Here is a 144,179-nt window from a genome sequence, read left to right on the forward strand (position 1 = left end):
ATTTGGGATAAAGTCTTACATTGCTTAAGCTACCAATTTCTTCATTTTACCTTATTGATCAGGCAACAACTAATTGTTTAAGTATCACAGACAAAACTGTGGAGAAAACTTATTGACAAAGCTGTATTTATCTATCTGACACCCTGTAATTCCCCTCAGATTAAAGCGATAAGGGATTTGAAAGAAAAAACATGCTCATATGTTATGTACAAGCACATTTCCATTGAGGTACTGGAGAGTCCTAACGTTTACATTAATGCCCCCATTTAAATTTCTGCAAAACAAAAGTGGCAGCCTTGTAGCATCAAGGTGTGTATAGCCTTGTAAAAATGATATCAGTGTAAATACAAAAATATCTTGCACACCCCCCCCCCCAATAGCAAGGAAGGCATACCACTTCCATTTTTTACTTGATGCAAGAGCTAATAATTTTTTGTGCCTTACATGCAGAGTAGGATTTTTAGCTGCAATAAAAAAATTTTGCATTCCTTTCGGTTAGTTAGGGTGAAATGCGAATTTCTCACCTAATAAAAATATTAATGGCAGCTGAGCATAGGCAGGTTAGTAGAGCATTTTCCTCACACTAAAGCAATCGCATCAGTAGGCTACAGACAAAATGTTAAATATAATGAAGCAATATCGACGTGAAAAAAACTGATGGGAGCTGGCGTGCCCCAACTAGTACACAAAACATATCTATGGAGTCAAAGTCTTGTAACTAGTTTAGGCCACAAGGTGGCAAGTGGCAGATTATAGGACAGCCTTCTCACACAAGCGATTGTGACTAGTCCTTTTAAAGAAATTACACACTGTCTGCTTGATTGAACAAACATTTATTGCAGGTTTTTGTAAATGTAATTTGACAGTATATAAAGCAACAACTATAAACAGAATTTGGTAGAGAAATAACTGCTTATTTAGTTATGAAAAATGTTCATGATTAATAAATGAACTTTAGCATAATTGAGATTTTGTAACAAAAAGCTCCCCTGAGGAAGTTTAACATGAACATGTGGTTTGCCGATGGTAAAACCACCTACCCCAGCAAGTACACATGCCTTACATTATTGCTGCTCCAGTTAGTTTCTGGGAGCCAGGAGGTAGACCCAAGTAAGCTTTAAGTCATGGCTTAGACCTCCCTTTATGATAGCAATAGGTGCAAAGGTGGCTATTCAGCACTGACATGAGAAAGAGACCCATGCGCCCATACCTGGCAACTACAGGGTATTTTTCTTTGTCCCTGGCAGTTGAAAAGGGCAGTAATGGAGGAAGGTCAGCGGATCAGCAAACTAACATGGAAGGTGTAAATTTCCTATTTTTTACGTTTCCAAAAGAGCTTTATACTTTAAGAAGCAGGTTCTGGAAGGATCAAGGCTCTGGGGCCACCATCTTAGTTAAAGCAAAGTCATTAGAGGGAGAATGTTAACATGCAAACATGCACACAATGTCAGTTAAGAACCCTCAATACAAGTCACCCCCTATCATTGAGTGTGCAAATCAGCCCTCTATTGCCAAAAGCAAGCCACATGTCTCCACTCTGCAATTAAAAGCAAGCAGTTTTGCTATGAATAAAAACTCTTTAAACTGGAAATAATGGAGATATCATTAAGTATAACAGTGCAATGGGCTCTGCATACCAACATGTTTAATATACATCTTGACAACAGCACTAAAGAATAAGACATTCTAAGTACTATGCTACCATTTATAGTGGTACCATTTATAGTGGTACCATTTATAGTACTGGAAATTCACAGAAAAACAGATTAGGGTAAAATTGTGCTTTGTATATGTAAAAAGGTTAAATTTATTGTTCTTCCTCCAGCTGCTTATACTTGCCTTTTCCTAACTGCCCTGTATCTCAAACCACATGTGTTGGAGTTAAGGGACATAGCCTGTACTTTGAGATATGGGAAAGACATGCATAACTTCCTCATGTGTAATAGGTGCTTGGCAACTGGCCACTTAGGCACTCAGTTTTTTTTATTTTTAACATACATGAATAGGGGGTATACCTATGAAAAATGGCCATACACTGATCAATATTTGGCTGGTCCAGCAACCTCCAAACAAACTGGCTGAGGAAAAAAAAAAAAAAACCTGCATAGCCAACTAAAGGCTCAACTTACACAAGACTACTTCTTACTTACTGCAGGTGAATGATGAAAGACCAATATAAGCAGCTTGAGGAGTCAACATTAAAGTGGACCTGTTGCATTTGCCCTATATGGGCAAAGCAAAAGGTTAAATTTTAATGCTTGAGTGTTGACCAAATCTATTTTTTTCCTAAGGAAAATACCCAAGCGAAAAACACACACACACACACACACACACACACACACACACACACACACACACTAACCATTACAATGGTTTGAAATGGCATTAATAATTTAGAAGGCGCAGAGCTATACAAAACCCTATGCAATACCATTATCCCAAGTGACTGGTTTGAAGGGCAGTTTTCCACGATCAGAAAAGGCATGAGAGAACACATCAAATGCAATTTGCTCTTCAATGCAAACAATGCTTTATGCTACTTCAAATACATTAGCTTGATCTAAGAAAACAGTATTATGCAATGCAGAAACAAAGTGCCAGTCCACAACATAGTGACAGATTATTCAGCCTAATACAATAAAACAAATAAGCTAAAAAAAAAAAAAAAAAACATTTGTTTGTTTACCCTTTACACACCAATAATGGTCAAGCTCTGAATTTATTTTATTAATGGTCAAAAGCTTTGCCTACGTGCTAGGCAAGAACCCACAGGCAGCATAAAAATGTGGATCATGGTCATTTAAACAATTTTCGAGGACTACAAAACATTTACCAACAGCTGCTTTTATAAAATCTGTAGTTGAGCTTTCTTCCCCTCATCCAGGTTATGGGAAAACAAACATGTACATTTTTGCTTTCTGGAAGCAAATATACCACAACAGTTTCATATAATAAAAACTAACATGTCTCAGCAATATTCATTGTTTTTTTTCCAGTCACCTACTATGTCATTTTGTGTTATTGAAATAACCGAGGTGAACAGCTTCAGAGCCATGGATACTTATGCTATGTCTATTGCCTGAAAACCTTTGTTACTTAAAACATTACTTTTAAGTAACAGGTTTAAAAAGTCTTCAAACTAACCTAACTATTCTTTAAGCGGCACTGTTAAAGTAACCAATAAAATAAAAGCACCCTTTCGTGCAGCCACACAATATAAAAACTGTATCTCTGCCATATTAAAAGTAAAAACAATAATAAAAAAAAAAAAAAAAAATTGTATTCCCTGACCTGGGAAATAGTGTTTATAAAATCAGAGAAAAAAAAAAAAAAGCTTTTGGAAACATGACTGGCAGTAGATTGCTGTTTACATGAAATAACTAAGAGATACCTTAAAAGAAAATAACATTTTCATAGGTATAAAAATAGATTTCAGTGGCACTGGCAGTAAAATAAAGAACAATGCTGCATAATTACATCACAGAACAACTTGTTGATTTTGGTCGAGGATCACCCTATAGGGAAGGAAAACAAAAAAAAGAATTATAAAGTGTGCAATAGATACGCTTACCTCAAAATTTCATTTTTCCCAAAACCACGCAATACAGATGATTTTTACCTCTGCTAGTAGTAGGTGGGAAAAAAAAAAAAAAAAAAAAAAAAAAGGGGGGATTTCTCTCTGTCAATTGTTTTTAACCAAGTCAATTGACACACATAGTTAGGAACATTAATGCAGCCCACAGGAGATCAGAATCCAGGAGAACCAAAAAGGAAAGGAAAGGCAGCAGGAATTTTGTTTCTCTATGAACAAATTTTTTTTTATACATACATACATACATACATACATACCCCGTCAAGCTCGCGCGCAGAAGCGAAAACACATATGTGATTGAATATATATATATATATATATACATATACACACACACACACACACACACACACACACATACACACACATATACATACACACACACACATTATTATATATATAAGGGGCCAATGTTCCTCAGCTGCAGATTCTTGCCAGTAGAGAATTTGAGGGCATATATGGGGAACCCTTAAAACGGTTTTAAACCCAATTTTATTTTTCCTAAAATGAACAAACATGTTACCCACAAGCTCTGTGCAATTATTTTGCACAGAACGGCCTGAACCTCCTCTTCTGGGGTCCCCTGCCAGTGTTCTTTGCTCCTCTTCTCTGAGTGTCCCCATAGCAAGCCTGCACTCATGTGGGCGGGCTCCAGAGCGTGCATCCATAAACACAGCGCAGTTCGGCCCCACCCATTTCTCACTGGACTTCTGCTGCCATCAGCAAAGCTTGCGAGACCAGAAAGAGGGGAGAAGAGTTGCTGCAGACAAGACAGTGTAGGATCGAGAATGCCTCTTATTTCTGTAGTTTCCTCCTTCCCTCATGCTGTCAGCAGATCAATCTAGTGATTGCCCCACTGATATGATTTTCCAGCAAAGTGACGGAAACTGAAGCTGCGCAGAACAGAACGAAAAAGGGAACTGCTAGATTTCAGTATGGATACTTATTTCAAATGTTTTACATACAGCCATACATATAAAAAGGGGTCAGCAGTAGGAAAAAATGTCAATACTTTAATTCTTGATTAAAGTTCCACCTTAGGAGTGACGTTGCCTGGCAAGACAACCCATGTCACATGAGGTGCCTAAGAAAAAAATAGCACTTCACAGAGCAAAATTTCCATGGATAGCCAAAGAACCACCAAGGCTGGCAACAGTTTAGGTGCGCAAACCCTGAAATCAACATGATTGCATAAGGGAGGTTGGGTGCACAAAAAAACATATCCCTATAAAAGGTAGACTGGGATGAAGGTATTTTACAACTCCAGACTCCAGACTGGTGCACAAGAACCCCCAGTGAGCAGAACAAGCAAAAAGTCATCAGCACTGTGCTTCCTGGTCCAGAGAAGCATCCACAGCCATGGAGTAAGGGACACCGAGGAAAGCTTCCTCAAAAGCCTGTGGATCAGCCGGGGAAGAAAAACAAAAATCCCTGGTGGCCAACTCCCATTAAGGCTTCTGCACATAGCCAATCCCCAGCAGGGAGTACCTGCAGCAGGATTCCAGCGGGAGCTGTAACCCAATGTGTGCACCCAGTTTCTTCTCTTCTGGAGAAGAAACTACTGGTTGAAGAAAGTTAGATTGTAATGCCACATCTAAAGGAGATAGTGTGGTCAAGGGCATGAGTCTCAGCGTCTTCCAATGTTGGAAAAAGGTCACTTGCCCCATCACAGGGAAAACGCCCACACCTTCCCAAAGGTGCGGGTCTTGCAACACCTAAGTTGCAGACATCAGTCCAATGCAAGAAAACTAAAGCACAAGGCTTAAAGGGGTTGTAAAGGTAAAACAAAAATGCCCTAAATAGCTTCCTTTACCTTAGTCTAGTCCTCCTTCACTTACCTCATCCTTCGATTTTGTTTTTAAATGTCCGTATTTCTTCTGAGAAATCCTCACTTCCTGTTCTTCTGTCTGACTACACACCGTAATGCGACACTTTCTCCCTGGTGTGGAGAAAGCCTCTTGAGGGGGCGAGCAGGAGGGTCAGAACGCTCTCTACTTTGCAAATAGAGAAAGGAGCTGTGTGTTAGCAGGTGTCCTGACCCTCCTGCTCGCCCCCTCAAGAACAGGAACTGAAGATTTCTCAGAAGTAATAAGGACATTTAAAAGCAAAATCGAAGGATGAGGTAAGTGAAGGAGGACTGCACTAAGGTAAATTGTACTAAGGCTATTTAGGGATTTTTTTTTTTACCTTTACAACCCCTTTAAGACATTCTATGAAACAAGGCCCCACTCCCCTGTGGCAGAAGGACCTACTCACCCTGAACACAGAATAGAGAGCAAATCCAGTAAATTCAAGCTGGGACCCAAGGAAGGGAATTCAACACTCTTATGCCGCGTACACACGGTCGTTTTTTGTCTTGTAAAAAAACGTTTTTTCTCATGAAAAAAAAAACGACGTTTTTCAAACTTCATTTTAAAAAACGACGTTGCCTACACACCATCGTTTTTTCAAAATGCTCTAGCAAAGCGCGGTTACGTTCAGCACGTACGGCGGCACTCTTTTCCATTCAAGCTCACATCATAACTTGCTTCTGAGCATGCGCGGGTTTAAAAACGTTGTTTTAAATGTCGTTTTAGCCCACACACGGTAATTTTTACGACACAAAAAACGACGTTTTGAAAAACTACATAAAAAATTTAAGCATGTTCAAATTTTTTTTTTTGGTTGTTTTTCAGAAGACATAAAACGACATTTTCCCCCCACACACGGTCATTTTAAATGACGTTTTTAAAAATGTTTTTTTTCCCCCCCATCACAAAAAAACGACCGTGTGTACGCGGCATTAGTCAAGTCCCGAAAAATCGAGCACAACTTCAATTTTTTTTATGGTGGCGTTTGTTACGGTAGATCACAAGTGAAACTGCTAGTTAACAAATACCTTGTCGAAGAAATGCCCTGGAACACTGTCAAGTGGGTCCCAGGACCCTTCTATGCATTTCCAGTTCACCTAGAGAAAAAGCTCAAACAGCAGGAGTAATAGAAGGGTCTTTGGAGCTGCAGCAGCTTTAAAAGACCCAAGGCCTAGAACAGCAAGCCGATCCTCCAGATGCAGTGCAATACACATTTGAAAGCATGGAGATTAGGCCTTCTAGCCTTTTCTGCTCAGATTGCTCCTTCCATACCGTTGATACTTTGCGCAAGAAAATCAGTCAACCAAAACACACACACAAAAAAAAAAAAGAAAAAAAAAAAAGAAGAAGAAACCTACAAAAAAGTATGGGAAAAATGATTTAGGAAGAATTCCGTTTTGGTGCGGTTCTCAGGCTGGGATCTCATAGAAAGTATATTTAACTACTTCAATACTGGGCACTAACCCCCCTTCCTGCCCAGGCCAATTTTTATAATTTCACACAAGTGGAGCTTTCTTTTGGTGGTATTTAATCACCACTGAGTTTATTTGTTGCTAAATTAATAAAAACATGTTGCAAATCTTTCTTAATACATTTAGGTTATGTTAAGTTATAGAATCCATAAAACTATGAGATGAGATAATCCATCTCTCTATCTGAAAAATCAATCCTGATGTACTGACGGTCTATCTCATTTCTTGAGGCAAGTAGAGAGTCCAAGGTATTTAGTAAGAGGCATGGCAAGTTTTTTTGAAGAAAGCAATTTTCTTTTTATTAAACACACTGACCAGAGCAACACTACTACTCTGGGGAAGTGATCAGTGACACATTACGATTTATACCAGTGAATTTCACTGGGATTAGCTGTGCTTGGCCATAGCCAATTGCATGGTACAGATGAGCAGTGTCTGGTCCTGTTGGTACCATGTGATCACTGTGACCAATCATAGCTAGCAACACAATTGTGCACAATGGTAGGCATGAAAAGGAAGTCATCCATTGTTTACAATTGTCATGTGATTTTCTGTGACTGGACACAGCAAACACATGGTACTGGCAGTGAGTCGGGACACCGAAAGCACCACAGCACAGCCCCAGGTGCAATCCAGGAGGGTGTCATATGATGTCCACCTGTATCCAAGAAAGTCCTGCCCAGCTATCATTTTGCTATAACCGGGGGGCGGGAAGTGGTTAAACTAAGTGGCATCTCTCCTTCGTATTGAATTTCCTCTCCTCCACTCCATTAGCCCCTACTGAGCATTGCGCTTTGGAAAACGTTACTCAAAGCTGTTGCCTTTTTTGGTAGCCATTACTTTGGCACAGTCTCAGAAATTGAGGCTTTAAGAAGCTCTGATCCTTAAAACGCGTTTAACCCCGACAAGGTTATTTTACAGCCAATACAAAAATTTGCCCAAAAAGTGCCGACTATATTCCACTACAAATAAAGACTGGGGATTGCGAGTATTTCCAGATAACCAAATTCCTTGAAGTTTCGTTAATCTGATGTATGCACTCTGTAAAGATGGCAGGCTTTTTATCATACCAGCAGGGGAAAGAAAAGGCCAGACAACATCACCAGCATACAGAGTTTGGTTGTACAGTGGAACCTTGGTTAACGAGTAACGCGGTTAACGAACGATTTGAAAGATGAACAATTGTTTTTTTTTTAATCTTGACTCGGTTTTGCGAGTGTTGTCGCGCAAAACGAGCAGGATTCAAGTCAATGGGGTATGCAGTACCGCATTAGGCCAGGGGTGCCAGTGACACTCGGAACAGTTCGGAAATGCTCGGAATCACTCAGTTCCAGAGTGTTTCTGGGTTCAGCCGAGCTGTCCGAGTATTTCCAAGGCTCGACACCCCCCCCCCCCCCACAAATTATCTTGGTTTCCATTGACTATGGGGTAACTAACTGATATGCAAATGCTTTGGATTACGAGCATTCTCCTGGAACGGATTATGCTCGTAATCAAAGGTTCCACTGCAAGTGTAATTTAAAAATGCCCACTTGCTAGTGGGAAGGTGGTTCGCTGAAGAGCGAGAGGTCATTTGACCAGGAGAATATCATCAGCCTGGGCAGCATACGCTAGAGCAGAGGCATGATGGGACTTGTAATTTTACAACAGCTGAAGGTCCCCTAATTGCATATCCCTGCGCTAGAGTGTCTCATTCTTCTCCACCTTTATCTCCAACTACATTGTGGATCCCACCAGTTTGACCTTATTTTAACAGCAATGGAATATTGTTTCAGAATTTAAAAAAAAAAAATTTGGTAGGCACATTTTTCCTCCCATGTGGAGAGTTGTGTGTGTATGCTGCCATGTAGGCCTATTCATGGCAACTTAACTACCCTCCACATTCCTCTAGCTTAAAAATAAAATAAATAAATAAATAAATAAATAAATAAATAAAATAAATGGGGCAGTGGGTTGCCGTTCAACCTTTTATAGAGTTCCAAAGCAATACCAGAAATACACCATATTTTACCATGTGAATACAGTCATTTTGGCAAATTACCTGCTGATGAAAAAGATCTTCCTCCCCAAAGTCAGCTTCTTCTTCCTCCTCCTCCTCTTCTTCATCTTCCTCTACAGTGGTGAGGACCGACCTTGATACAATTCTCACTGCCACTTCCTGTTGAAAAAGCAAGAAGAGTTCCAAATTCACACAATAAAATAATTCAAACTGCAACAACTTTTTACTATATGAAAAAACCTGCTGCGAATATGACCAGTGGTTACAGTTGCCATATATGGTGCTGGGTTGGCATTTGTTCTGCATTCATCCTAAAGCATTACCAAATCAAATAAATGGTCACAACATTTTCACCCACACAAAATAAATTGGTACCGATGGGTTTGTGTGACTGACTTCTATAGCTTTCGATTTGGTTTATGCAAAAGATTAAATTAATAGGACTGCTAAGGGTGATGTCCCTGCAGCTTTCCGTTTTGCCATTGGTTATATGCAGCTACCTTCACCTAATTAAAGATCCTGAGTTCTGTACAAGAAATATAGTTCTCTTTTTAATATTCATATACCAGCTCCAAAAAAGGGGAAGAAAAATAAAATTGAACAAAATGATAGAATATATATAACACAAACACTAAAATTAAATCAAACTGACCTCATCTTCATTGTTCACCAGACAGAACCTGATGTTACTGTCAGTTCCCCAAGAACTTTGGTTTTTCCAAATCAACACAGAAGGAGGGCTATGTGGTACTCCAGCATCAGCACTATAGATCTACAAGAAGTGTAAAAGGTGAAATAATTATAAAACATTTCCTAATAAATAAAAAAAACTACCAATATTTACCTCATTACAGACAAGTGGTGGAATGTGACATGGCAGCACTCTCCAGGCCAATTAATGCTATAATAAAATTCCACCATGTAATCACAAAATGTCACCACACCCCATGCAAGTTAAAACATTTCAGATGGTTCCTAAGGGCTCACTAATAAGTAAGTCCTAAGGAGCCACACAGAGCCCATGGTAGAGAGCAGCAAGCACTGCCCAATTCCAGGAAGCTACCATGGGCTCCGTGTGGAAAGCTTTTTTTGGCTAGGATTTCCCATCATTGAGCACTGCATCTGGAGGACTGGCTGCTGTTAATATCGAATGCCATTTACCAATGGCTAGTGGATCTTGGTGAAGGAAGAGCACTGGAGTCACTTTACATGTTTGTGTTGCTACACTAGGAAGTGCCACTTAGGAGGACTTTGATTTGTTAGAACATTTTTTCTCACTTTGTGGACTTTCTGCTCTTTATGGACACTCTTGAATAACGTGCATGATGTTTTAACATTGGATATCACCAGATTGTCTGCCAGCACATGTGCTTTACTACCATTACCACACTTTAACCTCTGCTGCCAAAAATCTGACTTTGTAACTGCACAAACTGTTTAATTTACATTCTTCTTCTTCTTGACTTTGTTACCGCTAATAAAATACATATTTTACCATTTCTCAAGAAAACTAAAACCAGCATCACAACTTTTTCAACAAATAATTGTTAAATCAAGTGCTTATGGCATTGATCCCATCCTGACCATTGTTGTGGTTGTGCAATAGACGAAATTCTGTCATCTCCACCTCATGCTCAAGCCCAAGTTATGGGCATTCCAATGGAGGAGCTACAGCAAAGCGTGTGTGCCGTGTCCCCATTTTCTAAATACCTGCAATGATAACGTTCAGTGTCCATCCAACCAGAACACCTGCAACAATTCAGAGCATTAGGCATCTGCTCCCCCTGCCTGCACATCTCTTCACCCGAGTGCCCAGCTCCTCTCCATAGTCTTCCCTTGGTAGATAGGAAGTCAGGCATGTTATCAACCTCCTCCATCTATTTTTATTCTTTCCCTCTCTTTTTCATGTCTTCCTTCATTCTATCACGTCCCCCTCCTTCCTCTTCCACTGCGTCTCCTCAGATGGCTTTGCACTTAAAAGGGTAGAAGTCTTAACACCTTTGTCCTCTCCTACGGTGTCCACACACTTGGCAGTGCAAAAAGCTTGCCCAGCTTCCCTCTTCCTGGTCCAACACTTGGAAATGCAGATTTTCCAACCCGGTCTGCTGTGCACTTGTTTGCCCCCGGGAGCAGTTGGTACACTGTAATGGGCAGGAGTGCAACGTCAGAGGCTGGTGTGAGAAACCCGAATGTGAAGGAGCTTCTGTTGGGAGCTTACTGGCTCCCTACCTGCTGTTGTGAATGGCACTCGTCTCTAGTACATGCCTTCTGTCAGACGAGCATTGTCCACCAGAAAGCATTAAATAGGTTTATTCACAGCTGGGGTGGTGGACAGCTGCTGTCAACCATGGTAGCTCCGCATTCGTAGCCCTATCAAAATAAAAAGTGCTAAAATGCTCATTGTCCCCATTGGAGGAACAGAAGTACCAGCAAATGTTTCTGGTGAGACGTCCAACCACTTCCCGCCTGGCCTATAGCAGAATGATGGCCAGACGGTGGTTCAGTTATCCTGACTGGGCGCCATATGAGGTCTAGCAGGAGAACAGCCACCACGCGCCTGTGGGGGCGCGCATGGCAGCAATCGGTGGTCTGACACACCGATACATCGACAGAGGCTCTTTACCATGTGATCAGCCGTGTTCAATCATGACTGATCACGATGTAAACAGGAAGAGCAGTTGATCATCTTTTCCTCACTCGGCTGCTCTCCTCACGGGACAGGAGGGTCTCTGTGCTGACTGTTCATCAGCGCAGCCCCCCCCCTCTGATGACTGCCCAGGACCACAAGGGATATGTCAATCAATGCCCAGGCAGCTGCCAATCAATGCCCATCCACAATGCCTGGCAGTGCCACGAGGGATGCCCATCAGTGCAGACCTTCAGTGTCCAGTGTCGCCCATCAGTGAAGGAGAAAACATATTTACAAAATGTTATAGCAGAAACAAAAAAGAAAAGTATTTTTTTATTTGTTTAGCAAAAAATAACCGCAGAGGTGATAAAATACCACCAAAAGAAAGCTTTATTTGTGGGTACAAAATGATAAAAATTCTGTTTAGGTACAGTGTAGCATCACCCCGCAATTGTCATTTAAACAATGACAGCGATGAAAGCTGAAAATTGGCTTGGGCAGGAAGGGGGTGTAAGTGCCTGGTATTGAAGTGGTTAAAGCTGTATTAGCCAGTTAAAAATTACAAACACTTTGTTAGTTCCCGCAGATTAAGCCGACTAAACCCACAGATTTAACCATTTCCCATGGATAATTATTACAGTCATTAGTATGCTTATGTAAGCTCTCAACTATCAAGTCTGGTATCATAACTGATCAGATGTGTCAGACCATGGCGATGCAAATCAAACAGAGGCAATAATGGCAGGTTCCTTGGCTATAAAGGATATAAGGAGGGTTTAGTTCTGTAACGGGAGGGCCGTGGGACCCAGAAGCTCTTACACAGATTGAGCTAGGAAATAATGGACATATGTTGGGTTGCTTAAACCTGGGTCTGTAATCCACAATATATTCAAGAATGTCTGGAAGAACTAATTACAGGTTGTTGATTCTGAACCCAACAGGTCAATAGAAGAGTGACTCATTCATGTGGGAACACAGACTGTTAAGGGGGTAATTAAGTCTGCTACTGTCATGTAAACTAACCTTAGTCTGGCTTCTAAAGACCTTTCATTGTGTTATGCTAATTGGACACTGTATTGTGTGAATTTCTATTGATGATATATGTGTATTGTGAGTTAGCACAGTCTAAAGGTCAGATGTCTGACTTATGTCTACTAAAAGGAATGTGTATTGTATAGCAAGTGAGAGAAGCCAGAGTCATGATGTCTGACTTGTCAGCTGTAGCCAATTAGCTCATGTGGATTGTGTCAGAAAGTCTGGACTAAAAGATGTGTATTGGGCTCATTGTATAATGTTGTGGGTGGAGTTCAGTCATTGTTCATTGGGGTTTCTAACTGTATAAAAGCCTGAGTTTCCCATTAAAGGCTCTATTCGTTTGAACCTCAAACAGAGCTGTGTCTCGTTATTGGGGTTCGTCTGCCGGATTGTGGAGTGTCGGTAGCCGTCTTGGGCTCGGAATAGAATATCGTAAATGGCGTTAACCCCTGACCGTTACAAGTTCCCTCTTAAAACTTGTCAGACCATGTTAATTTTGTATTGTTGTAATGCTACAACTTTACAGCAAAGGGATACAATTGGAACCCGAGTATTAGATACAACATTCAAACTTGTAAGATTTGTATGTGGCTTGGACTATAGTTATTTTTTTCTGTCAAATCTGTGCATTTTAATGAAAGTGTTACCCATTTAAAGTGGTTCTAAAGCCTAAACATTTTTACCCTAATGCATTCCTTGCAGTAGGGTAAAAATGTTTAGGCATCAGCATCCCCTTTTACTTACCCAAACCCTCATTCGATCCAGCGCCGTTGCACGTCTGCTTCTTTTACCTCACTTACACGTCTTGTTGGCTTTGCTGGGGCATTGGGAGACATTGGCTCCCAGTGCCGTCAATCAAAAGACAATGGACACAGCATGGGAGTGAACACACACACACACACACACGTGCCCCCCATGGGAAGTGGTTTCCCATGGTAGCACTGGGCAGAGAAGAGGGGCCAGGAGCGCCGGCAGGGGACTTGAGAAGAGGAGGTTCGGGGCCGCTCTGTGCAATTCCATTGCACAGATTAAGTATAGATGTTTTTTTTTTTTTTTTTTAAGTGTATTTTGTGCGTGTACTCGAGAGAGGAGCCGGACTGCAGGAGTTGGGAGTAGGCAGGCCTCCCCCAGAGGCAATCTGCCACCTTTCTCCATGCCCCGGGTGGCAATGGTGGGTGTGTGAGGGGGTCCTCCCACACAGCCCGCCCTACCTGCTCCGCTTTGAAGCCCAACGGGGCAGAGGGACTCCCTATAAGGGAGTGAGGATCTAGCCCGCTCAACCAGCCCCGTTAGTCCTTCGCCTCTCTTTTTAGAGACCGCGTGGTCAAAGTGCGTGCATGTTAACCCAATTTCGAGTGCGTGTAAGTGTGGTGGTTTTTGTGGGAGGGGGGTGGGTGTACTAAGCGCAGGCTTACCTCGCATAGCACACCCACCGGGAGCCGGGCTGAGACCACCAAACTCAATTCACATGTAGCTGAGACCGGGATCCGAACCCCTAGCTGCAGAGGTGAATGGCTTGTCAGCGCAGTGCCAATCGCGTTGAGCCACCGCAGCTCCTATGTTTGTTTTTAAAGTATACCTTTATAAGTCAATTAAATGCTACAGTGTGTTGTAGTACATTGAAGATGCACAAAACATCTAAGCATTATTTAATTAAATAAAACAGGATCTTCCCCCACAACTTACCTTAACAGACTGATCTGCTTTAAGTACATACTTTGGTGTGAACTTGTACACAATTTCTTCCTTGTCCCCAATTTTCACTTTTAGTCTCCAGCTACCTAGAGACTGATCCTAGGAGATAAACAGAAAATGTAATAAATTATTATTCCTTCATTACCAAAAAATAAACCCTACAACCTCTCACAACAGAACAATTACTACGTCTAGATAGTGATGGCAAAACAATTAAATGGAGTGTTCACATACATGTAAAGTACATATGGAGTGCAGTTCAGGACACAGGACTTGCTTTGTAGACCATGGGTTATAGCAGACCTCAAATTTTCCACTCGCCTACTCGCATTTTGCAAGTGGAAAATTAGGTCTGGCGAGGAGCTGGCTGCCTGGGAGTGGGGGGCGAGCACCGCTGGCGATCGGGGTTAATCGCGAGCCGTTCTCGCAGTGATCGCCCCGATGGCATAAAGAAAGAGGAGAGCTGTAGGATAGCAGAGCAGTAAACACAGCTGTTACAACTTGCATTGAAATTTCCTCCGCTCTGCCGACAGCCCCGCCTCCTTCTGACCTCGCGCCTGTGATAGACAGAATGCGAGTCCAATGCTGAGATGTGTTTATCACAGGCGTGGGGTCAGGAGGAGGCGGGGCTGTCGGCAGAGCGGAGGAAATTTCAATGCAAGTTGTAACAGCGGTGTTTACCGCACTGCGCCTCCCACCCCAAAGCACCTTGTCCCCATGTTGATGAGGACAAGGACCTCTTCCCGACAACCCTGGCCGTTGGTTGTCGGGGTCTGCGGGCAGGGGGGGCGTATCGGAATCTGGGAGCCACCAGATCCCTGCCCCCCACCCTATGTGAATGAGTATGGGGTACACACACACACACACACACACTACACAGGTTTTGAACATAATTTATTATTAGGCAGCTCGGGGCGTCTCTTCCGACCTCTCCGGGTTATGTCATCTGGTGACCCGCCCCTTATGATGTCACAGTCCCGGCACATGATGGGACCGACATCATAAGGTACGGGTCACCTGATGACATCACCTGGTGTCTCCGCCTCCATAAGTCGTTGCGCACACGGCATTACAGCAAGAGAGATAGTTGAGTCCACATCGGAAGTAGACGGAGAAGACTGGGCACCCGCTAGCAAAAGAGCCGGTAAAAGAGCAAAAGATAGCGGAGGAGCCTGGCATAAGACACAGGAGAGCGGGGGAAGAACTGAAGAAGTCGAAAGAGACCCCCGGAGCTGCCTAATGAAATTACTTTAAGTGTGTTTTGTTTTTAATTGACACTTTTTATCCCCAGGTGAATGGGTAGGGGGTACGATGTACCCCATACTCATTTACACAGGGTGGTGGGCCGGGATCTGGTGGCCCCCTTATTAAAAATAGGGCTCCCAGATTCCAATAAGCCCCTCGCCCGCAGACCCCGACAACCAACAACCAGGGTTGTCGGGAAGAGGCCCTTAACATGGGGACAAGGTGCCCAACCCCCCCCCCCCCCATGTTGAGGGCATGTGGCTTGCAGGTATTTTTGCGGGGTTCCCCTTCAAGATTCTCTGTACACAAGTCACACCGCAAGTCGGATCATCTTGATCCAACTTCTGGTGTGACCTCTATTCAAATCAATGGGCTCCCATAGGGAACAATTGGGCTCCCATAGGGAACAATTGATTTTGAATAGAGAAAAAAACAAACAAACACAGCTGAAAGCTAGCGCGTCAAAACGTGCATTGAATTCAATGCAAAAAAAAAAAAATATATAGGATTTTTGTACTCACCGTAAAATCCATTTCTCTGAGTTCATGGACGGACACAGCAGCATTTGATCTTGGGGTATTATATCCTTCCTTCCAGGAGAGACTAGGTAGAAAACAGCACTTTAAGTGTTAAAACACTTTCCTCAGTACAGCTCCTCCCAGGGGGCGTGGTCCCCACGGGTATAACCCACTCTCTGACTCAGCAGCTCCAGTTCGTAACAAGCAATACAAACAAAAAGGAGGGGTGGGTGTTGTGTCCGTCCATGAACTCAGAGAAATGGATTTTACGGTCAGTACAAAAATCCTATTTTCTCTTCCGTTCATGGACGGACACACGAGCATTTGATCTTAGGGACGTCCCCAAGCAGTGTCAAAAAAATTTGAGGGGTGGGAAAACACCACAGCAAACCAAGCTACACCCCAAACAAAAAACGGAGTTTCTCAACGGAGGAACTCCAACCTTAAACTGCCGCCTGTAACACCTTGCGGCCGAAGGAGGCATCCGAAGATGCACTCACATCCACCTTGTAAAATTTTGAGGTGTGGATTGACGAAAAGGTCGCTGCCTTACACACCTGTAACACAGACGCTTGATGACGGAAAGCCCAAGAGGCACCGATCGCCCTGGTAGAATGCGCCGTAACCTGAAAGGGAGGCGCCCGCCCCTTCAGGGCATAGGCCTGAAGCACAACCTGTCTGATCCACCTAGAAATGGTGGCCGACGAGACCGCCAGACCATTTTTAGGACCAGTCACCGACACGAACAGTAAGTTCGACTTCCGGAACGGAGCCGTAGCAGACAAGTACACTCGTAGGGCCCGAACCACATCCAGGGAATGCAAAGTGGCCTCCTTCAGGTTTTTCGGCAGAGGAAATAAGGATGGTAACACAATGTCCTCATTAATGTGAAAAGCCGAAACGACCTTTGGGAGAAAAGACGGCTGCGGCCGCAGCACCACCTTATCCTTGTGGATGACCAAGTAGGGAGCCTTGCAGGACAAGGCCGCCAGTTCAGACACCCGTCTGACTGAGGAAATTGGTACCAGAAAAAACACCTTCTGTGACAGAGTCGACAAAGGGATCTTTCGAATGTCCTTTAAAAGGGAGCGTCTTGAAGCACAGAGAAAACTAAATTCAGGTCCCATGGGGGCAGTGGAGGACGTACAGGAGGGGCCACATGCTGGACCCCCTGCACAAACGTACGCACCAGGGAGTGCGCCGCCAAGGGTCGCTGAAAGTAAACAGCTAGAGCCGAAAAACTGACTCTTAACCGTACTTTATTGTGGACTCCCCCGTTATCCACTCCACGCTGTAAGAACAGCAGAATTTGGGACACCATGTATGTACGGGGGTGCCATTTTAACTCTTCACACATAGAGATGTAGGCCTTCCACGTACGATGGTAAATCTTTTGTGTAGTAGACTTCTGTGCACGCAGCATGGTAGAGATCACCAAGCCTGACAGGCCACGGTCCTTCAGCACCTGACTCTCAACAGCCACACCGTTAAAGCCAGCGACTGTAAAGCAGGGTGGAAGATCGGACCCTGCGACAGAAGATCTTCTCTCAGGGGTAGACGCCAAGGGACGCACCAGGTCCGCGTACCAGGAGCGATCACATTGTTGGAATCCCCTTGGCTTTCACTCTGCGCAGCAGGCGAGGAAGAAGCTTCAGAGGAGGGAAGGTGTAGATTAGGCGATAGTGACCCCAAGGTACCACCAACGCGTCTGACACGTCCGCCCACGGGTCCTTTGACCTGGCCACGAACGGTGACACCTTCTGATTGAGATGGGACGCCAGGAGGTCCACGTCTGGAGTGCCCAATTTTCGGCACAGACTCTGAAACACCTGCGGGTGAAGTGACCACTCTCCTTGGTCTAGTGTTTGGCGACTTAGGTAGTCGGCTTGCCAATTCTCTACTCCCGGAATGTACACGGCCGACAGAGCCGGAACGGACCTTTCGGCCCACCGAAGGATGTGCGTGACTTCCATCGCTGCAGCTGAGCTCCGTGTGCCTCCCTGATGATTAACGTACGCCATGGTAGTGGCGTTGTCGGACTTGATCCTGACCGGTCGATCCTGCAGACCCAGGGACCACCTGGCAAGGCACAACTTGATTGCTCGGAGCTCCAGTACATTGATTGGAAGGCGAGACTCCTCCCGAGTCCAGCGCCCCTGGGCTGACTGGGTGCCCCAATCACCCCCCCATTCGGAGAGGCGGGCATCCGTCGTGACCACTGTCCAATGGCACGGCAGAAACGACTTCCCGGTCTGAAGCACCGGAGACGTCAGCCACCACACCATGGAGGACTTGACCAGTCGACTTATCCGAATCTGGTAATCCAGAGACGAAGGGAGCTTGTCCCATCGTGACAGAATTTCCTTCTGTAGCACCTGGGTGTGGAATTGGGCATACGGGACTGCCTCGAAAGAGGCCACCATCAGACCCAGAACCCTCATGCAGAATCAAAGCGATGACCACTTCTGGGTCGACAACCGCTGCACTGCAGATTGTAGCGTCTGAAGTTTCTCCGTTGGGAGAAAAACGCTCGCCTGGATATTCAGAAGCCAGCCGAACTCTTGGAGAGTCTGACATGTGATGGACAAAACCTCTTCTAACTCTGAGCTTGAGGAAGCTCTCAGGAGAAGGTCGTCCAGGTATCCTATGATAGTGATCCCGCGCTGCCTCAGCAGGTCTAGAATCGGGGCGAGCACCTTGGTGAAGACCCATGGTGCAGAGGCCAGGCCGAACGGGAGGGCCACAAATTGAAAGTGGTCCTCTCCGATCGCAAAGCGCAGAAATCTCTGGTGCTTTGTGCATATGGGAACATGTAGGTATGCGTCCATGATGTCCAGGGACGCCAAAAAGTCCCCCTGATGGAGCGCTGCCACTACCGAGCGAATCGACTCCATCCTGAATTTTTGCACTTTGACAAAACAATTGAGGGCCTTGAGGTCCAGGATTGGACGGACCCCTTCCTTCTTGGGGACTACAAACAGATTGGAGTAAAACCCCTGAAACCGTTCCATCGAGGGAACCGGCACAATCACTCCCCTGACCAGTAGATCCTGGACAGCCCCTGACAGATCCTTCCGGCGATCCGAAGGTTGGTGGACAAGAGAGAAACTCTATCTTGTACCCCGAGGAAACCACCTTGCAAACCCAGCGGTCGGAAAGAAGAGACCTCCACCGAGCCCCGAATTCGCAAAGCCGGCCCCCCACCCGAGACACGGGCGGGGGCAGACCTTCATGCGGAAGCAGGCTTGTTAGGCTTGCAGTACCAGGTGCGCTTCTGCCCTGCAGCGGGAGTCTTAGCACCTTGAAAACTTTTGCCTGCCGCACTGGGCGGGCGAAAAAAACGCTTGGGGGTAGTGAAGGAGGGCCCTTGCTTACGGCGAGGCTCCTTGCCCTTCCCAGACTTTGGGAGCAGTGTGCTCTTACCACCTGTGGCATCCTTTATGTCATCCAGGGACGCCCCAAAAAGCCGTTCACCCTTAAAGGGTAAATCCACCAAAGCCTTCGAGGACTGGTCCGCAGACCAACACTTCAGCCACACAAGGCGACATATTACCACCGCGTAGGCCCTGGAGAGCAAAGGGAGCGTATCCAGGGCCGACAAAACTTCAGGCCCTGAACCAACTGTTCAGCCAGGTCTAGACAGGTCTCAGAAGCATTCTGCGCCTCCAGCTCCTGTAACAAGATCTTTGCCCGTTCGGTAAGTGTCTGCGACACCAGACCCCCGGCCAAAACCGGTCTTCACTGCCGAACCCACTACTGTGAAAATAGAGCGGGCCACAGAGCTGAGCTGAGGGCCAGCACACGCTTGATTGGCCGAGCTTGGGGGGACTACAAGGATCAAGATCCAGCCTGTCACCCAGTCGGCAGTTGATGGTAGAATCTCAGGATCAAAAATGCAGGAACAAAACAAAATAAAAGCGAAAAAAAAAAAAAAAATTCAGAGTACATGCACCCGGAAGAAGAGAAGAAGGCGCAGAAGGCGACAGAGGCACCCCTGCCGAAGACGACCGGGAGGTGGGCGCTGTAAAAGATCCAAAGAAGAAAGCAGCCCCCCCCCCCCCCCGGCGGAAGAGAACCAGATGGCGGTGACCGGCACCCCCCCCCCCCCAGAAGACATTGAAGAAGCAGTGCCCCTTGTAAAAGAGCTAAAGAAGAGATGGGGGGGGGGGCACCGGAGCGGACTAATAAATTACTTTAATAAACCTGTGTAGTGTTTTTTTTTTTACATATTTTTTTCCGCCAGGTGAATAGGTAGGGGTACGATGTAGGGTGGGGGGCCGGCATCTGGGGGCCCCCTTATTAAAGGAGGCTCCCGGATTCCGATAAGCTCCCCTCCCGCAGACCCCGACAACAAACTGCCAGGGTTGTCGGGAAGAGGCCCTGTCCTCATCAACATGGGGACAGGTGCTTTGGGGTGGGGGGGCCACAGGGCGCCCCCCTGCCCCAAAGCACCTACCCCCCCCATGTTGAGGGCATGCGGCCTGGCACGGTTAAGGGGGGGGGGGCGCTCGCTTGTCCACACCCCTTTCCTGACCGGCCGGGCTGCTGCTCGAATACGAGTCTGGTATGGATTTTGGAGAAACCCCACGCCGTTTTTTCGGCGTATGGGGCGTCTCCTTAAAATCCATAGCAGATCCAAGGGCCTGGTATGCTTCTGTAGGGGGAAACCCATGCCGGTTTTTTATTTGAAATTTGGCGTGGAGTTCACCCTCAAGATTCATACCAAACGCAGCTGACACAGTGCACTGCGATTACCTGCGGTTATGTGCCGATAGCTGCGGGATGTCGCAGCTGGACGCATTGAGATCTATTTTTTCTATGCGCACACAACCGCAGTGTGTGAATGATGTAATAGGAAAGCAATGTGTGCTTCTAGCTGCGGTAAAATCTGCAGCTAAAAGCACCATTATATCCGTCCGTGTGAAAGGGGCCTAAAGCTGAATAGCACTTTAAAGTACTTATGTACTTGAGGACCCTTCTGTGTAGCAATAAAATGTCCCTTAACATTTGGGCACAGTCATGAAAATAAATTATGAAAATGTTTGAAGTCAAAGAATCAGCAGCTTTAAAAGTAAAATAGATCCATATTCAGTAAATGTGTTCCTTCAGCTCATGTCATAGTCACCCTAATCCAGATAAGTTATCTCACACAACTGTACTGAAGAAAAAAGAAATGCCCACAAAAATCACCTTGTCGGAGCTATTCTTCAGATGAATAAAATTTCCCTCGTTCCCACATTCCTCTATAGAGATACTGCCGGTTGCAGAGGATTGTTGTGATACATGGAATTTGCTGCTGCTTTCTCTATCACCAGTGCCCTCCTCTTCAGCATCAGTGTTCATCTCACGGGAGGAATGCCTGGCCCAACTGCTTGATGACTTGATTGTGGCACCTTCCACACTTTCTTCTACTTCAACACGTTTTCTCTTGCTACGAGACTGGCGGGCAGTAGAGGAGCTGCTGCTTGAGGTGGCCCTTGACACCGTAACACGAGATTGGGGACTTGGCGACAGTTTCAACCTTTAAATTGAATATAGGACAGTCATCAGAGCAAAAAATAAATAAAAAATTTCACACTCACAGTATACTTGGAAGCAAAGTTAAATACAGTCTGGTTCACAATGACATTTCAGATGCGACTTGGGTCCCACTGAATCACATAACAAAAAGAACATTGCTTCCAATGGTGCCCGTTCACATCAATGCAGTTGCTATGGGATATAGGAAGAGTCCTGTGCTACTCTGGCACGATGCTGTGCTATTTTGTGGGCCATAAGCTTCAAGGGGACCCCCACACAAAAAAGAAGAAGGGGGGGGGTAGTTCTCCCCCTGAAATCCTTACCAGGCCTTTCTCTCCTACAAGGAAAGGATGCACTCCCCTTCAGTCTGATAAGGATTTTAACCGTTTCCTGTCCAGCCACTGTATATGGCTGGACTGGAGCAGCGCCGACGTGCACTCCCTAAAGCAGGGTTTGACAAATTTGCTTGGAATCTAGGAGCCAGCTAAAAAGTTAGGAGCCAGAAAACGCGCCCCGTCCCGACGAGCTTGCGCGCAGAATCGAACACATACGTGAGTAGCGCCCGCATATGTAAACGTTATTCAAACCACACGTGAGGTATCGCCGCGAACATTAGAGCGAGAGCAATAATTCTAGCTCTAGACCTCTAACTCAAAACATGCAACCTGTAGATTTTTTTAAACATCGCCTATGGAGATTTTAAAGGGTAAAAGTTTGTCGCCATTCCACGAGCGGACACAATTTTGAAGCGTGACATGTTGGGTATCAATTTACTCGTCACTCGTAACATTATCTTTCACAATAAAAAAAAAAAAAAAAAAAATTGGGATAACTTTACTGTTGTCTTTTTTTTTTTTTTATTAAAAAATAAAAAGTTGTTTTTTCCCCAAAAAAGTGGGCTTGTAAAACCGCTGCGCAAATACGGCGTGACATAAAATATTGCAACGATCACCATTTATTTCTCTAGGGTGTTAGAGTAAAAAATTTATATATATTTTTAATATATATATATATATATATATATATATATATATATATATATATATATATATATATATATATATATATATATATATATATATATATATATATATATATATATATTTATTATGTTTGGGGGTTCTACTTAGAGCAGGGGTCTCAAACTCAAATTACCTGAGGGCCACAAGACAAGTTTTCATATCCCATGGGGGGCCGCATGCAAACTTTCAAACTTCAAAAACAGCGGACACATTATTAACCTCTAGTATTGGTGTCAGCAAACGCATTATTAACACAGACCACTACACTGCACACAGACCACTCACGATCAGGGCACAGCACATCAGGGTACAGGGCACAGCACATCAGGGCACAGGGCACGGCACATCAGGACAGGGCACATCAGGGTACAGGACATGGCACATCAGGGTACAGGGCACATGAAACAGCACATCAGGGTACAAAGCCCAGCACATCAGGGTACATGGGGCACATCAGGGTACATGGGGCACATCAGGGCACATGGGGCACATCAGGGCACATGCGAGCACATCGGGGCACAATCAGGGAACATGAGACACATGAGAGCACATCAGGGCACAGCACATCAGGACTGGGCACATGGCACATCAGGGTACAGGGCACCCTGATGTACAGAGCCCAGCACATCAGGGTACATGGCACAGGTCAGCTACAAGGTTACTTGTTGTTTTCTTCAAATGCAGAGTAGCGCAGAAAGCGTCTGTCATAAGTTCACTTCTCTCTTGTCACGCTGCTGCTCCCCGGCGGCCCCCCCTCTCTTCTCGTCCATCCCAGATGATGTCACAAGCAAATGGGGATGGACGAGAAGAGATGGGGGCCCGCAGGGGAGCAGCAGCGTGACATGAGAGAGAAGTGAACTTATGACAGACGCTTCCTGCGCTACTCTGCATTTGAAGAAAACAAGTAAACGCTGACCTGTGCCGTGATGTGCTCTCATGTGCCCTGATTGTGCCCCGATGTTCTCCCTGGCATCTCGATCTACACTTCCGCGGCACCCCTCGCCCTGCCTGCTGGCCATTTATAACCGGTCCGCAAATGGCCCGTGGGCCGGTACTTTGAGACCGCTAAATTAGAGGTAAGGAGATGGCAGTAAAAAATTACACATTAGAACAGCCGCTTAACTTGTAATGCCAACGGCCACCACCAGATGACGCCAGCTCACAGAAGGAAGAGCTCGAGACTTCACAAGGCCGCAAAGCCGCAGCCTCAATTACCGGCCGCCAGTTCACAATTTCTTGTCGCAATTGCGACCTGGCACCCGTATACCATGTGATAGCTGTGACGAGTCACAGCACTGCAGCAGTAAACAAGGTTTCATGAATGAAACCTTTGAACAGTCTTACTGACTAATAAGCAAATCACTGAAAAAAATTAAATAAAAAATCCTGAACACCTCCCCAGAGCACTAGTGTCACAATGCCAAACACTGCACTGGTGAAAGTAAGGGGGGGGGGGGGGGGGAATTGCAGTCGGAGTGTCCCTGATCATTGTTAGATGTGTAATTTATTACCCTAGATAGCCTGAAGGTGCTCTTGGATTTTGGGTCTCTCTCTGTGTGGCTAGGCTGTGAAAAAGTCACCATAGTCAGGAGGAGCGGCAGATTGTGTTTTGGGGTGTAATTCTAAGCATGCCGATGCTGTGTGTTAGAAAAACTTACTTGACAACTGTAAAAAAAAAAAAAATTTAATATACAAGAATTGGGAGAGCATGAGGGATGAGCAACACTTAGGAAAAAATGATACATAGTTCTGCGGTAGATACTACTAACACAGTTGAAATTAACCATTAGCCTGGGTTCACACCGATACGAATTTACAGCGGGTTTGATGCGTTTAGGGACAAACAGATTCGCAGGTCATGTAAAAAGAAGAGTATTCCATGGCTTCGGTTCACATCTACACGTTGCGAAATAAAAAAATAAAATAAAAAAAAGGGTCCTGTGCGTGTTGACTGCAGGTGCGATGCAAATTCCTATGGTGCAGTGCAAATGTGATCTTCATAGGCTTCAATTGAACTTGCTCACAGCACACAGTTCACATCTCTGCGAATTGTTCACCGTCTGCCTCCTCAAATACGAGGAAAATTCGCACCTGTCCATCTCAAAAACGCAAGGCAAATTTGCTCCTCACACAGGACAAAAAAAAATAAAAAGATCAAATTCGCAGTACATCGTATCACAGTAGTGTGAACCTAGGCTAAATGTCTGACAAGATGGTACTTAACGGATAAAGCATATAAAATATCAAATAGGGAAATTACCATATTGTTGGCGAGGATGTAAAGTGGGAACTATGACCCACATTTGGTGGGACTGTCCAAAAATAAAAAATAAATACTGAAAAAGGTTTTGCAATTAATAAAAGATCACCAATATAAAAATATTAGAAGAGCCTTGGACGTGCATGGGGTACAAAGTTAAAAAAAAAAAAAAAAAAAAAATACTACCTATTGATCAACGCAGCCAAACGTCTGATACCAAGACACTGGCAAGAAATGGAAAGCCCTACAACAAGGGAGCGAATTAAAAAAAGTAGATGTAGTATATAATATTTTTGGACTCTTGAAAAGTTTTGTATTTTGATATAATGAAAAAAAAATTAAATATGTTACCCCAACATTTCATATTCCCGATATATGCCTGCTGTACCATGTATGAAAAAGTATCCTGTTCTTTGTATTGCTTCCTGCATGTAAAATCCCAGGTGTTCCTGGCAGTCCTCCTGCTTTCCTTTTAAAAACTGACCACACTAAGCAGGAGAGCACACCATGGTAAGTTTTCTAGAGTCTAGTTTATAAAAAAAAAAAAAAAGCATTATTTATGCTTTTTTTTTTTACCATTACACAAAAAAGTTTTGCCTTTCATTTCTATTGTAAACAGAATGGGTTGTTTCACAAGGTCAGAGTTTACATACGGTTTAATGCTTCGTCATTCACCTTCAACGGTTGCCAGCGTTCATTGTGAAAAATGATGAGTTAACATCAGGGAAAACAAAATCCCACCGCCCGCTTGACACTCACCGAACAGTGCCCCTTCATCACGCCACCAAGTAAACAAAGCACCCGGGGCAGCAGATTTGTTTTGGTTGCCGTATGGGTAAACAGCCACTTGTCATTGCGATTGATGATGGCTTTACATTGGGGGAAGTTTTTTTTTTTTTTTAATAACAAGGACTTGTCAAAAACGTGTGTTTATTATAGTAAAACATGCACGAGTACTGTATAAAATAAAAAAACGGACCAGGTCACACTGCAGCTGCAGAAAAAAAAAAAAAAAAAAGATAAAAATCACACTGCACTAGTGTGAATCTAGTCATGGAGAGATTTTTATCTTGCATCCCATATTCAAATATACGTTTTAAAATAAAAGGACTGACCTCTCCTCCTCTCCCTCTAGAAGCTTGCGGTAGGCACTAATCTCCATATCGAGAGCATATTTAACATCTAGCAGTTCCTGGTATTCGGTCAGTTGTTGCTGTATCTGGTCCCTCATTGCTGCTATCTCTTTCTCTTTACCATCCAGCATTTTCCGGTACTTATCACGATCACTGGACAGCAATTCCTCTAGTTCACGGATACGATTCTCTGCCGTATTCACCTGTAAACAATCCACGCTATTAAATGGCAAGTTCACCTTTACCACTGTGACCCAGAATAAGAAGTTGCCTATCCCTTTAGTGACTAGGAACAGGCTAGCTGCAGAAATACATGAGATTACAAACTGCAGCATGCGAGTAAAAAAAAAAAAAAAACACAGAATATAAAATAACACTAAGGGCCAGTTCACACCACATGCACCCAAGTGTGTTTTTTTTCTGTATCAAAAATGGACTGGAAAGTAGGTTATATATTTTTTCAATGGCATAGTTTACACCAGTGCTTGAATGTCCATTAAAAAAAAAAAAAAATGCACTGGACTGCAACAAAAACGCGCATGCAGAAAAGCACCTGAAATACATCCGGACTGCATTTTTATGGTGTGACCCGGCCCTAAAACTTGGATAAAATTAACCAAACCAATTGAAATTATACAATGCCTTTAGGCATAAAATTATTTTGTGTACTGAAATAGTTCAACTTAAAGCGGGGGTTCACCCTATAAAAAATTTCTAACACTACATCCAGCCCAGTTCTGCTAATGAAATTACACTGACCTTTTTTTTTCCGCCGTAGATAGAGTTTATCCTTAGAATTCACAGCGGCTTCCGGGTAGGGAATCCCGCGGGAGTGGGCGTTCCTATTGACATGCCAATTGATTGACATGCTAAACGAGGGCGCATATAGCGCGTCACGACTTCCCGAAAGAAGCTCGGGTCGGCTCTATTCGGCGCCGAGCTTCTTTCGGGAAGTCATGACGCGCTATATGCGCCCTCGTTTAGCATGTCAATCAATTGGCATGTCAATAGGAACGCCCACTCCCGCGGGATTCCCTACCCGGAAGCCGCTGTGAATTCTAAGGATAAACGCTATCTACGGCGAAAAAAAAAAGGTCAGTGTAATTTCATTTGCATAACTGGGCTGGATGTAGTGTTAGAATTTTTTTATAGGGTTAACCCCCGCTTTAACTGCTTGCCGACCAGCTGCCTCCCCTGACGACAACGCGCGTGCCCGGCGGGCGCGATCACCGCCGGGCACCCACGATCGCTCGTTACAGTCAGGGGGAGAAATGCCTGACCGTCTGTTCATACAATGTATGAACAGCGATCAGTCATTTCCCCAAGTCAGTCCACCCCCCCCCCTTCAGTTAGAACACACCCAGGGAACATACCGTATTTATCGGCGTATACCGCGCACTTTTTTGCCCTGAAAATCAGAGCAAAATCGTGGGTGCGCGGTATACGCGGATACCCGCGCCGAGTTTGAATACTGCGCCGACATATACCGAGCGCAGTACACTCGGGTATAGTCGGCCAGTCTCGGCTCCTTCCGCGCTCACGTCCTGGACGTCAGCGCGAGAGTTGCCGAGCCTGCCCGACCATACACAAGTGTACTGCGCTCTGTATATGTCGGCGCAGTATTCAAACTCGGCGCGGGAAATGAGCGGGGAGGACGCGAGGATGCCGGACCCGACGAAGAGGACACCCGAAGCCCGCAGACAGACCCCGGACCCGACGAAGAGGACACCCGAAGCCGCATGCAGACGCCGGACCCGACGAGGCCGCCGATGGACGCCGCGCAAGACACCAAAACTGTAAGTACAAAAAAAAATTTTCCACAGGATTCGGGCAACTTTAGGGGTGCGCGGTATATGCGGGAGCGCGTTATACCGCGATAAATACGGTACTTACCCCATTTCTCGCCCCCAAGTGTTAAACCCCTTCCCTGCCAGTGGCATTTTTATAGTAAACAATGCATTTTTATAGCACTGATTGCTATAAAAATGCCAATGGTCCCAAAAATGTGTCAAAAGTGTCCGCCATAATGTCGCAGTACCGGAAAAAAAAAAAAAAAAAAAAAAAAAAAAAATTGCTGATCGCCGCCATTACTAGTAAAAAAATATATATATTAATAAAAATGCCAGAAAACTATCCCCTATTTTGTAAACGCTATAACTTCTGCGCAAACCAAACGCTTAATGCGATTTTTTTATATGAAAAAATATGTAGAAGAATACGTATCGGCCTAAACTGAGGAAAACATATTTTATATATTTTTGGGGGATAATATAGCAAAAAGTTAAAAATTTATTTTTTTCAAAATTGTCGCTACCACCAGAAGAAAGCTCTATTTGTGGGGGAAAAAAGGACGCTAATTTTGTTTGGGAACCACGTCGCATGACCGCGCAATTGTCAGTTAAAGCGACGCAGTGGCGAATCGCAAAAAGTGGCCTGGTCTTTGACCAGCAATATGGTCCGGGGCTTAAGTGGTTAATAATACTTAAAGTGTTATTAAACCCAGGAGTCTGCATTCACAATACCTGGTCTCTTGCAGAACATGGAAGTGCAATCGTTTTAGTAAATATAAACTGCTAAATACCCTTTCTCATCAGCAGTATATTGCAGTCTAGTGATTTCTATTACTTCCTGGTTAAAGCTTGTAGGAGAAGTTTTCATACTGCAATGAGCCGTCTCATCAGAATCCAGGACCCCTGACTCTGTCAGGACCCTGACGATTGGCCATGTGCTGATCACATGCACTTTCCCAGGAAAAAAAATACAAATAAAAAAATAAAAAAAAGAACAGTCTAGAAATACCCACAAACTGATCATGTGCAACCTGACTCCAGTAACTGTCTTATCCAGACCTGTTCTGGAGTCCGTGGAAGAGGAAGATCTGTGCATACAAGATCAAGCAGCCTTTTTACACACTGCAGAGGATTAACCCCTTAGGTTCTACAGCGAGTATAACACCTATGCTTTATTGCAGGAGTGCCCAACCTTTTGAAGCACGAGGGCCACTTAAGCGACTTAGTAACTGGTCACTGGCTACAAAGAGCAGAGCGGGCGGATGGCAAGTCCGTGTCGGCTCTGCATATGCCCACTATAGTCCTTTTTTTGTGATTTTGTTTTTTAGCAGGTTGGATTGGAGGAAGGACACAAGTCTGTTTACATCTGCCACTCCTTAGAGGTGAATGGAGGGTCCAATTGGGTCGAACTGACCGTGTGAAAGGGGCCCAAGCCTGGGTGCAATGCAGTGTACCTTTGGCTTTCCTGCACTTTGCAATAGACTTCTATTATATTCTGCAGGTTTGGTGCACTTTCAGAAAGCTCACCAAACTCGCAGTTATTAACATAAGTCTATGGCTCAGTGCAGGTAACACGCAGGTGCATTGCTCTGCATCTGTGGGGCAGTTTGAAAGCAGCCCAGTAATCACTGCAGAACAGATATGCCCATATATACCCTGTGATTTTAGTAATAAACTTGCCTTTAATAACAGTATTCTATTCCATCCCAGAGCAGGAGGTCGAGGGCCACATCAGAGGGCTCTACAGGCCACTGGTTGGGCGCCCCTGCTTTACTGCATATACGCACACACACACACACACACACACACACCGATTTTACTTTTGTGGATTTAGTAACACTTTAAGCAAAACAGTTTAACAGTCATGAATGTGCTTTACTAGGCACCACAAAGAAAATGAAATGGCCAATGGGCAACTATAACTGAATAGGAAAAGCCATGTGCAGCATTTCCTTTAGTGTACTGTACCTGCTTCTGAAGACCAGAGAGCTGGTAGCCAAGTGACTCAATCCTCATTCGTGCTTCCATCAGCTCCTCACGGGCAGCCTCAGCAGCTTGGTCAGTATGGTCAGAGGAACGCTTAATATTGTCCAACTGAAATAAGCAAGAAATAACTTTGTAATGAAACCAGAAATCTAGTTTGTGTAAATAATTATTTATTTTTTGTTTATTTATTTTTTTAAATATAGGCGCCTTTCATACAAGTATCATCCCAGTCAAGTTTTTGCAAGGAAAAAAAAAAAAAAAAAAAAAAAAAAAAAAACCCACCCACACACACACACACACACACACACACACACACACACACACACCACAAGTTCAGCTTACATCAGTTTTTACCCAAGTTCAGTTCACATCGATTTTTACATTCACCTGCCAGATTAACAACCATGATTCATCCCTGCTGTCAGTGGAGGATTCCTACTGACAGCCGAATTTAAACAAAAAAGTTGTCAAAGAAATTAAATGGGTGTACACAATTACTTCCTTATCTTGAAATTAAAATCAATCAGGACATTTCCACACTGTTTCGCGATAACTATATCCCCCTATATAACTCAATTGAACATGGATTAAAGAACTGACAGATACATGCGCTTTCCTGGATGGGTAGAATAGTGGCTATTAAGAGGATAGTTCTTCCTCGTATCCTATATTATTTTCAGTCATTGCCGATTCCAAATACCATTTGCACCCAAAAAAAAAAACACACACATACACACACACACACACATTAAATCACTGGTTTACAAATTTGGGGTGGTGGGGTATGTAGGGTGGCCCACTCCACTCTGTAGATTTTTAAGTGGAGGGGTGAACTAGGAGTTCCTTATTTTTTGAGGTACTATAGGGCTGCCTAGAGCCTCTCGTTTTTCGATGTCAATATGGGAGCTAGGTAAAGTGCCTTGATCAACCTTGGTGACAAGTGCTCCCATCTCTGGTTTTGCTACTGTGTTACTGTTGGATCAACTGTTGCAGGGATGTTTTTGAAGTAATGTTTCTAATTGGTTTATGCTACAGGGTAATTATAATTATCTTATATGTGCCCTGGGCAAGCAGTAGCCCAAGTTGGTTGGATTAACCTTTTAGAATTGGTTTCTGTATTATATTTATTTACATAGATCTGACACTTGGTTACCCTTGAGGGGGCATGGATCTTTCTATACCTGTACGATACCGTTTGTGTCCTAAACCTTTGACTAAAAATATATTGGAGAGAGGAAAAAAAAAAAAAAAAAACAGTTAGGTAAAAACAGGGGGATTTATTTTTCCTCATTAAGCAACCTGGCAAACTGTTGTGTTTTAATTCACTTTAATTTTTTTGAAGAATGAGTAGGGGTACTATGTAGCTTGGGGCTCCCTTGTTAAAGGGGGGTTTCCATATTCTGATAAGTTACCCCCCACCCACTAGGCCAGGGTTGTGTGGAAGAGGCCCTTGACCTCATCAATATGGGGGACAAGGTGCTTTGCCAGGCAACATCCCCGAAGGGCCTAGTATGGATGGGATGGATTGGGGGGGGGGGGGGGGGTGTCTCACGCAGTTTGGAGGATGCAAAAGTCTGTTTCAATGAACCTGGACAGAGCCTTGTTCCGTTCAAAACAATAGACCTGAACAGACACGGATGAACATCGGTTTGCCTATAAATTGCTGTCTGTTTCATCAGTCAATGGCACACTTGTGTGAAAGAAGCTCAGTACTTAAATGGCAGAAAAAGCAGTACATTTTTCAGTTTTCAGCAGTTATGTAGAGATCCCTCTCCAGGAGTCAGAATTCACAGTTATATAGATGTTTGCAGCCAGTCTCCATTAAAACAGAAGAACTGGTAATCTTTTTTGTCTCCATCTGGCTGTCAGTAACCAATTGGCTTCAGTGATCTACAAGTTACGGATTCTGAAAAACTAAAGCAACATAGAATTCTGACGTGGTGCATGCTTGCTGCAGGATACATGCTTCAGAATTACAGATGGCAGTTATAGCCAGACACCCTGTGTTTTATGGAGGCATAAAGCAACACAAGGGACAGTACTTGCATTCAACTCAGTGTCCCATGTGCTGCTGGCTGGGCTTGCATTAACCACTGCAACACTGAAATACAGGCGCAGGGGTATGGAGGATGGTTGTGCGGGGCCAGAAGATAAGTGCCGTTCCCTTGTGAGGTTTTCTTTCCCCAATTACAATTAAAGTCAGATTTTCTTGACTGGCAAGGCCACTGGCTTCTTATCAATGAATACGAGGCTTCCTCTGATGGCCGAGGTGGACAGAGGGCATCACGACCTCCGCTTCAGCCAGGCAGAGGAAGCCTTGTGTTCATTTATAAAATACAAGTTTTTTTGTGATGAATGGAGCATCATTTGGCCTTTTTTCTGACAGCAGACAGGAAGTTCCCGAAACACTACTGAAACATAGAAATGTATACAGCAGATTCTACATACAGTTTATGTGGGTGCAGCAATTAGAAAAAAGGAAATAGTTTGTTTGGGCCAGCTTGGCCTAAACAAACCATACATTTTATAGAGATATATATTATATCTCTCTCATGGATTAGCCATTAAATACGCCCCAGAAAAACAATGCCACTGATACCACCACCAATACTACTACTCAATCATAGTTAAATCGCATTACTTTGGCTTGATATGTTTGTTCCAACTCTTCTTTGTAGAGCGTTACTTGCTCATCGTGCTGTTTCCTGAGCTCATCTAGAGCTTGTGCCAGTTTGGATTCATAGTCATATCTGCTACCCCTGTCAACTTCCACGTAGCTGCGCTCGTGGCGTTTCCTGGTTTCTTTGCATTCCTGTAACGAAGAGAAAGTTAAATACAGCTTTAGCAGGCAACACTGACTCCTTCCTAACACTATATGGAATCTCCTTACCTCTTCATATATGTTTTTTCTGAACTCAAGCTCTTCCTGCAGACTCTGGCACCGGTTCTCCATATCAACACGCATCAAAGTTTCCTTTTCCAGCTGCTTCTTAGCAACAGCATGACCATCTTCAGCCTGACAAAATCAGATGTACAGATCATTTTCTACTTTGAAGTCTTTCATTGAGAGGACACAGAAGCAGCTAATTGTGGCAACACTACTGAAGATGGATAGATATATATCTAACACTTGTTTATGAGTAGTTTGCAAGTCATGCATACATGTGGGGAAGCAATATTTGCTGCCTATAAATAAAAAAATGTAGGCTCCACTTCTTGCTTTGCAATATATATATATATATATATATATATATATATATATATATATATATATATATATATATATATATATATATATATATATATATATATATATATATATATATATTTTAAAACACACACACACACACACACACACACACACACACCTTCTCATTCAAAGAGTTTTCTTTATTTTCATGACTATCAAAATTGTAGATTCACATTGAAGGCATCAAAACTATGAACTATAACACATGTGGAATTATACATAACAAAAAAGTGTGAAACAACTGAAAATATATTTCATATTCTAGGTTCTTCAAAGTAGCCACCTTTTGCTTTGATTACTGCTTGGCACACTCTTGATGAGCTTCAAGAGGTAGTCACCTGGCGCAGCACCCCATCACTCTCCTTCTTGGTCAAATAGCCCTTACACAGCCTGGAGGTGTGTTTGGGGTCATTGTCCTGTTGAAAAATAAATGATGGTCCAACTAAACGCAAACCGGATAGAATAGCATGCCGCTGCAAGATGCTGTGGTAGCCATGCTGGTTCAGTATGCCTTCAATTTTGATTAAATCCCCAACAGTGTCACCAGCAAAGCACCCCCACACCATCACACCTCCTCCTCCATGCTTCACGGTGGGAACCAGGCATGTAGAGTCCATCCGTTCACCTTTTCTGCGTCGCACAAAGACACGGGGGTTGGAACCAAAGATCTCAAGTTTGGACTCATCAGACCAAATCACAGATTTCCACTGGTCTAATGTCCATTCCTTGTGTTCTTTAGCCCAAACAAGTCTCTTCTGCTTGTTGCCTTTCTTTAGCAGTGGTTTCCAAGCAGATATTCTACCATGAAGGCCTGATTCACACAGTCTCCTCTTACCAGTTCTAGAGATGTGTCTGCTGCAAAAGGTTGCTACTTTGAGGAACCTAGAATATGAAATATATTTTCAGTTGTTTCACACTTTTTTTTTTATGTATAATTCCACATGTGTCAATTCATAGTTTTGATGCCTTCAGTGTGAATCTACAATTTTCATAGTCATGAAAATAAAGAAAACTCTTTGAATGAGAAGGTGTATCCAAACTTTGGGTCTGTACTGTAATTATATATATATATATATATATATATATATATATATATATAAATAAATAAATAAATAATCGATATCTATCTAAAAAAAACTGCAGCAGTTGAAAATGTATTATACCCATTTTAAAAAGGTCTGATGGTTTAAAATAGATAACAATTTGAGAAAACCAAAACTATAAGTTTGTGTTTATGTTTGCACAGCATTCCAAAATATATATTAAAAAAAATAAAAAACACACACACACACACACACACACACACACACCTTTTAAAGTTTCTCAAGTGAAGGCCTCATGGCTGACTTTAAGGATTTTTGAACAATGGTAGAATGAACCTGTTCTAAGAAGGAGTCCCCTCTTGTTAACATATAATGCAAAATGCCTAGCTTCTACACCTTCAACCCTATTTTAGGACAGACCAAGTTCAATTCTAGTTTCCAATTTATAATTGCCACAACAAATGTCAGAAATAGGCTTGGTCCAGAAGTTGTTAAACAGCTGCTCAGCGCACTCAAAGAGCTAGTAGAATAATTCAATGCTCAAGTGTCCAAAACAGAACATGAGGTGCAATTTTTAAATTATGCTGTGTATGTGTAAAGTAGGCGTTTTCCCAATTTGACTGCAAAAGTGGAAATACTTTAAAATGACTGATTAATGTAGTTCTCTAAAACACGTCTGCTTCTTGCCATCTGCAGACTACCTACACAAACCGACTGTATACCTTAGCAAGTTGAGCGCGCAAATCAGCCACTTCTGCCTCCAGCTTCCTCTTGTCCTCTAGGGTGGTTGTAAGCTCTGCCTCGCTCCGGAAATGCAATGCCTCCAGGTCCTTATTGCGATGTTGTGCACCAACCAGCTCCGCATCTTTTTTCTTAAAACTGAAAAAAAAAAAAAAAAAGTACTATGAAATGGGATACAAAGCTTAAACAATCAAGTTTTATTTATTTGTAAACACAAACCACAAACACTGGAAACTCCATTCAACAATGGCAAAGCAACAACACTGGATTACAGTAAATGGAGCTTGGTGAACAAATGCAAGACAAGGACACAATAACCAGAGTCCGCAGTCCAAAAAAAATAAACTAATGAAAATCAAGAAATTGAAAATCTAATATGCAGTCCAGGACTTGACACCCAAGGGCTTGGTTCCAGATGTGACATATAAAATCTTTATACACAGAAACAAGAAGAGAGATTTTTTTTTTTTTACTTAACTACACCAGGGGTCGGGAACCCGTCGATCACAGGCAGGCGACAGTCCACCTGCCTTCTAAATGCCGATCCTCATCTCCCCTCTCAGCCTCAAGCCTCCTCCGTGCCTTATATGTGCAGCTCCTTCCCTCTCCCTCCCGCCTCCTGTGCCGCTGTCATCAGTGAGCAGCTGTGCTTAGTGATCTTTGACTTCATCAGTGTTGTTCAAATAGATCTCCATCTCTTGAAGGCTGCCTACCTCTGAACTACACAGAAAGCTGACATTGTAAGGGGGAAATAGGGGTCCATCTATAAATTATGGTTTCTGATTGATACAACATTGTTTGTATTTTAGGAAAAACAGAAAAATTACAAGGTGCAGGATCAAGAAGAACCCAAGGAAAAGGTTGCAGTGGGGAGAGAGGCACCCAGGAGAAGACTGGAAAGGGAGGTGCAGGCTGGAGAGGAGATGTTGCTTTTCGTCTGATGCTAGAAGTAGTGCCATCAGTGCAGAAACATCTAGAGACGGCGTGATCTATTCTACATTGCATCATTGCCCAGCTTGGGGATTTAGTGGTGCGTTATGCATCCACTGCCATCTGGTCTGCTGAGATAGTTACCAAGCTACTGACAAGAAGACATCCAAATGGCATCTTAGTGCTTGAGGCCAAGAGTCTATGTAAACCGCTGATCAGAGCTGGAGAGCAAAATCCTGATCAGTGTGCTGTATGACAATTGAATCCATCTGACAGAATTGAGGATTTTGTGTACTTCATGCGAGTCTGTCCTTTGTAGCGAGTAGGTGAGATTACACCTTTGGGAGATACGGTGGAGAATGTGTCATCCATTTGGTGTTCAATTGACTTTGGTTTTTCATCCAGAGCACCGTTTATGTTATGCAATTTGAGCAGTGCACTGTTCCAAATTATTACGCACAGCAAGTTTCGTAACACTTTATAGGTTGTAAAGAACTGAAAATTGTTATTTGTTGTGTTTGCAGCATATTTACTGAAATCAAAAGCTATTTCAAGCAAACTTTGAACATTTTAACAGGTCACGTTACATTTTAACATAGGACCCCTTATTTGATAGCAGCTTTACAAGTCTTGCATCCATTGGACTTGTGAGTTTTTGGACAGTTTCTGCTTGAATTTGTTTTCAAGACGTAAGAATAGCCTCCCAGAGCTGCCGTTTTGATGTAAACTGCCTCCCACCCTCAAAGATATTTTGCTTGAGGATGCTCAAAAGGTTCTCAATAGAATTGAGGTCAGGGGAGGATGGAGGCCACACCATGACTTTCTCTCCTTTTATCCCCATTGATGCAGAGGTATTCTTTGCAGCATGAGATGGTGCATTGTCATGCATGAAGAGGATTTTATTACGCAAAGCATAGTTCTTCCTTCTGTACCAGGGAAGGAACTGGTCAGTCAGGATGGAACTCAACATACTTTGCAGAGATAATCTTTACACCTTCGGGGACCCTAAAGGGGCCGACCAGCTCTCTTCCCATGATTCCAGACCAAAACATGACTCCACCACTGCCTTGCCGACGTCGCAGCCTTATTGGAACAGGATGGCCATCCACCAACCATCCATTACTCCATCCATCTGGACCATCCAGGGTTGCACAGCACTCATCAGTGAACAGGACTGTTCAAAAATTAGTCTTCATGTATTTTTCTGCCCAACGCAGCAGTTTCTGCTTGTGAGCATTGGTTGGTGGTGGCCGAATAGAAGGTTTATGCACAATTGCAAGATTCTGGAAGACTCTACACCTTGATGTCCGTGGGACTCCAGAGGCACCATCAGCTTCAAATATCCGTTTGCTGCTATGTAAGGGTGTTTTAGCACCTGCCCTCTTGATCCGATGCATGGATCTGGCAGAAATCTTCCTCAATGTGCCTTTATCTGCACGAAACCCATCTGTGCTCTGAATGAGCCACAAATCTCTCAATAGTACGATAATAACGCTTACGTTTTTGTGAAATATCTAAGGTTTTCATACCTCGTCCAAGGCATTGAACTATTTCACTCTTTTCGGCAGCAGAAAGATCCTTTTTCTTCCCCATATGGCTTGAAAATGGCGCTCTGCTTAATAATGTGGAACACCCTCCTTTAGTAGTTTTTTCTTTAATTGGGCTCACCTGGAAATCTATTTATCACAAGTGTCCGAGGTTGTCTTTAGTGATCAAAAGAGCCCTGAGACACACTGCCATTCATGAGTTAAACTGAAAAACAATATTTAATCTTTGTGACACCGAAATAGAATTTGCATAATAATTTGGAACAGGGGGTACTTTCTCAAAGCTACCAGTTGTTGCTTGGTCAAGTTTGCCTAAGAATGCTTTTCGGTGTGAAAACAAAAAGCTGCTTTTGTGGGAACCATTTGGTGCAATATGCCATCCAACAGCTGCAAGAACCCAACGTCCATGAGGATCAGCATTTTACTAGCAGCTATGTGTAGGTATAGTACATAGTGATGACCAGTTGTCAATTTATTCAAAACAAGGTCAGTCTGTCTGCTACAATACAACATCCAGACAGCGCACTGGCAGATTACAAACATCTAAAACTGGACTTCAGGCAAACAGCCAAATACAGATATGAAGTACAAAGAAGGGAGCAGTTATTGTCTATCTACATCTCTGACCCTCCAGTCTAAGGCTCGATTCCCACCTATGCATGTCAGGGTTTGACAAATTTGCTTGGAATCTAGGAGCCAGCTAAAAAAGTTAGGAGCCAGAAAACGCACCCCGTCCCGACGAGCTCGCACGCAGAAGCGAACACATACGTGAGCAGCGCCCGCATATGTAAACAGTGTTCAAACCACACATGTGAGATATCGCCGCGATTGGTAGAGTGAGAGCAATAATTCTAGCACTAGACCTTCTCTGTAACTCAAAACATGCAACCTGTAGATTTTTTTTAAACATCGCCTATGAAGATTTTAAAGGGTAAAAGTTTGTCGGCATTCCACGAGCGGACGCAATTTTGAAGCTTGACATGTTGTGGTAAGAATTTACTCGGTGTATCATTATCTTTCATAATATTAAAAAAAAAAAAATAGGGATAACTTTACTGTTGTCTTATTTTTTAATTAAAGAAAGTGTAATTTTTTCACAAAAAAATGCGCTTGTAAGACCGCTGCGCAAATACGGCGTGACAGAAAGTATTGCAATGATCGCCATTTTATTCTCTAGGGTGTTATATATATATATATATAAAATGTTTTGGGGTTCTAATTAGAGGGAAGAAGATGGCAGTGAAAATTTACATTAGAATTGCTGTTTAGCTTGTAATGCTTAACTTGTAATACCAACGGCCACCACCAGATGGCGCCAGCTCACATCTGGTGGTAATAACTTGTAATACCAACGGCTCACCACCAGATGGCGCCAGCTCACAAAAAAATATATATATTTTTTTTTTTTGCCCACCTTCCAAGCCAAGTTGCCAGGACACTATTTCTAGTCGCCATGGCGACCTGGCGCTCGGGATTTGTCGATCCCTGATGCATGTTGCTTTTGAGCGTTTTTGCAGTGCTTTTTATCGCGATTTGTTTTGTTTTTTGCCATCAATTTTAAATTTTTTTACATTTCCTTTAACAACCAGCTATAACCAGGTTAACAAAATAAAAAAAATAAAAAAAAAACACAAATCGCGGCAAAAATGGCAGTAAAAACGCAGTACTTGCGTTTTGGATGCGGGTCCATTGAATTCTATTACATGCAAAACGCTGCTTTTTGCAGAAAAAAAAAAGTCCCCGACCCTTTCCAAAAACGCAGAGGCACAAAAAAGCATTAATGTGAACATGTTCTATAGGAACCCATGTTAAAAAATGTCCCTGCTTTTCTGCAAAATGCACCAAAAAACGCATTAGCGTGAATGGAGCCTTACACAGCTCTGCTCCACGTTACAGCACTGTCTAGAAAGGAGGGGACCTATTGTTTCTCCTCTGCAGTTTCACTTACTGGTCTTCCACCTGACTTCATGTCGCGCTTACTCTGCTCTCATTCTATCAGCATGTTATACAGCCAATGTTTGCCTTGGGTGGCTTCTCCTAGAATTTAGCTTTAAAATCACACACTGCTAAGTAAATGCAAAATTAAAAAAAAAAAAAGAAGACGCATCTAAAACTGATGGCTTGCCAGTTACTTTTAACTGTGTGCACATTCCTACTGGCCAGTGAAGTAGCCCTTAAAGGGGTTGTAAATCTTCGTGTTTTTTCACCTTAATGCATACTATGCATTAAGGTGAAAAAACACCTTGCACTCTTCGCACATTTGGCACCTTCACACACATCAGATCACCCCAATTGCTGAACCACGAGACTTCAGATCATTCCAGTTCCTGCACCTCCACACCTCATATCATGTCAATTCCTGCATCCTCACATCATGCCAAATCCTGCACCTTCACACCTCAGATCACCCCAATTTCAGATCTCCAATTAGCCTCAATGCATTCACCGCTAGACACCAGATTAACCCTAATTCCTGCGCCATCACAGGAGTGGAGTGGCTCAAATAGAAGCACATTAGGGTCATGGAGCCCTTAATCCAGGGCTTCACAAAATTAGCTTGGAATCTAAAAGCCAGCTAAAAAAAGTTAGGTGCCAGGAACGCGCCCCGTCCCGCCAAGCTCGCGTGCAGAAGCGAACGCATATGTGAGTAGCGCCCGCATATGAAAGCAGTGTTCAAACCACACGTGAGGTATCGCAGTGATTGGTAGAGCGAGAGCAATAATTCTAGCCCTAGACCTCCTCTAACTCAAAACATGCAACCTGTATGCAAACATGCAACCTGCGCTCGGAGACAGGTTAGCCCAGCTGTGCTGCGCCAGGTTGCCAATTATAGTCGCAATTGCGACCTGGCGCACAGGTTTGTCGAGCCCTGCCTTAATCCTATAGAACATTTATGGAGGGAGCTAAAGCTTCAAGTTGCCGAACTACAGCCAAAAAACCTTAAGAATTTTGAGAAGATCTGTAAAGAGTGGAACAAAATCCCACCTGAGATGTGTACAAACCTGGTCACTAACTGCAAGAAACATTTTACCTCTGTGCTTGCCAACAAGGGTTTATCCACCAAATACCAAGTCATGCTTTGCTTGGGAATCAAATACTTATTTTTAGAGATGTAACGAAATTCTGGCCAAAAATGGTGTTATCGGCACTCGGCCATGGTGCCGATAATGGCACCAAAAACGCCCAGCAAATTTGCACCTATTGTGCCTCAATTTTGCATCGATTTTTCAATGCTGTGCTTATAGGTTTTTTTCATAGGTCATGCGTTAATGATGCGTTCTTGCTGCATTTGAACTGGGAGTGCTTTTTTATTTATTTATTTTAACTGGCCAAAAATGCAGCATACGTATTCGCATATGGAGGAGAGAAGAAGAAAAAAATGAGGCACGCATGGCGATTACATTTGCCAATATGCTATAGCTTAAATGACATCCTGTAACTGACATCAAAACCCTTTTCTCTCATACCGGGCGGACACCTGTCAGACTCCACAAACAATGTACGTTTTCATCAACAAAACACTCTAAAATCATTTTGTGAACGTTCAGTTCAGGAAAGTGGGCGTGCATAGCAGGATGCATAAGAAGGAGTGTTGCACTGCCCCTTTCCAAGCGTCCAGACGAAGCTACGCAAGTCATTTGCGAAACGCGTTGACGTCATCACGCTCAGACGCCGGACACTCACACACCCCCCTTCCCAGCTGGGGGCGGCAGCTGGAGGGAGCTTCAGCTGTTGAGGATTTGCCTGTATCATCGCCAGCCCCGCGCACACCAGTGTGCTGACACACTTGCTACATGGCACGGTGGACAATCTGACCCGCAATCCACGGAGTCACTGGCACATCTGAGGGTTATACCTTGAGGCGGTGTCCCTTTACATGCCTGGAGCAGGGCATGATCGGGCTACATCGGCTTTGATTAAGGACCTTGCTGTATAATTTCATTCACACCTCAGTTTATGGATGCGGTAAGACTGTTCCAATTATTATCTTTAAAAGCAACAAGTTCGCTGACTACAGAGTTTTTTCCATCATCATCTCCATTCAGGAATGGTATTTCACCCTAGCAGCTGTCCCGATCCCCTTCATGGCAATGATTAAGGAGTGAGACTACATGGGAATATGACCAGCATGGTCTATTAATTATTCTTCAGCTGAAGATCTTTTTGCAGTCTCTAATGTCATCTTGATACCCTTATTTTCGTTGCCGATAGGTCTGGACATTTTGGAATATAGGGCATCATTCACCAAATTGGTGGGCCCCATACACGTTTTCCGTGCCAGCCGACATTTGTAGAATATACAAGTTTATCAACCAGATTTATTTAGGGTAACTCATATCACCTGTTTGCTCCCCCCTCCCCGCAGTGTCACCTCTGTGGTCTGTTCACTATTTATTAGGTTCATCTTCACTTAATTTCTTGCACATCTATTTACAAATCGATAGGGGTGTGTCTTCCCCTGGTGAACCACCACAGAAGTGATACTTATGTGTCCGGACTGTCTGAGTCTCATTGTTGTACGTTTGTCATTGTTTCTTGTTTGTATGTCTGACATTAGCTATACCGCCCATGCGGCAGCATACTGTTCTATTTAATAGCTCTGCCACATTTTCTATTTTGATTAGTTTTATCATGCTTTGTAGTAAATTAATAAATTATAATATTTTTTTGCACACCCCGAGTATAGTCCCTGCTTTGCCAACAGTAGCCTCTTACCTATGGGCAGCCTTTGTTCCTATAGGGCTGTCATCTAGGTTTCTCTATATTTATTCAAAAATGCAGCAAGCAGGATTTTTTACACCACAGTCACACAATTTTTTTTTTAAATAGAAATCCCTGAAAAATTCATTACATTCCATGGCCAGGTCACAAGATGGCAGTCAGATATGTAGACATAAATCAGAATCAGATGTAGTCTGGGGATTGTTTAGAGGGAGACGGAGGACATTCTTTGACCAGGCTTACCATGTGAGAGTAAAGTGATCAAACAGGAAATTCCAACTTCCTATAGCTACATAGGTTGTTTAGTGCCCAAATCCAACAGTTCAGACAATGACAAGAATCAATCTACGGGAATGTTAAAACTGTCTGTATGTCTCCTCTGGGGAAAAGGAAGAATAACCTTTTTAGCTTACATATGCCCTCCCTCACTTTATCCCTTTTCTAAAATCAGAGCTGGGAACCGCTTAGTCTGGCTACGTTTTTTCTTTATGACTTTTCTATCCCTGCAATTATTACAGTATAAAAAAAATTATATACAGGACAAATTTCTCATGCCTTGCACAATGGTTAAATTCACAATGTACGCGTTTACTTTTTTGGAAACATAATGTTTTATGAACTTCCTCTATAACCACCTCTTTATAACGGCCGCAGAAGGTATGCAGGCCCAGAGTATCAAATGCATCAATCTCAGCACCCCCCCCCTGGAATCTAGCTTCGCAAATTAAAAAAGTCAAAGAAGGACACTTACTTTTTCGTTAGCTCATCAAAGTCAGACCGATACTTCCCCAGCTCTATCTGTAGCCTGGCTCTGTGTTTTGCGGTTTCATCCAAAACTTTTCGAGCATCAGCAAGCTCAGCCTCGTACAGGTCTTTGATTACACTGACCTAAAAGTCCAAAGTTGAAAAAATAATTATAGTAGTTAAAATAGTAATGAAGGGCACCATAGCACAATAGTAATGTGCACACATCCCAAGAGTGTGCTTTACAAAATAAAATGTTTAACAACAACAAAAAATAATCACCCTACTTACCCAAAGAATGACAGCCTTGCAACACACAAAGGAGAAAACAAGTCACTGGGAACCAAAGTTTGTGCAAAGACACCAATATAAAATGAATGATTCAACATTGCCCCCCCCCCATATGGAGATAAAAATTAGCTTTTTTTTTTTTTACTAAAATCCTGCCCCGCCCCGATTGAAATCGCTAGTAAAAAAAGGCTTGATTTAAATCATAATTTGAATAGAACAACTGTCTTCTCTGTTCCACAGAGGCTCCCCCTCTGACCCGCTATTGACTCACCGACAGTCCCATTCACTTTAAGGGGACAGCTGGTGATGTGGCAGTGACAAAAAGGTGAGGGACGTGGTGGCAGCAGGTGAGCTGTTGCCTACTACTGGGAGCTGCCACGATGAATTAGAAATGAAAGGTGCTCTTTAAAATGTAAGGACTCATTCTTGCTGGTAGTTAGAATCTAATATTTGCAAACAAAATGAAGGTTTCACCATTTAGAATAAGCCGCCCGGTTTGTAAAACAACGATATCAAAACCGATTCAATCATACAGTTTGTAGTGTACATAGATTTGCAAAACAATGGGATAAAGAAATATTCCTAAACTTTGCTTTATCTCATGGTTACTGTAAAATTGTGTACACTACAAACTGCATATTATCTCAGCTTACAGAGCTTGAATTCATTGAATGCTTACCAAAAATTTTAATATTGCAGAACATACAGCCTCATGCTACATAACTAAGCTTCCGTAGTTTCTTTTTTTAAACCATTGATTTATATCCACACTGCTTTACAAAGACCTCCCATCAATCTCCATATTACTACATGACACCACAATCTCACGGAATTTGGCAGGAGGAACTACATCAGGACTGTAATGGACCAAGAGATCAAACACTACCCAAAGGTTTCAATTTTTGCAGAAGACTTCAGCCATGGATTTATCTGACTCAGAAGTTGATAGTGTGGGCAGCAAGTATTCCCTTGCTTAAAAAGGTGACCATACACTATACAATCAAAGTTTTGGACAACACACCCAATATGACAGGTCCATGTACTACATAGTTAATAGTAGATCTAGAAATCACAGTGTATGGCAAACTTTACAGGTACAATATAGACAGACTTGCTTTAAAAAAAGAAGTTTGTGGGGGGGGGCGTGGCGTCCAAGCTCCGACATGGACGTGTAGTCTGAGAGCTCCGCTCTGCCACCGGAGAGAACGGACCGATAGACACGGTCGCCGGCGACCCACACGACTCACTGAGCACTCACCGACACCCGGCAACTCGCTGCACTCGCGGAGATGACCCGCCCGCGAAAAAAACAGCAATCCCCGCAGAAAGTAACAGACTACTTCGCGGCGCGCGGCCCTTCACAAAATGGCGCCGACACCAGAGAACAGCACACCACGCCAGCGCCTGCCTCCAGAGCTATACAGCTGATTGCACAGCGCGGGGCTCCCTCTCACAGTGGCGCATCATCTGGAGACTCCAGTCCCTCCACAAGGAGCCCTGTCAAACAAAAAATGCGGACAACATCTCCTGACAGGACACTCGGGGACCCGGACATGGAGGTAAGCAGACCTCACAGCAATGAGGGGCCGCAGCTGAACACCTCACAGGACCCAATAGCGGCATTCCCCACATCAGACAGGCCTGTGTCAGACACAGTACTCAAGGAGATGCTGATGTCACTTAAAGCATCGCTTCATGCAGACATGACAGCAGGCATTAATCATTGCCAGAGGGAGGTGCAGGCCCTGGGAAACAGGGTTGACCAAGTGGAACACAGTGTGAGTAACCTCACAGCATCTTTCAATACAATGGTGGATGCACATAGCAACCATAGGGATGAAATCGCCTGGCTTAAAAACAAGGTAGCAGATTTGGAAGATCGTTCCAGAAGGAACAACGTCAAAATAAGGGGGATCCCTGAAACAGTTCCTGATTCACAGCTCCTTACCTATGCGCAAGCATTCTTCTCCACCTTACTACCATCCCTGTTGCCACAGGATCTCATTGTGGACCGCATCCATCGTATCCCCAAGCCCTCGTTTCTGCCGGACTCCACTCCCAGGGATGTGCTGCTTAGAGTGCACTTCTACCACGTGAAAGAGCAGATTATGGTGACGTCGCGCAGAGCAGAAAGCAGAAACCCACCATACGATACCCTTCAGCTGCTCCCAGACCTATCCAGACACACCCTACAGCAGCGTCGCAATCTGGCGACCATAACGAAGGCGCTGAGGAACCATAATATACTCCACAAATGGAAGTATCCGGCAAAATTGTCGGTTACCCGGAACGGAACTTCAGTTCTTATCTCCACGCTGGAAGAGGGTCTTACAGTACTACGACAGTGGGGCATCCTACCGAACCAAACATCACCGGCTGCGCATGCTCAAACGCCTAGTCCGTTACAGGATGACTGGCAACTGGTCACAAGGAAACGCAACCCCAAGGCCAAATCAGGTGGTACCGTGTGACTTCACAGCGGCACTAAGCATATTGTTCTCTCCGGACGCAGGGGTTTTGTGTCCTAATCCCTGCTTTTTCTCCCTCAAAAATTTATGCAGCAGTTACGCCTGCACATGGATCGGTTTATAGATCTCTTTCTTATTGTACTTTTTGTTCCCACACTTTTATTTTGTTGTTTTTTATGCCACTTATATCCTGTTCTTTCTACGTTTGAGGCCAGAAGACCAGATCTGAACTCTCGAATTGTTTCAGAAGTTTCCAGAAATGTCTCCCTTCCCCGGACCAGCAGCCAGGGACGCAGTGAGTACGCGAACCACGTGACACAGCATATGTCCTACACACCGTCCTATGCCAATTAACTGTCTTTCCATCAACGCAAGGGGGTTAAACCACCCTGCCAAAAGACTTTCCATGTGGGCTGAAGCCGAGAAGCACAGGGCGGATATTCTGTGCGTCCAAGAAACGCATTTCCAAGACTCCAAAGTTCCCAAGTGTTCACACAAGGACTATCCGCATGTATTCCTGGCAAACACGCCCAACCGCAAAGCAGGAGGAGTCCTTATAGCACTCAGACATACCCTCTCCTTCCAATTAAAGGAAGTCACCACGGACTCAAACGGCAGGTACGTCATCCTAAAAGGAGACATAAATGGGCGTCCGTACACAGTGGTAGCTCTGTATGCCCCCAACTCGCATCAGTTACGTTTCCTCCACAGACTTCTGAAAAAGACTAGAACTCAACAATTTGGCAGTCTTGTGGTGTGCGGAGATTTTAATCTCATTGTGGATCCAAAGCTGGACACTTCCACGCAAAACCACAAACGATCTACGTATTTAGGCAGAACAATCCGAGATGAAGAACTCTTTGATGCTTGGAGGTGCATCCATGCAAGCTCCAGGGACTATACTTTTTTTTCCCAACAGGCACTGTTCATACTCACGCATTGACCTATTTCTAGTGGACAAATGGTTGCTACAAAAGGTCTCCTCTGCTCAGATCCACGACATCACGTGGTCTGACCACGCAGCTATAACCATGACCATAGCTGACCAGGCTGCCTCCCCCTCCTCTCCTATCTGGCGTAATAATGTTCGTCTCCTCCTAGACCCACAGATCTCAGCGCAAGTCGCACAACATATCTCCGAGTTTTTTCTACACAATGCACACTCAGTAGAGGATCCCTTTACTCTCTGGAATGCCCATAAGGCGTACCTCAGGGGAATACTAATCCAAATTGGTGCCAGGGAAAAGAAACGGCGCGCAAACAAAATCAACTCAATTCTAACTGATATACACACTCTGGAAACGCAGAACAAACAGACACCTAGTTACACTCTTTCAACGAAACTTTCACAGTTGAGGGAATCACTAAGAGAATTACTAAATCAACAATATGACTATCATCTCAGACGTTTCAAATTGAACTCGTATGCCAACGCTAACAGAGCGGGTAAATACCTAGCCAATCGATTAAAAGCGGCACGCACAAAGTCGAGAATTGACCACTTAGTACACCCTACGCTTAGACATAAAATTAGTAACCCTCAGGATATAGCTGATCAATTTGCCGCCTACTATGGAGGCCTTTACAACATAAAAGACGATTCCTCCACTCACCAACCCACGTCAGCACATATTTCAGAATTCCTGCGGACAACTGACTTGCCCTCCCTATCAGAAGACCAACTACTCTCCCTGAACTCACAGTTCACTACGTCGGAGATAGAATGTGCTATATCCACTCTACCCAGTGGTAAATCCCCAGGACCTGATGGGTTCTCTAACGAATACTTTAAAATTTTTGGCCCTCTTCTAGCACCGCATATGCAAAAAGTATTCGCAAAAGCTGCAAAGACAGCATCATTTCCCCCTGACATGCTACAAGCCTTTATAATCACCCTACCTAAGCCGGGCAAAGAACCGGACACTCCAGCCAACTTCCGACCTATCTCTCTTCTAAACTCGGATATCAAAATTTACGCCAAGGTACTGGCCAAACGCTTAGCAGATTTCATTCCGTCCCTAGTTAAAACGTGACCAGATGGGCTTTGTGAGGGGAAGGCAGACCTCGGATGCTACCAGGAGGGTCATCAATATCGTCCACCATGCGGAGAGCACCCGAACGCCTTCTCTGTTGCTCTCTATAGACGCAGAGAAGGCGTTTGACAGGGTGAATTGGAAATACATGCAAATGACATTATCTAAATTTGGGTTTGAGGGCACTATCAAGGATGCAATACTGGCTCTGTACTCCTGCCCTTCAGCAAGAGTGTACACATCCAGTATGTTATCTGTTCCCTTTCATATTACGAATGGGACGCGCCAGGGGTGTCCACTATCCCCGACAATTTTCAATCTCATGATGGAACCCCTGGCGGAAGCCATTAGGACGCGCAACAACATCACTGGGTTCCGTATTGGTTCGACTTCACATGTCATAAACTTATTCGCTGATGATGTGATCCTAATGCTGACGAATCCGCGCAATTCGCTCCCTGCAGTACATGACACGCTGATATCCTTTGGTAAGATCTCCTACTACAAGGTTAACTACTCGAAATCCTTCATCCTCAGTCTAGGTGTCCCAGCTCCTGACCGCTCCCTACTACAAAACTCCCTTCCTTATGTATGGAACGACAAGCACATAACTTACTTAGGAATCAAAGTGACCAACAGCACTAAATCCTTGGCTGATGTCAATATGGGTCCACTTCTACATAACATGACCACACAAACCAATAATCTGTCAAAGAAGGAATTGTCTTGGATGGGGAGATTAGCAGCGTTTAAGATGCTTTTGTTACCACAAATCTTGTATATGTTCAGGTCGCTCCCTATTACCATCTCACCACAGCACATTAAAGCTCTCTCCAAAATACAATGGCAATTCCTGTGGGGAGCGAAAAAAGCCAGGTGCACACGCAAAACCTTACTTCCCCACAAGAGTGTGGGGGGGGGGGCGGGTCTGGTGGATATACGAGACTACCTATGGGCGACCAGGCTTGACCAACTCAAGCTCTGGTTTTCCTCCAACGACACTCCGATATGGGTAGACATAGAGGCATCCCTAGCTCCCACACCTGACCTATTGTCGGTTCTCTTGGGAGACTCATGGATACCGTGGGACACATCTGACATGCCCCCAACAATCGCCACGTCATTGCAGGTCTGGAGACTCCTCCTAAAACAGCAACCCCCTAATTGTAGACCTGTAGATCACAAATTCCCTCTTAGTTGGATTGAAGCTCATGTACCAATGCTGTCCCTAAAAGCCCTTACTTCACATGGGATCCACACAATACAAGATCTAATGGACAATCAGAGACCTAAATCGGTGAACCACATACGGCGGGAATATAACTTGCCGACACATTTGCTTTTCACCTGTACGAGAGTAGTCCACTTTTTAAAGAAACACCCTCCCCCGGTACTTCAACTACCAACGGCAATATGGCAACACCTGACGGGGGGACAAGCACACAATAAAGGTATAGCTCTCTACTATAACACACTACAACTTAAAACAGTTTTCCACAAATCATCGAAACACATTAAATGGGAAGAAGACCTAGGATCCACCTTCACCGAAGCCCAGTGGAAATTTGCATTTCACTCCATCCAAAAGGCATCACACTGCACGGGTCATTGGGAATTGATGATTAGAATTATTAACCGGTGGCAATATACCCCCTGCAGGCTTGCGCTTATGTCCCCCTCCACCTCACCTCTCTGCTGGCGGAATTGTGGGCATAGAGGCCACCTTTTCCACATGATGTGGGAATGCCCCAGTGTGACCAGTTTTTGGAATCTAACTTTTAAACTTATATCATCCACTACAGGGGTGCTCATTTCCCCTAGCCCTGCGCTGGCTATTCTCCATGTGGGAATGGAAATCATCCCACATGACACGAGACAGGTAGTATCCCACATTTTGCTAGCGGCTAGATCACTAATACTCCAAAATTGGAAATACGCTAACACACTCAATAAGACTGATCTAACTAAGAGGGTTCAACAAAACTACACATTTGAACGGATCCTAGCGTTCAACGCACAAAGAGGTAGTTCATTCGACAGACAATGGGAAACCTGGACCACTAAATATAACACTGGATAATTTACATGTATACTACGGGTATTGCTTCTCCTACCTGTGATGATTATTATTGATATATGATATTTCTTCATGGCTCTCTATTGTTTTCTTTGTATCCTTTATCTCAATGTGGCATCACTTTTGTTACCCTTATGCCTATGTTCTTGTACTTTGAAAAATTCAATAAAAATCTTCTATTGAAAAAAAAAAAAAAAAAAAAAAGAAGTTTGTCATTTACCTAGGTGGATGCAGCATCAATCGAATGCTGAATCTGTCCCCCGTCAGCTCTAAGGCCCCTTTCACACGGGGACGGATTCGCTTTTAACGGTCCGCCAGCTCAGCGGGAGATCTCTCCGCTGAGCCGGTGGATGACAGCTCCCTCTCTGCTCACTGAGCGGGGAGGGGCTTGTCCAGCGCCACTGTCTCCTATGGAGAGATCTGATGAAAACGGACAGCATGTCCGTTTTCATCAGATCTCACCCAATCCGATATGGACGGTTGGCGAGGTATTGCCCTCCATCTGATTTTAGCGGATCGCATGTCAGCAGACATGTCTCTGCTGTCATCCGATGCTCCATAGAGATGTATGGAGCGGCCGTTCAGGTCCGCCGACAAAACTGACAGGCGGACCTGAACAGTCCGACCGTGTGAAAGGGGCCTTAGGCAGAAAACTGGGCAAACACAGCTGATCACTCAGTTGTCTTGCCACTCTGAGTAGAGAGCCATGACTGTCGGTCAGCAATTCTCTGCTCTGCCCCTCCAGCACTCACTGGAGCACTGGGCTAGGGAGGGAAGGGAGTAGCTGCCTCAGTCTCCCAGCTGAGAGGCCGAGCCAGGTGCTGGTCCAGGCTTTTGAGTGGATCCAAGCCATATAGTCGCAATCTTTCCCAAGCCTGGACCAGCTCTGTGACACCAGGTGACAGGGAGCTTTAGTCCACTGCTGGCTGAAGACGGGTCACTGAAGCACAGAATGAACTGCATTCCTGTGATCCACAGAAGTACAGCCAAATGAGCTTTTGTTGTACTACTTTTATTCTAAGTAGTATCATCTACCTAGCTATGCAAATTGCAGGGACTGAATAGAAAAGAAATACAAATCCTTTAGCAAATAAACCATATGTATTTTATCAGGATTTTCCTTGAGTAAAGCTTTTAAGCCCCTGATGCTATGGAATACTACACGCAAAAAAAACAAAAAAGGCCAGAATTTACGTTTTGTTATAATAATAAAAAAATTATTGTATTTATAAAACAAAAGCACAGAGGACACATGCAGAGGGAGAATTTATTTATTTATTTTTTACTAATCAGCCTTTGTTTTGTAACAAGATGTTCTGTATTAAATAAACTCAGCCAGAACAAAAGACGTGCGATTGGTGTTAAATCCCACCAGACAATGGCCCATAGAAGTAGCTGTCAAAGAGAACAAAGACCATGCACCAAACTAAAGCATGTCAACGACACCTTAAGCTGAGCCTTCTCTCTGGCAAGCGGTGATCTTAAATGTACCAGCAAACAATACACCATCACCAGCCTCCACACCAGAAACCTGCTCTTTTATGACAAGTAAAGCCTGTCAAAGCACAATCACTTCATGTGAACCACTATTAGACCCGCTCATGGAGGCTGATCTACAAGATTTGTAAATCCTCACACAATCATGTGTGGAAATTCACTGCAATTGCCCAATCATGTGAAAAGCTAATTTATGTTTACTTATTTCATGTACACATTATTAGGGATTCAGGCTGGGTTCACACTTATGCAATTTGGATGTGGGATAATTCGCATTAAAGGAGAGTGTGCCTGCCTCTCAATGGAGCCGATTCACACATCTCCGTGGCAGCTGCGGAGCATATTGCACAAGAGTCCTGTGCGTCTCACCGTTTCAGGTTTGAATTTAGTCCCTGAAAAGAAGAACAGGGATGCATCGGACTCTGCTGTCAGCCCCATGCAAATTCAGTGCGAATCCAGACTTAAGACGTGGGGGGGGGGGGGGGGGAGAGATAAGATTTTGACATGATTGGATAATTGCAGTGACTTTTCGCAGTCGCACCATTTATTGCATGAACATTCAGTCCAAAAGTGTCCATCATCTCCAATGTGGCTCTGAATTTGAATTGATCTTGGTGTGGACAGATGCTTAGACCCCAGATCTCTCCATAAAGAATATCTGTCACTGCCTACAGCTTTCATAAGGAATGTTTACATACCTTGTGACAGCAATAAATTATAAAAGTGCCAAAAAAAAAAAAAAAAAATATGCAAATGCAAGCATCAAACCACACGTGAGGTATTGCGAACATCAAAGGGAGAGCAATAAATCCAGCACCAGACCTCACCTAACTCTAAACTGGTAAACTGTGAAGGCTTTTAAAGCATCGCCATTGCACGAGCGTGTGCGCAATTTTAAAGCGTGACATGTTTAGTATCCATTTACTCGGCGTAACACTATCTTTTATATAGAAAATAGGTTATATTTTGTTTGTGTGCATTAATACTCATTAAAGTGTATTTTTTTTTTTTTCATTTTCTTAATTGCATTCGAAGAACCACTGCTTAACCACTTAAGGACCCCTTCATGCCGATTTACGTCGGCAGAATGGCACGGCTGGACACATCAACGTACCTGTACGTTGCCCTTTAAGCCCAGCCGTGGGGTCGCTCGGGCACGCGACCCGGTTCGAAGCTCCGTGACCGCGGGGACTCACGGACCCGATCGCCGCTGGAGTCCCGCGATCGGTCCCCGGAGCTGAAGAACGGGGAGAGCTGTGTGTAAACACAGCTTCCCCGTTCTTCACTGTGGCGCCGATTGTATATTCCCTTTTATAGGGAATCACAATCGATGATGTCACACCTACAGCCACACCCCCCTACAGTTAGACACACAAATGAGGTCATACATAACCCCATCAGCGCCCCCTTGTGGTTAACTCCCAAACTGCAATTGTCATTTTCACAGTAAACAATGCATTTTAAATGCATTTTTTGCTTTGAAAATGACAAATGGTCCCAAAAATGTGTCAAAATTGTCCGAAGTGTCCGCCATAATGTCGCAGTCACCAGAAAAAAATAAATAAATAAAATAAAAATCGCCGATTGCCGCCATTACTAGTAAAAAAAAAAAAAATTATTAATAAAAATGCAATAAAACTATGCCCCCATAGGGTCCTTTAGCTGCCTAAAGGTCCGGGTCTTAACCACTTCCATACAGGGCAGTTATACACCCATCCATACCAGGCCTATTCTGGCACTTCTTTCCTACATGTACAAATCATAATTGTTTTGCTCGAAAATTACGCAGAACCCCCAAACATTATATATGTTTTTTTAGCAGACACCCTAGGGAATAAAACGATGGTCATTGAAACGTTTTATCTTGCACGCTATTTGCGCAATAATTTTTCAAACGCCTTTTTTTTGGAAAAAAATTGTTTCATGAATTAAAAAAATAACAAAACAGTAAAGTTAGCCCAATTTTTTTGTAAAATATGAAATATAATGTTACACCGAGTAAATAGATACCTAACATGTCACGCTTTAAAATTGCGCACACTCATGGAATTGCGCCAAACTTCGGTACTTAAAAATCTCCATAGGCAACGCTTTGAAATTTTTTACAGGTTACCAGTTTAGATTTACAGAGGAGATCTAGTGCTAGAATTGTTGCTGGCACTCTAACGCACGCGGCGATACCTCACATATGTGGTTTAAACGGCGTTTACATATGTCGGCGGGACTTGCGTGTGCGTTCGCTTCTGCGCGCGAGCTACTGGGGACAGGGGCGTTAAAAAAAAAATATTTTTATTTATTTATTTTTTTACATATTTATTTCTTTTTTTACACTTTTTTTTTTTATTATAACTTTTATTCCTATTACAAGGAATGTAAAATGTGTGTGACAGGTCCTCTTTATGGAGAGATGCAGGGTCAATAAGACCCCACATCTCTCCTCCAGGCTGGAAAGCATGAAATCGGTGAAAAAAAATTCACCGATCTCATGCTTGCTGTTGCTTAGCAGCCGCAATTGTGGCTTTGTTTACTTACGGGGACCCGGGCGTGACGTCATCACATCGCGCCCGGGTCCTCCGACAGTCATAGAGATGACTGGTGACCATCTGGTCACCAGTCATCTTTATGCTTCCTGCCAGCGCCGGACGATTCGTTCTCCGGGCCCCCGATGGCACGGGAGAGCCCAGAGAAGCACCGGATGGCGGCGGGAGGGGGGGGGATGTGCCCTCCCGCCGCCTGTAAGAACGATCCAGCCGCGGAATCGCCGCTATGATCGTTCTTACGTTGTGCAGAATCGCCGGCAGGAGAGAAGGATATCTGAATGATGCCTCTAGCTCAGTGGTTCTTAACCTTCCTAGTGCCGTGACCCCTTGATAAAATTTCTCAAGTTGTGGGGACCCCTAACAGTAAAATAATTTTCGGAGCGTGGGTTGTCAGCACCCGAGGCAAGACAAGTAATTTGCGTCCCCCCCAACCCACGGACATTTAGCGCTCCCTGAGTCCCTTCCACTCATACAGTATTCAAACCCCTTATGGTATATTTTACGATGTACCACTGTTTCTCGTTGTTACCCTTTCTTTCCCTTTTATCTCTCTCTATCCTAGTTTCTTGCTTTTCCCCCCCATCCCTCGCGCTAGCCGTCTTTCTTGTTCTGTCTCTTATCTCTTATTCTTTCTCCCCCTTTTTCTTTGTTCCTCCCCCTCTTTTCCTCTCCTATCTATGTATTCTCTAATTGTATTCCTTTTTTCACTCCTTGGTGGGGGGGGGGGGGATTAGTGGCATTGCTGGCACAGAGTTCGGACGAGTGGCAGTGCTGGGGGGGGGGGGGGGGGGGGGGGGAGTTCTGATCAGCCAACTTAGTTGCTCTTGATCAAGGTTATCTGCTAATCTGAGAACTGTAGTGGGGACTTATAATGGCAACTTTAATCACGGGTAGTGTTACTCACTGTGTCTCCGACTTTGTGGTGTCTCGTAACAGTGACTCCTATGCCAAAATCAGGAGATAGGGTCTCCTCCAGTCTCTCCCACTTCACAATGCTCACCAGTCAGCTGACTTCTGGTCTCTGCCCCCCACCCATGCCGTGAACTGAATGGGCGGCTGAAAAGAGGCTGAGTGGGTGGCCACAGGCTCCAGGAACAGCCCAGCTGGGCTTTCGCAGGCTCCAGGGACAGCCCTGCTGGGCAGCCGCAAAAAGGCTGGGAGAATGGTGCGGGCTTCAGAAACAGCCCAGCATTCTGTGACCCCTGGCAAATCGTCATTCGACCCCCAAGGGGGTCCCGACCCCCAGGTTGAGAACCACTGCTCTAGCTGCAGGCATCATTCAGATATCCACCCGCAAAGCCCAGGACGTCACATGACGTCCTCCTGGATCGAGGAGGGGTTCCTGCCGCCGTCATTTCACAATGACGCGGTAAGGAAGTGGTTAAGTGGTTAAATACTGCGTGACATATAAATTGCAAAAACGCACCATTTTATTTGCGGTATAATGTTTGGGGGTTCTTCGTAATTTTCTAGCAAAAAATACAGATTTACTTGGAAACAAAAAGTGTCAGAAAAATCCTGGTCTTACAGGTGGTAAAAAGTACGGAGCTAAAGAATAACTGGATGATGACTACAGCCATCATCCAGATATCAGCACCACTTTCCCGAGGACGCATAGATGTGTACATTGGTTGGGGAGTGGTTAAAGATGAACTAAACCTGCGAATTTACCAGTTTCCCAAAACAGTTACATTAAAGTGGAACTTTAGCCAGAAAAGAAGCCCTGCTAGATCACTTCAGGTTGGACGCCTTTACAGGTAAAGCAGTAAAAATAAGTGTCTATACCAGGGGGTCTTCAAATGGTGGCCCTCCAGCTGTTCAGGAACTACAATTCCCGTCGTGTCTGTGAATGTCAGAGTTTTACAATGCCTCATGGGGATGTGTAGTTCCGCAACAGCTGGAGGATCCCGGGGTCTATACGGTTTAAAATCCAGTAATACACGGTCTCATCTGGCTCTGCACATTTTTAGTCCCTGCCGAGTGTGTAGAGGCCAATCTACTGACAGTCCTAAGGCGGAACTAAACCCTCCTATCTTTAAGGGCTCGTTCACACCATACGTGCTTGAAAACTGAAGGGAAAAGTGTGCAGATTTCAATTGAAGACATCAGTTTTCGTGCACGTCAGTTATGTGCCCTATTCACATCAATGTTTTTGTCATGTCAGTTTTTTGCATCTGCAGCATACACCTGCTCAAAAATCGACATTTTGTGGGGTGAACAGGACACAGAGAACAATTTTTTTTTTTTTGGTGTCCATGCAGAAAAACTGGACGTCTCTGCACCATGATGTGAATGAGGCCTTACAGCCAATTAAGCTGCTTCTGTTTGATCTGCAACGGTCATGATGCTGCACATGTGATCGGTTATGACACCAGCTATTCAATGGATTGACAGTTTGTTTAAGGACACAACTAATGGGACAGCTGGCAATTCCAGGAGCGTAACTGCTTTTTTAAACCATTAAAGTGGAACTTTAGTCATAAAATTAAGTCCTGCTAGATCACTTCAGGTTGGCCCCCTTTTGCAGGAAGAGCTATGTAAAACATGAAATATAAGTGCTTATACCGTTTCAAATCCAATAATACTCTCATCCTGCTCTGCACATGCTCAGTTGCTCTCCATTTTTAGGCACTGCCGAGTTTGTAGAGGCTGATCTGCGCTGATCTGCTGACAGCCTAAGGCTCCATTCACATCTCCGCGACAAGCAACGCGTATTTTGCCGCGGATAGTGTATATTTTTTTTTTGTTTTTCAAATTCTTCCCATTGCTGTCAATGGGCGAACGCCAATGTCGCCTGAAAAAAAAGGGTCGGGGGACTTTTTTTCAGGCGACAGGCGTCTATGAGATGTGAACCATCTCCATAGACAGCAATGGGAATTTCCCCCTCTAGCGGCACAAGCGTCCGGCGTTTTGTCGCCTAGATGTGAATGGAGACTTAAAGCGGAAATAAACCCTCCTATTCCTTATAGCCAAGAAAGATGCTATTGTTTGAACTGCAACTGCCATGGTGCTGCACATGTGATCAGTTAGGACACCAGCCATTTCATGGTTTGACAGTTTGGTTTAGGACACAATCAAACTGTTTAGTTCCGCTTTATGATTTACAGCTGTGGCTCTGGGCTTCAGCAAAATGGCAGCCTCCAGCAAGAAGACTACTGGAACAATGCAAAAATACGAAGGAAACTCGGACAGCCGCACTCCAAAAATGTTCTTTTAATAAAAATCGATCACAAAATAAACATGCCACAGCAAAAGAATTGGAACAAAAGCTAACGTTTCGCACTGTAGCTTCAGTGCTTAGTTATAGCTAGACTAGCTATGACTAAGCACTGAAGCTACAGTGCGAAACGTTAGCTTTTGTTCCAATTTTTTTGCTGTGGCATGTTTATTTTGTGATCGATTTTAATTAAAAGGACATTTTTGGAGTGCGTCTGTCCGAGTTTCCTTCGTATTTTTGCATCACTATTGCATTGCCGGCTCCCATGGTTTGGTTTCAGCGTGGAGGTTCTTTGAAGACTACTGAGCGGTTAGTTTCTCTCACTACTGGAACAATGCTGGAGTGAATATACAGCACACACTCATTTTGGTAGCAGAATTGTTAATGTGGAATTATTTTTTTTAATCAAGTTGTTATGGGTAAAGTTCCACTTTAAATTGATGGGTTTAGTTCCGCTTTATGATTTACTGCTGTTCAGGGGCTCTGGACTTCAGCAAAATGGCAGCCTACAGCAAGAGAAAACTGGAGCGATGCTGGAGGCAATTTACAGCACATTCATTTTGGTAGCATAATTATTAAAGTGGAGGTTCACCCAAAAAGTACATTTTTAACATTAGATTAATGCTCATTTTGTCATGGGGAATCGGGTGTTTTTTTTTTTTTTTTAATCGAAGCAGTACTTACTGTTTTAGAGAGCGATCTTCTCCGCCGCTTCCGGGTATGGGCTGCGGGACTGGGCGTTCCTATTTGATTGACAGGCTTCCGACAGTCGCATACATCGCGTCACGATTTTCCCAAAGTAGCCGAACGTCGGTGCGCAGGCGCCGTATAGAGCCGCACCGACGTTCGGCTACTCGTGACGCGATGTATGCGACCGTCGGAAGCCTGTCAATCAAATAGTAACGCCCAGTCCCGAAGACCATACCCGGAAGCGGCGGAGAAGATCTATCTCTAAAACGGTAAGTACTGCTTCGATTTAAAAAAAAAAATAAAATAAAAAAACACCCGATTCCCCTTGACAAAATGAGCATCAATCTAATATTAAAAAAAAAAAATTCGGGTGAACTCCCGCTTTAATGTGGAATATATGTTCTGGCAAAAGAACAATATTTTGTGTATCAAGTTGTTATAGGTAAAGTTCTGCTTTAAAGGCATGCTGTGAAGAACTGTCACAGTCGCTTGTGGCTGTCAACTGAGCCATCAAATGGCTGGTGTCCTAACTGATCACATTCACAACACCATGACGACTGCAGATCAAACAAAAGCAGCTTCCTAGGAGTCTGTAAAGGATAGAAAGGTTTAGATCTGCTTTCAGGGCTCAGGTACGGAAATGGGTGCAAAATTGCGCTACCTTTTGCAGATGTGCATGGGTGACATCAATTCTTAACAGCACCCCTACGCATGCATGTTCACATGGCACTGTGTGTTTTGGTGCAGGATCAATAAAAAATAAATAAAAGTGCCTGAACCTTTCTCACGCCTAGTGCAGATCACTGAAATTAATGGGCTGCCCTAAAATGTGACTGCGCAAAAAACAAAGCGCACCCCAAAGGGAATCATTTTTTTCCTCTCCCAAAGTTAATAATAATTAATAACAAAAGAAAGTTTTGCCCAAAAATAGATGAACAGATAAATTAATTTCACCACACTGCCAGTGTGATGAAATGGATCGATTCCTCCCTCTATTGTATTGGAGGGATATTACAGCTTATAAAAGATAAAACAGATCTCCTTTTCTTCTGATCTGTGAAAAGTTTGAATGAAGGCGGATGGAGTTCCTCCTCCCAGCCTGAGGACAATGCCCCCCTCCCCCACTCCTGTGATGAATGGACTGCCATGTAGAGTACAGCAGAGCCGCCCGGCATGGCTGTCATATAGGGGTCCCCTGACCGTGACACTTACCTCCCGGGTGGTGACCTCTTCCTTCTCGGAGATCTTCACCATGAGCCGGTCATTCTCCAGCTCCAGAGATCGGACCCGGTCTATGTAGACCGCCAGGCGGTCATTGAGGTGCTGCAGTTCTTCCTTCTCCTGAAGGCGGCTGATACGAGTTGGGGAGAGAGGGGTGCGAGCGCCCCGAGCCGGGGACTGCGACAAAAGGGGCGCCTGTCGGCTGGGAGTGGACGTAGCCATGTTTCTATCAGGGACTTCCCGCCAAGCAGTTAATATGACACACAAGAGTCGGCCCGGTGCTTCTTTCTCCCCAGGCAACGGTCACTTTTCATTCAATGGCGGGAGTGATCAGCGCCGTCCAATCCTGACACGGGGACACGAGTGATGTCAGGGCCATGCGCTACGCTGGTGCGGCCATGTTTTATGAGGGCACATGGGGGAATCACTGGTGTGGTGTCTGATAGAGTGTGTGGCTGGCTTTTCCTTCCCCATGCCCTTATTAAAGATGGTAGTCTAGAAGAGTAGGAGGGTGCGCATATTGAAGGGGAGTGGCGGACTGGCATGCAACCATTTTATGGCTGACAGCAGAGGCGCTCGTTTAGAGCTGTGTTTTGGCGTTTTACTATTTTTGCAGTCGGCTTTTGTTACTGGCTTTGTGCCTGTCTATAGGTTTGCTGGCACAGTTCTGACTTTAGGCGGGTTACAGCGGAGCTCTCTCTGAGGCAGAAAACCTCACTGCACAGTCGGCTGCACCTGCTTGCCGTGTAGAATGTGGGCATGTGGAGTATTCTGCAACAATAGTTTCCCTACAACACCGTTCCTGACAAATTACAGTTAGCTCTGGAGGCTATAAAAGCTCCACTGTGCAAACATGGTGTGCTTTTTATTTTTTCTTCAGCCCTGTTCACACCTTTTCGGATAACGTGCACCTTCTCAGCGTCAAAAAGCACATGAAGAATTGTCCTATTTAACCACCTGATCTCCGGAAGGTTTTACCCCCTTCATGAAACAAAGAAAGAGGAAAGGAGGGCGCACTGACCTTCTGCATTACCAAATATAAAATTTATTATAAAACTGTAGCAATAGTAATCATACTCGCAAACAAATGTGTTTTAAAAAGCGCTTATCGGTACATCCGCAAATGGAACCGTGTCTCTAGACACCTGCAACCTGGGTCGGATGTTGAAAGGGACCCGATGGCATCGCAAACGGCTAATGTGTTTCAAGGCAGTACCCTTTTCCTCAGAGACAAAGCGGTGTTGTGTTGTTTTACCCCCTTCATGACCAGACTATTTAGCATTGAGCTACTTTAACCACTTCACCCCCTGGAAGGATTTACCCCCTTAAAGACTAGGCCATTTTTTTATATTTAGAATTGCTATACTTTAGGCTGGGTTCACGCTAGTGCAAATTGGATGCAGGTTTCCCCTCATACAATTTGCACAGCAGAAGATTAAGTCCAGCTCTCTATGCAGCCGTTTCACATATCTCCACAGCAGCTCCGGTGCGATTTACACTCAAGCCCTGTGCAACTTTTGGTCCGAATGCAGCCAAAAATTCAGGCTGAAAGGGTGAATGAGGACGCACCAGACTCCTGCTGTGAGCCGCATGCGTACTCATATGTGAACCCAGCCTTAGCCTTTAAAAAAAATAATACCAAACATGTCATACTTGCCTCCTCTGTGCAGTTGGTTTTGCACAGAGTGGCCCTGATTATCCTTTTCTGGGGTCCCTCATCAGCGCTAGTAGCTCCTCCTCTTTTCGAATGCCCTATCGGAGAAGCGCTCTCCTTTGGGACACCGATGTGGGTGCGCTCCCAAGTTCTGCCAGAGGCACCTCACTGGAGGTATTAAAAACATCCAGTGTGCATGAGGCCTTAATGTTCAGGACATTTTTGCGCGGTCGTGCAATGCTGTACCCAAAGAAAATTGATGTCCCTTTTCCCCCCACAAATAGATGATCAGCATTCGGGGCCGGTGGATTCTGTCTCTGATTTACCGATCGCAGCAGTGAGTCTGGAGAAGCATCGGAGGGTGGCGGGAGGGGGGAGTCCCCTTTCACCGCCCATAAGAACGATCAAGCAGCGGAACAGCCGCCATGATCATTCTTATGGTGAAGGGAATCGTCGGCTGAAAACGACAATATCTGAATGATGCCTGTAGCTGCACCCATTATTAAGATATACCACCACAAATCCCAGGACGTCATATGATGTACTCTGGGCGCCAAGTGGCTATACACTGACACTGTACTAATGACACTGGCTGGGGAGGGGTTAATGGTGTGCCTAAAAATGTGTAATGTGTGATGCTTTTACTGGCTTGTTTTTCCAACCTGAACAGACAGATTGTTGTTGCTATGTACAGAGTTCTGTGCTTGTAAACAAAGAACTCTGTGGGGTTGATTTACTAAAGGCAAATCCACTTTGCACTACAAGTGCACTAGGAAGTGCAGTCACTGTAGAACTGAGGGGTAGATCTGAAATGAGGGGAAGCTCTGCTGATTTTATCATCCAATCATGTGCAAGCTAAAATGCTGTTTTTTTTTTCCTTGCATGTCCCCGTCAGATCTACAGTGACTGCATTTGCAGGGCACTTGTAGTGCAAAGTGGATTTGCTTTTAGTAAATAACCCCCTGTGTGAGTGTACACAGCCACTCAGCAGGTTTCAGCCAAAATAATTGTCTGATATCGGCTGCCAAACTTGTGGTGTGTCCAATCACATGGGGGGGCGAGTCCCACTGTCTGTGTCAATGGACGCAGCAGTGGGACTCAGGAGCGTGCCCGCACGGGTTCCCCCAGATAACAGCTCTCCCAAGGGGGCACCCAATGGAGGGGAGGAGCCAAGAGCGCCATCGGGGCACCTCCAGAAGAGGAGGATTCAGGTTGCTCTATATAAAACCCACTGCACAAAGCAGGTAAGTAAAACATGTTTGTTATTTTTACAAAAAAAAAACGTAACCTTTACAATCACTTTATTATCGAGTGGCAGAATTTACATACACTTGTGTGTGTGGTGTTTGTTTCCTTTTTTTTTCTCTCTCTCTCTCTGAGCTACTTTTTCTAAAGTCTCCTGGCTGCACTACCTGTCTCCACGTATGTTGGTTAACACTTACACTGTGCCTGTCAGGCCCTATGGAGTCCTACAGGAGTCTCCTTGATGTTGTAGCGCTACCCCCGCAGGAGCCGCTGGTTTGTTGTTGGGATCGGCATATTAAGTTACCTCAATGTTGTCTAGGGGTGTAGCTGATGAATAAAGTAGTGAGCGAATGTCCATTACATGAAGGAGAGTTTTCAAATGCTTTATTTCAGGCCCAACATAGCCAACATCAACATGCAGTAGGTAGGAAAAGGTTGATGAAGCCATTAAAGAACTTGCGGTATCAGGCCTGGATTTAGAGAGAGCAATCCTGCTCTCAGCAGCACAATAATAGTAGTTACCATTCGTCGCCACTCTAGCCAGAGTGGGTGAAGTGCCCCCGGACAGACTTCTGCCACAAGCCTGGCAGCCAGTGTCACTTTAGGTTGCTGGGAGGAACAGGCCTCTGCCACAGACCTGGCTCTAGGGCCTCTGCCACAGGCCTACTACTTGAATGAGCTAAATGGACGAATTGAGCGAATCCTCCTAGTAGATTGAACATAGGTCACCAGATGACAGCAAAACGTACCTGTCAACATTCCGGTCACCAGATCCCCGATGGTTCGTTCAAGCTCTGTTGAACAACCTGCCTCCGGGTTCTCCTCAAGCCGACCCCCCAATTCGAGCGGCACCCAGCCTGGGATCCTTTCAATAGAACTGGGGACCCAGTAAGTCACTGGAGTCCCCTTTTACCTCCGGATGAGGGTTTGTGTAGACTGCAATTCTGGCCTGGTGAGCTGCGCTGGCGGGGTCCATGGATGCGCGCACCCTGAAGGTGGATGCCGCACCTGGAACCGGGACCCCGCGAAAACTTGCCTAGCACATGACACCTGTCACAGATATACCCTCCCCCAGCATGCCCCGCAAGGGAAAAGCTCCTCTAATTGGCTGCTGGGGAAAGTTGCTCTGCCAGAACCCCTATGGCGCCAACTGCTGGCCAGGGATGGTATTGCATCCCTGGAGCACAGACTGACCCAGTGGAAGTTTCTGGAGTGACAGAAGTCCCAATTTTAGCAAATTATGAATGGGAGCAAAGTAACTCTCCCATTCCCCACTAACTTTAGCATAGTGCCCATACTGAAAGTAAGGGGGCGCTACACACAGATGCACAGGTGGCAACCTATCACGGTACCACGTTTGAATTCACTGAGCTCCTAAGGCCCCATGCACACGAGACGCAGATGCAAACTCATCTAAACACACGTTTTCAAACGCAAAAAACGGCGTTTAAAATGCCCGTTTTGCCGCGAATTTTGCAGCGTTTTACCGCGTTTGCGTTTACAAGCGTTTAGTTAAGAAACATCATATGACCCCCCATAAGCTCAAAAAACAGTAATATTTAACCATTTCAGCTATTTTGTGAGACCAGAGTGAGTAGCAGCTGAGAGAGCAGCAGTGTACTTGTATTTAGCGTGTCACATCACCTGCCACAAAAACAAAAATAAATCTGCGCTATCCAAATACTTAGCAGCCACAAACAATCCAGTGAAACAAGAAAGCAGTGAAAAAACAGAAAACAATTTTGTGGCGCTAAAAATAATAATAATGATAATGATATGGTACTAATAGTCTGTGTTAACACCAATTGACAGTGTAATCAAATGAAAAAGTCCATATATAATAAATCAATGACAGTGGATAGTTAAAAATAAACTGTTGATGGATGAGTAATCAAGTGAATGGTTCCAAACACCACGGTGAATCAAAGTAAATGATTTGTGAAAATGACCACCACCAGAAGCGGAGGCTTACCAGAGGTATTGAACCCAAATAAGCATACGCTTAAAGGGTCAATACAAGCTGAATGTAAGTTGGTGAAGACCACATCAACCGGATCTGGATATACGATTGGGAGGATACCCTGAAGACATCACGTAAACCAGCACAGGGGGGAATGGCAGCAACTTGGAGGTAATTAGTTTTGCTGAATAAAAAGGACATCAATAAGAAATAGTGCATGGCAGCAGCAGAGTCCCGACACGTTTCGCAATAGTTTGCATCATCTGGTGTTTTCTGTTACATCACCTGCCACAAGCTGCGGATTGTCCACTTGCCAAGTCACCTGCCACAAGTTGTGAATTGTCCACTTGCCACGTCATCTGCCATGTCACCTGGCCACGTCACCTGCCACAAGTTGTGGATTGTCCACTGGCCACGTCACCTGCCACGTCAACTGGCCACATCACCTGCCACAAGTTGTGGATTGTCCACTGGCCACGTCACCTGCCACATCACCTGGCCACGTCGCCTACCACAAGTTGTGGTTTGTCCACTTGCCATGTCACCTGCCACAAGTTGTGGATTGTCCACTGGCCACGTCACCTGCCACAAGTTGTAAAGCAATTACAGTTTTTTTATGTTTTTTTAATGGTTTTTCATCATTTGCCATCATTTTTGAGACCTGTAATGTAAAATAATCGGTCACCTTTAAAAACGCCTATAAACGAAATCGCGGCAAAGCTCCGGTACCGCGTTTTTCCGCGTTTAGCGCCGTTTTGCGTCTGAAACGCGGAAACTGAACCCATTTTTTTTGCTTCTGAAAAAACGAGCATAAACGCAACTGCCGAAAAACGCAGAAAAACTTGACTGTGTGCATGGACACATAGGATAACATTGAATGTGTTCAGGGGCAGTTGAAAAAGCTGTCCAAATGCCTTTGAACACGCGTTTTACCAGCGTCTCGTGTGCATGGGGCCTTAGGCTCGATTCACACTAATGCGTTTTTTGGTGCATTTTGCAGAAAAGCAGGGACATTTTTTAACATGGCTTCCTATGGAACATGTTCACATCAATGCTTTTTTGTGCCTCTGCGTTTTTGGAAAGGTTTGGGGACTTTTTTTCCCGCAAAAAGCAGCATTTTGCATGTAATAGAAGTCAATGAACCCGCATCCAAAGTACCGCGATTTTGACGCGTTTTTGCAGCGATTTGCGTTTTGCGTTTTTTTTTAACCTGGTTTTTAAATCAAATGTAAAACTATTTAAATTGATGTAAAAAAAAATTAAAACGCAAATCGCGGCAAAATCGCGGTAAAAACGCAAGTCAAAAAACGCAGCAAGCACCGCAAAAAGTACTGCAAAAACGCTCAAAAGCAACATGCATAGGTGTGAATCGAGCCTTAGTGACCCATTTTTTCACAAATGTTTGTAGACGCAATCTGCATGCCTAGGTGCTTGATTTCATACACCTGTGGCCATGGAGATTATTTGAATGCCTGAATCCAATAATTTGGAGGGGTGTCCCAATACTTTGGGCAATATAGTGTAGATTGAATACCATGTTTTCTGAATTACATTTGTTTATCATGATGATACTCTTTGGACTATGTTTTTTTAATAAATAAGCTGTTAATTTTTTTTTTAAATAATAAAAAAAAATTGTGTTGTCATTTCTTTATTTTACCTTTGAAATTTCTTCTAATATTTTTTGATTTTATTATTCGAATTTGCACTATAAGTGTTGCTAGAAGAGGGGTCACACGCAATTACATCACTTACTATTGTACAGTGGCACATTGCTACGTACGTGAAAAGTTGTATTCTGTCTTACGATTATTTTCCACCATTAGTAATGCCCATTGGGTTCGATGTGGGACCAACATTCCAAAAACAATGGAAGAGCTTTCGTCTGATTTTTTAATCGTCTGTACTAGCCATAAGGAGTACCACTCCATTAGTGGCTATACCTTGGAGATGAAGGTAGCGGGAGTATGCAGGGGGCATTTCTTTTCCACTGACCAACAATGTAAGCGGACATTTTTTCCATTGACCCTCAATGTAAGATTGCAGTTTTTCTCCCATGACTTTCAATATTAGGGCCCATTCACATGAATCAGGTTGGTTGAGGTCATGCACCAACATGTGTTGCATTTGGGCAGTCCATTTATTTGAATGGGCCGTATAACACCACAATGGACCTAAAATCATCCTTTCAACATTTTTTGTATCACAGCACACCACAATGCATGATAGCCAAACTATCTGTGAAGGGTTCTCCACATGTAAATGGGAAATGGTGAAGATGCTGTGACAGTGTTTGCCTATATTGATTTTCACTAATACTAGGTTCAAACTGATGCAGTGCGAGTTTGTTAGCGCAAATTCAAGGAACATGTCCAGTGCGAGTTGATGCAGATCAATTTCAATGCATTTTTATTTATTTTTTTAACAGAAGGAATGCTTATTTGATAATCAATCAGTTACAGGTGAAACAGTTTGGTAGCGTAACAGAAATACAGTGAGCAATATGACAGCAGGAGAAAATAGAAAGAAACAAAAAGAATCATAGGACAAAACAAGAAGCCAAGCAGTATCAGGCTAACACAGTATATCAAGTAACATATCAGATTCACATGAAAAAAGGGCAATATCTGGGCATACCATAAGTACCCAATCATTACAGATGATGAGCCTGACACGAGCAGTTAAACAAAAGAGGGAAAAATTTTAAACTGCTAAGGTTTAGCTTAAAAAATTAGTACTTGAAATCACCCTAACAAATGACAGGGGACAAGGAGAGGGGAAGAAGGGAATATATCTCCATCAGGTTCTACCATGGGGAAACCTGGAGTCCACCAGACCGGGCCGCAGGGGCACCCATTGCCTGGGATCACAGCGTGGGATGTCTCGCCGCCACCCACGCTGCCCAAATCTTGTGGAACTTCCCAGGGCAGTTACGTCCCATGTACGTCAATTTATATAGGGGCAAAGCTGCGTTTACCAGGTTTTTCCAGACAGCAACCCGAGGAGGCTCCGTAGCCTTCCACTGGAACAATATGGCCTTTCTGGCGTAAAATGCAGCATAAAAAATAAACAGTTTCTTGTGCGTGGTCGTAGGCAAATTATCCGTGATACCTAGTAATAGGACCAAGGGGTCAAGCCCGACAGATATCCCACTAATCGAATCCATGTCAGCAGCCACTGCCCTCCAGAACTCCTGCACCCGCGAACACACACAGCCAGACCATGTGGATATAATTACCAATCTCTCGCCTGCTCTTGGGGCATCGGTCATCTGAAGTATGATACATCACTGCCAGTCTTTGAGGTGTATAATACACCCTATGAAGGAAATTTCAATGCATTTTTAATGCAATTTAGATACAGCTGTGATTTGGATTTCTCTCTTGTCAAGAGCCCACTTGCCTATTAGGCCCTTTCACCCCCTTCCTGCCCAGGCCAATTTTTAGCTTTCAGCGCTGTTGCCGTTTGAATGACATTTGCGCGGTCATGCAACACTGTACCCAAATTACATTTTTAGCATTTTTTTCCACACAAATAGAGCTTTCTTTTGGTGATATTTAATCACTACTGGGGTTTTTAGTTTTTGCTAAACAAAGAAAAACTGAAAAAAAATTATGGGCATTGATAAGGCAGCACTGATGGGCACTGATTTGCACTGGTAGGTGGGACTAGTGGGCAAAGATGAGGCTGCAGTGGCTCTCCTGTTCAGGACCATTGTCCCTCTGACAGAAGCCATTGATCAGCTGTCAGCGTAAGGAAAACAAATAGCCGATTACCGGCTCTGTTTACATCATGTGATCAGCTGTCATTGGCTGACAACTGATCTCCAATCTATTATCAGCCAAGTATCGTGGACTCGCTGATCACAGAGCGAGCCGCGTGCACCCCTCTGGGCACGCAGGCAGCTCATACACGAAGGATGTGGGAGGACGTACGTGGACGCCTTACCAGCAATTTAGGCCCATGCTGTAGCTATCTTTCGGCTATAGAGCGGGCAGATAGAGGTTAAACAGAAATGCCTTTTACATGTGGTTTACATTCAACTCTATGGAGCTCAAAATCACACCACACTGCTCCAAATGCACAGGACCTATTTTAAAATTGCATTGCATTTGGACTGCATATACAGTTAGGTCCATATATATTTGGAAACGGGCACAATTTACATTTTTCAGGTATTTACCAAAACATATTCAAGCTATAGTTATATCATGTATATGGGCTGAAAGTGCACACTCTCAGGTTTAATTTGAGGGTATGTACATCCAAATCGGAGGAAGGGTTTAGCAATTACAGCTCTTAAGAATAGCCACCCCCCTTTTCAAGGGACCAAAAGTACTTAGACAATTGAATCTAACCGTTTTCAAGTGTGGGCTACTCCGTTATTTCTTCATCAATTAAGCAGGTAAAAGGTCTGGCGTTGATTCTAAGTGTGGTATTTAAATCTACATCATGCGTTCAAAGCAGCTGTCCAAGCAAATGAAACAGGCCATTGTAAGTCCTCAAAAACAAAAACAATCCATCATAGAGATAGCAGCAACATTAGGAGTGGCCAAATCAACAGTTTGGTATAAAAAGCAGTGGTGAATAATCACAGGATTCTCTTTATGGTAAAGAAAAACCCATTCACAACATCCAGACAAGTGAAGGACACTCTCCAGGTGATGGGCGTATCATTGTAAAAGTCTACAATCAAGAGAAGACTTCACAAGAGCAAATACAGTGGGTTCACCCACAAGGTGCAAACCATTCATAAAACCATTCATAAAAAGACAGATTAGACTTTGCCAAAAAACATCTAAAAAAGCCAGACCAGTTCTGGAAAAGCATTCTTTGGACGGATGAAACTATGATTAATCTGTACCAGAATCACAGAAACAAAAAAGTGTGGAAAAGGCTTGGAATAGCTCATGATCCAAAGCACACAATGTCATCTGTAAAACATGTTGGAGGCAGTGTGATGGCATGGGCATACATAGCTTCCAGTGGCAGTGGTGTTTATTGATGATGTGACAGAACACAGAAGCAGCCGGATGAACGCTGCAGTGTTTAGAGATATATTGTCAGCCTAGATTCAGCCAAATGCAGCAAAGTTGATTGGATGGTGCTTCACAGTAAAGATGGACAATGATCCAAAACACATTGCAAAAGCAACCCAGGGGCTTTTTAAGGAAACGAAGTGGAATATACTGCAATGGCCGAGTCAATGACCTGATCTTAACCCAAATGAGCATGCATTTCACTTGCTGAAGGCAAAACTAAAGGTAGAAAGATCCACAAACAAAGAACAACTGAAGACAGCTGCCGTTAGAGCCTGGCAAAGCATCAGAAAGGAGGAAACCCAGTCTTTGGTAATGTCCATGGGTTCCTGACTTCAGACAGTCATTGACAAAATATTAAAAATGAACATTTTTGTAGCGCTACCCCCTCAGGAGCCGCTGGTTGTTTTGGGATCGGCGTATTAAGTTACCTTTAATCGTGGTCTAGGGTGATTGTAGTGAGTAGAGCAGTAAACGAATGTCCAATCAGCGAGTAAGGTTTTCTGAATGCTTTATTTCTCGGCCCAACACGACCAACACCAGCTTGAAGTAGACAGGAAAAGATTGATGAAGCAAGAGAACTTTGCAGTATCAGGCCTGGATAAGAGAAGAGCAATCCTGCTCTCAGTAGTAGATACAGTTTGTCGCCACTCTAGCCAGAGTGGGTGAAGTGCCCCCGGACAGACCCCTGCCACGAGTCTGGCAGCCGAAGTGTCACTTTAAAGTTGCTGGGAAGAACAAGTCACTATTGCTGACTTGGCTCTGACCTTAAGCCTAGGTTCACACTGCTGCGAATTCAAAATCGCGGTAAAATGCGCGATTTTACCGCGATTTCGCGGCCGCGATTTTGCCGCGATTTCGGCCGCAATTTAATGTAAATCGCGGCCCGAAATCGTAAAAAGTAGTACAGGAACTACTTTTTGAAATCGCAGATGCGGCGTCGCGCTGATTAGGACAGTGCCATTGCTGACAATTGCCGCCGATTTGAGATGCGATTTGACATGTCAAATCGCATCTCAAATCGTTCCAAATCGTACCCAGTGTGAACCAGGGCTTAAGCGGTGGTTCCCCCTTAAAAACAACTTTTTTTTATTCCACTGCCCCCCCACATTCCATCACGATTAAGGCACATATTTTTTTTTTTCCTGCTGTACATACCTTACTACAGCATATTCACCCGTTTTTCCGGGTTGCGAGTCCCGCGGGAGTGGGCGTTCCTCACATGCTGTTGATTGACGTTTTGCCAAAAAACGAGCTCTCCCCCCGTCGCGTAAGCCGCGTCACGGTTGGCGAAAGGAGCCGAACGGCGAGTCGGCGCTATACTGCGCATGCGCATCGCCGTTCGGCTCCTTTCGCCAATCGTGACGCGGCTTACGCGACGGGGGGAGAGCTTGTTTTTTGGCAAAACGTCAATCAACAGCATGTGAGGAACGCCCACTCCCGCGGGACTCGCAACCCGGATGCACGGGTGAATATTCTGTAGTAAGGTATGTACAGCAGGAAAAAAAAAATATGTGCCTTAATCGTGATGGAATGTGGGGGGGCAATGGAATAAAAAAAAGTTGTTTTTAAGGGGGAACCACCGCTTTAAATAAGATGCCAGATGAGGCCTCTGCCACAGGCTCAATGCTGACAATGGTGAACAGCAGAGCAATTCCTCCCCAGTCTTTCTCTTTGGGGTCACCGAATGACAGTACTGAGGTTATCTGTCAGTGTTCGGTCACCCAGATCCCCGATGGTTCGTTCAAGCTTCTCAGACAACCTGCGTCCGGGTTCTCCTTGAGCAAAATCACACCACACTGCTCCAAATGCACAGGACCTATTTTAAAATTGCATTGCATTTGGACTGCATATACAGTTAGGTCCATATATATTTGGAAACGGGCACAATTTACATTTTTCAGGTATTTACCAAAACATATTCAAGCTATAGTTATATCATGTATATGGGCTGAAAGTGCACACTCTCAGGTTTAATTTGAGGGTATGTACATCCAAATCGGAGGAAGGGTTTAGCAATTACAGCTCTTAAGAATAGCCACCCCCCTTTTCAAGGGACCAAAAGTACTTAGACAATTGAATCTAACCGTTTTCAAGTGTGGGCTACTCCGTTATTTCTTCATCAATTAAGCAGGTAAAAGGTCTGGCGTTGATTCTAAGTGTGGTATTTAAATCTACATCATGCGTTCAAAGCAGCTGTCCAAGCAAATGAAACAGGCCATTGTAAGTCCTCAAAAACAAAAACAATCCATCATAGAGATAGCAGCAACATTAGGAGTGGCCAAATCAACAGTTTGGTATAAAAAGCAGTGGTGAATAATCACAGGATTCTCTTTATGGTAAAGAAAAACCCATTCACAACATCCAGACAAGTGAAGGACACTCTCCAGGTGATGGGCGTATCATTGTAAAAGTCTACAATCAAGAGAAGACTTCACAAGAGCAAATACAGTGGGTTCACCCACAAGGTGCAAACCATTCATAAAACCATTCATAAAAAGACAGATTAGACTTTGCCAAAAAACATCTAAAAAAGCCAGACCAGTTCTGGAAAAGCATTCTTTGGACGGATGAAACTATGATTAATCTGTACCAGAATCACAGAAACAAAAAAGTGTGGAAAAGGCTTGGAATAGCTCATGATCCAAAGCACACAATGTCATCTGTAAAACATGTTGGAGGCAGTGTGATGGCATGGGCATACATAGCTTCCAGTGGCAGTGGTGTTTATTGATGATGTGACAGAACACAGAAGCAGCCGGATGAACGCTGCAGTGTTTAGAGATATATTGTCAGCCTAGATTCAGCCAAATGCAGCAAAGTTGATTGGATGGTGCTTCACAGTAAAGATGGACAATGATCCAAAACACATTGCAAAAGCAACCCAGGGGCTTTTTAAGGAAACGAAGTGGAATATACTGCAATGGCCGAGTCAATGACCTGATCTTAACCCAAATGAGCATGCATTTCACTTGCTGAAGGCAAAACTAAAGGTAGAAAGATCCACAAACAAAGAACAACTGAAGACAGCTGCCGTTAGAGCCTGGCAAAGCATCAGAAAGGAGGAAACCCAGTCTTTGGTAATGTCCATGGGTTCCTGACTTCAGACAGTCATTGACAAAATATTAAAAATGAACATTTTTGTAGCGCTACCCCCTCAGGAGCCGCTGGTTGTTTTGGGATCGGCGTATTAAGTTACCTTTAATCGTGGTCTAGGGTGATTGTAGTGAGTAGAGCAGTAAACGAATGTCCAATCAGCGAGTAAGGTTTTCTGAATGCTTTATTTCTCGGCCCAACACGACCAACACCAGCTTGAAGTAGACAGGAAAAGATTGATGAAGCAAGAGAACTTTGCAGTATCAGGCCTGGATAAGAGAAGAGCAATCCTGCTCTCAGTAGTAGATACAGTTTGTCGCCACTCTAGCCAGAGTGGGTGAAGTGCCCCCGGACAGACCCCTGCCACGAGTCTGGCAGCCGAAGTGTCACTTTAAAGTTGCTGGGAAGAACAAGTCACTATTGCTGACTTGGCTCTGACCTTAAGCCTAGGTTCACACTGCTGCGAATTCAAAATCGCGGTAAAATGCGCGATTTTACCGCGATTTCGCGGCCGCGATTTTGCCGCGATTTCGGCCGCAATTTAATGTAAATCGCGGCCCGAAATCGTAAAAAGTAGTACAGGAACTACTTTTTGAAATCGCAGATGCGGCGTCGCGCTGATTAGGACAGTGCCATTGCTGACAATTGCCGCCGATTTGAGATGCGATTTGACATGTCAAATCGCATCTCAAATCGTTCCAAATCGTACCCAGTGTGAACCAGGGCTTAAGCGGTGGTTCCCCCTTAAAAACAACTTTTTTTTATTCCACTGCCCCCCCACATTCCATCACGATTAAGGCACATATTTTTTTTTTTCCTGCTGTACATACCTTACTACAGCATATTCACCCGTTTTTCCGGGTTGCGAGTCCCGCGGGAGTGGGCGTTCCTCACATGCTGTTGATTGACGTTTTGCCAAAAAACGAGCTCTCCCCCCGTCGCGTAAGCCGCGTCACGGTTGGCGAAAGGAGCCGAACGGCGAGTCGGCGCTATACTGCGCATGCGCATCGCCGTTCGGCTCCTTTCGCCAATCGTGACGCGGCTTACGCGACGGGGGGAGAGCTTGTTTTTGGGCAAAACGTCAATCAACAGCATGTGAGGAACGCCCACTCCCGCGGGACTCGCAACCCGGATGCACGGGTGAATATTCTGTAGTAAGGTATGTACAGCAGGAAAAAAAAAATATGTGCCTTAATCGTGATGGAATGTGGGGGGGCAATGGAATAAAAAAAAGTTGTTTTTAAGGGGGAACCACCGCTTTAAATAAGATGCCAGATGAGGCCTCTGCCACAGGCTCAATGCTGACAATGGTGAACAGCAGAGCAATTCCTCCCCAGTCTTTCTCTTTGGGGTCACCGAATGACAGTACTGAGGTTATCTGTCAGTGTTCGGTCACCCAGATCCCCGATGGTTCGTTCAAGCTTCTCAGACAACCTGCGTCCGGGTTCTCCTTGAGCAGATCCCCCACCGCACAGCACGTAGCTTGGGATCTCTTCAGTATAGTTGGGGACCCAGTAAGTCACTGGGGCCCCTGGTAGCATCAGTTGCTCCAGGCCATGAGGGCCCAGAGTCAGGAACTCCACGTTGCTCGCGACCCCAGGCCAGGTAGGCCATAGTGGTGGGGCCCGCAATGTGCGCACACCCTAAAGGTGGGTGCCGCACCTGGAACCAGGAACCCGCGAAGAGCCAAGAACAATGGCGTCTGCCACAGATATACCCTCCTTCAGCATGCCCCGCGAGGGAAAACTCCTCTAATTGGCTGCTAGGGAAAAGTGGCTCTGCCAGAACCCCTCTAGCGCCAGCTGTTGCTCAGGGATGGGATCGCATCCCTGGAGCACAGACTGACCCACAGGACAGTTCAGGAATGACAGCAGCCCAAATTTAGCACAATTAGGAATGAGAGCAACTTAACTCTCTCATTCTTCCACTAACTTTAGCTGAAAGTAAGGGGGCGCTACATTTTATTTATGATTATAATCATTTGTCCAATTACATTTGAGCCCCTGAAAATGGGGGGACGGTGTATAAAAATGGTAAAATACAGAGCCCATAACCCTGAATTGGATGCAAGGACGCTGAAGACCAGTCCACCACCGGGGGCCTGGGGAAGTAGAGAAGAGTGCCAGCTGCTGGGGGATTGGGAGATCTGGTAAGCAAAATAGCTTTTTCCATGAAACCTAGACCTATATAAGCATGATCAAAATAAATTGAAGAAGTCCAACTGCATGAATGCATTTTTTCCTTTCACCGGAGATGGGCTTTAAGCTGATGGCAAATTTGCAAGTGATGGCAAAAATGTATGCATCTTTCCAATATTCTAAATTGTGTATTTGTATTTTTTCAGCCTATTTGTTTTTTTGTTTTTTTTTCTTTCTTCGTTCCCCCATGAAACTGGGGTTGCTATAGCTGGTGAAATGTTCATTGGCAGTCACAATAAGGTTCTAGACTTAAAATTTAGCATTGCAATTCTCCTCTATGCTGTCGGTCACCTACAATACCTGGAAGTATAGGTTATGGGAAAATAGGTATACACCACTACCCACTACATACATGACAGCACTCAATGCTTAAGTGACCTATTGCCAGTCCTGAGCATTGTCACATGGGGGTGGGACCATGCCCAAACCTTTGCAACAAAAAGCTGTTAGAAACTCAGTGGGGTTGATTTACTAAAGGCAAATAGACTGTGCACTTTGTAAAGTGCAGTTGCAATCTGCAAGAGCAGTTGTTTCAGAGTTTAGTAAATGAAGAAAAGTTTCACTTTGCAAGGAATACCCAATCGCAGGCAAGGAAAATGTAAAGAAACAGCTTTTTTGCTTGCACATGATTGGATGATGGAAGTCAGCAGAGCGTCCCCTCATTTACTAAGCTCTGGAGCAACTGCTCTTGCAGAGTGCAACTGCACTTTGCAAAGTCCATAGTCTATTTTTCTTTAGTAAATCAATCCCAGTATTTGTAGCAGATCCGGACCCCTAAAAAAAAGGGGTGGTTGCCATCCAGGGGCCCTTTAATAATAATAATAATAATAATAATAATAATAATAATAAAATATATATATTTTTTTACATATATATATAAACAATTTTTTTTTTAAATAAAAAATGAATTAAAAAAGGGGGGTTGCCGTCTGGGGCCCGGGGGCCTCCGGACCCCTAAAAAAAAGGGGGGGTTGCCATCCAGGGGCCCTTTAATAATAATAATAATAAAATATATATTTTTTTATATATATAAAAAAAACATTTTTTTAAATAAAAAATATAAATCGAAAAAGGGGGGTTGCCGTCCGGGGCCCGGGGGCCTCCGGGGCACCTGGGGACCTCCGGACCCCTAAAAAAAGGGGGCCCCCTATTTGGCGGGGCCCATGGGCTTGAGCCCAGTCAAGCCCAATGGTAAGTCCGGCCCTGGCCCCATACACACGGGCCGAATATCGGCCAGCATTAGCTCGAGGGGGGTCTTCCCCCTGTCAGAACACAATAGCTCAACAGGGGAGATCGCTCTACTAACACCGGATAGATAGTACAAAGGCTCCTCTCAAGCTCCTAATTTTTTTTTTTATGCTCAGCCCACTGGGTAAAACAAAAAAAACGTATAGTGTATGCCTAGCTTGAAGGGGTTGTAAAGGTAAAAAAAAAAAAAAAATCCCTAAATAGCTTCCTTTACCTTAGTGCAGTCCTCCTTCACTTACCTCATCCTTTGATTTTGCTTGTAAATGACCTTATTTCTTCTGAGAAATCCTCACTTCCTGTTCTTCAGTCTGTAACTCCACACAGTAATGCAAGGCTTTCTCCCTGGTGTGGAGTGTCATGCTCGAGCACTAAGGTAAAGGAAGCTAGGATTTCTTTTTTACCTTTACAACCCCTTTAAGGGTAGGTTTTAAAAAAAAAAAAAATTGGGGGGGATTTGCAATCAACTTAGATCTGATTAATGAAACATGTAGACAAATATAGCCGGATTCACAAAGACTTACGCCGACGTATCTTTATATACGCCGCGTAAGTCCATGGATGTGCCGTCGTACCAATGCGCCTTATTCTTGTAATAAGATACGCCTGAATTTTGGCTTCCTACGACCGACGTAAGTCTCCTACGCCGTCGTATCTTGGATGCATATTTACGCTGGCCGCTAGGGGCGCTTCCATTGATTTACGCGTCTAATATGTAAATGAGCGAGATACGCCGATTCACGAACGTACTTGCGCCCGTCGCAGTAAGCTACGCCGTTTACGTAAGGCGTACGTCCGACATAAAGATAAAACACCTCTATAGGTGGCGCAGCCAATGCAAAGGTATGGACGACGGAACAGCCGTCAGATTTTACGTTGTCTACGTAAGTCGTACGTAAATGGGGCAGGGCATAGATTTTGAGCATGCGCCGTTCGTTCGGGAATTCATTTACATGGGATCACGGCTAATTTTAATACAACACGCCCACCACCTTCCTAATTTGAATTAGGCGGGCTTACGCCGGCCCATTTACGCTACGCCGCTGTAACTTAGGGAGCAAGTGCTTTGTGAATACTGGTCTTGCCTCTCTATGTTACGTCGGTGTAGCCCAGCGGTCTCAAAGTACCGGCCCGCGGACCGGTTATAAATGGCCCGCAGGCAGGGCGGGGGGTGCCGCGGAAGTGTAGATCGAGATGCATGCAGAGTAACGCAGGAAGCGTCTGTCATAAGTTCACTTCTCTCTCATGTCACGCTGCTACTCCCCGGCGGCCCCCCTCTCTTCTCGTCCATCCCCATTTGCTTGTGACATCATCTGGGACGGACGAGAAGAGAGGGGGGGGTGCCGGGGAGCAGCAGCGTGACATGAGAGAGAAGTGAACTTATGACAGACGCTTCCTGCGCTAATATGCATTTGAAGAAAACAACAAATAAACGCTGACCTGTGCCCTGATGTGCTCTCATGTGCCCTGATGTGCTTTTATGTGCCCTGATGTGCTCTGATTGTGCCCCATGTACCCATATGTGCCCCATGTACCCATATGTGCCATGTGCCCCATGTACCCTGATGTGCTCCATGTACCCTGATGTGCCTCATGTACCCTGATGTGCCTCATGTACCCTGATGTGCTGGGCTCTGTACATCAGGTACCCTGTGCCCTGTAACCTGATGTGCCATGTGCCCTGTCCTGATGTGCTGTGCCCCATGTGCCCTGATGTGCTCTCATGTGTTTTAATGTTCCCTGGTGTGCCCCATGTTCCCTGATTGTGCCCTGATGTTCTCTCATGTGCCCTGATGTGCCCTGATATGCCCCATGTGCCCTGATGTGCTCTGATTGTGCCCCATGTGCCCTGATGTGGCCCATGTACCCTGATGTGCTGGGCTTTGTACCCTAAAGTGCTGTTTCATGTGCCCTGTACCCTGATGTGCCATGTGCCCTGTCCTGATGTGCTGTGCCCTGATGTGCCATGTCCTGTACCCTGATGTGCCTTGTCCTGATATGCCCTGTCCTGATGTGCCATGCCCTGTACCCTGATGTGGCCTGTTGTGCTGTACCCCTATGTGCTTTGCTCTGATGTGCTGGGCTCTGTACCCTGATGTGCTGTGCCCTGTACCCTGATGTGCTATGCCCTGTACCCTGATGTGCTGTGCCCTGTACCGTGATGTGCTGTGCGGTGTGCCCTGATGTGCGCTGTGCCCTGATGTGCTGTGCCCTGATGTGCTGTGCCCTGTGCCCTGGGCTCTGTGTCTTGATGTGCTGTGCCCTGATGGTGAGTGGTCAGTGTAGTGGTCTGACGGCGGTGTAGTGGTCCGTGTGCAGTGTAGTGGTCTGTGTGCAGTGTAATGGTCAGTGTGTAGTGTAGTGGTCTGTGGGCAGTGTAGTGGTCTGTGTGCAGTGCAGTGGTCTGTGTGCAGTGCAGTGGTCTGTGTGCAGTGGTCAGGGTTAATAATGCGTTTGCTGACACCAATACTAGAGGTTAATAATGTGTCCACTGACACCAGTGCTGGGGTTAATAATGCATCCGCTGACACCAGTGCTGGGGTTAATAATGCATCCACTGACACCAGTGCTGGGGGTTAATAATGTGTCCGCTGACACCAGTGCTGGAGGTTAATAATGCGTTTCCTGACACCAGTACTGTTTTTGAAGTTTGAAAGTTTGCATGCAGCCCCCCATGGGATATGAAAACTTGTCTTGTGGCCCTCAGGTAATTTGAGTTTGAGACCCCTGGTGTAGCGCATATGAGCTGCGCTACGCCCGCTCAAACATACGCCGCTGTCTGTGAATCTGGCTCATAGTACTTGGAAACTGATTGGGTGCTTTGGGCAACAATTCATTTTCCTCAACATGCCTTTCATACATCAGCCCCATGCCCTCAAAATTGGTTACATCATAAATTATTAATTTACAATGTTTACTAAAAATGGATAATGATTTAACAATAACAGCAAAGTCTCCTGTAGACTCAGACTCCCAGCTGAATGACTTTTCTTTTTTAGCAGGAGTAAAAAGCATATTACTTTTGCAATATATTTTAAATCAGTAGTTTTAATATTTTAAGTCTGGAAAACACAGACATGTAAGCATATTAACAAGTATAAATATTCCTGAAGGTAGAAATAACAATTGCCAGCATTTTTCTGATAATGAGATTTGCAGATGGGAGCAAAGCCAAGACTGTGAATGTCAGGATATTTTGGTTTGAATCTTGGCGCCTTTTTGAAAGGGATAGAAGCACACTGAGACAGCTGAAGGGAGGGGGGCTTGGTAGTGTAATCATGCCAAGGGGAGGGCTCAAAAGGAAACCATTTCATTGCCAGACCGATTAGAGGCGTGTGTTGTTTTGCAACAGAGAAACAATTATGTGTTGATAAGTGAACTGTTTCTTAGGCTGGCAGGTGTTTTATTAAACATGATTGACTGCAAGTGAACTATGCAGACCCAAGTTACAGAAAAGCCAAATGTTTTGGTTGGTGTCAACTGTGGTTCATTTCCGAGTACTACTACCAACTGTTTTACTACAAACTGTGCAGCTGTGATAGAATTAACAATGCTACTGCTCCTTTATCGAATCTGCTTTTTTATTTTGAGTCCCATCTTCGCAATTATGCACATTAGTACATCTGCATTTTGTTTACCAGGTAAAGTGAAAACTGCAAACTTGTTTCAGGTCAAATCAGCATGAAAACATGGCATCTAGTATTTTTGGGAGATGACGGCTTTTTTTAGCCCAGGTTTTATATCATTTTAATTAACTAAAATGTTAGTGTGTAGTGTTTAGGAATATAGATCGACCGATCTGTGTGTGTATATACAGTAAAACCTTGGTTTAAGAGTAACTTGGTTTTAGAGCATTTTGCAAGACAAGCAAAATGTTTTGGAAAAGCGTACCGCTCCAAGCCCTGCGACCTATACTGTGCTCCCGCCCTGTAGTACTGAGAGGTGCAGACTCTGCGCTGATCTGTGGAAAAAAGAAATGATCCTGGACTGCCGCACTCTGATAGGCGATTTATTGAAACAAAAATGAACAAAGGATAAAATCCAAAGCTGTATAACATCCAAAAAATCATGCAACACTGCAATCAATGGTAGAAAGTGGACATAGGGGACAAAAAAGCTGACATGTTTCACATCATAGATAAATGCTTACTCATAAATGCTGAGTAAGCATCTATCTATTAATTTGTGGATGTTATACAGCTTTGAATTTTATCCTTTGTTCATTTTTGTTTCAATAAATCGCCTATCAGAGTGCGGCAGTCCAGGATCATTTCTTTTTTCCAAGCAAAATGTTTTAATACATTTTGCCTTGGTATACAAGCGATGTCTTGATATAAGAGTAGTATCATGTTACAACTGAGTATAAAAAAGAAGAGAGGAGCCTCTAATACCGCGTACACCCGATCAGTTAAACCGATGAGAATGGTCTGATGGACCGTTTTCATCGGTCAAAATCGATCGTGTGTGGGCGCCATCAGTTATTTAACCATCGATTAAAAAAAAGCCAACTTGTTTTAAATTTAACCGATGGATTCCTAACCGATAGAAAAAAAACGATCGTTAGTAGGCACGACCATCGGTTAAAAATCCACGCATGCTCAGAATCAAGTCGACGCATGCTTGGAAGCATTGAACTTAGTTTTTTTCAGCACGTCGTTGTGTTTTACGTCACCGCGTTCTGACACAATCATTTTTTTAACCGATGGTGTGTAGGCGCGACGGACCATCAGTCAGCTTCATCAGTTAACCGATGAAAACGGTCCATCGGTCCGTTCTCCACGGATGGACTGATCGTGTGTATGCGGCATAAGTGTAGCAATATTGTTACATTTAATGAAGGTACAACATTTAGCAACTTATTGCTGCACTTAGAGGTGCCTCTCTTCTCTTTTATACACTGTAAAAAAATGCTTTGATATACAGGTGCGTTGGATTACAGCGTTTCTGGAACGAATTATGCTTGCAATCCGAGGTTTTACTGTGTGTATATATACAGTGCGGATCCTGACCTCCCTGGGGCCCTAAGCAAAATGACATGTCACATTAAAGTTGAGAAGCGAGGGGGTGCCGAAAATGACAAAATTACATCTTACATTAAAGTGAGAAGCAGGGGTTGCTGACTTCTTACCTCTTCTCCCATGCAGCCAGCGAGTTGAGAAGTGGGGTGAGGGGCCGAAAATGCCTCTAGTAATTTTGGGGGCCCTCCACAGCTTTGCGAGGCCCTAAGCGGCTTGCATAGTGAGCCTATAGGGCGGATCGGCCCTGTATATATATATATATATATATATATATATATATATATATATATATATATATATATATATATATATATACACACATACATGTAGCACTACCCCCGTAGGAGCTGCTGGTTAGTTTGGGTCTGCCGCTACCCCACTGTTCACCATGTTGGCTCAAAGTCTAGGGTTAAGAAGTTATATAGAACACAGTGGCCAGTCACTGAGTCTTTTCCAATTTTTTTTTATTAAACACAACGTTAGCACAACGTTAGCAGAAGAGGGAGGGAGGATTAGGGGAATTTGGGTAGCTTGCGCAGATCACTGAAGAACTTGAGGACAGGTACACTTGCTGTCACTGGATCTTGCCTCTCTCACCGGCCTAGCAGCTGGGATGATGCATGGACAAAAAAAAAAAAAGAAGAGAAATCTCTGCCACAGACTTGGTAGTGATAGTAACTGTTTAACGATCCTCTGCCACAGGATTCAGTTATCAAAATTTCCCAAAGCAAACAGTGGGCCAGATTCAGAAAGATCAGCGGATCTTTCTGCTGGCGTAACGTATCTCCGATACGTTACGCCGCTGTAACTTTGGCCGCAAGTTCTGTATTCAGAAAGAACTTGCGCCCTTAGTTACGGCGGTGTAACGTATGTGTTGCAGCGTAAGGCCGCCTAATTCAAATAGGGATGTTGGGGGGCGTGTTTTATTTAAATTGTACTTGACCCCGTGTTTTTGACGTATTTTGACGGTGCATGCGCCGTCCGTAAAATATCCCAGTGTGCATTGCTCCAAAGTACGCCGCAAGGACGTATTGGATTCGACGTGAACGTAAATGACGTAAAGCCTTATTCGCGAACGACTTACGCAAACAACGTAAAAATTTCAAAACTTGGCGCGGGAACGACGGCCATACTTAACATTAGCTACGCCTCATATAGCAGGGGTAACTATACGCCGAAAAAAGCCGAACGTAAACGACGTAAAAAAATGCGCCGGCGGGACGTACGTTTTTGAATCGCCGTATCGACCTAATTAGCATATTACTTGCGTAAACATACGGAAGTGCCACCTAGCGGCCAGCCTGAAAATGCAGCCTAAGATACGACGGTGTAAGACACTTACACCTTTCGGATCTTAGGGGAATCTATGCGTAACTGATTCTCTGAATAAGGCGCATAGATACGACCTCCCGCACTCAGAGATACGACGGCGTATCAGGAGATACGCCGTCGTATCTTGTTTCTGAATCTGGCCCAGTATAAGGAAGTCCTTTAAGCCGACCCGGCAATACTATGAGGTGGATTGGTTAGAATGCATCCTCCAATTGAGGCACCAGGCTCCTCTTGAGATACCAGCCTTCCGCTGTGTCCTCTCCAAGATGAGTCCTCCCCTGATTCCTTCAATTGCTCGTCTTCCTCCCACAGGACAGACAGCACAGGACCACCCTCGAACCAGTAGGCCCCAAATAACTTCTGGGCCTATCTCCAGTAACAAAGCCTCGGCCAGCAGGCCCCGAGGCAGAAGAGGAGCTGTCACATACCTTAGGCCAGAGTGGCCACGAGGTGAGAGATCGAAAAGAATGGCGTCTGCCCCTTAAGTACCCTCTCGCAGCATGCCCAGTGGTAAAAACCTCCCACTAGGTAGCTTCTGGGAAAGAGCACCCAATACACCCCACTCTTCCAACACGGACCAGAAGTGACAGCGACACCTGCTGGTAACTGTGGGAAATACACCCAACTCAGCCAAAGCTGGAGCAGAGGCCAATTTAGCCATAAACATTGTATCTGAACTAAATACAGTTCAGATATCCCACTAAATATAGATAATAGCGCCTGGTCAACAGGAGCAGGGCGCTACATACACTATATTACCAAAGTATTATGACACCTGCCTTTACACACACATGAACTTTAATGGCATCTCAGTCCTAGTCCATAGGGTTCAATATTGAGTTGGCCCACCCTTTGCAGCTATAACAGCTTCAACTCTTCTGGGAAGGCTGTCCACAAGGATTAGGAGTGTGTCTATGGGAATGTTTGCCCATTCTTCCCGAAGCGTGTTTGTGAGATCAGGCCAGGGCTCAAGTCCTGCGGGAACGCGTGGGAACGGAGTCCCTGCACTTTTTTCACAGCAGGAACGCAGTTCCCTTTGCAGGACTAGAGCAGCCGAGCCGCCCGAGCCAATCCTTCACTAAGCAGCGATGCCCAGCTCGAGTCACTGTCAGGGGCAGGCGAACCTTAGTAATCCTTTATGTTACTGGCCACTTCCTGTATATGGATTCAATGGGTAGTGTGCGGGTATTCCATCACTTCCTCGATGCCGCAATGTCTCCTGAGAGCTTTTGTCATTGTTCCCAGGAAACATTGCAGAGGTCTGCCGTGAGTTATCGCGGAATTAAAAGAACTTTAAGGAACAATGACAAAAGCTCCCAGGAGACATTGCGGCATCGAGGAAGTGACGGAATACCCGCACACTACCCGATGAATCCATATACAGGAAGCGGCCAGTAACATAAAGGATTATTAAGGTACAGTGGATCGGAAAAAAAAAACATGCGGTTTAGTAATTATGCATATGAGCGTATCATTTTTTTTTTTTTGGTGGGAGAGTGGATCTTGGGTGGGAGTTCCCACACTTTTTTCCCCAGGACTTGACCCCTGGGTCAGGCATTGATGTGGAGGAGAAGGCCTGACTCACAGTCTCTAATTCATCCCAAAGGTGATCTACCGGGTTGAGGCCAGGATTCTTGTGTAGGCCAGTCAAGCTCCACCACCCCAAATTTGCCAATTCATGTATTTATGGACCTTGCTTTGTGCACTGGTCCAAATCATTTGGTGGAGGGGGGATTATGGTGTGTTTTTTTTTTCAGGGGTTGGGCTTGGCCCCTCAGTTCCAGGGAGGAGAACTCTTAAGGCATCAGCATACTAAGAAATTTTGGACAATTTCATGCTCCAAACTTTGTGGGAACCGTATGTGTGTGTGTATATATATATATATATATATATATATATATATATATATATATACACACACACTGTATATTGATTGTAAGCCTATGATTTTACACACATACTCTCTCTTTATCTTAAATATACCTGTACATACCTACTAGCCATCACTGATCTTGCAAGACTGTCACAAGATTTCAACAAACATCCCAGAGAGAGATGTTTTTCCTGAATTATGGGCATTTGGGAGGGTCTATTGAGGTTATCTGTAAAAAAACGCTTCTAAATGCAAACGCTCATAAACGTGGTAAAAGTGTCAAAATTAAATTTTTTAACCGTCGGTTATTAGCTGTCAAGTTCCAGCATTCAGAAGAGGTTTTCAAACGTCCTGTTTTTCAAACGTTCAAAGCCTCATGCCTAGTACACACGACCGGGATTCCCGGAGGTAAAAAGTCCGCCGGGAATCCTGGGGGGAAAACCGAGAACCTGCTCGGCAACTTTCTACGTGTACACACCAGAGGTTTTCCTGTCGGGAAAACTGTGGTGAGAGCTTTGGCCGAGAATCCCGGCCGTGTGTATGCTCCACCGCAAATGCGACTGCCAGAGTCTGTGCCCCCACTACCCCCTTACCAGAGACCAGGGCCACTGTTAGCTATCATGGGGCCCCCTACAGCCTACCTGATGGGGCCAATGACCCCACCCCTGGGCCCATCCCTGGCCCTGCCCTAACCTCAAAAAATTATTCAGCTGTCTTCAAGTGATATTTATCATCCCTTGTGATACCTTGGGTAGTGACATATCCTCTTTATGGAGAAATCTGGGGTTTATTAGACCCCTGATCCCTCCTCTGCCCTCCAAAGCTTATTGGCTGCTTTCTTAGCTGGTACCAGCTAGGTAGATGCAGAACCGATACTGGAAGTGAGGAAATCTTCATAACTTATGCCCTCAGTTGTCATAAAGGAGAGGGAGAAACTGATGTTCCTCCTCCTTCTTTGTGCATACCTCCCAACTGTCCCTGATTTCAAGGGACTGTCCCTGATTTGGAGCAATGTCCCTCTGTCCCTCATTCATCTCATTTGTCCCTCATTTTGGTCTGATCTCTATAGTTGTATATAAAATGCACTGTTTATCTATCAAAAAGTGTTTCCCAGCGCTTAACCTTTCATCTGATTGCTAAATTGCTGTGTTTGTAAATTCTAAAAGCCAATATAAAGGAATAGTATTGGTAAAAAAAGCACTTGTGGGTTTAACCAATTTTGTTTTTTTTGTACAATTCTCCTTTAAGGGGGCATGGCAAGGGGTGTGTCCTATGCCTGCATACTCTTGCTGATTGGTGTCCCTCATTTCCATCTCAAAAAGTTGGGAGGTATGTTTGTGCGCTGCCAGTCCGACCAGATGGAATGGGAGAGCCTTTATTGCCATTAACTACATTCAAGTGGGGAGGAGTTAATTTTCCAGCAAGCCGAATTAGAAAAAATAATCCATCCATTTTACAGCCTCCTGGTTTGATCTCATGGGGCCCATAAAAATATGATTTAGACTACAAAGGAGCCATGGCCTGTAGGGAGAGGGGAAAGGATGAAAAATGTGCCTGCATCTTAATCAAGAGAATCAGTCTCAGCATAAGGCAATGGCAGTACAGCCGTCCCTCCTGCTGGGCAGGTGGCTGGGCTCTGCTTTTGCACTGATAGGACTTGAGTCAGAAGGCCTGTGAGGAGACACCTCCTGACCTTCTGTCCACAGTCCAGGTGTCCTGTCGAGAAATACACCGGCCCGATGCCACCGCTATAGTCCTGGCTATAGCATTCCTGACAGCAGGCGGAGGAGTGATATTTAGCTGTCAGGGCTGCTGTAGCCGGAACTATAGAGGTAGCATCGGGAAATGCAGGGCCGATCCTAGGTTCACAGGCGCCTGAGTGCAGAAATATTTCTGGCGCCCCCACATGGGCGTGGTCATCTTACTAACTCCTCCCCGTTACACATGTTTCTATGGCAACGACTCAGACACAGAGATGCTCCCTTAAGTCTTCATTATCCTGGGATCCTCATATGATCTCCTAACAATAAACAAATTACAGAAAGACAGTACACTAATGGGACCTGGGGGGTCTCTCTGATGGACACAGAGAGGGCTTCTGTTAGAAGGTCTGGTAGAAAGAGCCCCCAGACATACTACATACATAGTACAGGAGACGGTCAGAGACTGCGGACATGATACAGGAGACGGTCAGAGACTGCAGACATGGTACAAGAGATGGTGAGAGACTGAAAACATGATACAAGAGATGGTCAGAGACTGCAGACATGAAACAAGAGATGGTCAGAGACTGAAAACATGGTACAAGAGATGGTCAGAGACTGCAGACATGGTACAAGAGATGGTCAGAGACTGCAGACATGGTACAAGAGATGGTCAGAGACTGCAGACATGGTACAAGAGATGGTTAGAGACTGCAGACATGGTACAAGAGATGGTCAGAGACTGCAGACATGGTACAAGAGATGGTCAGAGACTGCAGACATGGTACAAGAGATGGTCAGAGACTGCAGACATGGTACAAGAGATGGTCAGAGACTGCAGACATGGTACAAGAGATGGTCAGAGACTGCAGACATGGTACAAGAGATGGTCAGAGACTGCAGACATGAAACAAGAGATGGTCAGAGACTGCAGACATGAAACAAGAGATGGTCAGAGACTGCAGACATGAAACAAGAGATGGTCAGAGACTGCAGACATGAAACAAGAGATGGTCAGAGACTGCAGGCATTTGATGCTCCTAAGCTGGGGTCAATTACATGCACTGACAGGCCCCCGCATAAAACAGATCCAGACCCGGAGTTGTAGCACAACTTTTCTTTCCTCTCCTTGCTAACACCACCCACCGGGAGCATCAGCACGCAGCCGCGGACTACAACTCCCAGAAGCCACAGCGGCGGCCGTCACGAGACAAGCACAGTAGCAGCACTGTTAGGGGCAGCGCCAGGAGCCGCGGCTGCCCGCTTACATTTTTTTTCTTGTGGCTTCACTCCGAGCGAGCGAGTCAAAATCGTCTGTCTCTGAGGAAATCGCGGACTACAGCTCCCAGAAGCCACGGCAGTGGCCGTCACGTCAGTGAAGTCAGCTAGCTCACCGATGAGAACTCTAAAAATTTTGGAAGCCCTGGGTAGAAAAAGGTCTCCATATGCAGACTACATGTAAAGCATCCTTACAAAATGTAACACGTGTATAATGACATTCTATTTCCACCAACCCCACCCCTCTTCATGCCAATGAAGATCTTACCTGCTGGAATGATATGGGGGTGGGGGGTTTCTTAGCCCCCCAGGGTATGCAAACCAAAAGTCAGGCTAACAAAGTCCGAAATTGCTTGGTACCCCCTTCCCGGGTGATGAGCGCTCTCTCTGTACTGTACATGTGTACCATCTTCACATAGTCTGCAATACAGAACACTCCGCTGTACAGCATGTTCACAGGCTGAGCGAGCGAGTCAATCTTCTGTCTCGGAGAAAGTCGCGGACTACAGCTCCCAGAAGCCACAGCGGCGGCCGTCACGTCAGTGAAGTCAGCTAGCTAGCTGACTTCACTGACTAGCTAGCTGACTTCACTGAAGTGATGGCCGCTGCCGTGGCTTCTGGGAGCTGTAGTCCGCGACTTCCTCTGAGACAGATGATCTAACAAGAAAAAAAATGTAAGCGGGCGGCCGCGGCTCCTGGCGCTGCCCCTAACAGTGCTACTGTGCTTGTGTCTGCTCGTGGACTGCCCCGCCACGCGGGAGCGCCTCTTTGGCACGGATCAAGGAGAGGAGGAGGGAGGAAGCACTCTGACACTTTGGTGCCTCCCCCCTCTGGGCGCCCGGGTGCCGGGCACCCCCCGCACCCGCCCAGGATCGGCCCTGGGGAAATGCAGCTGCCTGCTTACTCCGTGACCAGTGACTGCACAGGAGTAAGAAATTAGAAATAGTCCCACTTGCAGTGCTGCCATTGTCCATTAGCAAAGGTGCTTAAAAGGAGATCGAGCCTATGCTCGGGAGCCTGGGGGGAAGAAGAGACCATCAGACCCTGGTAAGTGCATTGCTGCCCAGCCACTCACCAGCGCCCCCTTCATATGGCACCCATGGCACTTGCCATGGCTGCCTTACCCTAGATACGCCTCTGGTTGTCCGTGAACTTGTTCTGCGTACACACGGCAGAACATTTTGAGCCAACATACACCAAACCACGTGTTTTTTCAGCTCTTTACCGCCACCCTTTGGGAAACTTCTGCTATTGTTGTCTGATGTTCAGCATTAGTTCCGAGCATGCGTGTTTGTACTTTGGATTTAAGCCCGACAGACTGATGTACACATGATCGGATAATCCGACATAACAGATTTTTTGTCAGACAGTTGGTGAGCATTAACAATTGTCTGATGGAGCATACACACGGTCGGATTATACGACACAACACGTCCATCAGACAATTATTGTCGTAAAAATCCGCTCGTGTATACGGCCTTTTGTGCACACAATGGGCCAGATTCACGTACGAGCGCGTAACTTTGTGCGGGCGTAGCGTATCCTATTTACGCTACGCCTCCGCAACTTGGACGGGCAAGTGCAGTATTCACAAAGCACTTGCTCCGTAAGTTGCGGCGGTGTAGCGTAAATTGGCCGGCGTAAGCCCGCCTAATTCAAAATAGGCTGGTAGGGGGCGTGTTGTATGTAAATGAATCGTGACCCCACATAAATGACGCTCCTAACGAACGGCGCAATGCGCGCGCATGCTCAGTATCACGTCGAATTTACTTCATAAGATACGCCAGGCCCAATGCCTGTGACGTGAACGTAACCTACACACAGCCCCATTCACGCACGACTTACGTAAATGACGTAAAAAGATACGCTTGCCGACGTCCATACTTTGCATTACCTACGCCTCATATAGCAGGGGTAACTTTACGCCAGACGTAAGCCTTACATAAACGGCGTATCGGCCGCAAGTACGTTCGTGAATCGGCGTATCTACCTAATTTACATATTCAACGCGTAAATCTACGGAAGCGCCCCTTGCGGCCAGCGTAAATATTGCACCCAAGATACAACGGCGTAGGAGACTTACGCCGCTCGTATCTTGGCCAAATCGATGCTTAACTTATTCTAAGAATCAGGCGCATAGATACGACGGCTCACATTCGGACTTACCATGGCGTACGTGGAGATACGCCGTCGTAAGTCCGCTGTGAAACTGGCCCAATATGCTTTCTTTGTACAATTGTATTCTTCATTTGACTTTCAGAATCTTTAGCCATGACATGCTATTTCCAACTTTCTAACATATTTAGAGTTATCACAAAGCATCTCCTTATGTATTTGACTGGATAATATAACATGTATTGATATAAAAAAATAATAATAAAATAGGCTGATTTAGAGCTGTGTTTCATGCAGGACATGTGAATCTGTTATATTCAGTTGCCTGGCAGTCTTCCCTAAAAGGGCCCCTGGATTCCTGTACATCTGTTTTTTGTTCAACAGATGGACATAGTTTTCATTCAGAGCACTTATCCTTTTGGGAGTTCATGGATCGTTTTGCAGATATATTTACGTTAGTAGAAAAAATTTAAATAAAACTGAATTCTCTGCATAAAAATATTATTTCAGTACATAGTATGTAAATGGTACTTCTAATTCCAGTTGGTTTGTTAAAATATGAAGTTGGAAAGTCTGCTGCAAAAATACTCACACTATTAAAGTTGACAAACTACAGTATATCAGGTAAGTTTAGATATTTAGCTGTGAAGTATACAGAGGAAAAGATTCCAGCTAACACTTCAGCCCTGCCAGAAATCTTGCATTTTTTTTTTTATCGCGCAAGAAGAGCCCCATCTGCAATGCAGACAAGAAAGTGTCTACAAAAGTAAAAACAAAGTCAACTAGATATCATTGGTGCTGATTGTGTTGTACACAAACCCTGCACTGAGATTTTTTCAACCTGTAGGACAACAATCTCAGCACTAGTAGGATTACCATAAACTGAGCATTTAACCCTTTACACATATACACAGCAGCCACCATCATGTATTTTAACAGACACACACACTGTCCATAGTATCAGCTGTTGAGATTCTGACCCTTAAAATATGTTAGATCACTCGTTGCCAGACAGGAATTTAGCAGTTTCTTGGAAAAGGTAGAGTTCTTTCATTTCTAGTTTTTGCACTCAGAGATTCTGCCTTATGATGTTTAAAGTGGTTGTAAAGGCAGAATTTATTTTATCTTAATGCATTCTCCTCATTAAAGTGGAGGTCCGCTGAATTATTATTTTTTTATTAAAAGCCAGCAGCTACAAATACTGCAGCTGCTGACTTCTAATATATGGGCACTTACCTGTCCAGCGCGCCCACGATGTCGGCAGTCGAAGCCGATCTGTGTGTCGGCTATCGGCTGCTGCTGCCGCCATCCTCGGTAAGGTAATCAGGAAGTGAAGCCGCGCGGCTTCACTTCCTGGTTCCCTACTGCGCATGTGCGAGTCCCGCTGCGCATCCTCACTGGTCCCTGCTGTCTTCTGGGACCTGTGTGTCTAGAAGACAGCGGGGGAGGACAGTTTAGGCCCCGGAAGTGGCGTAGATCACCGCGATCACCGTGGTGATCTATGCCAGGAAGTGGGAGCAAATACCTGTAATACACAGGTATCTGCTCTCTCCTCCCCCTGAAAGGTGCCAAATGTGACACCGGAGGGGGGAGGATTCCAAAAAGTGGAAGTTCCATTTTTGGGTGGAACTCCACTTTAAGGTAAAAAACAATTTTTTTTTTCTCTTTTTCTTTAACCACTTAAGCCCCGGACTTTTAGGCAGCTAAAGGCCCAGGCCAGGTTTTGCGATTCGGCACTGCGTCGCTTTAACAGACAATTGCGCGGTCGTGCGACATGGCTTCCAAACAAAATTAACGTCCTTTTTTTCCCACAAATAGAGCTTTCTTTTGGTGGTATTTGATCACCTCTGTGGTTTTTATTTTTTGCGCTATAAACAAGCGACAGTTTTGAAAAAAATGCAATATTTTTTTCTTTTTTCTATAATAAATATCCCCCAAAAATATATAAAAAAACGTTTTTTCACTCAGTTTAGGCCGATATGTATTCTTCTACCTATTTTTGGTAAAAAAAAAATCGCAATAAGCATTTATCGGTTGGTTTGCGCAAAATTTATAGCGTTTACAAAATAGGGGATAGTTTTATTGCATTTTTATTAATTATTTTTTTTTTACTACTAATGGCGGCGATCAGCGATTTTTTGGGTGACTGCGACATTATGGCGGACACTTCGGAAATGTTGACACATTTTTGGGACCACTGTAATTTTCACAGCAAAAAATGCATTTAAATTGCATTGTTTATTGTGAAAATGACAGTTGCTGTTTGGGAGTTAACCACAGGGGGCGCTGAAGGGGTTATGTTTCACCTAGTGTGTGTTTACAACTGTAGGGGGGTGTGGCTGTAGGAGTGACGTCATCGATTGTGTCTCCTTATAAAGGGGATGACACGATCGATGCAGCTGCCACAGTGAAGCACGGGGAAGCCGTGTTTACACGCGGCTCTCCCCGTTCTTCAGTTCCGGGGACCGCGGCTGGGTAGATGTACAGGATGTGCCGGTACGTCCATCTGCCCAGCCACGCCATTCTATGGATGTATATGTACAGGCGGCAGTCGTTAAGTGGTTAAATCCTCCAAGGCAATGCCATAATGTGCTAGTATGCATCTGACACCACTGAAGGTGCTTCCATCTTCACCCGGTCTTCCTTCCGACTTTGCAGACTCCGACTGTGTGAGTGGTAGAAACCACCATGACGTCACTCCTGTGCATGCGAGCAGGAGCCGTGCCGTTCATGGCACAGGACTCTGAAGGGATAGCACGGTATGAAGTTCCATCGGAGAAAATGTTATGGTGATGTCACTGGCTGCATGTAAAGTGAATATCTCCTGAACGGTGTTGTTAGGAAAAATACTTTTTTGTGTGTGCAAATTAACAAATCTTGCTTGCAATTAGTGTCCCATAAAAAATGTTGATTCTAAAAGTAAAGGAAAGGTTTACTGACAAATCTGTTGGGGTGTACTGATTTATGCTGAGCACTGTGTATGTATATATATATATATATATATATATATATATATATATATATATATATATATATATATATTGTGAGGTATTAGCTCATGGGGATCACCTTTTCTGAAATCACAGTCTGTAAGCAGGCACTTTCTTTTAAGTCTGGCGGATGCCAGACTTTATTTATAAACGGTTTGCAGATTAAAATAAACAAAACAATAAATTAAATCCTTGCCGTCCGGCGCTAAACTAAACAAACAGGATCTCCTCTCTATACAGTGTGGGGCTAGTCCCTGACACCCACAAAACATGTAGTAAAGCAAACCTTTTTAGTCCAGCACTCAGCGCTCCCCTCACTCAGGTCCCTTCCTGAGTTTCAAGCCAGAGCCCTGTTGTGCTCTCTTCCTGGACATTTAAAGTCCAGCTGATTGTGGACTCCAGTGGACCCAAACATCCGGACCGGAACCCTAGCCAGGCCCAGAGGCTGTAAAACTCGGAATGGATTCCGGTTTAGTCTCTCATGATAGAACGTATGCGAGGTGAAATGTACCTATGATCATGTATCGCACCTCGCATAGCGTCACATAATATATATATATATATTAGGGATGTCCCGATACCACTTTTTTAGGACCGAGTACAAGTACCGATACTTTTTTTCATGTACTCGCCGATACCGATTACCAGGGCCGGACTTACCATTGGGCTTAACTGGGCTCAAGCCCATGGGCCCTGCCCAATAGGGGGCCCCGGATGGCAACCCCCTTTTTTTATTTAAAAAAAAGTTTATATATATATATATATATATATATATATATATATATGTGTATATATATATATATATATATATATATATTATTATTATTATTATTATTAAAGGGCCCAGAGGTCTCCAGGGCCCCTGGATGGCAACCCCCCTTTTATTTATTTATTTTATTAAAAAAATTACATTTTTTTTATATATATATTTTTTTTAATTAAAGGGCTCAGGGGTCCCCAGGACCCCATGTCGCAACCCCCCCTTTTTTATTTTATTTTATAAATGTTTATTTTTTTATTTTTGTTTATATTTTTTTATTTTTTATTAAAAGGCCCAGAGGTCCCCAGGGCCCCGGATGGCAACCTCCCTTTTTTTATGTATTTTTTATAAATGTTTAATTTTTTTTATCAAAGGGCCCAGAGGTTTCTTTTTTCTTTTTATTAAAGGGCCCAGAGGTCCCCAGGGCCCCGGATGGCTACCCCCCTTTTTTTATATATATATATTTTTTTCTTTATTTCTTATTTTTTTTTGTAAAGGCTCCCCCCCACTTCTCAATTTCAGGCGGCCCCCCCCCCGGTTTTCTGCTCCAGGGGGCCCATGCCTTAAGCTGTGTAAGGGGCCCCAAAATTCCTGATGGCGGCCCTGCGCATACCTCCCAACATGCACGGATTCTGCGGGACTTTCCCGCACAGACAGCTTCTTCCCGCAGTCCCACGAAAGGGTTAATTTTCCGCACTGCAAGAGGAGGCAGCACGGAAGCAGGAGGAACCGGAGCGGTGTGTGGAGGACTGTGGCTGCTGAAGGAAAGAAAGCCGACAGCCGGGCTAGTGACAGTCTGTGGCCCGGCTGTCGGCACAGGTGAGAGGCACTCCCCCCCGCTCAACAACTGCCAACCCCCCCCCAGGAGGAACCAGAGCGGTGTGTGGATGTCCGCTGAAGGGAAGAGAGCCGACACATTCCGTGCACAGGTGGGAGGCACCCCCCCACTCAACAACTTTAATGCGCACCCCCCCTGCTCAACAACTTTAATGCGCCCCCCCTCAACAACTTCAATTTGCCCCCCCTCAACAACTTTAATGCGCACCCCCCCGCTCAACAACTATGATCCCCCCCTCGCTCAACATCTTCGATCCCCCCCAATTCTTGGCTCCAGGGGGCCCCTTCAACACTCAAGCCCAGGGGCACTCAAGCCCAGGGGCCCCCACCACCCTAAGTCCTGCCCTGACGATTACGATACTTTTTTTTTAAATGCAGCCATGTGTCCCCAAAATGCAGCCTTGTGTCCCCCCCCAAATGCAGCCTTGTATCTCCCCCCAAAAGCAGCCTTGTGTCTCCCCCAAATGCAGCCTTGTGTCTCCCCCCAAATGCAGCCTTGTGTCTCCCAAATTCAGCTTTGTGTAGGTCTCCCCCCGCCATCTAGTTGTTCGGCACTCGGGGAACATAACAGCTTTCATTTGAATAGCTGCGTGTTCCCCGCCGCGCGTCATCATATATAGCCCCTCCCCCTTGTCGGGGCACTTTGATAGACAGATCACCCGTCCAATCCTGGGACGGGTGATCTGTCTACAAAAGTGTCCAGACAAGGGGGAGGGGCTATATATAATGACGCGCGGCGGGGAACACACAGCTATTCAAATGAAAGATGTTATTTTCCCTAAGCGCGGAACAACTAGACGGCGGCAGCAGCTCTCCTCCAGTGGCATGTTTTACATACCCGAGGACTGCTCTGCTCTCCGCCTCCTCTCCGCCTTCCTCTCCGCCTCCTCTCCGCCTCCTCTCCGCCTTCCTCTCTGCCTCCTCTCCGCCTTCCTCTCCGCCTCCTCTCCGCCTTCCTCTCCGCCTTCCTCTCTGCCCCCTCAGTCTCCTCTCGGTCTCCTCTCCGACCGCTCCCCGCCCCCTCTCTGCCCCCACTCAGAGGAAAAAAAATAAAGTATCAGTGAAGCATCGGGAGCATTTGCGCGAGTACAAGTACTCGCGCAAATGCTCAGTATCGGTCCCGATACCGATACTAGTATCGGGACAACCCTAATATATATATATATATATATATATATATATATATATGTATACCTAGTATAGAAAAATATATTATAATAATGTAAGCTGTACAGTCAGACAGTTAGTAAAAATCAATTAGGCTAGTAAGTGAAGTGTGAATCACGATATTGTCATAAACCACATATTACCGAAGCAGAGAATCTTGTGGTTAAAATATCATGCAAGTGCTGTGGTTTTGTCTCTTTTTGCATTTTGAAACTTCCTTTTCTGCTTTTAGGTAAAAAATCTGTTGCTAAGCAATGCAATAAACATACATACATATTTATCTTTGGATAAACTTTGCAGACATGATACATTTTCCTTTAAAAAAAAGGTGTTAAAAGCTTAAACATTTGCCCCACTACTATTTACCATACAGTAATACTGTTTTAGGCTCCATTCACACTTGGCATTTCTTGAACTCATAACAAAGTGCAGAGAAAATGTGCATTTTGCTGCCAGTTTCAGAAACTCGCTGTAAACGTGCTAGTGCTGCCTCTAATTGTTAATGGCACCCCAAATGCAGGGAGCAGACGCTTGTTTTGCCGCACAGTAAATGTGCCAAAACACAGAGTGAAAAGATGCATCATGTTCCAATCCAAAAAATTGTTCTAAAACTTCTTTGGGGCATTTGTCACACGTGGGGGAGCCCATTTAAGTGATTCAAATTGGCTAAGATAAGATAATAATTTATAAACCAGGGACTGATCCTCCCACACAATTGCTGGAACATTCTTCCAGCAGCAGGCAGGAGCAATCAACCACCAGGCTTAGGGAAAGCCCGAACAGACCTGAAATATGAATTGCAACTTAGGTAGATATAGCAGAGCTACAGCATTTTACAAAATTTAGCTAGCCCACAGCAGGGGTGATATATCTGTATTTGAAGAAAGTTATGATCTGATGGGGGGTGACTTCAGCTGGATCTACACTGGACCCTAGATTGACTCTCTAATGGTAGCCATGCACCAGTCGAAAAACGAACACACGGTCATGAGAGCAGATGATATTGCCATCATGTAATGACTGAATTTTGAAAAACAAATCATTCATTAGACATAAATTAATTGATTTTTCGTTTGTTTTTTGCTTCTGGTTCACATTTGTGCAGTACCAACAGTTACATTTTTAACGGGAAAGAAACACATTAACCTTTCAAGATTACTTTCCTTCAGCAGAAGTTTTCCAAACGTTTCCTTAAATTATTTGGCTCAAAAACGTCACAACTGATTTTCGATTTGTGCCCATTAACTGGATAAAAAACAAACAAATTGTCCAAATGACAGATTTTCAAAGATTTTTTGTCTAGTTTATGGGCACCATTAGTCTTTGAGGGCCACATTTTGAAAACACTATTTGTTACCTTGTACAGTTTGTAAACTTATGTTTAATTTGGTTAGAGAGAGACCTAGTTATTATATTTACTTCTAAAGGTATCTATATGCTCATAATAAATTCTGTACTCGAAAAGGTCTTTAGTGAGACATCTATTGGAGAGATCCAAAATGCAGCAAAGCAATAAAGACAAACGTCAGTTAAATATTCCTGATACTGTGATTAATTTGTTGCCTTGGCCTGAATGGCTCATCACACTGACATTCCATGATGTACCATGTGACTTCCTGCTCTGTTCTTCAACAAGAAGTTGGGTGGGAAAATACTGGAGCATAACATATTTATAGGGGATAGAAGTTGTGTCTTGAAGTATTTTTAAGTACAGAAGTCAGAGTCCAAGAGAAGTTCCTTGGAAGCGTGTTCAAATGCATAGCAAAGGGATTTACCTCGCTCAACCCACTCAACCACAAGCAAGGTTTTTCATAAAGCAGTGCAAGTCCTTGTGCCTTATAGTCTAAGGCTCCATTCACACCTAAGCGTTTTAACGCCTGAAGCCTGACGCTATTGCAGCCTAAAATACGCTGGAGGGGTGATTTAACATTGTTCTCTATGGAGATGGTTCACATCTCCACGCCGAACGCCGAAACGCCGTACGCCTGAAGCTCAAAACAAGTCCATGACCCTTTTTTTTTTTAGGTGTCTTCGGCCTTCGGCATAGCCGACAATGTGTAAATCACCCCTCCAGCGAAAACAAGGTTAAAAAACAACGCGTTTTGTCACGGCAAATTGCGGTACAAAACGCCGCAATTTGTCGCGACAAATCGCGGTACAAAACGCCACACTAAGGTGTGAATGCAGCCTAATAACATGACTCTAGCTAAAAATACTATCAGTATAGGAGTATCTAACATGCATTTCATCACTGAAATTTGTCAAAGGATAAAATATTAATCAACCACCAGGCTTAGGGAAAGCCCGAACAGACCTGAAAAAGGAAAATTTATATGAAATACTTACCGTAATTTTCCTTTCCTGATGGACTCCATGGCAGCCTACGTGTGGGTTAATCCCGCCTCTCATACCTCATAGGACCCTACTCCCATAAAGCTTTGCTTCTCCCAGTAGACTGTGTTCCGTAATTTAGCCTACTCCAGCAAAGGGGAGGGAACTCCTGCTGCCATGGAGTCCATCAGGAAAGGAAAATTACGGTAAGTATTTCATATAAATTTTCCTTTTTCCTGACAGACTCCATGGCAGCCTACGTGTGGGAAATAACTAGCCATACACACCCGGGTGGGCAAATTGCTGGTTAAAGAAAAAGTTTTAATTGACATTGTCAACAGATAGAACATGTAAACCAAAGTTAACCGACGATAAAGAAGCCGGTTCTACGCAGTAGTGCGTCATAAATGTATTCAGTGATGACCAAGAGGCCGCTCTGCAGATTACTTCCGGAGAAACGTGTCGGGCAGCCGCCCACGACGTAGCCATACCCCGAGTAGAATGGGCGGTTACCGCTTCCGGTGGAGCCAAACCCTTCGCTTTATAAGCCCCTTGGATTGCCTGTACAATCCACGCTGCAATAGTTCTCGGGGAAGCACGCATTCCCTTGTTCTTTCCGTGAAAGGACACAAATAGATGATCGGATTGCCGAAAAGATGCTGTAGCTTCCAGATACTGTTTTAATACACTCCCAACATCCAAAGGATGAATTTAAGAGTCCTCAGAAGAACGAAAGATGGGAAGGACGATCTCTTGGTTCTCATGGAAGACTGATGTAACTTTAGGTTTGTGACCTAGCATGGGGATCAAGACCACACGATCCGGGAAGAACGTAAGGAAAGGTTCCTTACACCCTAATGAGCCAATTTCTGAAACCCTTTTAGCTGAAGTCATGGCCACGAGAAAGACCACCTTGAGAGAAAGATCTTTGATTGATTGTTGGTCTGAATTTTGCATGTTTGAGAAAAAATCCAGAACTAGCGGAAGATCCCATTTGGAGAATCTTGGCTTTCTTAGAGGTCTCAGTCGGATAGCTCCTCTGAAAAACTGTCTGACTAGAGTGTGAGTGGCCCAGGATATCCCGGTGAATGCGGAGATAGCCGAGACTTGGACTCTTAGTGAGCTCACAGATAGAGGTAGCTCAAGACCCGTCTGAAGAAAACCCAGAATGTCCTGAATTCTGGGATTACTAGGAGAACCGTCCATAAAAGTGGTATAGTCAGAGAATTTTGACCATATCCTTTGGTAGATTCTGTTAGTACTTGGTCTTCTAGCGTTCAATAGGGTGGAGATGGCTCCGCTTGGACAACCTAACGCTTCCAACCTTCCCCTTTCAAGAACCAGGCCATCAGATGTAGATGGGTTGGACATGGATGAGGAGTCGATCCTTGTAGCAGGAGATCTGATCTGGATGGAAGAGGAACTGGATCCCGGAAGCTCAACTGAAACAGCAATGGGAACCACGGCCTGTTGGGCCAGTATGGGACTATTGCCACTATCTCGACTTCCTCCCACCTGAGTCTCGATAGAAACTTGAGGATGACTGGAATTGGAGGGAAGGCATAGGCTCTGCGAAACCTCCACTGATCCGTTAGAGCATCCACCCCGAAGGCCTGGGGACAGCGACATCTGGTGTAATACTTCTCCAGCTTGAAATTGCATGGGGATGCAAACAGATCCACTTCTGGTGAAAAATCCAGTGACAGGATCCAACTGAAAATCTCGCTGTGGAGAGACCACTCGTTGTTGTCGAGGGATGTCCTCGACAGGAAATCCGCCTGTAGATTCTGAGATCCGGGGAGATATACAGCTGTCAAATCCTTCAAGTGTGTCTGCGCCCAAGACATAATTGGATTCACCTCCTTCAGCAGAGATAGACTGCAAGTTCCACCCTGTCTCTTGATGTACGAGACTGCTGACGTATTGTCCATCCTTAGGAGGACTGAAGATCCCTTTATCAGGTGAAGAAAAGCTTGTAGGGAACAGAAGGCTGCGCGAAGTTCCAGCACATTGGAAACGATTTTCTGGGACGGAAAGTCACACTTCCCTTGGGCTACTTCCTTCAGGCAGAGAGCCCCCCAACCTGTGTTGCTGGCATCTGACGTGATCGTGATCCAAGACACAGGAGCTAGGGAATGGCAATTGAGGAGATTTTTCCATAGTAGCCACCAAGAAAGACTTTCCCGCATGTATGACGTTATCCGAATCAATTGGTCTTGTGATCTCGGCCCTTCCCCTTCTGGAAGGGCCGCATCTTCCACTGTGCCCATCTCACCATCGGAGTTGTGGAGACCATGGTGCCTATAATGTTGAGGCATTGTGAGGCTTTCAGGAAAGGAGACTCTAGAGCGCAACGGATCCTGTCGCGAACAACTGGGATTTTCTCCAGGGGCAAAGAGATGGTACTTAGAGATGTATTGAATTGGGCCCCGAGAAATATCAGTGATTGTGTCGGTACTAGGTGACTCTTCTCCTTGTTCAGTAGCCAGCCAAACTCGGTCAGAATCGATATGACCAGATCCCGGTGCATCAATATTTGCTCCTTGTTTTGCGATAGCAGCAGTAGGTCGTCTAGGTAGTGGTGTAGACGAACGCCTCTGGTTCTGATCAGGGCCACAACAGCCAGTAAGAGTTTTGAGAATACCCGTGGTGATGTTGTGAGTCCGAACGGGAGACAAACGAATTGGAGGTGAATACTGCCTACTGCAAACCGCAGATACTTCTGAAATTCCATTGCTATGGGCACATGAAAGTAAGCATCTTTCAGGTCTATGGCCACAAGCCAGTCGCCTGGTTGAACTGCTTGACGGATCGTAAGCAGCGATTCCATTTTGAACTTTTCTTTCTTGATAAAGGTGTTCAGATGTGTCAGGTCTATCACTGGTCTCCAGGAACCTGACTTTTTTTTTGGACCAGGAAAAGGGGTAAATACATCCCCTGGAACCTCTCGGCCGTTGGGACATGTATAGCGGCACCTTGAGCCACAAGGGAGCTCGTGTATGACAGGAGGACTTGTCTTTTTTCTTCTGAGCATGGCATTGTTGTGTGAATGACTTCTGTAAAAGTCCAGGAATGGCCTGTAGATACCGTCTTTACTGACCAGAAATCTTTTATTGAGGCTGCCCAGACATGCTTGAACTGAAAGAGACGAGCCCCGACTCTTTCCGTCTGGGCCGGCTCTATATCAAAAGGACTTAGGGGCGTCACGTCCACTAGAAGAAGGGCTTTTTGCCGGCTTCTGACCAGAGGGTTGATTTCTTCTCCAATTCCTCCTGAAATCACGTCCAGGTCTGTACCGACGGGCCTCCCTTGCCCGATCTTGATCCTGCCTGGGAAAGAATTTTTTCTGTCCATACGGACGACGATCCTGGGGAAGGAACCCTGACTTACCCCCTGTGGCTCGGGTGATGGCGTCATCTAGTTTGTTCCCAAACAGGGAAGAACCCAAGAAGGGTATCTTGCACCATGCCTGTTTAGAGGCAGGGTCAGCCACCCAAGGGTCAGCCACCCAAGGGCGTAGCCACAGGGCACGCTTGGCCGTCACGGAGGAGAGCATGACCCGAGACACTAGACGTATAAGATCAAGGGAAGCCTCCCCCAAGAAGACTGAAGCCATCTTTAGTTCTTGGACCGGAATGCTTCTCGCAATGTCTTCAGAGACACAAGACAACACGGAGTCCATTTCACCCGTCCAGGCCTCCATTGCTTTTGACAGGGCTGCAAGAGCTAAGGCTGGCTTACTGGCCATGCCCGCTGTAATATAAATTTGTTTTAAATCAGTGTCTATTTTCCTCTCCAGACCATCTTTAAAGGAAACGGTGTCTTCCAAAGGGAGAGTAACATGCTTCACCAGCCTCATCAAGGCCGCATCAACTAGAGGAGCTGACTCTAGATGTCTCACCTCTTCGCTTTTGAATGGGTACAGTTTCGCTATCTTGGATAGTAAAGAATTTTTCTTGTCTGTACCAGACCATTCCTCCATAATTACATCTCCAAGCTCACCGAGGAGGGGAAAATTAGGGCGGTCTTTTTTAAGCTGGCTGAAGAACTTCCTTTGCTTGGAAGGTGCTTCTACTGGATCCTCCCATTTTAAAGCGTCCTTGACTGCTTTTACCAATGTTGGAACCAGGGAAAAATCAAAACCTGCAGCATAATTGACATTTTCCATTTCACTTTCTGAAGAGACACTTGGAGAGCGGTTAACTCCAGAGGGCCCTGCAACTTCAGGATCATCCTGCACCAGAACTGGGGATGGTTCAACAGGAGTAATAACCGCTTGGGCGGACATAGGGCCGTTCAAGGATTCTTGGACCACTCTTCTGACCAGGGCTTCTACCTGCTGGTCTTCACCCCCTCTTTCCCTTACAGCACGGGAATAACACGGCTCACAGAGGGATTTTCCTTTTGGGACCTGAGCTCTACATCCCCAACAGGAATTCCTTCCAGAGTGACTGGAGTGGCGGTGAGAGTGGTGACCAGACGAGGATCTAGAACCTTCTCTATAATGCTTAGATCAGTGTTTCTCAATTCCAGTCCTCAGGCCCCCCCAACAGGTCAGGTTTTCAGGATTTCCCTCAGATGAAAAGGCTGTGGTAGTGAAACTGATCAGTGAAACTGATCAAATCACCTGTGCAAAATAATGGAAATCCTGAAAACCTGACCTGTTGGGGGGGCCTGAGGACTGGAATTGAGAAACACTGGCTTAGATGAAGATCTAGAGCTTCTAGAACTTGAATGATGTTTTTGTGATTGAACTTCATTATTATCTTCACGTGCTATAATTTGAGAAGTAGACCTAGAGGGACTGGAAACAAAAAAGACAAAATACATTTTTTTTTTTAAACCAAAACCCCATAGAAAACAGGCAGAGGGAAAATAATTCCATCCTACCTGCAGCGTAAGGTTTGGCCACAGGGGGGCGGTGACACATCCATGGCAGTGAGGATACAAACAGTACTAAGGAAAAACCAATGATAACAGTGCATCAGGCAAACAGAAATAAATAACACTTAAGGAGACATAAGGCAGTCACTAGTACAGCCTCTTACCTAGACCAGAGACACCCACACTTCAAATCAGACCGTCAGGATGTGCCACTGATTAGCTGTACCTGACAGCTATTTAAACTTGCCGCCCCTGTCGATGACGTCACCGCGCATAGCCGTGCGCCTGTGCGGTGAACCAGCGTCACCCTTTAGACCTCGCGCGCATGCGCGATCGCGGCTGACTGAAACAGGAAGGCGCACGCGCAACCAAGCCTCGTTCGCAAACGAGGCCTGCGCATGCGCAGACCCTCAGAAAGCGGCGAGGCTGAAACGCAATGCGTTCCAGCGGCCATGAGCAGACAGACAACAAACATAAACTGGCTGCCATAACAGTAAGTAAAGGATTTCATACATTACCACCAGTGGAGACCCCATAATCCATCCTGGATACAATAGCCACCGCTGCACGCTCTGCAAGATCTGGGCCAGTAGATATGACCACCTGCTAATAGCCAGGATATATAGTCAGATAACTGCTTACCTGCCAGTGGCAGGTTAGTAAGCTTTCACAAGGGAAAAAAACGTCCGTCCCACTAATAGTTGAGACTTGTTGGACATTAGAGCCATACAAAAAACACTCCATGTGTAATAAAACAAGGACTATGGATCAGGGGATATCTTTTTCTGAAGTAACAAACTACTTTGGTCCTAGGAGGAGGACAAAAAAGGAACACAGTCTACTGGGAGAAGCAAAGCTTTATGGGAGTAGGGTCCTATGAGGTATGAGAGGCGGGATTAACCCACACGTAGGCTGCCATGGAGTCTGTCAGGAAATATGAATTGCAACTTAGGTAGATATAGCAGAGCTACAGCATTTTACAAAATTTAGCTAGCCCACAGCAGGGGTGATACATCTGTATTTGAAGAAAGTTATGATCTGATGGGGGGGTGACTTCAGCTGGATCTACACTGGACCCTAGATTGACTCTCTAATGGTAGCCATGCACCAGTGGAAAAACGAACACACGGTCATGAGAGCAGATGATATTGCCATCATGTAATGACTGAATTTTTCAAAACAAATCATTCATTGGACATAAATTAATTGATTTTTTGTTTGTTTTTTTGATTCTGGTTCACATTTGTGCAGTACCAACAGTTACATTTTTAACGGGAAAGAAACACATTAACCTTTCAAAATTACTTTCCTTTAGCAGAAGTTTTCCAAACTTTTCCTTAAATTATTTGGCTCAAAAACGTCACAACTGATTTTAGATTTGTGCCCATTAACTGGATAAAAAACAAACAAATTGTCCAAATGACAGATTTTCAAAGATTTTTTGTCTAGTTTATGGGCACCATTAGTCTTTGAGGGCCACATCTTGAAAACACTATTTGTTACCTTGTACAGTTTGTAAACGTATGTTTAATTTGGTTAGAGAGAGACCTAGTTATTATATTTACTTCTAAAGGTATCTATATGCTCATAATAAATTCTGTACTCGACTTAAAAGAAACTAATAGCCAGTTCTATAAGCTGCCATTTGGTAGGTTTTGTTCACTTTTTAAAAAAAGGTCTTTAGTGAGACATCTATTGGAGAGATCCAAAATGCAGCAAAGCAATATAGACAAACGTCAGTTAAACATTCCTGATACTGTGTTTAATTTGTTGCCTTGGCCTGAATGGCTCATCACACTGACATTCCATGATGTACCATGTGACTTCCTGCTCTGTTCTTCAACAAGAAGTTGGGTGGGAAAATACTGAAGCATAACATATTTATAGGGGATAGAAGTTGTGTCTTGAAGTATTTTTAAGTACAAAAGTCAGAGTCCAAGAGAAGTTCCTTGGAAGCGTGTTCAAATGCATAGCAAAGGGATTTACCTCGCTCAACCCACTCAACCACAAGCAAGGTTTTTCATAAAGCAGTGCAAGCCCTTGTGCCTAATGCCGCGTACACACCATCGTTTTCTGCGATGGAAAAATGCGACGCTTTATGTGCTTTAAAAAAACGTCATTTTTCAAACTTCAATTTGAACAACGACGTAGCATACACACCATCGCTTTTTCACAACGCTCTAGCACAGCGCAGTTCCGTCAATCACGCACTACGTCACTATAAAGGGTCGTTTCCATGCGGAAGACGGCCTCTTTTGCTGATATCGTGTTGCTGCGTGTTAGTAAAAGTTTGGTGAGATACGATTCGTGATTTTCAGTGACTGTGCTTTAAATTTCGTTTTCTGTCGTACAGTTTGTCTATTTGTTGTCGGATCTGTGATACAGTGCTTGTACTAAGGACGTATTTGTTTAGGCATTACGTTTGGTGTGCACGGTGCTGTTTAGCAGGTCGTTCTTCAAAGGCCATTCTTTACTTCAGGGCGTAATTTTTAGTCTGATCTGATTTGACGACCGTTTTCTAGCCATGTTGCGGGTACGAACTCGTCGCCGAGATCGTGCTGTGCTTGTTGTTAGGATGTGTGCTGCATCCCAGCGACGGTCCATGAACAGGGTGAGGAGGAGGTTGTGGACCAAGAACTGGTTGCTACGCAGGGACCAGTTCTCTCATATGCCTCTGCTGCGGGAGATCCGAGAAAATAACCCTGATGATTTCAGGAATTTTCTTAGGATGTCTGACCCCGTATTTCAGCAGCTTTTGGCTTTGGTGTCGCCATATATCACCAGGCAGGACACCGTTATGCGGGAAGCCATCACTGCTGAGCAGAGGCTAGTTGCTACGTTGCGCTACCTTGCAACAGGGAGAAGTCTGCAGGACTTGAAGTTCTCGACGGGCATCTCCCCCCAGGCTCTGGGCCTCATAATCCCTGAGACCTGTTCGGCCATCATTCAGGTTCTTCAGGAGGACTATGTTAAGGTAAGTGGTGTTCTTTCAATGGTCAAACTAATTCCCAAAAAAAAAAAAAAAAAAGTAATAATTTTCTAATATGCTCAGAATGCTCACTTTGTCTCTATGTATGCTGTTCTACACAATTAGTAAAGCCCTACATGTTTATTTAATTTAGCCAACCTGTCCATCATTCTATGTTGTGGGCAAACCCACCTAGCATAGTCCCTATCTTCCCGTTTATTTGTGGCCTCCATTGTAGTGCTGCATTTTGTGTGTCCCTATATCCCCGTTTATTTGTGGCCTCCATTGTAGTGCTGCATTTTGTGTGTCCCTATATCCCCGTTTATTTGTGGCCTCCATTGTAGTGCTGCATTTTGTGTGTCCCTATATCCCCGTTTATTTGTGGCCTCCATTGTAGTGCTGCATTTTGTGTGTCCCTATATCCCCGTTTATTTGTGGCCTCCATTGTAGTGCTGCATTTTGTGTGTCCCTATATCCCCGTTTATTTGTGGCCTCCATTGTAGTGCTGCATTTTGTGTGTCCCTATATCCCCGTTTATTTGTGGCCTCCATTGTCCAAACCCCCCCCCCTAGATTTTTGAAATACATACTAATAATTATTTTTCTTATTTAGATATTTTTTGGGGGGTTGTTTCTCATCTCATCTTGAGCCCCACTCCCCCTAAATATATTTTTTAAACATCAGAGGGGGGTGATTAATATGCTTAATTGTTCACATTTTTTTTTTTAATACTAACCTTTTTTGTTGAATTGTTGGTGGGATCCCTTGTAATTTTAGCTATATTCTGTTTAAAATCTTTGTTCTAATGTTTTTTATTTTTTCTTTCTATCCAGTTCCCCACCACGCCACAGGAATGGCAGACTGTGGCAGCGGACTTCTCCCAGCGTTGGAACTTTCCGAACTGTGGAGGAGCCATTGATGGCAAGCACATCCGCATTGTGCCCCCACCCCATAGTGGATCCCATTTCTTCAATTATAAGGGATTCCACAGCGTTGTTTTGATGGCGGTGGTCTCAGCAAATTACGAGTTTTTGTACGTGGATGTTGGGAAAAATGGCCGGATGTCGGACGGCGGTGTCTTTGCGGAGACGGAGTTCGCACAACGGCTTCGGTTGGAGGACCTAGGATTGCCACCTGCGGAGGAGAACGAAGAGGGTCTGCCCTTCGTGTTTGTAGCAGATGAGGCTTTTGGTTTGGGTCCCCACCTCATGAGGCCATTTCCCGTACGCACCCTCACCCATGAGAGGAGGGTTTTTAATTATCGGCTGGCCAGGGCAAGACGTGTGGTAGAGAATGCCTTTGGAATCATGGCCAGCCGATTCAGATTGTTTTTAACAGCAATAAACATGGCGGAATACAAGTGGAATTATATTATACTATCTTGTTGCATTTTGCACAATTTTTTGAAAAGAAATTCTCAAACGTACCTGACGGTATTGCCTGATGAGGCTGATCTTGTGGCTCCGGAGCCGGGACATCAGGCTAGCCATAGAGGCTTGGCCCCCCAAACCGCACGTGCAGTGCGTCAATCCTATGTGGACTATTTTATGGGGAGGGGGGCCATTGCAATGCCTGATCTTGTTTAAAAAAATAAATTTACTTTTTGTTTGATGAAACAGTGTTTATTTGTTTGATTTTAGTTATTTGTAAGTTTTGGGGGGTAATGTTTCTTTTTCGTAGGTTCTCATCCAGCCATGTGTTTGGGATGTAATAAATTCCCATGAGTGTTAAATCTTAATAACTCTACAAATATGCCTGATTAATTGAATGAGTCTGCATTGATACCAATAACTACACACAAATTGTTTGGAGTCCAAAATGTTATTTATTTGTTACTTTTTTAGTTTTGATTAGTACAACAAATCATTTTATTTTTTTTTTTGGTCTTTTTTGATGATTTAAAAATATAATATATTTTCTTAATTTTTTTGGTCTTTTTTGATTATTACAAAATAAAATTTTTTTTTTTTTTTTTTTGGTCTTTTTTGATTATTTCAAAATATAAATTATTTTTTTTTTTTTTTGGTCTTTTTTGATGATTTAAAAATATAATATATTTTCTTAATTTTTTTGGTCTTTTTTGATTATTACAAAATATAATTTTTTTTTTTTTTTTTTTGGTCTTTTTTGATTATTTCAAAATATAAATTATTTTTTTTTTTTTTTGGTCTTTTTTGATTATTTCAAAATATAATATATTTTCTTTATTTTTTTGGTCTTTTTTGATTATTAGAAAATATAATTTTTTTTTTTTTTTTTTTTTTTTTTAAATTCAAGGAAAAAAGAAAATACACCAAAAATTAAACCCTCCCCAAAACATTAATAAAATTTTTTAGCTGCCGTTCCAGCGTCTTGGCTTTGTGGCGTATTTCACGGCAGGCCAGACGTATGTCCTCAACTTGGGCCCTGCAGGTGAGAACCTCGCCGATGAGGAGCTGGGCACTATACGTGTCCAGTCCCTGACCAGCCCGATTTCCTCCTGAAATGTGGAACCAAAACATGTGTTAAAAGATTGTATGCCTATATCTATATTCACAGAAAATGTGGTAGATGTTACTTTACCGGATGTTGAGGCAGGTTCCTCTTCCTCTACATCCCTCGGGGGTGTGGCTTGATTGGCTTGTGCCTCCTGCCTTTGTGCTTCATTGTGCCCTACAAGATTGAAGAAAGGGAAAACATGAGGTTCAACCATTACGAGCGGCCTGAAATGACACCCAAAAATTAAAAAATGCTAAACAAAAGGTCACTATTGTTGATTTTTAAACAATTATCAATAAAATAGACCAATATTTAATCCATTCACAAAGTAATCTCAAATCAGTTAACACAATTTTTACGTTTAGATATGTAAGCTAAACAAGTCTCCCCTGGATCTGCTCACCCCTGTGTGTGACCCAACATAGGTTGTGATTGTGACAAACAATTGTGCTACTGAGTACACATGTTCAATAAAAAAAGGAGTAGCAAACGCTCCTTTTTGTGAATCTCAAGGTATTTACGTTTCTTCTAAAATAAGCTGAAACACATTTCCATCTATTCCAGGATTGAATACACCTTTTTTTTAAGCCCCAAAAATGTCACAACTTTCATATTTGTGTCGACTAATTGGTCATAGGAGTCGTCGTTCATTCGCCCACAATTCCTCAATTTACGATTTTTGATCAGATACAGTGCTTCAACTCCCCTTTGCACATGCCAACTAGGCATGATGCCATTTCTCGTTAATATGGTCTTGGATTATTGAAAGTCACCGAATGAACGACGACTACGACGACTGCATCATGCGTCCACATTCATAATATTCATTTTATGGTCAACCTGGCACAAAAAAAAAAGGGCACAAAGAACACACAAAAATAATTAAATACACATGGAAAAAACTTACTTCTTCTTCGAATCACCTTATTAATTCGGTAAAGTTGGTGGGGTTCCCTTTTTTTCAAATCCGACCACCTTTTGCGCAGGTGCTCTCTGCTCCTGGTTTTACCAAACTTCCGCTGGAGCCTACGGATGACCTTCTCCATAATTTGTGCTTTTACTTTATTGGGATGCATGTAGGGGCCATGCTTGGCATCATAGTCCTCCCTCCTCAATATGGTGACCATCTCCACCATTTCATTAAATGACATGTTGGAGGCTCTGCAGCGGAATCTGCGGCGTGGTTGGGCCTGGCCTGCCTCCTGGCTTGAGCTGGAATACACCTCCATGTTGTCCATCTTTTCTCCCTCACCAAACGACAGAGAAGGGGCGTGGAAAGGACGATACCGAACGTCAGGGGCGGGGTGTCGTGCGGAGCGTCACGCGTGCGTAGTGTAAAAGGGATGGGACGTGTTTGGAAACGGCCTGCATAGTCTGTGGAAGAAGTCGTAATTCCCGATCTTTCCTAATAACGACGAGACGTAAGTTTTTAATTCCGACTTTATTATAGTGAATAGGGAATGAGTTTGTGGGCTAGTTAGGGGAAGTAAGCTAGTGCCTTTAATTACATTATGTTTTGGCTTCTGTTTCATGTGCAGAAAGAATGGATGCCTTCAAGGATGCGGACTTCCTCACAGACTTCATCCAAAAATGGAAAGAACATCCAGTTCTGTGGCAAACCAAAAGCACACTAAATAAAAACAAAGATGCCAGGGAGAAAGCTAGACAGAGCATGCTTGTTTTTGTGAAAACAAGGGTCCCCAACGCCACAACAGCCACTGTGAAAAATAAAATCAATTCCATCAGGGGCACCTACAGGGCCCAACGGGTCCAAGTCCTGGCCTCAATGAGGTCTGGGGCTGCAGCTGACTCCATCTACAAACCAACCCTGTGGTACTACAGTCAGCTGCAGTTCCTGGACGACCACATAGAGACCAGGCCATCCCTGTCTACCCTTCCCCCAAGAGGTAGCTCCCAGCTTCCCAGCAGCCAATCCTCCAGTCTTCCCTGCAGACAAGAGCAGACAAGCTCGGAGGAAGAGGAAGAGTTCCTGGAGGACCCCAATTGTGAGCCGTGGAGAATGGTATGTGTTTTTTGTTTGAATTTAGTTAGTATATGACAAGTATAGTAATAATGGTAAATGTATGTTACTATTGTTCTAAATTCTATGTGAATCTCGTAAAGTTTAGGGATAGGATCAATAGTCAGTAGTGGGAAAACATGATGGGGTCAAAATGGGCAAATTAATAATGTTGATGAAGGAGTGGGTGGCATTTTCAGATAGGCCAGTAGGGGGGGAGTAACGCAATACACCTGCAAGGGGTCCCAGATGGAAGACACCCTTTTTGAGTACTATCTAGTTGACACTAAATTGATTAACCTAATTTTTGGGTAAAAGGCCACTTATTTACTAAATTAGGCATGCAACAACCCACATAATTCCAGGGGGACCATGTCTGAAGGTGTTTAAGGGGCCACATAATTAAGGATGGCGACCCTGTGTGTAATATATATTGACATTCAATTTGCATCACTCATGATTGTAAAAATGTGTGTGATTAATGACAAACACAAATAACATATGTTCCTTTTTTTCATACACAGGCAGACCCAAGCCAGGAACAGCCAGGGCACACAGGGAGCCAGGAACAGCCAGGGCCCACAGTGAGCCAGGAAGAGACAGGGCCCACAGGGAGCCAGGAGGAGCCAGGGCCAACTGCAAGGCAGGAGGTGGCAGAGCCCACTGGGAGCCAGGAGGTGGCAGGCCCCAGTGGGACCCAGGAGGCACGCCGGCGGGATACCATCTCCCGGATCCCTCCATTCCGCAATCCCAATAAACGGCTCAGGAGTATGCGACAGATGGAGGAGGAGACCCAGGGCCTGCTTCGCCAAGCTACTGCAGCCATCCGAGAGCCACCCAGTGAAGTTGAGGGGTTCGCAGCGCTCATTGCAGCCAAGCTGTACAATCTGGAGCAGAGCCAGCGTGTGCGCTGCGAACTCCTCATGTTCGAAGCCATAACCATGGCATCCCTGGGGCAGCTCGATGACGACACCCACATTGTGCGGATTGCTCCTCCTGTCCTTGCTGCTCCTCCTGCTCCTGCTCCTGCTCCTGCTCCTGCTCCTGCACCTGCTCCTGCTCCTCCACCTGCTCCTGCTTCTCCACCTCATGAGGCTGCTATGGCTCCTGCCACCTCATCTCCTCCAGGAACCCAGCCCCCAAGGACTCGGGCTTCCGGGAAGGCTGCAGGGAAGACTGCAGGGAAGGCTGCTGGGAAGAAAAGGGCGAAGAAATAATACGGTGCCCCTGATGGAATTTTTATGTGGACTCACAGGCTGTATTTGTGGCTTCGGGGACCCTTGTTTTCAGAAAAAAACAAGCATGCTCTAAAGTGCTGCCTACCCTGGCATCTTTGTTTTTATTATGTTGTGTTTTTGGTTTGCCACTTTTTTTTTTTCTAAATTTTTATGAAGACTAAAATAAAAATTTAATTTTCAGCCAAATTTAAACATGTTTCTTTATTGTAGATTTGAGAGATCAGTATTGAGTGGGCAGACCCATGACAAAAAAAATAATGAAAACATTAACAAGGTAAAAAAACATGCTTGTGGGTGAGTAAACTAAAAAATTAGGTTGTTGCAGACACTTCACACACTCCTAAATAAAAAAATAATAGAGATTACTAATCAAATTGGTGAGAAAAATTTTAACAAAAAATAAAAGGTGGACCAATATATATATTTAAAATGTTTAAGATGGAAGATACAACTAAATAACAGAACACAAACATAAACATTATCAAACAAGAAAGAAACTAATTAAAAGCTTGTCATAACTATGCAACAAGATCAGCCGCAACAAACGTCCATTTCTGGGTAGCAGTTAAAAGCAGGGGTTAAAGATGCGGTTTATTTTCTTGTCTATAAGCTGAAAAACACCTTAACGAATGTGCTGATTCCATTCTGAACAGTCGTTTTACATGAATGAGCGCTGCCGTCTCCTAACTTGCTTCTGAGCATGCGCGGGCTTAAATCGACGTTTTTACGTACACACGGTCAATGTTTAGAACACAGAAAATGACGTCGGCCAAAAACGACACATAAAATTGAAGCATGCTTCAATTTTTTTCTGTCGTTTTTTAGAAGACATAAAACGACGTTTTTGCCCACACACGGTCAATTAAATTGACGTTTTTGAAAATGACGTTTTTTTCCATCGCAGAAAACGATGGTGTGTACGCGGCATTATAGTCTAATAACATGACTATCAGTATAGGAGTACTGTATCTAACATGCATTTCATCACTGAAATTTGTCAAAGGATAAAATATTAAGCACATGATAAATAGACCTGTCGAAAAGTATCCACCTCCGTCTAGAATTCCTTTAATAGTGGAAGTTGGTAGAAATCAACTAAAATAATATTATATGTTATGTACTTCCGTGACTGATTAATACATTTAAATAAATTAAAGGATAAGTCCAGCCTGAGCTTGTTTGCTTGGGCTTCTTCTATGGGTCACAGGAGTGCAATTCGTTTTGCACTCCTGTGACTTGTTTTTAGCAGAGAATGGACTGAAGTTCGCTCTCTACTGACATCACAGGAATCAGTCCAGGCACCGCATCATCAAGACAATAAAGTCTGGATCCGCCAGGTGCCTGGACTGATACCCGTCTCAGACTCTCAACAAGCTGCTGAGAGCCTGAGACGGCCGGTCCCCACCCCTCGACAGCTCAGCTCTATTGAAAAGCTCATGGCGTGCAAACACACCCAAAAAACTTCTACCCGGTGCATAGAAAATGTGCACACACATAAAGAGGTGCAACATAAAGTGCAAATGGGTGCTTACGTCAATTGGTCCTCCGTAAGAAGGACCCAACCCTGATCCCCCGGGGCGTTAGGCTCCTGACAGGGACTGAGGTACTCACAGGGTCTGTGCAACCGAAGTCGACACAGACCCCATTCCTTAGAGGGTCTGCCAAAACAGAACCCTCCCAGTACTAGGTGGGGCTCCCCTGAAGGGAGACCCCATGAGAGCAGGCGAACTAAGCCAGAAGGCCATGTCCACCCACTCCCAAGACGTTCAGGGCTGGCCCGAGGACCCGCACCCTACTAATCAAACGTGACAAACATGAACCCCAAACAAAAAAAATACATAAAAGTGACAAACAAAGGGGAAACAAAAAAGAAAGTGGGGGAGAAGGAAGATGGGGAGAGTGAAAAGGTGACCATTGTGCAGTACAATGGCCGGCCCTCCGGCCAGGAATCAAAAATTCCTCTGGTCCTGACCCTAGAGGCAGGTGGTTAAAAAGTGTGATATAGTGACGTGACCAAGGTGCCAAAAAGCAAATGTGCCGGTAGAAACACAAGTGCAATTACGGCACCCCTGGACTGCCACTCCAGGGGCACATCACTCCAGTGAGCACGGGGGGGGGGGGTGGTGCAGAGCGGAGAGCTGCTGATTGACAGTCAGCAGTTCTCTGTCCGGGGAGCTGTGAGAACCGAGCCATCGGCAGTGTTTGATCGCTCGGTTCTCAGTTCTCATATATCTAGCCCTATAAAGAAAAAATACATTGCTATACTTATCTGTTCTGCAGCCGCTCAGGTATCCAGCAGTGGCTGTGGTGTGCAGGAGAGAACGGACAACTGCTGTGAAATGCCTGGAAAGTGATGTCACCCATAGACCTACTATGGGGCTTCCGTTGTCAGCTGCCTCTCCTGCACACTGAAGCTGCCACTGAGAGCTCTGCATCGGACCGAACTTGAGCAACTGCAGAGCAGGTAAGTATAGCGATTTTTTTTCTTTACAGGGCTAGATAGATTAGGCTTAGAATGTGGTAGAGGTAGATTTAAGTTAGTTATGTTTTGATCAAACTTTAAGGGTAAAAGTTTGACGCCATTCCACAAGCGGGCGCAATTTTTAAGCGTGACACGTTGGTTATCATTTTACTCGGCGTAACATTATCTTTCACAATATATAAAAAGATTGGGACAAATTTATTGTTGTTTTATTTTTTAATTAAAAAAAGTGAATTTTTTCCAAAAGTGCGCTTTTAAGACCGCTGCGCAAATACGGTGTGACAAAAAGTATTGCAATGACCGCCATTTTATTCTCTAGGGTGTTAGAAAAAATATATATAATGTTTGGGGGTTTTAAGTAATTTTCTAGCAAAAAAAACGGTTTTAGTCTTGTAAACGCCAAATCTGAAAAACACCCAAGGTCCCGCCCGGTCAATAGACAATTGACGTCCGGGAAGTGGTTGTAAAATCCTGACTGGACGTCTATTGACGTCCTGCAGGATTTCATGCCGGCACGCGCGGTGATCGGTGATGCGGGGTGTCAGTCTGACGGAGGCTCTTTACCACATGATCAGCCGTGTCCAATCATGGCTGATCACGATGTAAACAGGAAGAGCATCTGACAGACGCGAGTAGAGGAGAGCCGATGGGCGACTCTCCTGACAGGGGGGGTTCGCGCTGATTGTTTATCAGCACAGCCCCCCCTCGGATGCCCACACGGGGACACCAGGGAAGCCCACACTGGACCACCAGGGAAGGTGGCAGTAAAAAAAGAGAAAGATGCCAATCAGTGCCCACAAATGGGCACTGACTGGCAACATGGGCACTGGGATAAACAAGTGATGCCCAGCAATGCCTTCAGTGCCACCCCTCAGTGTCCATCAGTGCCACCCCTCAGTGTCCATCAGCGCCACCCCTCAGTGTCCATCAGTGCTCATATATGCCCAGTGCCCACCTATCAGTGCCCATCTGTGCCACCCATAAGTACCCATCAGTGCCACCCATGAGTGCCCATCAGTGTCGCCTATGAGTGCCCAGTGCCACCTATGAGTGCCCAATAGTGCCACCTGAGTGCCCATCAGTGCCGCCCATGAGTGCCCATCAGTGCCGCCTATGAGTGCCCATCAGTGCCGCATACCAGCGCCTCCTATCAGTGCCACCTCACCAGTGCCCATCAGTGTTGCCTCACCGGTGCCCATCAGTGCCGCCATATCAGTGCCCGTAATCGAAGAAAACTTAGTTATTCACAAAAAAATAACAGAAAAAAAATAAAAACTTTATTTTTTTCCAAATTTTCTGTCTTTTTTTAGTTGTTGCGCAAAAAATAAAAATCGCAGAGGTGATCAACTAAAAAAAGACCGAAAATTAAAAAAAAAAATAAAGTTTTTATTTTGGCGGCACAAAAAGAAAGCTCTATTTGTGGGAACAAAATGATAAAAAAATTGTTTGGGTACAGTGTAGCATGACCGCGCAATTGTCATTCAAAGTGCGACAGCGCTGAAAGCTGAAAACTGGCTTGTGCAGGAAGGTGCGTAAGTGCCTGGTATGGAAGTGGTTTAGGTGAAAAAAAGGAAAATTTATTACCAAATACTTACCGTAATTTTCCTTTCCTGATAGGCTCCATGGCAGCATACGTGTGGGTTAGCCCCGCCTCCATAACTACCCAATAGGACCCCTCCCCTATAAATCTTAGCTGTGGGCTCTCAGCCTTGTTCCGTAACTATCCTACTCCACGCATTTTGGGAGGGACTCCTGCTGCCATGGAGCCTATCAGGAAAGGAAAATTACGGTAAGTATTTGGTAATAAATTTTCCTTTTTCCTGACTGGCTCCATGGCAGCATACGTGTGGGAAATAACTCACAAAAAGAAACCCGGGTGGGCAAAAATGCTGAGAACATAAATTTATTTAACACTGTCCACCGACAGCACTTGTAAACCAAAACTCAAAGAAGACAAAGCAGCTGGTTCAATACAGTAGTGAGAGACAAAGGTATTAATTGAAGACCACGAAGCCGCTCTGCATATAACTTCAGGTGCGACATGTCGTGAGGCTGCCCAAGAAGTCGAGATGCTCCTAGTTGAATGTGCAGTTACTGCCTCTGGAGGAGCCAGGCCCTTTTCTTTATATGCCCTCTGGATGGTCTGAACTATCCAAGTTGAGATGGATCTGATTGATGCCCGCTTTCCTCTATTCTTCCCATGGAGAAGGACGAAAAGAAAGTCTGTTTGCCTGAAAGATCTTGTCATCTCTAGGTATAGATTTAATGTGCGTCCTACATCAAGGGGATGAACACTTTGATCTTCAGACAACCCAAAGGTGGGCAGGACAATTTCCTGATTTTCATGAAAAATGGATGTCACTTTAGGATTTGAGCCCAGCATAGGAATTAATACTGCTCTGTCAGGAAAGAAGGTCAGGAATGGTTCTTTTGAACCTAGATTTCTTATGTCGGAGATCCTCTTAGCTGAAGTGACTGCAACTAAAAAGATGGTTTTGAGAGTAAGGTCTCTAGCTGAAAGAGGTTTATCCGGATTAGAGCTGATCGAGGTAAGATAGTCCAGAACAAGAGGTAGATCCCATTTGGGAAACCTCGGTTTTCTTTGGTGCCTGAGCCGAATGGCACCTTTGAAGAACTGGCGAACCAGGGGATGGTTAGCCCAAGAGATCCCTGTAAACGCAGAGATGGCTGAGACTTGCACTCGGAGAGAACTGACTGCTAAAGGTAAGACCAAGCCCGTTTGTAGGAAGCTAAGGATATCTTGAACCTCTGGGGAGCTAGGAGGGTTGGACCTCGACGACATGTGGTCTGAAAATTTTGACCAAATACGTTCATACACTCTGTTAGTACTATTTCTCCTGGCGTTAAGCAGGGTTGACATGACTTCTTCTGGACAACCTAGTGCTTTAAGCCTTCCCCTCTCAAGAACCACGCCCTGAGGTGCAGACGAGCTGGACATGGGTGCCATATTGAGCCTTGGGAGAGAAGATCTGGTCTGGGGGGGAGAGGGATTGGGTCCCGATAGCTGAGGAGCGATAAGAGAGAGAACCAGGGCCTGTTTGGCCAAAAGGGGATCACTGCGAGGATTTCCGCATTCTCTGATTTGAGCCGGTGAAGGAACCGAAAGATCACAGGGACTGGTGGAAAGGCGTAAGCTTTTTGAAATCTCCATTGATCCGTGAGAGCGTCTATCCCATAGGCTTGGGGATCCCTGCCCCTCGCATAATACTTCATCAACTTGTGGTTGCGCGGGGACGCAAATAGATCCACTTCTGGGGATATTCCCAAGGTTAGAAGCCAATTGAACACATCTGTGTGTAGGGACCATTTGTTGTTGTCCAACTGGACTCGAGATAAGAAGTCCGCTTGAACATTCTGAATCCCCGGAATGTATACTGCCGAGATGTTGGCCAGATTCTTCTGGGCCCAGTTCATAATTGGTTCTACTTCTCGAAGTAGGGTCCAACTGCGAGTTCCACCCTGTTTCCTTATGTAGGCCACTGCGGTCGTATTGTCCAGCCTGAGCATCACTGAACATTTTGTCAATATATTGCTGAAGGACAGGAATGCTTGAAAGGCGGCTCGTAGTTCCAGTATGTTGGAAACAATTCCGTGAGAGGGTGTGCTCCATCTGCCTTGAGCTATCTCTGAAAGGCAATGGGCGCCCCAGCCCAGATTGCTGGCATCTGATGTTATTGTAACCCAAGTGATGGGACGAATTGAATGGCAGTTGCGGAGATTCTTCCCCTGAAGCCACCATAGAAGAGATCCTCTCATAGATTTTGTGATCGTGATGCGCTGACTCTTCCTGGAGGAGACCCATTGTTGGAGAAATCGTTTCTGGAATGGATGAGTATGCCACTGGGCCCATTTCACCATTGGAATGGTGGCTGACATGGTACCGATTAACTTCAGACAATGAAGGGCAGATAGCTGAGGAGCAGCGAAAGCTTTGCGGATCCTGCCTCTGATCGTGGTAACTTTTTCCTCCGGTAATGAGATGGTGCCTATTGATGTGTTGAAGAGGGCACCCAAAAACACTAGGGTCTGTGATGGGACTAGATGACTTTTCTCCATATTTATTAGCCATCCGAACTCTTGCAGAGTGGTAATTACTAGATCTCTCTGTTCTATCAGTTGATTTCTGTCTTGGGCTAGTAGCAATAGATCGTCTAAATAATGATGAAGACGAACTCCTTTCACCCCCAGAAGGGCTACGACAGCTAGCAGGACCTTGGAGAACACCCGGGGTGAGGTCGTGAGGCCAAAGGGTAGGCAGGTGAACTGTAGGTGCTGGTCGCCTACCGAGAAGCGGAGGTATTTTTGAAAACCTATTGCCACCGGAACATGAAAATAAGCGTCTTTCAAATCTATTGACACTAACCAATCCCCTGGATGGACCGACTGTTGGATGATTAACAGAGATTCCATCTTGAATTTTTCTTTCCGAATAAACCGGTTGAGATGAGTTAGGTCTATTACTGGTCTCCAAGTACCGTTCTTTTTCTGCACTAGAAATAAAGGGGAATACATGCCTTCGCCTCGTTCTGTTCTTGGTACACTGACAGCTGCGTCTTGAATTAATAAAGAGTTCACGTAGGCCAAAAGGATTTGTTTTTTCTCTTCTGTGCCTGGAAGGTTCGTGGGAACAAACCTGAGCCTGGGGACGCTGTTGAAGATCCAAGTGTGGCCCGACGAGACCGTCTTGATGGTCCAGAGAATTCACGACCGGGTCTATAGTTGCGTGCATCCCTCCAGCGATCTGTATTCTGTGGTCTGAAGAAGGTGCGTTTTTGATTCTGTAAACGCCTGTCTTGAGGGAGAAACCCCGACTTACCTCCCGTGGCCCGAGAGATGGCACTATCGAGTTTATTGCCAAAGAGGGACCCGCCCTCAAAGGGAATACGGCACCAAGCCTGCTTTGAGGCTGCATCCGCAGACCATGGACGGAGCCACAAAGCACGGCGGGCAGTGACTGCCGACAACATCACCCTGGCCACTAGGCGAGTAATATCAATAGAGGCCTCCCCCAAGAAAGCGGACGCTAGCCTAATTTCCTGGATAGGAGAATTCTTAGCTGTGTCCTCAGAAATGCTTCTCAAGGAATCATTAACACTGTCAGACCAGGCTTCTAAGGCTTTTGAGGCAGCTGCTATAGCCAGAATGGGTTTACAAGCGGACCCTGCTGTCAAGTAGATTCTCTTTAGGTCCGAATCGATCCGTCTTTCCAAAGGATCTTTAAAAGAAACTGTGTCTTCCAAGGGAAGGGTCACATACTTCACCAAACGCATCAACGCTGCGTCCACTGACGGGGCAGCTTCAAGATGGGTCACATCTTCTTGTTTGAAGGGATATAACTTTGTAATCTTCGACTGCATAGAGCCTTTTTTATCAGGTTTACTCCACTCATTGGAAATAATGGCGCCTATCTCCGTAATAAACGGGAAATAATGTCGCTCCTTGTTGAGCTGTTTAAAGAGTTTTCTCTGTTTAGGGGGGGAAGTAGCTGGATCCTCCAAATTCAAGGCTTCCTTAATAGCTTTCACTAAGGCAGGGACTAAGGCATAATCAAAGCCTATTACTGTATCCTCCAATTCTGAACCACTTTCTGAAGGAGAAGCAGCCGACTGGCTGGCCTGAGTGGCTGCGAAGACCTCATGTAAATGTCCCTGATCCAATAAGGGAATCATTGGGTCTATAGGAGAGTCCTGCTGTATTATAGTATCTCTCTCCTGCAGGGATTTATCCACGACCCTTTTAACAAGAGCTTCCAGGTGTTTATCTGCACCTCCCCTTTCATTGGCTACTTTAGAGAAACAATGATCACAAAGGGATTTGTTAATAGATAACGAAGCCTTGCACCCCCAGCAAGAATTTTCCAATCTTTCATCATGGGGGGAGAGATGAGGAGTATTTCTACTAGCATGACCAGTTCTGGATGAACTATGGTGTCTGGAGGATGAGTGCCGGTGATGTGACCTAGAAGACCCGCTGCGACCGTGGGACTCATTATGCTGCTGGTCAGACCTAGAAGGGCTGAGATGAAGAGAAAAAGAAACACAAATAGTCACACTATGTCCCTATACTCCACTCTCTTCCCCCCCAGCAGGTGCAGAAAACATAGTTTTCCCCTTAGCCATACCTGTTGAGGGAGGGCTGGCCACTGAGAGGCAAAGAGATGTCCATGTAGCCTTGAATAGACACTGTAACAGGAAAGTGACAAGATGTCAAGTAGAAACATGAGGAAGGTTTTTAGTCAAAAACCGCACCAGAACACTTACCTAGATGTGGACAGGACAGTACACCGGGAACCGCCGTACGGACGCACGCCCCCGGTGTACACATGTCTCTCTCTCTGCTTTAAGGGCTAAGCGTATGACGCCATGACCGCGTCAGCCGTAACCAGTGCGCATGCGCGAGTCGAGTCTCGCGCATGCGCTAGCCAGGCCTCGCTCGCGTGTGAGCCAGGCCTCGCTTTCAGTCCTGGTCTGTCTGTGTAGAACGCAGACAGAACCCGGAAGTCAAAGGGAGCGGCGGCTGGAAACGCAAGGGAACCAGACGCTCACAGGGCAAGTAAAGACTTTAAACAAACAAGGAAAAACAAAGCACAAACATAAACACTGCTGCCATGAAAAAAACGATACTGCTCACCATCACCACCATGATCCATTCGGCCAGGGACACACACCGGTCTTTAGATAAAAGAAGGCTACCTGCACCGCTAGGCATACCAATCTTGCGCAATAGACTCCATAACTTCAGCGCTATTCCATGCATTCCATACCCTGCTTAACAGACAAGGCTTATTGGAGAATTCATTGGCCGAGCTTGATCAAAGGATGAGTTGTGTATATGTTATAAATTTTTTTTTTTTTGGGTAGAAGAACCAAACACATGGTCCTACGGAGGAGGACAAAAAAGGAACAAGGCTGAGAGCCCACAGCTAAGATTTATAGGGGAGGGGTCCTATTGGGTAGTTATGGAGGCGGGGCTAACCCACACGTATGCTGCCATGGAGCCAGTCAGGAAAACATCTTACGATTTGCGGCCCTCCAGCGCCCTGTTTTACTTACCTGAGCCCTGGAAGTTCCATGTCACGAACGCGCTCTTCCTCTGCCCGGTCTTCTCGGCTCTTTATTGGATAGATTAATAGCAGCGCAGTCATTGGCTCAGGCTGCTGTCAATCAAATCCAATGACGCAGGGACCGGGTCCTGTAGTTGGTAGCTATGCTGGACACCAAATACAGGACTCGGGAACGCGCCCGGAAGGTAACCCCCTTGGGAGAGCGTTCCCAGAGGGGATTATCTGAGGCGGGGAGGAGCCGAGAGAGCCGCCGTGGGACCCCAGAAAACGAGCTGCACTTTTGCGTAAGGCTGCCCCTGCTATTAGCAGGGGTAGCCAATGCTACGTATACCCGTCGTTCCCGCGTCGCGAAATTTGAAATTGACGTTGTTTGCATAAGTGAATCATGAATGGTGCTGGACGCCATTCACGTTCACTTTGAAGCAAATTACGTCCTTGCGACGTCATTTACCGCAATGCACGTCGGAAAGTTTCCCGACGGAGCATGCGCACTACGCTCGGCGCGGGAACGCGCCTAATTTAAATGATCCACGCCCCCTACTGGATCATTTAAATTGCGCGCGCTTACGCCGGGCATTTTGCCGGAGCGCCTACGCAATTTACGGAGCTACTGCTCCGTGAATCAAGGGTAGCACAGGTAATTTGCGGAGGCGCAGCGGGAAAACGGTGCGCTGCGCCTCCGTAAAAACTGCGCAAATCTAACTGAATCTACCCCAATGTTTGTTATTTAAAAAAAAAAAAAAATTGAACCATTTCCTGTTTTAGGATGTTTATATTCTGGCTGAAGAAATAAAGCAAACACCATTGGACAGCAGCATTGTCAGTCTGGAGTATGGTAGTGTTGGGCTTGCAGATTTAGATTTTGACTAACAAATTAAAGCTAAACTCTTTTTGGGATATAGGTTTTACATAAGGGCCAGTTCACACCAAACGCAGTTCCGTTCACATTTTTTCTGAAAAAATGCATACACAGTGTTCTCCATGTATTCCAATGGCTCTAGTTCACACCATGAAATCAGTTTCTGGTCAGTTTTTCGGTGCAGAAACTGACCGGAAACTGACTGCATGGTGTGAACTAGAGTCTTTGGAATACATGAAAAACACTGTGCATGCATTTTGTGCAGAAAAAAAGCACACAGAAGTGTACGGAACTGCGTCTGGTGTGAACTGGCCCTAAATGAATAAAATCTTACCATTGTAAGCACCCCTGGCAGTGTTCATCGTTTGTCTCAACTGTCTAACGGCTACTTTGTGTGAACAGCTTCGTCTGTTCAAGTAAGATGAACAATAACAGACTTACTTTCTGGATTAACAGGTGAAAATAAATGAAAAAAATCTTAAAAAAGAAAATGAATGCAGCTACTGCATCTGAGATTTGGTAAGTTGCAATTTAATACATTTCCTTGGGTTATTGCCACTTTCAGCAGAGCATTTTAACAAGTGAGGGTATTATGGTTCCATCTAGTGGGCCTACAAGGTGTAGCATGTATGAGCCTTCTTTGAATTGCACACAGGAGAGATATTGAATTACTAAAAGCAAATGGGCTGTGAAATTTGCAAGGTAATCTTCCTTTAGTTTAGAGAGTGTGGTGACAATTCACTTTGCAAAAAAATACCCAATAACATGCAAGGAAAATAAATAAAAACAGTATTTTTGCTTGCATGCGATTGAAAACTTCACCTCATTCTCTAAGCTAAGGAAAATGTTATTTGTAAAATGGCCATTTTGCCTATTTGCCTTTAGTAAATCAACACAGTGGCCCGGATTCAGATACATTGGCGCATTTTTAGGCAGGCGTAGCGTATCTCTTTTACGCTACGCCGACGCAAGTCAGAGAGGCAAGCATGGTATTCAGAAAGCAAATGCTCCCAACGATGCGCCGGCGTAACGTAACTTAGTCGGCGTAAGCTGGCCTAAGTCAAAGTAGGAAGGAAGTGGGCGTGATCCATTTAAATGAAGCATGACCCCATGCAAATGAAGGGCTGAACGAACGGCGCATGCGCCGTGACGTCAACGTATGTCCCTCGCCCCTCTGCGCATGCTCACAACTACGCCCGGCGTAACCCCTAAGATACGCCGGTCCACTGCCTACGCCCAGTGCATAAATACGCCCAGACATGCGCCCGTCAAGTGCAAAAGTACACAAGCATTTTTTTTACTGCTAGTACTTTTGTCTCTTGAGGTATGTCTGCACCAGGGACTACTACGGACCGCAGGATGAAAAACTTCAGCCCTCAGGAGAAGGCTTTAATTATTGATGGCCTCTAGAAATACGGCGCGTGCCTCTATGGGGCACAGAGTGGCACGACCAGCAAGGTCCAAAAAGATCCAATTTTGTTGGAGATCACCACGCAGGTGAATGCCCTTGGTGTGGCGGCTAGGAAACCCAAGCATATATCCAAAAAAAAATCAACGATCTGCGGCGTCTGGTAAAAGAGAAGCTGGCGGCGATCAGGAGGCATGCCAGTGGCACAGGAGGTGGACCAGCCGCTAAGATCTCCCTGACTGCTGATGATCTGGTCATTGCCAGGTGCCTGGAGAGGGAGATGGTTGAGGGCCTGGAGGGCTTTGATTCAGTTGATCAGCCCTTGAGGACAGGTAAGTGTGTTTTATCTTCTTTCCGGTGTGTAGCATGTGTGGGGGGCATGGGAACATGTGACAAGTGTGTGGGTCCACCAACATGTGAATGTTTTGTGTCATCCACAGATGTGCAGGAGGGAGCTGGGCCGTCGTCGGGTGATGTGCGACCCACACCATCCATGGTGGAGAGTGCCCCTACCTCACCTCTTGAGGAAGTAGAGGAGGAGCACGTTGGTATTGAAGATGCTTTATACCTTGTGGACGAGATCCCCATACCTGGACCCTCCCAAACATCCTCCCCCATCAGGGATAGCCCCTCAAGGGCTACCACCTCCATTAGGGATAGCCCCTCAAGGGCCACCCCCTACAGCCGGCCCCAAGCCTCTCCTGCCCCCAGGAAGGCTACAAGAAAAACCAGGGGTGATCCGGAGGAATTGAAAGATCATCTGGCGAGGGACCAGGCCAGGAAGACCCACCATATGGGTTCCCTAGTGGGTGATCTCCTCGGCCGAGAGCCAGGCTGCCTGTACCCTGGCTGTGCAGCAGGCCCTCACCCAGCAGGCTGAACATAATTCCGCCATCACTGACAGCCTGCAGGATGTGGTGGGAAACGGCACAGCAATTGTGACCTGTCTGGGGGAGCTGCAGGCCACCACATCAGGCCTGGTGACTGAGGTTTGGAGCCACCTGCGCAGCACCACCACCCGCCAGCTGCGGACAATATATTCCTGCACCGCATAGCCCTGGCATTGGAGGGCAGCCAGGTAGCCAGAGAGAGACCGGGGGATGTTCCACCACCAGACGCCCCACCCCCCCTACCTGAGGCTCCCCCCAGGCAACTGCGCCCCAGGAGCCTAGGCACCAGGCGTAGCCCACGACAGGGCAGATGATTTTTTTCTTGACTTTTCTTTTATGCTCAAGTGCTGAGTTTTTTGATTTAGTTGTATACTGTGACTGGTGTGTGTATGTGGGGGTGACACTCCTGCCAGCAAATGGGTGTCACCCTCGGTCGTTGGGGAGAAATTATCCCCACGACCGTGTGAATGTGGTATGAATGGACAGCGACATAATTGGAGCCTTGGCGCTGCGTTGCTGCTCCCAAGTCCTGCATGGTGGACTTGGGCTAATCCAATGTGATGTGGATGTGGTGTGTGTGAGCTAGGGACCACAGTGGTGTGCATGCGTGCATTGTCCGTGTGCCATGATGAATGTGTGAGTTTAACGTGGAAAGATGCGTTCCACGAGACAACTCCTGACTGCTGTTCCCTCAGCAGATGGGGTAGCCTCGGGCAGGAGGTGACTGTGTGATTCGGGGGTCAGGTCATCACGTATGTCAATCTCCAGGCCCTTTCTCATGGCGTAGTTGTGCAAAATGCAACATGCACCGATGATCTGGCACACAAAGTTTGGGGAATACAACAGGGTCCCCCCGGACTTATCCAGGCATCGGAAACGGGACTTCAGGATGCCAAATGTGCGTTCCACCACTACACAGGTACGTATGTGTGCAGCATTGTAGTTTATCTCTCCTCTGGTTTGGGGATTCCGGTATGGAGTCAGACGACAGACGTAATTTTCATCCCCCTCCCGCTGCTATGTGCCTCCATTGGTGAGTGACGCTGGAGAACACACGTTCAATGTAATCTCGGTAACGCCGCCCATGTAATGGGAACGGCATTGCCGAGAGGGTAAAAGTAATCTGGTAGATTACTAGTTACCCTCAGGAGGCCAATCGTTACGTAACGGCTAGGGATGAGCCGAACATACCCGGGTTCAGTTCGCACCAGAACGTTCGAACAGACCGCGGGTTCGCGCGAACATTTAGAACCCCATTGAAGTCTATGGGACTCGAACGTTCGAATTCAAAAACGCTCATTTTAAAGACTAATATTCAAATTAATGTTGGAAAACGTCTTTCAGAACCCGGGTCTTGCCCCAGGGAACATGTATCAATCAACTTCAGTCAGTAAGAGCTCAGGTGCTATGTAACAAAACAGACGCAGTGACACCAACTGCGTTCAGGTGCTATGTAACTGCACACGCGCAGTAAGAGCAACTGCGTTCAGGTGCTATGTAACAAAACAGACGCAGTGACACCAACTGCGTTCAGGTGGTATTAAACTGCACACGCGCAGTAAGAGCGACTGAGTTCAGGTGCTATGTAACAAAACAGACGCAGTGACACCAACTGCGTTCAGGTGTTAGTAAACTGCACACGCGCAGTAAGAGCGTCTGCGTTCAGGTGCTATGTAACAAAATAGACGCAGTGACACCAACTGCGTTCAGGTGGTATTAAACTGCAAACGCGCAGTAAGAGCGACTGCGTTCAGGTGCTATGTAACAAAACAGACGCAGTGACACCAACTGTATTCAGGTGTTAGTAAACTGCACACGTGCAGTAAAAGCGACTGCATTCAGGTGCTATGTAACAAAATAGACGCAGTAACACCAACTGCGTTCAGGTGGTATTAAACTGCACACGCGCAGTAAGAGCGACTGCGTTCAGGTGCTATGTAACAAAATAGACGCAGTGACACCAACTGCGTTCAGGTGGTATTAAACAGCACCCGCGCAGTAAGAGCGACTGCGTTCAAGTGCTATGTAACAGCACACACGCAGTGACACCAACTGCGTTTAGGTGGTATTAAACAGCACCCGCGCAGTAAGAGCGACTGCGTTCAAGTGCTATGTAACAGCACACATGCAGTGACACCAACTGCGTTTAGGTGGTATTAAACAGCACCCGCGCAGTAAGAGCGACTGCGTTCAGGTGCTATGTAACAGCACACACGCAGTGACACCAACTGCGTTTAGTTGCTATTAAACAGCACACACGCAGTAAGAGCGACTGCGTTTCTGTGCAATTCAACTCTCTAACTGTCTGACTGCTCCTCTCTTTCACAAAGCCGGAACACACTACACGAGGCCGCCTTGCAGGCTGCCTTTTATAGTGTGGGGCGTGTACTAAACCCCCCTGAGCCATAATTGGCCAAAGCCATCCTGGCTTTGGCCAATTATGGCTCTTTGTTTTTTGCGCGCTGTGATTGGCCAAGCATGCGGGACATACAGCATGCTTGGCCAATCATCAGCGCTCAACGCCGCAGTGAATTATGGGACATTTTGCGTCATTCGAATTTGGCGCGAACGACCCGTTTTGTTCGAGTTTCGACGAACGATCGAACGACCGATGTTCGAGTCGAACATACGTTCGTATCGAACGCGAAGCTCATCACTGGTTGCTACTTATCAATGAACTGAACTCCGTGTAGGAGAGTTCTCAGTTTAACCATTTAAAGGCTAAATCTTTTTTGACAATTGTTGCTTACAAGTAAAAATCCTGTATTTTCTGCTAGAAAATCACTTGGAACCCCCAAACATTATATATATTTTTTTTTTAGCAGAGACCCTAGGAAATAAAATAGCGATTGCTGCAATATTTAATGTTACACGGTATTTGCGCAGCGGTCTTTCAAACACATTTTTTGGGGAAAAAATATGCTTTAACAAATAAAAAACTAAACGGTAACGTTAGCCCATATTTTTTTTTTTCGGCCAAAAGTTTTCATTACCTGTTTTTGTGTAATAGAATAGCTTTACTGTTTTTTTGTTTTTTTTTAAAGCATGAAACAGTTCTTTTTCCAAAAAAACATGTTTGAAAAATTGCTGCGCAAATACTGTGCGAGATAAAAAGTTGCAATGATCGCCATTGTATTCTCTAGGGTGTCTGCTAAAAAAACATATATAATGTTTGGGGGTTCTGTGTAATTTTCTAGCAAAAAAAATATGATTTTTACATGTAGGAGCGAAGTGTCAGAATTGGCCTGGTTGGCAAGTGGTTAAAAAAAAAAAAAAAAGAAACAACGATACGAACAATATATGACAGTATACAGTATACGGGTCGTTCGCGCCAAAGTGCTCGTGGAATGGAGCTAAACTTTGGTACTTCGGTCCCCATAGGCGACACTTTAATTTTTTTTTACTGGTTACAAATTTTAAATTACAGAGAAGGTCTAGGGCTAGAATTATTGCTCTCACTCACGTTCGGGGCGACACCTCACATGTGTGGTTTGAACACTGTTTTCATATGTGGGCGGGACTTACGTATGCGTTCGCTTCTGCGTGCGAGCACACGGGGACGGCACTTTAAAAACATTTTTTTTTATTGTTAATTTTACTAACTTTTTTTATTTTGACACTTTAAAAAAAAAAAAAAATTTTAATCACTTTTATTCCTATTACAAGAAATGTAAACATCCCTTGTAAAAGGGATACGACATGATCGGACCTCTTTACAGTGAGATGTGGGGTCAATAAGAACCCACATCTCACCTCTAGACTGAGAAGCCTAGAAAAAAAAAAACATCATAAAAAAAGACATCATAATATCGCACCCAGCCTCCGATGATCATAGAGACTCCGGCGACCATCTGTTCCGCCGGAAATCTCTATGGTCAAGAACCGGGGCCGGCAGATCCTCTTCACCGACCCTTCAGGTGAGTCGGTAGAAGCACTGGAGGGCGGCGGGACAGGTGACGTCTCGCCACCTGTAAGAACGATCAAGCGGTGAAACAGCTGCTATGATTGTTCTTATGGTGTAGGGAATCGCCGGACAAAAACGGCAATATCTGAATAATGCCTGTAGCTGCAGGCATCATTCAGATTTACCCCCACAAACCCGAGGACGTCTATAGGATGGCTACGCTTTGAATTCACAGGGAGAAAAGCGTCATAGAAATACAAATTAAATCAAATTCTCTTATTTGGACAAAGCAGAACATCATTAGTGTGTGTAAAGCAAAAACGTTTTATTTGTGACGTCAAGGGGTGGGTTCTTCTGGTGACGTCATCAGATGGCCATGCCACATGGCTATACAAGAAATGGCAGACAGCAGGAGACAACACAACGGAGGAAGACAGCGTTAAAAGAAGATCAGCCTTTTTTTGTTTTTAGTGGGTAAGCGGTGGCGAGGAAGAAGACGACACAAGGAGAAGACAGCACCAGGGGGAGAAGAAACTACAGGAGGAAGAAGACATGTTGGAGCTACAACCGTCAACATTTTTAATAAGGGACTTGTCAAAAAAGTCTCTTGTTTTTTTTAACACTTCACTTAGTTTTAGGGTGAATGGGTAGGGGTACAATGTACCCCATTCTCAATCACATGGTGGGACCAGGATCCAGGGGCCCCCCTTCTTGAAGGGGGCTTCCAGATTCCAATAAGCCCCCTGTCTGCAGACCACCACAACCACCAGCCAGGGTTGTGGTGAAAAGGGTCTCCCGCTCTGACGCGTTTCAAAGCACAGAGCTTCTTCATCAGAGCCAAGCCTCTCTGGGCAGTGTTCGATCGCTCGGTTCTCAGTGTAGAAGCACTGGGGGACAGATGCAGCATGTCCGCCGAGGTAAGTATGATTCCGAAAAAACTAATAAAACCTTTGCTTCTTTTTTAATCGAACAAGCTGAAGATATGAGCTGGTCACTATGTACAGCTGCGGATGACATGTCAGCATAGCGCTCTACATTTCCAAGGACCATTCGCCACGGGAGAGGACCCTAGTGTATTATGACAAGACCCGTCAGACGATAACAGAAAAAGGTGAGTAGATAATAAAAAAAAAATTAACAAATTATTTTTAATAATTATATTCTTCTCACTGAGCTCCTGTTTTATACCTTGATGTAAAAACTATTATAGGGTGACCAGACATCCCCGGTTCCCGGGGACAGTCCCCGGGTTTAAAGACACTGTCCCCGGACCAAGTCTGTCCCTGGTTTTGTCCCCGGATTGTATTTGAACAGGGGCTGGGGCAATTTCAAAGACAGTCAGTGCAGAATGAAAAATAAACATTCTAATTTACACCCCCCACCCCCTCTGCAGCTCCTACGAGCTTAGGGGGGTGTATTTTTTTTCATTAGTGGAGAGACGGTTCCACGCTGGGGAAGCTGGCATATAGTGTGCGTTCCACCTTTTGGATCCAGAGAGCCAGCGGGACTGGAAGTGCGTGACCAGGCACCAACAAGAGTAAGGGGCCATTTGGCGCTGTGTGTTTTAAATTTTTTTTTATTAAAAACTTTATTATACTATGGCGATCCTTTCTCTTCTCTGTTTTGCTTCATGGTAATGGAGTCTGGCTGAATCAAGGGACTAAGAGCCACGCATGAAGTCCAAGGCTTGTGATGCATGCTATTTTTTACCTCTTTTTAAGTAAACAGGTCAACACCATTTGGTAAGGTGCCATCCTTGAGCACATTTGGGGTCATCTTTCGTTTTGGTGGAGGTGGAAACCTTGTATAGTGGATTTGAATCAGCCTTCGAGCACAAGCTATACTGAGCACTAGCACTTTATTAAATGGACTCTTTTGCACATTTATTAATTATCTTGTATATTTATCATTAATAATAACCACATGTTTTTGGGGGTTATTCAGGTTATTACTCACATTGTCTGTTATGGTATTTTCCATTCAATTTATTGTTGGTTACGATTGCAATCATCTTGAACTATCTTTATTAGGGTTTTCCCGATACCGATACCAGTATCGATACTGAGCATTTGCGGGAGTACTTGTACTCCCGCAAATGCCCCGGTGCCAGATTCGATACTACCCCCCCGCCGCCGTCGCTGCATACCGCAACGCCTATTTAATCAGCGTGCGGGGAACATTACAGCTTTCATTTGAATAGCTGTCTGTTCCCCGCCGCGTATAGACACTCCCCCTTGCTCGGGGTTGGACGGGTGATCTGTCTATCAAAGTGCAGATCACCCGTCCAATCCCGAGCAAGGGGGAGTGTCTATACGCGGAACAGACAGCTATTCAAATGAAAGCTCAGTTGTAATGTTCCCCGCACGCTGATTAACTAGGCGGCATTTAGGTACGGGGAGACATGGCTGCATATGTGGGGGGACTTGGCTGCATATATGGGGGACATGGCTGCATATGTGGGGGGACTTGGCTGCATATATGGGGGACTTGGCTGCATATATGGGGGACATGGCTGCATATGTGGGGACATGGCTGCATATGTGGGGGACATGGCTGCATATGTGGGGGACATGGCTGCATATGTGGGGGACATGGTTGCATATGTGGGGGACATGGCTGCATCTGTGGGGGACATCGCTGCATTCGTGGGGGACATCGCTGCATTTGGGGACACATTTAAAAAAAAAGTTTTGGTATTCGGTATCGTCGAGTACTTGAAAAAAAAGTATCGGTACTTGTACTCGGTCCTAAAAAAGTGGTATCGGGACAACCCTAATCTTTATGAATATTTAGCTTTATTTGAACACTTGCAGCGCTCCCTAGTTTTCACTTTTACCCAATATTGCTTCAGTTCACTGATTTTTGGGGAGCGGCTCATTAACATTAGTATTTAATTATTAATTAATATTCACATTATTATTATTAATTTATTACATTCTCATATATCTAGTTGGCGCGAGATTTTTCACCCCCGATCCGATTATCGTATGATCGATTTGAATGCGTAATTTTTTGTACGATTTTCGGATTGTGTATATGGGGCTTAAGACTTGACAGGCTGTAAGGCAAGCGGCAGTGGCGATGGGCAGAGTGTCGCTGATTGCCACCATTAGCCCCCATTCACACCTAGGCGTTTTTACGCCTGTAGTGCTACGCCGCTGCCGCCAGAGGGATGAGAACACATGTCCCTCTATGGAGATGGTTCACATCTCCACGCCGAACGCCTGAAAAAAAGGTCCCGGACCTTTTTTTCAGGCGGCTTTCGGCTAGGAGATGGGAAGCATCTCCATAGAGGGGGTCAATCTGGGGCACATCTAGGCGGACAATACCGGCAAAAGTACAAAACACTGCTATTTGTACCGCGATTTGCGGCGACAAAACGCCGCGAATTTGTCTGCCTAGGTGTGAATGGAGCCTTACTAGTAAAAAAAAAATATATGTCCCCGGATTTCATTTTAAAAATCAGGTCGCCTTAAACTATTACCATTTGGTGAGCGGACAGGCATAGAAAGTGTTTTTAACGTGAATCCATCTCTCTTCCCATTCTGCCAGCACTAACACCTCCAGTTCTACTTTCCCCTCACTATAGCAGCACCTACAACCAGGTAGAACGAGCAACTCCAGGCTAGTACGTTCTGCCTGAGTCCAGGGTGCCAAATAAGGCGCCGAATGACGCGCACGCGAAAAATTCAGCCGTCCGATTCCTTCTTGCAGTGTATCAATTGCGCGTGCGTTGTAGCCTACGACCCGTGAACTCGCTATAGCGCTTGCGTACTATACCCGCGCCTCATTGCTTTCGTCATTACGACAGTGTACGTAGGAGGACGGAGCGTTGTAAAGTACGGAACTTCCGGTTTTGCTCCTTCCTTCCGGTGTGGACGCCATCAGAGCAAAGAGGTATGAGACTGGAATAGGCAACTGTAATCTACGTTGTATCTCGTCCATCCGCGGTGTGGTCGGCTAAAATCACACCGAGTGGTGGAGGAGGGGAACTGGGCTGCCGGGACGTGTGATTATGGGCGCAGTGTGTTGGTGATAGATCAGGAATAATGGCGAAAGTGTAGAAGAGCGGACATGGCTGGGATAGTGCTGGTGACAGTGTCCTGCAGGCATGGCCTGACACCTGGGTACATATACAAAGCTCCTCTAAACATGTTGCCTGTCAGACTAGGCCAATGGCTAGACTAGTAGAATGAAGGATAGACCTCATTACAACTTTCTGAGACTAAAAGAGCAGCAGCATGCCAGGGGAACAAATATTGTTTTCCTATGGAGTGCACACATGGAGACCTATGTATTCCAAGTACAGGCTTCATTAGAGGAGCACAGCTACACATGTGTTCTGGGAAAAGAGAAAGTCAACGTGCTTGTAAAGCTTACTTTTTAATAACAAGTCTTCTACTGCTTGCTAATGGTTTTGCAAAGAGTAGCCTAGATCCTCTTCACCAAGCCCCCCATAGCAAGCCTCTTGGTATGGGGACACTTGTGCAGGGGGCTGGTGTTAAAGGGGTTGTAAAGGTAAATGTTAAAAAAAACATCCAACAGCACGAGCCCCCGTTTTACGTACCTCACCCCTCAGAAGTCCCGTGGTCGTCCCCGTCATCCTCTTTGGTTCCCAGCCTGGCCGTTGATTGGCTAAGTTGGACGGATTGATGGCAGCGCAGCCATCAATCGCATCCAATGACGCAATGTGCCGAGTGCCTGAGTGATACAGTCGGCGGCTATGGCCGCCGCTGTATCACGGGAGCGTGCCCGCAAGAGCTTTCCACCATGCAAGCTCGCTCGCATGAAGGTGGAAAATGCTTGCGCAGGGGGAGCCATGACAGCCGCCGAGGTACCCCAGAAGTTGTGGATCTGGGCAACTCTGCTAAATGAGCCACGCAGTGGAGGTAAATAAAACATGTTTAATTTTTTTTTTTTTTTTTTTTTAATCTTAACTTTAGTGTCGCTTTAATAGACTCCAAGAGTCCTTTCACACAGGCCATGATGTCAAATCTGTTCAGCAGGGGATTTGTGAAGAGATCTCCTGCTGAAGTAAAGCAGAACAGGACGGGTGTAGCTGTGGAACCTGGCGGCTTTCGTTCCTGGTTCTGCTGTTAGGGGGAAATGTTCTTGATCAGAGGCTGCAGCCACTGATCTGTGTATTTTGAATATCAGCAGTCGCAGCTGTCAAAATTCAATTTACCAACAGGAAGGATATCCCTATTAACCATGTATAGGCAGGCTGAATGTACCCAAGTTGATCAATCAACTTGAGTATGACCGTCCTATTGAATTTTACATGCGATTATTGCAAGTGGCTGTAATAGCCGATGGCACAAATCGCTGTCTTCTCTTGGTGGAGATGGGATTTCCCTGTCAACACTATCCGTGGTTGCATGAAATTTGCTTAGTCTATGGCTGGCTTTAGTTGTGCTGGAGTTTTTGTCACCTGAATCTAGTAAGTTTTGGGAATAAATCAGATTGGTTACAGGGATACACTTTCAATGTTGGTAAGCCATTTTTGTGTGACACTGATTTGTAAAAGTCAGGGATTCTGGCGTTTTTTATATTTATGTGAAAACTAAAAGATTTTTCTTTATCTGCAGAATGGCTATCAGGTACCCAATGGCCGTAGGCCTTAATAAAGGCCATCCAGTGACCAAGAATGTATCCAAGGCTAGACACTCTCGCAGGAGAGGGGTGAGTATATAAATTGCAGTTTCCTTTTTGAATTTGGTTACACTTTGCTTGGACAGTAGTAAAATTCAATGTTCCATGATTGTGAAAAACAAGCATTTTCACATGGTGTAAGATGAATTGATATCCTGCACATGCAGCTCAGGAAGGGGTACAGCTTAGGTAGGCGGACTTGTATCATTGTCTTCATTGCTGAAACTGAATAGTGTTGTGGCAGAGGCATATATAAGGGGTGATGGGCTGACTTCAGATGAAGATGCTTGGTGAGTGAATGCATTAGTCTGCACATGCAACTGAGCATGAAATTCACACAAAGTAGTGAGATGACTGTGCCCATATAACCTACATTTATTTTTTGCCGTATATAATCGCTGGACTATTTGAAGCCTAGCACTGCTAGCAAAGGTTTTTTTCGATGTGGGAATGTGATTATTTCCCTTAAACAAGCTAGACTACAGAAGAACCCAGGCACTTTTAGTTAAAGCTCAAGTAGAATCTTTACAATCAGATGTGCCCCCCTTCAAGCTGCTTTTCTTATAGTATGTCTGCCATATTACCTTTCCTGTAAAATGTAGACTCATTAAAGCTGTGTGTGTTGTGTTTTTGGAAACAAGGGAAGTTCCATTTGTGAAACCTAACTTTACCTTTTAGACCATGTTTCATAGTGTAGCCGTATTTGAAGGATTTTCACCATAGAGAGAAAAAAAGTTAAGTCGCTTACCTAGAATTTAACTATCCAAGGATCCAGTGCTGTCCTCACCCAGGCAGGCTCTCTGCTGCTCTTAATGTCCTAAGTGCTGCCATGTTCTGTGGGAAGCTGGCTGCCAGCTTGCCACTGTGTATGCGTGTGCTTTGTGAATGGTCCTGCAGCCTTCTGAGACCCGTGACATATCTCCTAGAAGGCTGTGGGCAAAGAGGGGGGGGGGGGAGGGGGTTGAACTGCCACTCGGATCATGTAGGCGATCTGTGTGAGAGCGGGTAACTAATTAAAATGAAATGCCCAATCCCAAAAACGATTTTAATATTCCAAATGTGGTAGAGTAAGTCATAAAGCAGAACTTTGCCTTTAGGGTGAAGTTCTGCTTTAAGGTGCAACATAAAACATTGTCGGCATGTACAGTTGTCTCAACATTTTATACTTATTACTCCTTCCCAAAAAAAAGTTACAAGTCTCAGTGCCAAAGTCCTTTAATTTGAGGGAAAAAACTATTCAATGCCCCCCTGACAAGTATCTAATGCCAACCACGTCCTTCAGACATGTAGATTCTTGTCAATCACGATGACCTGCCTTGACTATAGTCGGCCAATAACATTATGTATGAAGCCTGGCTGCTTTGTTTAAAACCAGAAGCTGGTGTCTGGATGGGTGCACTGGCCTAATTATGGATTTGCATGTTCAATCTGAAGCTCATTCCTAAACTTGAGTCCGCTGCGGATTCCTAAATGAAATTGTCCTTCCAGCTGTTTAAACCATCTGACAAGTCCTGTGCTTTTTCCTACTGCCAATGTGTTACCATCTTAATTTAGCAGTTTCATAAATGGTCATTTTGATATTTGTTTTCAGCATAATATTGTTCTTTCTATAAGGTCTGCAATAATTTGTCTTCCAGCGCCTGACAAAGCACACCAAGTTTGTCCGTGACATGATCCGTGAAGTATGTGGCTTCGCTCCATATGAAAGACGTGCCATGGAGTTGCTTAAGGTGTCAAAGGACAAAAGAGCTCTTAAATTCATCAAAAAAAGGGTAAGCGATTGATCTGGTAGCAGTAAACATGAAGAATACAGTTGTGAAGTTTTGGATGGAAAGTGCTATTGTGTTCTAGGAATGCATGGTTTTATCCAGGAGAAAAGTAGAGAAACTAAATCTCACTTTTACTAAAATGCAATAATGTCCTTGACTTTGTGTAGCCCAGGATTAAGGATAGGGGCTTTGACAGATGACCTTTTATAGGAAAGCTGTACTAGAAGAAATCCAGGAGCTGATATGCACCTAAATCCCACCTGCCCAAGCTGCAGCCCGAGGTGTCTTGTGTCAACTACAGTGATTGGACACAGACAAACAAAATTAATCGAGCCAGCCCCTTGCATATCTCTTCCTCTATCCAGCATGCCCCAATTTAAGTGTCCTGGAAGAATGGACATCTTTTCTTCAGCTATGCTGAGAAAAATGTATCTTATACTGGCTTCTTAAGTCCTTTCTAAATGGCGGCTATCCTAATTGCTGTTTCTCCAGCCTAGCTTTGGAGGCTTTACTCAGATCCTGCTGGAATGTGATCTTTTGGCACTGGCTTATTTTGTTGATTATAGTCCGAGTTTGCAACTTAAAAAAAAATGACAATCTGACCATTGGTCCTTGCAGCTTTTACAATAATTTTTTTTTTTCTCTCTCTTTTCAGATTGGAACTCACATCCGTGCCAAGAGAAAGAGAGAAGAACTCAGCAATGTATTGGCTGCCATGAGAAAGGCTGCAGCCAAGAAAGATTAAACTGTAAAGCGAAATCCATAATTAAACCTTTAAAAAAAGATAATTTCCTACTTGGGTTGTGTTTTTCAAAATGGTATTTTATTATAATGCTGTGCAGTGAGCTTGTACAATTACCGTATATACTTGAGTATAAGCCTAGTTATTAAGCACTTTTTTGTGCTGAAAATGCCCCCCTCGGCATATTCTTGAGTCACCTTTTTGCGCCTGATCTCCTGGACTATGGGGAACCGGTGCCGGCCGTAGGTCCCCCCCTGGACCCCAATCTTGGCACACATGTAGCCCTACTCTTTAGCTACAAGTGTGCAAAGTTTGTTGTCTGGGGGACCTTATGGCTAGGGAGCCCCACCCCTCCCCTTTTTTAAAGCCGGGCACCCCTTCCATAGACTCCCATGTTAAACGTCCGTCTAGCCATGGGCACAGTGAGGCATGCAGATGGACACCCTAGGCTTATACTTGAGTCAATACGTTTTCCGTGGTAAAATTGGGTGCCTCGACTTATATTCGGGTTGGCTTCTACTCGAGTGTATATACGGTACATTTTTTAATTTAATGTGTATGTTCTGGCTTAAAAATCTCATCTGCCAGGATCCACTTTCTTAGGTCCTGCTTTAGGCCAACACCCATTTAATGACAGCATGGTCACTTAAATCTCTCGCTCTCTCTTTAGCGCCTGCAAAGCGCCTCAGTGTGAAAGCAGCCTAAGTTGGAACAGGTACATTTTTTAAGTGTAGCTCCAACCAAAAAAATCTATTTTTACGCTTTTTTAGATAGCATAGTGAAGGGTTATCACCCCTGTAACGTTTGTTTTGCGGTCTGTGCCCCTGTTCAGAAGATCTCTCTTTCTGTACCAATGACCATTTTATTTTGATCATTTTGGGTTAGTAGGGAAACGAGGATTGGTGACAAAGTATCAGTGGAGACACCTTTTTTTTTCTCGTACTAACTCTTACAGGAGAGAATTTCCCTTCCTAGGGGTAGATTTCATCTCACTTCCTGTTATCTCCCTCTGTGTGTGTGTGTGTGTGTGTGTGTGTATATATATATATATATATATATATATATATATATATATATATATATATATATATATATATATATATATATATATATATATATATATATATATATATATATATATTTGAAATGTGTTCTCCAAGAAATATCCCATTTTTTTTTTTTTTTTTTAAGGATTTGTCCCATCATGCCTACATTTGAAAGAATATAGACTCGATTCATCTATGGCCAGCTTTAGTAGGTTGAAATGTGTTGGCCTTACAATGTGGAAGCCCTTACAACATAATGTACATACAGCAAGGCCTGCACGGGGCATAGCTGAACAGATTTAAATCTACAAACTCCCACAATACCCCAATTGGGCACAAACATACAGTATGTCTTCAACTTCCTGAAGTATTTGCTAATACAATTCTACTCGCCTGAATATAGTAGCATAATTGCCTAATGAGGTTATTTTGGTAATCCTTATTCTCAGACAATGACCCCTTTCCTTTAAAGGTTCTTTTCTGGAAATAGAAAAAATCAGACAGCGCAAATCCTAACGAAAGCAGCTAAACACTGGAGGTCAATATAAAAGTCCTTAGATAAAACGCATATAAAAAGCAGTGCAGCGCTCGAAAAATTGAATAAATTAAAATCACATGGACAAGTCCAAAAATATAACAAGTTGAGGTCAGAGGCTGTTGATGGTGAATGACAACAGAAGAGGAGGACTCGGTGATCATGAACCTTGGCACCCCAGATGTTTTGGAACTACATTTCTCATGATGCTCATGCACTCTGCAGTGTAGATGAGCATCATGGGAAATGTAGTTCAAAACATCTGGGGTGCCAAGGTCCGCTATCACTGCCTTAGGCAGTGAATAGGGTGCTTAAAACAATCACTGTGCATCCATATAAGTGTCTCCTTCACCAGAGGTACAAACTGCTCACCTGAACGTATGGACCTCTGAGCAAACAGAAGGTCATTCACGCAATCCTTTGGCTAGGGTAATGGTAAAGATGAGGTAATGTCTTCACATGGGGACCTTCACTCAAACTCAGTCAATTGATGGCCTCCAAATTCACTCGTATGCATCTTTACTTGATCAAATTTATACAAAGAAAATACATGGTGCTCCCTATTTGCATAAACACTTTTTTATTAAAAGGAAGGACTACTCACAGGCACGGCACTGTGTACAGATTGAAGCCATGTAAAATACACATAAAAGAACCAGGTGGGTGGCTGTCCTGTGATGTCAGATCAGCCGCCCACCTGGTTCTTTTATGTGTATTTTACATGACCTTAATCTGTGCACTGGGACACAGTGCCGTGCTTGTGAGTAGTTCTTCCTTTTAATAAATGAGTCTTTATGCAAATGGAGAGCACGATGTATTTCCTTTGAATCTTTACATGATCCAATTTATACATACAAGTGAATTTGGAGGCCATCAATTGACTGAGGAGTCTGAGTGAAGGACCATATGCGAAGAGGCAGCAGTTCTCTTGTTTTCTCTAGAAGTACTTTCTCCATTGCATGGATTCACACACACCTAAACTATCTCTAAAAGGGAGAACACCCCTTACATTTATGTAAATATTTTATCATACATGTGACAATGTAAAGTAGTGAGTGTACAGCTTGTAAAACAGTGTAAACTTGCTATCCCCCTCAAAACTCAACACACAGCCATTAATATCTAAATTGCCTGGCATCAAAAGTGAGTACACCTCTAGGTGAAAATGTCCAAATTGGGCTCAAAGTGTCAATATTTTGTGTGGCCACCATTATTTTCCATCACTGTCTTAACCCTCTTGGGAATGGAGTTCACTGGAGTCCTCTACTGCTTCTCCATGATGACATCATGGAGCTGGTGGATGTTGGAGACCTTGCGCTCCACCTTCCGTTTGAGGATGCCCAACAGATGCTCAATAAGGTTTAGGTCTGGAGACATGCTTGGCCAGTCCATCACCTTTACCCTCAGCTTCTTTAGCAAGGCAGTCAGTGGTCGTCTTGGAGGTGTGTTTGGGGTCGTTATGTTGGAATAATGCCCTGCATCTCAGTCTCTGAAGGGAGGGGATCATGCAGTGGTTGGCATGAACAGGGTTTTTTTATTTTTATTTTTTTTGATGTGGTGCAGAAAACACAGAATTCGCTGCAAATTCGGCACCGCTTCAGTGTGACTGGCTAATTGGTCTGTGTGATGTGTATGCGCCTTTCTAAAGAATCGGGAAGAGGTCTCGTGGCTTTCAACCTGTTTACGGTTGGCAATCCAAAGCGGATATCTAACCTATTCTGAACCTCCAGGGTATCTCAAGTTCCTGAAGATACAAAAATTCAGTATGGATTTTACCAGGGTGATTTCTGGGCATCAGTGGATTGATTTTAGGAAATCCCTCAAATCACTACTTGCACATCCCAATTTTATATCTTCACCAAAGATTTTTAAGGTTTGCTGTGGAGGATCTCGTCTTGGGCAGAACTTCATGTTCCAGCCCTCTCTATTGTGTACGATCCAGGGATAGAAAATTGGCAGGGGAACCCTCAGCCATATTCAGTAGAATGAGATCTTCACCCATGAGTTTGTTAAAGGTAGACACCAACACATTTCTGAAAACTTGACACTAAACAGGCACCAATTGGCCACAACATTATGACCACCCACCCAATTGGTAGGCCCTGCTTTTGCTGCTGGAACAGCCTGGAGGCACAGACTCAACTATACAAAGCATCACACTGCCTCGCCTTCTTCCTATACTCTATCCTGGTGCCATATCTTTCCCAGGTAAGTAACACCTGGCCACCCAAATGTTAAAGTGCTTCACCAGACCACCTTCTATTGCTTTGTGGTCCAGTTCTGATGCTCACTGTAGACACTTTGGGCGGTGGACATGGGGCAGCATGGGCAACCTAACTGGTCTGCAGCTACACAGCCCTACCTGCAACAAACTGATTCACTGTGTGTTCTGACACCTTTCTATTGGAACCAACATTAAAGTGTTACAAAACGCACAACAGTAAAATCAGTCTGTATATGCAGTAAATCATGCTGGTTAGGGGGCGTGGCTGCAGCATGAGCGAGTGAGAACGTGCTCTTCCTGAGCTCCGTGCGAGCCGCGCTTTTCTTCAGCCTGAACAGCGGCTTCCCTGAGGGGATTTTAGCACCGAACAATGCCACCGAAGCGCAAGCAGTCCCCGCAGCCTCAGCGGACACCGAGGGGACAATCCAAGTCACTGGAGGCCTTTTTTGGGACTCGTGGAGACACGGCAAGTATATCCAAGATGGCGCCCGGCACCCACGCTGCCAGGGCTGCCTCCCCCATCAGCTCCCGTCATGTGCCTGTGTCTGCCTTGCCTCACTCTTTCACCCCCCTCCGGCTCTGAAAGCATTGATGAGCCTGTGAATGGGGATGACCCATGGGAGGATAAAGACATCCACTCGCACATTCTCTCCCTCCCCACTGAAGCTGACTTAGAGCGGTTTGCTCACACAGTGGAGAAGGCCCTGAGGCAGGACATTGAGGATCTGCAGGTTGACACCGCTCACCTTGAGGGGAGGATTAGAGACACAGTGGGAAGAAACTACCCCTGCTCTGCAGGCTCTTACTGATCACTGTAAAAGGCAGGATCGCAGGCTTGAAGCCCTGCTTGATCAGATGGATGATTTTGAAAACAGGAGCTGCAGGGTTAACATCCGCATCAGAGGTCTACCTGAAGCGACAGGCCCGAGAGATTATCCCCACTCTGCAGGGGGTCTTTAAAGTGGAGGTTCACCCTAAAAATCATCTATATACCATTAGATCCAGCATACTGTTGACATCTACAGTATGCTGGTATTTTTTTTTTTTTGCTGTACTTACCGTTATAGATCTTTTCATCTGGCTCTGGAGTAGGCGTTCCTATGAAGAAGGGTAGATAATTGACGTGCGGGTAAGGTACGTCACGCGTTCCGAAAATAGATGAACTAGGACTCAGCGCTATACGGCGCCTGCACCTGCTGTGTAGAGCTGACTGTGCAGGCGCCGTATAATGCCGAGTCCCAGATCGTCTTTTTTTGGAACACGTGACGCGCCTTACCCGCACGTCAATCATCTACGCATCTTAATAGGAACGCCTACTCCCCGGTACAGTGAGAACCCGGAAGCCGGGTGAAAAGAACTATAACAGGGTAAGTACAACGAAAAAAAAAAAAAACAGCATACTGTAGATGTCAGCAGTATGCTGGATGTAACGGTATATAATATTTTTAGGGTGAACCTCCGCTTTAAGCAAATACTACGCCGCCAGGCACCTGATTATATTGAAATTTACCGGGCACACCGTGCCCTGCGCCCTCCCTCCGATGACCCTGATAAGCCTCGGGACATTATTTGTAAATTGCACAAGTACTCCCTAAAACAGTGTTTCTCAATTCCAGTCCTCAGGCCCCCCCAACAGGTCAGGTTTTCAGGATTTCCATTATTTTGCACAGGTGATTTGATCAGTTTCACTGCCTTAGTAATCACCACAGCCTTTTCATCTGAGGGAAATCCTGAAAACCTGACCTGTTGGGGGGGCCTGAGGACTGGAATTGAGAAACACTGCCCTAAAAGAACGCATTAAGAATCAAGTCAGAGGGACCAGGCATGTGGACTTTGATGGGGCTCAGTTAACCTTCTTTCCGGATTTGTCTAGACGCACGCTGATGGAATGCCTTGCTCTCAAGCCTCTTTTGGGGGCCATGCAGGATGCCCAGCCTCTCTGCTACTAAAGATGGCCAGATGCATACCCTCCGCAACAAAGATGACCTGCCCCGATTCTTGGAGTGCCTAGGGTTGCCTCAAGTGGACATTCCGGACTGGAGGAGATCGCAGGATATACCTCTACTAGGGATGAGCCGAATCCCCCCCCCCCCCCCCGTTCGGTTTGTACCAGAACCTTCGAACGGACCATACGTTCGCGCAAACATTTAGAACCCCATTGACGTCAATGGGATTCGAATGTTCGAATTCAAAAGTGCTAATTTTAAAGCCCAATATGCAAGTTATTGTCGGAAAACGTCTTTGAAAACCCGGGTCTCGCCCCAGGGAACATGTATCAATGGAAAAAAAAGTTTTAAAAACGGAAGTTTTTTTCTGGAGCAGCGATTTTAATGATGCTTAAAGTGAAAAAAAAAATGAAAAATTCCTTTAACCGGTTAACGACCGCCCACTGTATATATATGTCCTATTTTTAAAGATGGATATCTCGGTAACAGCAGCAGCTGCTGCCACAACCGAGATATCCATCTCTTCAGTGAGCGGTCCTGTAAACGATAATGGCGGTCTCCGCGGCGGATTTGCTGCAAGATCGCCGTTATCGGTGGTGGGAGAGGGGCCGCCGCTTCAGTGTGACCTGGATGTTTACATTCCTTGTAGTAGGAATAAAAGTGATACATTTTAAAAAAAAAATTATTTCAGTGTAAAAAATTATAAAATCAATAAAAATAAATAAGAAAACAAAAAACATTTTTTTTTAAAGCGCCACGTCCCGATGAGCTTGCGCGCAGAAGCGAACGCATACGTGAGTAGCGCCCACATATGAAAACGGTGTTCAAACCACACAAGTGAGGTATCGCCCCGATCGTTAGAGCGAGAGCAATAATTCAATAATTCTAGCCCTAGAGAATATTGGGCCAAATTTATTGTTGTCTTATTTTTTTATTCAAAAAAGTGATTTTTTTTCCAAAAAAGTGCGCTTGTAAGACTGCTGCGCAAATACGGTGTGACAAAAAGTATTGCAATGACCGCCATTTTATTCTCTAGGGTGTTAGAAAAAAAATATATATAATGTTTGGGGGTTTTAAGTAATTTTCTAGCAAAAAAAAAATGTTTTAGTCTTGTAAACGCCGAATCTGAAAAACACCTTCTGTCCTTAAAGCGGGGGTTCACCCTAAAAAAAAAAAAATTTTTTTTCTACCATGCCATCCAGCATACTAGCGTCAGCTACAGTATGCCTTTATTTTTATTTTTTTCGCTGTACTCACAGTTTAATCCATTAGTTAAGTTTCAGACTCCCGCGGGGAATAGGCATTCCTATGAAGAGGGGAACATGATTGACGGCCGGCTATATAGCCGGCCGTCAATCATGTTCCCCTCTTCATAGGAACGCCCCGCGGGAGTCTGAAACGAAACTAATGGATTAAACTGTGAGTACAGCGCAAGAAAAAAAAAATAAAGGCATACTGTAGCTGACGCTAGTATGCTGGATGGCATGGTAGAAAGTTGTTTTTTAGGGTGAACCTCCGCTTTAAGTGGTTAAGGACCCCTTCACGCCGATATACGTCGGCAGAATGCCACGGCTGGGCACATTAACGTATAGGTACGCTGCTCTTTAAGCCTAGCCGGGCTCCCGCGACCCGGTCCGAAGCTCCGTGACCGTGGGACTCGCAGATTGCCGCTGGAGTCCCACGATCGGTCCCCGGAGCTGAAGAACGGGAAGAGTCGTGTGTAAACACGGCTTCCCCGTTCTTCACTGTGGCGCTGTCATCGATCGTGTCATCCCTTTTATAGGGGGACACAATCGATGACGTCACACCTACAGCCACACCCCCCTACAGTTGTAAACACACTTCAGGGAACACATAACCCCATCAGCGCCCCCTGTGGTTAACTCCCAAACTGCAACTGTCATTTTCACAAAAACCAATGCATTTTAAATGCATTTTTTGCTGTGAAAATGACAATGGTCCCAAAAATGTGTCAACATTGTCCGAAGTGTCCGCAATAATGTCGCAGTCATGAAAAAAATCGCTGATCGCCGCCATTAGTAGTAAAAAAAAAATAATAAATAAAAATACAATAAAACTATCCCCTATTTTGTAAACGCTATAAATTTTGCGCAAACCAACCGATAAACGCTTATTGCGATTTTTTTTACCAAAAATAGGTAGAAGAATACGTATCGGCCTAAACTGAGGAAATTTTTTTTTTTTTTATATATTTTTGGGGGATATTTATTATAGCAAAAAGTAAAAAATATTGAATTTTTTTCAAAATTGTCGCTCTATTTTTGTTTATAGCGCAAAAAATAAAAACGCAGAGGTGATCAAATCAGCACCAAAAAAAAGCTCTATTTGTGGAAAAAAAAGGACGCAAATTTTGTTTGGGAGCCACGTCGCACGACCGCGCAATTGTCAGTTAAAGCAACGCAGTGCCGAATCGCAAAAAGGGACAAGGTCCTTTAGCTGCATTTTGGTCCGGGTCTTAAGTGGTTAAATATTGTACCTGCTGGGTGTCTATAGTAGTGGCACGTGTTTAGAACTGTCCCTGCACAAAATGAAATTACTGTAAGAAAAACAGTCTGGTCCCTGCAATATGGATGAAAATCACTGAGAAAAATAGCATGGGTTTCTTTAGGTGCAAACTACATAGCACAAGTGCAGTACACACCAAGTAACTTTAGGCGCAAACTACAGAGCACAAGTGCAGTACTGGTACACACAAAGTAACTTTAGGTGCAAACTACAGAGCACAAGTGCAGTACACACCAAGTAACATTAGGTGCAAACTACAGTGCACAAGTGCAGTACACACCAAGTAACTTTAGGTGCAAACTACAGAGCACAAGTGCAGTACTGGTACACACCAAGTAGCTTTAGGTGCAAAACTACAAAGCACAAGTGCAGTACTGGTACACACAAAGTAACTTTAGGTACAAACTACAGAGCACAAGTGCAGTACACACCAAGTAACATTAGGTGCAAACTACAGAGCGCAAGTGCAGTACTGGTACACACAAAGTAACATTAGGTGCAAACTACAGAGCACAAGTGCAGTACACACCAAGTAACATTAGGTGCAAACTACAGAGCACAATTGCAATACTGGTACACACAAAGTAACTTTAGGTGCAAACTACAGAGCACAAGTGCAGTACTGGTACACACAAAGTAACTTTAGGTGCAAAACTACAGAGCACAAGTGCAGTACTGGTACACACAAAGTAACTTTAGGTGCAAACTACAGAGCACAAGTGCAGTACTGGTACACACAAAGTAACTTTAGGTGCAAACTACAGAGCACAAGTGCAGTACTGGTACACACAAAGTAACTTTAGGTGCAAGCTACAGAGCACAAGTGCAATACTGGTACACACAAAGTAACTTTAGGTGCAAACTACAGAGCACAAGTGCAGTACTGGTACACACAAAGTAACTTTAGGTGCAAAACTACAGAGCAC

At 44.8% G+C, this 144,179-nt stretch overlaps 2 protein-coding genes across 3 annotated transcripts; one reads left to right on the forward strand and one right to left on the reverse strand.

Moving 5' to 3' along the window:
* Positions 1–817: 817 nt before the first annotated feature.
* On the reverse strand, positions 818–59,180 carry LMNB2 (lamin B2). The gene is made up of 12 exons (XM_040325688.1): positions 58,749–59,180; positions 42,731–42,867; positions 34,762–34,918; positions 32,637–32,762; positions 32,388–32,558; positions 29,729–29,854; positions 25,953–26,173; positions 21,226–21,556; positions 14,264–14,371; positions 9,566–9,685; positions 8,956–9,072; positions 818–3,515 (listed from the first exon to the last, which is right to left on the reverse strand). The coding sequence occupies exons 1-12, from the start codon at positions 58,977–58,979 to the stop codon at positions 3,474–3,476; spliced, it is 1,887 nt and encodes a 628-aa protein (XP_040181622.1). The 5' UTR covers positions 58,980–59,180; the 3' UTR covers positions 818–3,473.
* A 71,421-nt stretch (positions 59,181–130,601) lies between these two features.
* On the forward strand, positions 130,602–135,022 carry RPL36 (ribosomal protein L36). 2 transcript variants are annotated; one of them, XM_040325700.1, is made up of 4 exons: positions 130,602–130,710; positions 132,402–132,495; positions 134,103–134,237; positions 134,890–135,022. In XM_040325700.1, exons 2-4 carry the CDS (start codon positions 132,403–132,405, stop codon positions 134,977–134,979), a joined length of 318 nt encoding a protein of 105 aa, XP_040181634.1. In that variant the 5' UTR covers positions 130,602–130,710; position 132,402; the 3' UTR covers positions 134,980–135,022. The 2 variants fall into 2 exon arrangements, with proteins under 2 accessions (XP_040181634.1, XP_040181644.1); XM_040325710.1 differs by having other exon boundaries at positions 130,623–130,710; positions 132,399–132,495.
* The last annotated feature ends 9,157 nt before the right edge of the window (positions 135,023–144,179 follow it).

Source organism: Rana temporaria, chromosome 1 (genome assembly GCF_905171775.1).
Source record: "Rana temporaria chromosome 1, aRanTem1.1, whole genome shotgun sequence".
NCBI classification, from domain to species: domain Eukaryota; kingdom Metazoa; phylum Chordata; class Amphibia; order Anura; family Ranidae; genus Rana; species Rana temporaria.

What these genes read in the sequence shown, in the direction of transcription:
- LMNB2 (XM_040325688.1), bottom strand. Translation starts at nt 58,979, where the DNA reads ATGGCTACGTCCACTCCCAGCCGACAGGCGCCCCTTTTGTCGCAGTCC. An exon ending in AAGAGGTCACCACCCGGGAG is followed by an intron (nt 42,868 to 58,748) that starts GTAAGTGTCACG and finishes TTGGACTTTTAG; the next exon opens with GTCAGTGTAATCAAAGACCT. An exon ending in TGCGCGCTCAACTTGCTAAG is followed by an intron (nt 32,763 to 34,761) that starts GTATACAGTCGG and finishes TGATTTTGTCAG; the next exon opens with GCTGAAGATGGTCATGCTGT.
- RPL36 (XM_040325700.1), top strand. Translation starts at nt 132,403, where the DNA reads ATGGCTATCAGGTACCCAATGGCCGTAGGCCTTAATAAAGGCCATCCA. An exon ending in GACACTCTCGCAGGAGAGGG is followed by an intron (nt 132,496 to 134,102) that starts GTGAGTATATAA and finishes TTTGTCTTCCAG; the next exon opens with CGCCTGACAAAGCACACCAA. An exon ending in TTAAATTCATCAAAAAAAGG is followed by an intron (nt 134,238 to 134,889) that starts GTAAGCGATTGA and finishes CTCTCTTTTCAG; the next exon opens with ATTGGAACTCACATCCGTGC.